General features: G+C 36.6%; 8 protein-coding genes and 1 long non-coding RNA gene across 12 annotated transcripts in view; 3 read left to right on the forward strand and 6 right to left on the reverse strand.

The window, feature by feature from the left end:
• The first annotated feature begins 4,502 nt into the window (after positions 1–4,502).
• Positions 4,503–14,118, forward strand: LOC137388710 (uncharacterized). Its single transcript, XR_010978003.1, has 4 exons — positions 4,503–4,650; positions 11,939–12,105; positions 13,831–13,931; positions 14,015–14,118. It is a non-coding gene; the product is annotated as an uncharacterized lncRNA (long non-coding RNA).
• A 20-nt stretch (positions 14,119–14,138) lies between these two features.
• On the reverse strand, positions 14,139–25,171 carry LOC137388709 (serine/threonine-protein kinase NLK-like). The gene is made up of 9 exons (XM_068075162.1): positions 24,509–25,171; positions 24,121–24,250; positions 22,922–22,980; positions 22,354–22,460; positions 21,598–21,683; positions 19,302–19,511; positions 16,452–16,637; positions 15,642–15,949; positions 14,139–15,110 (listed from the first exon to the last, which is right to left on the reverse strand). Exons 1-9 carry the CDS (start codon positions 24,814–24,816, stop codon positions 15,056–15,058), a joined length of 1,449 nt encoding a protein of 482 aa, XP_067931263.1. The 5' UTR covers positions 24,817–25,171; the 3' UTR covers positions 14,139–15,055.
• A 3,175-nt stretch (positions 25,172–28,346) lies between these two features.
• On the forward strand, positions 28,347–44,469 carry LOC137386882 (snurportin-1-like). 3 transcript variants are annotated; one of them, XM_068073071.1, is made up of 11 exons: positions 28,347–28,408; positions 31,011–31,189; positions 31,332–31,485; positions 32,811–32,915; positions 33,426–33,528; positions 34,857–34,954; positions 38,486–38,563; positions 39,983–40,063; positions 41,301–41,400; positions 42,711–43,097; positions 44,332–44,469. In XM_068073071.1, exons 2-11 carry the CDS (start codon positions 31,038–31,040, stop codon positions 44,454–44,456), a joined length of 1,383 nt encoding a protein of 460 aa, XP_067929172.1. In that variant the 5' UTR covers positions 28,347–28,408; positions 31,011–31,037; the 3' UTR covers positions 44,457–44,469. The 3 variants fall into 3 exon arrangements, with proteins under 3 accessions (XP_067929172.1, XP_067929174.1, XP_067929173.1); XM_068073073.1 differs by having other exon boundaries at positions 40,019–40,063; XM_068073072.1 differs by lacking the exon at positions 28,347–28,408 and adding an exon at positions 30,837–30,911.
• Positions 44,470–44,475: 6 nt separating this feature from the next.
• On the reverse strand, positions 44,476–56,221 carry LOC137386883 (myosin-2 essential light chain-like). The gene is made up of 6 exons (XM_068073074.1): positions 56,090–56,221; positions 55,762–55,789; positions 54,996–55,133; positions 51,559–51,723; positions 47,753–47,830; positions 44,476–44,865 (listed from the first exon to the last, which is right to left on the reverse strand). Exons 1-6 carry the CDS (start codon positions 56,090–56,092, stop codon positions 44,822–44,824), a joined length of 456 nt encoding a protein of 151 aa, XP_067929175.1. The 5' UTR covers positions 56,093–56,221; the 3' UTR covers positions 44,476–44,821.
• Positions 56,222–56,430: 209 nt separating this feature from the next.
• LOC137388741 (coatomer subunit gamma-2-like) lies at positions 56,431–72,966 on the forward strand. The gene is made up of 17 exons (XM_068075197.1): positions 56,431–56,529; positions 56,986–57,185; positions 57,361–57,516; positions 57,729–57,821; positions 58,088–58,291; positions 58,566–58,606; positions 60,828–61,001; positions 62,214–62,352; positions 62,828–62,928; positions 63,121–63,316; positions 64,156–64,352; positions 65,102–65,205; positions 65,398–65,582; positions 67,449–67,616; positions 69,308–69,473; positions 70,161–70,397; positions 72,584–72,966. Exons 1-17 carry the CDS (start codon positions 56,496–56,498, stop codon positions 72,811–72,813), a joined length of 2,625 nt encoding a protein of 874 aa, XP_067931298.1. The 5' UTR covers positions 56,431–56,495; the 3' UTR covers positions 72,814–72,966.
• On the reverse strand, positions 72,904–86,606 carry LOC137386907 (protein NEDD1-like). Of its 2 annotated transcripts, none has more exons than XM_068073126.1 (14): positions 86,459–86,606; positions 85,542–85,633; positions 85,172–85,288; positions 84,249–84,389; positions 83,001–83,230; positions 82,664–82,862; positions 82,175–82,325; positions 81,806–81,901; positions 79,028–79,120; positions 78,081–78,220; positions 74,221–74,359; positions 73,804–73,925; positions 73,382–73,480; positions 72,904–73,281 (listed from the first exon to the last, which is right to left on the reverse strand). In XM_068073126.1, the coding sequence occupies exons 1-14, from the start codon at positions 86,574–86,576 to the stop codon at positions 73,177–73,179; spliced, it is 1,842 nt and encodes a 613-aa protein (XP_067929227.1). In that variant the 5' UTR covers positions 86,577–86,606; the 3' UTR covers positions 72,904–73,176. The 2 variants fall into 2 exon arrangements, with proteins under 2 accessions (XP_067929227.1, XP_067929226.1); XM_068073125.1 differs by having other exon boundaries at positions 72,904–73,290.
• Positions 86,607–90,235: 3,629 nt separating this feature from the next.
• LOC137387447 (bile salt-activated lipase-like) lies at positions 90,236–99,883 on the reverse strand. The gene is made up of 10 exons (XM_068073873.1): positions 99,652–99,883; positions 97,795–97,917; positions 96,800–97,027; positions 96,063–96,247; positions 94,961–95,205; positions 93,106–93,368; positions 92,415–92,633; positions 91,888–92,002; positions 91,548–91,753; positions 90,236–90,880 (listed from the first exon to the last, which is right to left on the reverse strand). Exons 1-10 carry the CDS (start codon positions 99,797–99,799, stop codon positions 90,807–90,809), a joined length of 1,806 nt encoding a protein of 601 aa, XP_067929974.1. The 5' UTR covers positions 99,800–99,883; the 3' UTR covers positions 90,236–90,806.
• A 15,587-nt stretch (positions 99,884–115,470) lies between these two features.
• LOC137387499 (polypeptide N-acetylgalactosaminyltransferase 5-like) overlaps positions 115,471–144,179 on the reverse strand; it is a 30,848-nt gene continuing 2,139 nt past the window's right edge. The window contains exons 2-13 of the mRNA XM_068073938.1: positions 139,533–139,672; positions 133,475–133,504; positions 130,693–130,886; positions 127,721–127,874; positions 126,580–126,746; positions 123,797–123,961; positions 122,925–123,124; positions 122,044–122,237; positions 120,598–120,721; positions 119,831–119,959; positions 117,780–118,013; positions 115,471–116,234 (exon numbers count right to left, since the gene is read on the reverse strand). Coding sequence (XP_067930039.1) covers positions 116,088–116,234; positions 117,780–118,013; positions 119,831–119,959; positions 120,598–120,721; positions 122,044–122,237; positions 122,925–123,124; positions 123,797–123,961; positions 126,580–126,746; positions 127,721–127,874; positions 130,693–130,886; positions 133,475–133,504; positions 139,533–139,669 — 1,875 coding nt within the window. The 5' untranslated portion in view covers positions 139,670–139,672 and the 3' untranslated portion in view covers positions 115,471–116,087. The remainder of the gene's footprint in view (positions 116,235–117,779; positions 118,014–119,830; positions 119,960–120,597; positions 120,722–122,043; positions 122,238–122,924; positions 123,125–123,796; positions 123,962–126,579; positions 126,747–127,720; positions 127,875–130,692; positions 130,887–133,474; positions 133,505–139,532; positions 139,673–144,179) is intronic.
• Positions 143,056–144,179, reverse strand: part of LOC137388009 (apomucin-like) — a 5,880-nt gene continuing 4,756 nt past the window's right edge. Inside the window, exons 5-6 of the mRNA XM_068074529.1 lie at positions 143,460–144,179; positions 143,056–143,247 (exon numbers count right to left, since the gene is read on the reverse strand). The exon at positions 143,460–144,179 is cut by the window's right edge and continues 108 nt beyond it. Of these exons, the coding sequence (XP_067930630.1) occupies positions 143,056–143,247; positions 143,460–144,179 (912 nt within the window). The remainder of the gene's footprint in view (positions 143,248–143,459) is intronic.

The raw sequence follows: 144,179 nt of genomic DNA on the forward strand, positions 1-144,179 counted from the left end.
TTAACTTGTGATGACATAGCCTGTGCCCTGCTTGGAACTTTCAGTTTTTATTTCATTCTAAATTTGAAAGCATATTTTTATTTTGTAATTGTATTTGACAATGTTACATAAAAGCTCATTGCACTCATTGATCTTTGCTACAGTTTGCAGCAAAAACTAGCTTTTTATGTGCAATAGAAAAGAAGATATGAGCATCAATCCATTGTAAGCTGAGTTAAGATAACCGCAAGGATGCTATCAAATAATATGCTATAATTCTACAAATTTATAAGTTATTCAATAGTCTATCAAATGCGACAAATATATATTCAAGAACAATAACATTAACAAACCATAATTATAATACATGCAGAAACAAAAATTTCATAAAACCTCTATTTGAATGCCACCTTTATTTGACCGCCACTATAGAAGTGTTCAAGAATAGAGCACTACCCATTAACTGACCGCCACCTCCTTTGGACTGCCAATTTGACATTCTTTGATCTTTACGAACCATAATAGCATGTGATCAGTAGAGAAGTGTTCACAAAATCGTTCTAATAATTACTCTGATACATCAATAACAATTAATTCTTTAATTGTTTCTGTTCATATCAAAGTTTGTTTTCCAACTTCAAAGCTTTTCATTTGTTTCGCTAAAACTTTGAAAGCAACATCATAGAAGTACATAAATAATAACTGTATCAGGCTACTAGTAGTTACTTGTTCAACGCAGTTTTGATTCTTCAATACATTTATGATGGTATACGAATGACTAGTTTTAAGCTAAAAGTTGTGCTTAGCGCCCATCCGGTTTGAAGTTTATTATTTTTGCCATTTGTATTCGTAAAAGATTTGCTCAGCTAAAAGAATTGTTCAAACAATAATATCGACTAGTTCAGCAGTGCAGAAGTCGAGGTCAGCTGACATCGTGACAGGTATTGGATAACCAGAAGATTTCATTCCATCGAAAGCAACAATCATAATGCAGCTATCCGAGCAAGCGATGGAAATATTTTTGTTTTAAAAACGTTAATTTTTGTTTCTGCTTGTAATATAAGTATGGTTTGTTTATGTCACTTGATCATGAATATATCTTTGTAGCATTTGATAGATTAACATTATATAACTTATAAATTTTCAGATTTATAGCATATTTATAACATCATTGCAGTAATCTGATCTCACAATTGATCAACGCTTGTAACTCCTCTTCTATTGCACATAAAAAACTAGTTTTGGCTGCAAACTGTAGCAAAAATATCAATGAGTGCAATGAGCTTTATGTAACTTTGGTAAACATAAATATAAAATGAAAATATGTCTTCAAATTTAGAATAAAATGAAAATTAAAAGCTTGAACAAATTGCAAAGTAGGACACAGGCTATAATATCATTGTAGGCTAATTGCAAGCAATAGATAACAACCGGTAGAGATATTTCTCGGTTTCTCAATGCATATTTATTAAGAGATCTTTGACAAGTTGAAGGTAAGTTAGCAGATTTGTTGCATCCAAAAGGTTTAATATCGCTCCACCAGAAAAAGAGGGTAAAATAGAGGCGATATTCGCTACATCCGTAAAAGGGCTAAATTTATCTTCCCAAAGTTCTGATGAGCCGTTCGAAAAATACAACGCCAGCCTCTAAGTGACCGCCACTATAGGGAAGGGTTGAAAAGTAGAGCGCCGTGGTGTTCAATTAAAGGTTTTATGGTAATTATTATTACCCTGATACATTTATTATGTACAGTCAATCATGGATAACTCGAACTTCACGGGACCGAGCGAAAGTGTACGAGTTATCAGAGCGTTCAAGTTATCAGAGCATTGTCACAAGTCCATGTATTTATTTATTAGTAGATACATGTACATATACAAACTATAATATAAATCATAAGCATAAATGGCTTGTTTCAAATTAAATGCTTCTAATGTAAAGTTTAAAACTTTTTTATCAAATAGTATAGAAATTTTTCAACCACTTGAGATTGGTTTGTTGTTTGAGGTGATGTTATTGCCATGACGTTTTATAGATTAAAATTGGCAAAACTTGATCGTTGTTGAAATGCTCAGAAGAAAAGACATCTTTTTCTTTGAGCGTTTTAACTAAGATCAATTTTGCCGATTTTTCTTGAAGTTTTTGCGAAGGTTACCTCACTTTTCCGCGCTTCCGAAAGACCATCGCTAAGCGGATGTTTGGTAAAAATCAAATTTCACCAAACCTTTAGAAAAGTCGTTGACAAAAATATTTTGCCGATGGTGGTAATAACGACGCCTATAAATTACGAAAAGTCGAGGTTTACCTCTATGGCTTGAAATAAAGTGATTTTCTAAAGCGATAACAACCGTCTCGGTAGCCGTTGGGCAAAAACTGTTCGAGTTAACAGAGTTGAGGTCGAGTTATCTAAAGCAATTTATCATTACGTGGGAACGGACCGAAGAAACCGTTCGAGCTAACCATGCGTTCAAGCTATCCGAGGGCGAGTTATCCATGTTTGACTGTATTTCTATGGTTCGCTTTCAAAGTTTTAACAGAAAAACCGAAAATCTTTGAAGTTAAAAACCGATTTCAATACGAACAAAAACAACACAAGGATTAATTGTTATTGATGTAACTGAGTCATTATTAGTACGATTTTGTGAACACTCTTCTACCGATCACTTGCTATTGTGGGTTCATAAAGATCAAAGAATGTCAAGTCAAAGTGGCAGTCAACTAGAGATGGCGTTCAGTTGAAAGGTGGCGTTTTATTTTCTAGCTTTTCTCTTATCGCGGCAGTCTAATGAACTTGGCAATTGAATAAAGGTGGCGTTCAATTAGAGCCTTCATAGTATTTACTTTTCTCAAAGCGTTGTAGCTCCTATTATAACAAAGTTTTTGACACACATCTTACGTAGTTATTTTGAGAAATTAAATTTTTCTGCAGAATACCTGGAAAAATGTCATATGTAATAAAGCAGTTTCTATTAAAAACCTCTGACATTCCATGGTATTTCACAATATATCTTTAACTATGGCTGATGTACAGTAGTACAATAGTACAATACTAGATTTGTCAATTCTAAAAAAAAGCACGGTATGACAGAGAAAAAAATTTCTAATCAAATCGTGTCATATTCAAAACAGAGATAAAATAAAGCTTAAATAAAGTTTGAAAGGAGATTAGGTTGAGGTTGAGCGCAAAGCAGTTTACTTAGTAGGACCATATGCTTAATAGGGCTATTTGCTTGGTGTGACCATTTGCTTATTAGGGCTGTTTGCTTGTTGTGACCATATGCTAAATAGGTCTCTTTGCTTGGTGTGACCATTTGCTTATTAGGACACTGCTTTGCGAGATCATTTGCTTTCTGAGACCATTTGCTTTCTGGGACCATTTGCTAACCAGGAAATTTTGAAATTAAACTTTTAGCAAGTAGTCATGCCCACCTGTCAACTCGTGAATTACGATTTGCTAACACCCAAGGTTTCTATGCTGAGTTCGTGTCACCCTTTGCTTTATGTCGATGTAGTCAAAGGGTTGATTTACTGTGCAGAAATTTTAAATATTTGCCGGATACCATATTCTCATCCTAGCCTCTTGCTTCATATTACATGGGGCAAAACTCAGTGTTTATTTGTGACCAAAAGACCATAGACTAATCCCACACAGATGCTGGTTTATGTTTTCATTAGCCACCAACAGCTGGTGAAAGCTGCAAAAAGCTATTACACAAGGTGTGCTGTTTCTGCTACCTGTACTGTTCTGCATGATCATAGTGGAACTGTTACCCATGGATGCTAATCTAGTTCTATACATTATTCATCGTGTCTTGCTAAACCAGTAACTACCCCTTTCATGCATGCTCATGGCCACCTCACGACACTTGCCATTCTTGCTGATTTGGTCATTGCTGACGGTCTGTATATGAATATGCGAGTCTATCTACCATGTGGGGATAACTCTCACAGTGATATCGTTTTTTTCATCTTTCTCCCACCAACGAAGTCATTCCTCAAAAATACTTCCTAGAGTGATGTTGGTAAAAAGTTGCAAGTTTTGTTCCCTTGAAATCTCATTTGTATTGTGTTAGCAGCCAAACTGAATACAATAACACTTGCCGACAATCCCTCGAAGAGCCAGTATTATGTCTGCTTTGCTAGCTGCAAGTAGAGGCTGTGTTTTGAATATCATTGTTGCACAAACAATGTCTCTATGATCTTGGCTAGATCCGAGTCCAGTGTCGAGGTAACCTCAATGACTGGAGACATGCCTAGTTACCGAGAGCAATTTGTGATTGCATGCCATTCCTGTCACCATTGGTGGCCCATTTTGGGGATTGGACCCCACCCAAACTGTTGTTCACAGGTCGGGTATTCTAGACCAGTAGGTCACAGCTGTTCATCGAGCTGCAGACAAGAGCTTACACGGAAGATCAAAGATGTTACTAAACACATTAACTATACTACATCTTGTAATGTCTAGGATGAACGTGTTAAGATGCTTGCACTAATACTTTCACCTGTCATCCATTTATAGGAGTTAGACATTTTCTTCTGTTACCCAAGAGCTATCATCACGCACAAGCTATATCTAGGAAGTCTGGCTCAAATCTCCAACAAGAAAATTGTTCAGGACCTCAAGCTAACTGCCTTTGTCAACTGCTCTGAGGAAAGCCGTGAGATTACACTGTTAGTCATCTTTCAATAGCTTCTCAGTTGGGTGTCAGCTTGGAATTTCAAGTTTGCATTGCTTGAGAAGGATTGTCTAAAATCCAATCTTTGTCAGTGCTGTCATTTCGAAAAAAGTTTTTTACAGTCTAATTGGTTTTCCATTGCTTCTTACTCATAAGAAGACAGAAGTTCTGTAGCCAGTGGTGTTTTTGCAGCTTGTGCAATGAAAAAAAAACATGTTTTCAGCAGTAAAAAACTGATGCCTCCTTATTTTTGCTGTACTGTGGTAGATACTTAATGCAAAATTATAGCATGCTGCTAGTAGCTAGGTAATATCCAAACTAGTCCAGAGATCCAATGTTGTACTATTAGGTGTTTCCATATAGTGATAGTCCTTGACATTTAGTAGATTGACATATCAACATGATTGTGTGTGTTAAAGAATACCTCACTCAGTTCTTTGATTGCAACGCACTGCTATAGAAAAATATGTTGTTCGTAATGACCAGAGACACAAAATTGATAACGCATGACAAGTATTACAAATATTTGTTTCTTTGGTATCAGTTTTGCTCTCACTGCAGATGCAGAGCCATTGTACAACTCTTTTACCTCCAATTGTGCTATGTTGGACATGTTTCGACTAGCCCTTGGCACAAGTTGTACTATGGCGACTGCTTAATGAAAACCCAGTGAATGCAAGTAGTAAACAATAAACTGGCAGCGGCTAATTTTTTTATATACTAAATTTACAAAATCTTTTTTAGGCTTCAAACACATTTTAAACAAAGTATTAAAAATAAAAGCATTACAAATAAGCTTGACTAACTTGTATAGCTAGTTTTAGTTAGGTAGGCTGAAGTCCGAATCCTAACCACAATCCTTGTAGTATTTGTGGGAATTTTGGCAGTTCCGTGACTATTACGGTTTGCATAACCTCCCTGTTACCACTGTTTTATTGTCTGCTCAGGACAGTACTAAATGCTTGCTATCTACTACAATCATCCAATACTCACACCAAGTAACCATTTTTTCCTTTCTCTTTGTTGAATATCCTGAATAACCTGATTGGCTGTCTGTCCTCTAGCTACCAGTCTGTGAAGGATTTCTCGCCATCTTACCTAAGTTGTGCAATAGTTTCAAAATTACATTTTTTGTTGCCTCCCACAAATTAGCCATATCAAAGTCAACTTATACAGTATACTGTGTGCTACGGTGTCTTTCATGTAGTAGTAGCAGATAATCATCACTCAGTTCAGATTAGGTATAAGGAACATGTTGGCCAGTCTGGTATTGCTATTGCTATTGGCAATTGACTGTTAACAAAGAGCCATTCCACTTCTATTTGAGAGCCAAATGAGCTTTGTGTTGAGTTCAGCTGTGCCCTCATTTGTAATCTCTTGTATGTCTCAATACATCATATGCTGTTTATTATTAATATTTGCATTTTTGTGATTTTATGGTATGTTTTATTATCATATCACTAGTTAAGTACGGTTTATATTTTATTCTAAAAGTTTAGTCAATCTTTGGCTGTTAATAAATATGGATATATTATGCGTGTACGTGCAGTGTTTGTGTGTTAGTCTGTGTAAACACTTTCATCCAACCTTCATGCGCATATGCTTCGTGCTTTCCGTGAGGTACTAAAATTAGTTAGTTTGAAAACACCCACATGAAAATTTGGTTGAAAATGAAGAAAATCGCAGGCATTGCAGGGCTTGCTGCTAGTCTGATAAGGTTGGAGTGACAGTATCTTGCTGCTAGTCTGTGATAAGGTTGGAGTGACAGTATCTCGCTGCTAGTCTGTGATAAGGTTGGAGTGACAGTATCTCGCTGCTAGTCTGATAAGGTTGGAGTGACAGTATCTCGCTGCTAGTCTGATAAGGTTGGAGTGACAGTATCTCGCTGCTAGTCTGTGATAAGGTTGGAGTGACAGTATCTCGCTGCTAGTCTGTGATAAGGTTGGAGTGACAGTCTCTCGCTGCTAGTCTGTGATAAGGTTGGAGTGACAGTATCTCGCTGCTAGTCTGTGATAAGGTTGAAGTGACAGTATCTCGCTGATAGTCTGATAAGGTTGGAGTGACAGTATCTCACTGCTAGTCTGATAAGGTTAGAGTGACAGTATCTCGCTGATAGTCTGTGATAAGGTTGGAGTGACAGTCTCTCGCTGCTAGTCTGATAAGGTTGGAGTGACAGTATCTTGCTGCTAGTCTCTGATAAGGTTAGAGTGGCAGTATCTTGCTGCTAGTCTGTGATAAGGTTGGAGTGACAGTATCTCGCTGCTAGTCTTTGATAAGGTTGGAGTGACAGTATCGCGCTGCTAGTCTGTAATAAGGTTGGAGTGACAGTGTCTCGCTGCTAGTCTGTGATAAGGTTGGAGTGACAGTATCTCGCTGCTAGTCTGTGATAAGGTTGGAGTGACAGTATCTCGCTGCTAGTCTGTGATAAGGTTGGAGTGACAGTATCTCGCTGCTAGTCTGTGATAAGGTTGGAGTGACAGTATCTCGCTGCTAGTCTGTGATAAGGTTGGAGTGACAGTATCGCGCTGCTAGTCTGTGATAAGGTTGGAGTGACAGTATCTCGCTGCTAGTCTGTGATAAGGTTGGAGTGACAGTATCTCGCTGCTAGTCTGTGATAAGGTTGGAGTGACAGTATCTCGCTGCTAGTCTGTGATAAGGTTGGAGTGACAGTATCTCGCTGCTAGTCTGTGATAAGGTTGGAGTGACAGTATCTCGCTGCTAGTCTGTAATAAGGTTGGAGTGACAGTGTCTCGCTGCTAGTCTGTGATAAGGTTGGAGTGACAGTATCTCGCTGCTAGTCTGTGATAAGGTTGGAGTGACAGTATCTCGCTGCTAGTCTGTGATAAGGTTGGAGTGACAGTATCTCGCTGCTAGTCTGTGATAAGGTTGGAGTGACAGTATCTCGCTGCTAGTCTGTGATAAGGTTGGAGTGACAGTATCTCGCTGCTAGTCTGTGATAAGGTTGGAGTGACAGTATCTCGCTGCTAGTCTGTGATAAGGTTGGAGTGACAGTATCGCGCTGCTAGTCTGTGATAAGGTTGGAGTGACAGTATCTCGCTGCTAGTCTGTGATAAGGTTGGAGTGACAGTATCTCGCTGCTAGTCTGTGATAAGGTTGGAGTGACAGTATCTCGCTGCTAGTCTGTGATAAGGTTGGAGTGACAGTATCTCGCTGCTAGTCTGTGATAAGGTTGGAGTGACAGTATCTCGCTGCTAGTCTGTGATAAGGTTGGAGTGACAGTATCTCGCTGCTAGTCTGTGATAAGGTTGGAGTGACAGTATCTCGCTGCTAGTCTGTGATAAGGTTGGAGTGACAGTATCTCGCTGCTAGTCTGTGATAAGGTTGGAGTGACAGTATCTCGCTGCTAGTCTGTGATAAGGTTGGAGTGACAGTATCTCGCTGATAGTCTGTGATAAGATTAAATAAGGTGAAAGATAAATCTGCATGATCATGGAATGTCCTGATGAAATTGAAAGCCTGGACCTATAAAACTTTCAATGGATATTCCCACACACATTTTTGCAGATAGTGAAGTTTTATTAATCAGTCTCTACCTAAGATGACACATATCGTTCAGTGTGCTGTTCGAGTGTTATTGACAGTTCATTGCAGTCTGTGACCCAAAGAATGATAAGAGTTTGGTGTCTCGTATCATTTCATGTCATCGTTGTTTTTCTTGAGAGCGTTAAACAGTGTCAAAAGTTGAGAACACAAAGGACCTCACATATTTCCCCTTCCACTTGCCAATATTTGGGCTGCAGCCTCTGATTATTGTGTCAGTAGGGGTAAAGGGTATTTAAAACTAAGAAGGTATGTTAGAGAGTGATTGTTTGATGATATTTTTGTAATACAAAACAAAAATAGCTGCTAGTCACTTGAGGGTACCCGCCTCTTTAATGCTGCAATATAGCTACAGTACTTAATTTTATTTAGCAAGCTGTAAGTTAGCTCTTGTTCTGGTAACGCATCTGTGATGATTGTATTCAATGTCGTCATGTGGAAGTTGACGCATTAGACAGACCATCAGGATGTTATTTATTGCTAGCTTCTCTGCAAATCACGATTGGCTTGCCAGTATTTACAGGAGATGGGACAAAAGGTTTCATTGGCGCTATAAAGCATGGCGCTTGAATGTAGGATATAGCGCTTAAAATCCTTTTCTATGTTTTTTGCCTTGACACGGATTCTCTCTGGTGTTTCTTTTATGTCGCCATTTCCATAAATAATCTCTACTTTCAAACGTAATTTGGACATTACAATTGTAAAGTAAGTTATAAGCGACGACACAGTTCGATGATCAATAATATCTCCGAAGTTATTATAGTAAAGTTAAAATAATAAACTAATAAAAATGGTCACGTGTTCTGAAGGAAACTCCAAGTAGGGTGTGCTTGTTTTATGTCAATACATTGAACAGCTCCGAAGAAGTGTAACTATTACTGATGAATTACACACAAATTGCAATATAGCCAGAGGAGCTAGAATAAAAGTATCTCTCATACTAACCTCTTTGAATAGTACACACAGAATAAAATATTCACATGAATACCATTGAAATATCATGGCAAAATTTAGCAGCAGGAGTTGACTAGTGTCACTTTAAGTACTATCAAGTGGTTCCTTTTATAAGAATGGTGTGAATTGTCCTCTTCTTAACTCTCCATATCGTAAATAGACATGATATGCAATATTTACAGCGATGCAATACTCATTTCTTGTACTCATATGGTGTTTAATTGGCAGGGGATGTAGCCAAGGAAGATGTCGGCTTTAAAATATCGCCATTTTCAGGCTGCTAAATTCTAGTACCACACCAAAGTCTAAATGAGGGTGCTGTTATGTTCTTATGCATAATCTTAGAGTGTAAAACTATGGCATGATTGCATACATATGGTGAACAGTTGTTGAAGCCTAATCATACATTAGTTGTATCATCTACACGCCCCCTTCCAACAATGGCTGATTAACACAGTAAGACTCACAGATGGGCGCAACCAATAGCAATTGCTGAATATATCAGTTGTATGACAAGCTCTCAGTTACTGTAGCCTACAAACAATACATATTATGAAGATCTTAGGCCACATTTGTAGAGGCCCATGCATATACACCATCAATAAGGCTTCTATGACACGATGCTTGCCTGCCCTTGTATATTCCAACTGTGTTAGAACTAGTGATTGATCTTTGAATGCCATACCTTCTATAGTCATACCCCCTGGGACTCTAAAGACATCCTTGATAGCTGATTAGACTGAGGATATAGGTTTGAACTTAACTTGTACCTAAAATTACTATGTCAAAGCAAGTACGATTTCTCTTTTGTGAGCTCCTATCTATGTCTCGTTTTATAGAACTCAATATTTAGGAATCTTGAGCTGGACGCCTTTTTACCCCAACGAATGGTCTCATTTGTTTATATGATATCCGACTTTATTATTCTCTGTTTGTATTTGTAGAGTTGCTTGGTTTATTTTCTTTGCAATGCTTCTACTTGGTTATTTTGATCATTCATAGCCTTCTAGCAGATCTTCTCTCTCACCTTCTCATCTCGGCCCACTCGCTCAAAAGCTTGAACAGATTCACCATCCTTAATATACTGCAACTTCAGGGAATCGCAAAGTATTTTTGCTAGATGGAAAAATTTAATTAATTTTTTTTGTCATGCCCTTGACCGGGTGTCGAAGCTGTGCAAAATGATTTTGGTGGGACTGCTGAGCACATGATTCAATAATAGTGACTGTTGTATTATTGTACCATAGATACTCCTATAATTACGTAAAAAAATTATGCAAAGCTTTTGCTTTGTATTACTTAAAAAATTCCACGTGACATAAATTGTTAAGCCGGGTTAAGTTCTCAAAGTCAATTTGAATGGTAACATATCTCACTGCTCTTGTAAGAGAATATTATTATCTATTCAAACAACTTCCATGATATTTTAGTTTGTTGTGATAGATTGTCAGATGTGTCGGCAAAAAAGATTCTTGTTCATAAATATGTTACAAGTTGGAGTATTATCGAAAGTCATCTTCTATCCTGACCTTGACCGTTGGATACAAATAGACGACGAACATGTAGACACCGCTCTTTTTATAGTAAAAAATATTTCTGTTTTGCTTTATTGTATACAGATAAAGTATTTGCTATTAGCTTTACTTTGAAAAATAGGCTTTGCTATCTAGAAAAAATAAACAAATCGTTGTAAATGGGCGTCAAAGATATGCGTTTTGCATCAACTCTTTGTAAAATTACCGCAATCATAGTTTAGAAAACCAATGTGATTTATCAGAAAAAGGTGAAAAGTTATTGATGTAAACCAATAATACTTCAGTTGCAGTACAGCCAACCAATAATACTTCAGTTGCAGTACAGCCAACCAATAATACTTCAGTTGCAGTACAGCCAACCAATAATACTTCAGTTGCAGTACAGCCAACCAATAATACTTCAGTTGCAGTACAGCCAACCAATAATACTTCAGTTGCAGTACAGCCAACCAATTAAAAACTTACCATAAGTCTAGTTTCTTCCTTTTTGTATGGCCAAAGGGTGAGTTTGGAAAGATCTTGGAACCGATTAGGATATTTACATGTATTTTACTGTTCGTATAACATAAAATCCCTTTAATGTAAACGTTCCTGGAATGAATTGTTGACGCCTGATATATATTATTAGTGGCGCTTGATGTTTATGATGATAGGATATGACAGAACATCCATCTATCCACCACTTACTTGCTCCAGTGTCAAGTTTGTTGTATTATTTTTGTGATGTTTCGAGCTCACAAAAATGTCAGTCAAATTTCCTTCTTTATTACAGTTTTTATCATGAGTAATGATTGGTTAATCAGTGCCTTTCGGATGTTCACTACAAATTTCTTATGAAATTCATCTTATCGTCATAAATTAATATTAAAACTGGCCATAATCGGGCAAAATGAAACTTGAGCTATTTTAAATAACATGACAGGGTATTGATAAAAGGCACTGATAATATTGCCTTTCAACCACATATATCATCAACAGGAAGTTGGACATATTCAAACTCATGCCTGACTACAGTATTACTTGATGAAGTTGCTCATTGGCTGACCCTCATCCTGTCTCAGCATTTTCATTATTCTGTATCTGTCAAAACTCTGTCCTCATGATGAATTAAAAATATATGACTAAATGTCACAACCTGATAGTTCATGAGATTCCCACCCAGCAACATATGATATGATCGCAGTACTCAATATAATGTATAAATATATGCGGACATGATTTATCCCTTGTCAGGTCAAGTCCCCAAGATGGAAGCAAGAGTCATAATCACAGCAGCCTGTTGCGAAGACGCACCAATCAGAGGCAATTTTCACAGGAAGCCATTAATCTCCAACTTCCCAAATGCTCTGAATCCTGTGAACTCACTTCAGAGGATGTAGATAGGCTCATCCCATTTATAAGTTAGTATGTTACTAAATAATGGACTACTTTAGAATCCTTTAGGTAGGTCGCAAACTGACATAAAGGACCATCCAAATTCACATTTGTGTGAATTATTTGTATCCTTCTATCTTAGCACTGCAATTATGGACACAAAGAAAAAATAAATTGTGCTTCTGCACATCATTCTTAATTGGCTTCATCGCTACTTTGAATACGCACCAAAAAGAGACCAAATTGGAGCAAATAGTTTATAACTTTATTGCAACTATCTTTGCTATTCTTGTATGCAAAATAGGAAAGGCCTATCAGTTGTCGAGACATTGACGTTTTATGACTTGTAGAGCTGGTTCTCGCCAACAGGTAGATTATGTCTAAGTGAATCACGCTAATAATAATAGATGGTGAACTTGTTATACTGGTTAGACCAGCTAATATTCATGGTTTTTGACAAATTCGATGATGAATAAATGTACTTTGTATCAAACTTTGACATAAGTCACCCGAGGTAGAAAATAACCAGTAATGCACCGTGTACAAGGATGCTCACCAAATCCTTTTAGTCACACGGTAATCTCATTTTATCAGCATTATGGGTCAGGGTTGATAGATGAAATATCTAGGTAATGGAGATTAGCTCTTAATGTGATCGGTTCAAGTACGAAATGGTGCAACCCAATTCTTGTCACACATGAAATGCTTTCGTAAAACGCTGATTTGTAATGTCAGAGAGGGTCTGGTGCGCGATTTTGGGGTGATTGCTTTTACCTTTTTCACCTGAACGATCTCTATCCGTTATCTTCTGATATGATCTGTTGCATAGGTGAGCAACTAAAATGTATCATTTGACAAGGCAGAGTTCTACCAAAGTCATGTAGTATTTCCTATTACATACTGTAGAATCTCTCCATATGAGATTAGGTCATTACAGTATCAGAATGCACTAATGTCTAAGGTTTTCCGTATCCATGAGTTTTTCCCATAAAAAATAACTGAAAACCAATAAATTCATTCTTGGTCTCACAAAATTACTCCGATTTAACCTACATAAACCATAAAATAGACCTCTTCTTGATTACTAAACCCTCATGTAAGTAGTATTTGAACATAGGAATACAGTAAGGAGATATGAAAGAATTAGATGTTATGTTGTTAGTACTCACCACGTTGAGGTCGGTGGTGACTAACAGATGTGTAGATGTCATGGCGGAGTGAGGGTGATTGGGTGTGGAGTGAGGGAGATAGGAGCGTGGAGTGAGGGAGTTAGGTCGGTGCCTGGAGGGGTTGGGTGTGAGGAGGTTAGTGTGTGGAGTGAGAGAGATGGGTGTGGAGTGCGGGAGATGGGTTTCTGTGGACTGAGGGAAGGTAGGCGTGTGGTGTGAGGGAGCATGAGAGACTGTTGACAACTCTTGAGTGTTATACATGAAACTAGTGTAAATTTACAATAAAACTCAATGTTTTTACTATACCAACTTATTTATACATTTTTGTTGCATTATTTTATGAGTGCTCGGTTTTCCCAAATGCTGAGTTGGCTAACACAAACAGAAAATTTTCATTACGAATGTTTCTTCCCAAATGCTGAACAGAGATTTTGCTTAAGACATCTCGTATTTCCAACTTTTGTGAGCTTTCCATATTATTCTTAGACATGTCAACACATGACATGATAGTAGTAGATTCAGGGAATTCCGTAATAAAGACTGGTTTACATCATCTTTCTCAATTTTTCCGACTCTTTGTAGACGACAACGCTGGCGTTTTGGTGTATGACAATTCTGGGATGAAAAGAGCTGTTACTGTCTGTATAGCATATATGATGTACAAAATGAAAGCACCCATTTTGGTGAGAGACTAAATCTGGCTTTATGTACATGCTGCACCTTTGATTATACAATGTGTTATAATCTGTTTATGGTATGCTTTCAGGCAATACTCAAGTACTTTAATGAATGCGATGTGTCAGTGATACCCAGTGAGTTGGGCATAGAAGATCTATCGAGTATGGAGTCATCATATCCACCATTTCAAAAGACGGAGTACAAGTCTTAAGAACTGATTGTTTTTTATTTATTATAGATTCATTGATAATACGATAACTATCAATTATAGATAGGAGTACGTAGAACCTTGAGTGAAAACACCAGAATATAATATTTATTTTAGACAATAAAATTATCCAACTCACAACCAAGTAAAACATTGAACAGTGAATTCCTACTGAACCTAGAAATTCTCTTGCTTAGAGACGATTTGCAGACATCGATCGCTTCCTTGTTCATGAGCACCACTGTTGAGAACTGTTGCCTGTCACTATTGCTTTAACCATGGAAGCATACGATTGATTCACTTAGGAATGGCTATTTGGCCTCAACAATATACAGTATAATGTAGAACAGAAAGTAATTACACTGTATAGACACAGCAGGCATCCTCAGCTCTGGAGGGATGACAGTCACAACCCAGTGACAATACTGTAGCCTTGGATTAAAAAAAAACTGAGTAACGCCTGTAAATAAAACTGGACATTGAAGCTAGTAGTATTACAAATAAAATAATCTCAAAACAGCACTAGTGCATGCTTTGTGACTGAGGGGTGCTTTGCCAAAGCTGAACTGTGTTCCACATTAATAAATGTATTATACTATACCGCCTTATGTAAAATAAAAACAAAAAAATGACTTGTACATACATTATAGAAAAACAATAAGTAAAAAAATTTGTGGACTGATACGCAGTTGGTCCACAGAAGAGACAGACTGGGACAGCTGAGATTACGATAGAATTAAATCAACTACCACCAACAACTGCTAATTGAGGCAGACAGACGGACAGTTCTGGAAGAGCTGACGTTGACGAATTGAGCGGGTCCATATATTGCCATCCCGATCAGCCAACGATGAAAAGAGTTTGCATCAGACCTGAGAGCAAGCCATCTTTAAAGAGGTATTGCGGCTTTTATTTCTTGACCTATTCCCATACATGAGGCGAAGGAGGCAACTCTGATGGCTGTGCCACTGTTGAACTACAAAACAAAGGAATGGTATTAATAATAGAAGTTGTGCAAGGCAGTGCACATATGAGTTAATTATGAACAGGAAAGCGTGATGTGGATTTCACAATTATATATGCAATCAAAGCAAAGGATTAGATTAAATCATGTTGAATATGTCGAATGTTCAGCGAATCATTCAAATCCGGCAATACAGTATATATCACACCAGCATAAATCAATCACTGCCATTGCAATAATATATCTAGCAATATTGTCAAGTATTTATGCTCTAATGTAATATCATAGCTAGACCCACGCAGCTTCAACTGAGCTCTTAACACTTTCGCTTAGAATTGGATATTTTCACAAGTTGAGACGAACAAGAGTCAAATAAAATAATATACAACCTGGAATTTCAACGTCATAGATACCACACTTATTGCCTTGCAAGCCTTCAAGCAGTAAAATAATGGGTCAAATATAAAAGTCGGTAAAAACTAAATTGCTCAGGGGAATAATTTACATTCGTCAATCAATGTTGGATAGTGGGTTCAAACGCACCTGGAAAACTTTTTATAGGTGAGACTGTGGGGGTTGATCGTCAGCGGCATCTTCTTGTTGATATTTTGCGAGACGAGCTTCTGCAGTTTATCTTTGGCTTTTGACAGAGAGCTCAATTCATACTCAAAGTCATAACTGAAGGGCTCTGCACTAACTGGCTCGAGAGCCACATCTGTCCTGTGCAGTACTTGGTGACCACCGCGTGTCGGTGTTGTCTGACAACAATTGCACATGCATGAATGATATCTCATTCGACCCTCTTCCAAATATGGATGCTGTAAAGCTCCGGCAGCAGATATTCTTTTGGACTAAAAACAAAATGTCAGCAAGCGGATGTAACGCTAAGACTACTACAGTTATATAGCCACTGCTGACAATTAGACAATAACACATTTGCTGCAGGAAGACTGGAAGTCTCAACTACAGCATATGCTAGTAAGAAAACAGATTTCGCACCAAAACATACTTTGAGCTGCCGAGCAGCCTGCACTAGCAGGCAGCGTCTTGCCAATAATGACAGGCATGGCATACTATCAGTAATGTTCTTCAAAACAAATGCTGTTAGTTTGGACCTGGGAGGCTGTCCCTGGTCTTTTCTCTACCTAGTTTTACAGGAACTCCCGGTACCAGCTTCTCCCAGTTAATCTAATCCATAATCGAATGAAAGTATAGACAATTTACAGCCACTATCTATAGAGTTATGCCAATAATCCAATTGCATTATTAAATCAAATCAGTTCAAATATCGAATCCACAAAATCACTTGGAGAACTGGCTTGAAATGAATGTTTTTTTCCATAAGAAACTTACGGGATCAAACATAAGCATCTGGCAAATCAGATGAATAGCCTCGGGAGTAGCGTCCTGTGATAATGAGTACAGAGTCGACATGGCAGGCTGTTTTCTTTTTGACTCGACGTAACGTATAGCACCACTGGCGCAAGTCTTCATTTCGCTCTTTGAAGGAGTTCCGAGAAGATTTGTAATCAAATCCAGCTAAAAAGAAAGGAGATTGACATGCGATGAGGGAGTCATAACAATCTAACAGAGGGTATGGGTGAGAACTTAGACGAAAATTTGACTGACTATCCAGCTGAACTTTGGCACCTTCTAGCTGATTCATGATCCTTGTGAGTCATGATGGCCTTACAAAATGGTCATAACAGAGTTGGGCTAATAATCAGCTAATTAAGAGGGGATGATTCTGTCTGCAATGGCTAGCCTAGCCCTCCAACCTATTGTTGTAAGTGTAAATTACCAACGCATATTACACTAATCTCCGAGCCTTATGTGATATGAGAATTTCCGGCTAGTCGGTTGACTAGTGTATCGGAGCATGGGAAAAAGGCAGCTCATGTCAAGATAGCTCAGGTATTAATTAGACTAGAAGGGCCAGTTCTGTCTAGATGGGAATATCGTCGTCAAAATAATTTAGTTTATGTCTCTGAAGCAATGGGTTGCAATTCAATAGAAGTTAGTCAAGCATTTTACAGGTTGCATAAGGTATTTTAGTAAGCAAACCCTCTCAAGGATATAAGGATCAACATATCGGAGATCAAGGCAACAGTGTCTTATAAAATAAAAACAAAACTAACGAAGAAAACAAACCAGCTCCCGAATAAATTCAAAGAAAAACAAAAGCTTGAACTGACACATGTGACCTGAAATGAACTTGATGACCTGTAACAATAACACCCAAATACTACTGACTGCATTATACAGTTCACAACATATTTTGCTGATCTCACTGTCATGTTTTTGGAGATATGATAAACCAGTAGCACGAGGTCACTACAGGAACACTAGTTTGCTAGTCGACGTAAACAACAAATAGCGCAAAGTTCAACGGCTGAGCAGGAGAATAAGGCATGAGGAGCCAGATAAGGTAGCTTCAATAAATCACATAGTTTCATGAAAGAATATTGAATAAAATTCCAGAAACAAACACAGAATCAACGAACAGGGCTATTTCAGATCATATTTCGTGCATTGAATTTTTGTGGAGCAGTCCATCATTAAGCAACTCTCATACATATACATATACCTAATAACTTTATAAAATATTTGTTGATACACCCGTTTGAAATATGGTTGGTATGAGTTGCATCTCATAGCTCCTTGAAAGTGGACAAATGGATGTCTAATGAACAAATGCTCCATTTCATGAATAAATGCTAAAAAGCCCAGACGATGGAACATACCTATAAAAAAGCATAGAAGAAGTTTAAGAAAACGGCTGTAGGAGGAGCCCGAAACAAGCACGAGTGTAGGCAGATCACAGGTGGTTAGCCAATTAGCAGACAAGAGATGCACATCTGCTGGAGCCAGACGGTTCATTAGAAATGCGAGGAGTCACGGACATCACTCGGTCGAGATAAATGAGCCATTCGTGTAGACTTGATAGTCGACTACTGACACGACAAAGGGATCAGCTGATTGATGGCAGAATAAGTCAGTAAAACGCGTGGTATTTCCATCCTAATGACCCGAGGCTTGGGCTTCATATCGCGATGTCAAACCCAGTTAGGGGAAAACTAATTTATAACCATATTGTTTCCTCGTAATCTCAAATCCCATCTACTGGCAGTAACTTCAGCCAGTAAGTGAGGCAAAGGAGCAAGAGCTGATTGGAACGATAAAGAATTCCCAGGCAGAATTGAACGCAGCTGGATATTCTATGTCATGTTTTCTAGTGCTAGAACTTGGGAGAATTTACTTTTATGTACCGACAAACTGCACGAGATAATCAATGCAATTAAAACACAGAGAACAAGAAACAAAAAGATGTTTGTTCGTACTAATGGAGCTCGGAGCATATGTGCTCTATTCTGAAGGAATCAGCTGTCCTATTGTAGGGCTGCCACACGCAGGCAGAATATCAATAGGCCTGGGCATGAATTCGGACCAACGAGGATGGGTAGGCGAGGAGGCTTACAGACAGTCGGGTCAGTGAGAATAGCTGCGCCTAATCAATAACTTGTTGGCTCAACTGGCCAGCACTCAATCACTTGGTCAGTTTCAAGAATGAAATAAGAAAGCACCTGGCGTTATTCAATAGCCCGTAAACAGTGGCTGATTGAATCACAAAACGTCTCTTACACTTGTAAAAGTGAAATCATCTCAACTGCAGCTCACACCGGACCAGGTTAAACACCTCCCAGCATCTCACCAGTAATTCCCAAGAGTATCACTAAGTGTTACTAAGCATAGGTAGAAGAGAGGACAAAGTACAAGATGCATGCGGAGAGATGAAAACTAGTCCTGGCTTCAGTTTTCAAAGCTATTTATATGCTAGCCCGTAATAGATTAGCCCAGCGTGGAACAGAGTGGTACAGAGTAGCACACCGCCATCTAGCTAGCTAGCACAATCACTGATCTAACGGATAAATGGGATGATGAGGAAAAGGGATGTAGGAGTTGATACAAATTGCATAGCAAATGATGTGAAGCATAGGGGGAAGCAACAATATGCTTCAAAGCAGGAACTTCCTTATGTTATTGACAATAAATTACAAAAACAACATTTTTGCATTAAATTCAAATGAATAGTAAATGTTCTACACAGTCAAAGTATGACCTATATAGCTCTTTGATAAATATTATTATGTACCCCCAACTATGTCCTATGACTTTGTCCTATGACTAACAAAAGTAGAATACCTGTTTGAGAGGAGAGCTTGCTTGGAAGAGAATTCGCCGACTCAGTAGTTCTGTGAAGATGCATCCGACGCTCCAGATATCGATCTCAAATGAATAGTGTGTTGCACCCATGAGGAGTTCTGGAGATCTGTAATACTGGGTTACCACTTCCTGCGTCATAGGCTGGCGGATGTCTGGTTCCTCTACTCGTGCTAAGCCGAAGTCGCAAATCTACAATGCGGAACAGCAGGGTTATAAACTCTGTGTGTTTGAATGCAACTAACACCATCCAAAACTACCTAGAATCATACTGGGCTACAATAGTAGCCAAGAATTCATTGCGATATGCCAGTGTTGTACTGCGCTGCCCGCCTGTCGGTTTAGAGATTAAAATGTAAGTTTTGTAACTTTAAATTCCGAATAAGGTCTAATGTACATACATTTAAATATATTTTAATCTTAATTTCAGTTGCTTTTTGTTTGTTTACCAGCCACTGAGTAGCGGTTGAGAACAGGCAACGCTGAACTCTTGTGGCAGCGTGCAGTCCGCATTGCACAAATATTTCATACAAGCCGAACAACTCTACTATTTATTGTATTGAGTAGAAGAAACTTCAATTTTGAAACTTGCGTTTTTTATTCCGGAATATTCTGGAATAGCAAAGTTTTATTCAGATTCGATATAATTATTCCCGAATATTCTGAAACAGCGGAATACATGATTAATAACTATAATAATACATTTTTTGTCTTAAACCACTTATCAACTTATACACGCGATTGATGTATACATGAGTACAAATGGTGTTTATCTGGTATATATACTTGGTACACAGGTTCTTCACTTATCAGAAGCCTGGGTGACTATATATTTGAATTAAAAGGAGGGTGCTGAATTTAGATATTCCGATATAACAGGCTGACCACACCTACTGGATCTGGCAACAAAACTGGCAGAAAATTTGATTTATCAGGTTTTCTGGCAGAAACTGGCAGAAACTGATTATCAAATATATTTCAAAAACCAATCCAAAAAGGAACAACTGAAACCAACTGTTGCAGTTATAATTTAGAACATAAAACAGCTGGGCAGTAAGACCTCAAGTAGGAGTAGACAAGAAGAAGAGAGGACTTTGAGCAGGGTTGCTCCGTAAATGAGCATCTAGCAATAAATCAGAGAGGAGCTGAGATAACAGTGATACACTTAAAGAGAGACTACACCTCCGAACGGCAAAGCTTCAAATAAATCAGCAAAAATGCATTCCTAACCTCTTTCTTAGCAAAGGCTAAACATGAATAATTTAGGAGGGAAATGAGATTGGAAAGGTAACAGATGGAAATGGCTAAAATTGATATACGATTAGCCAAAATTAACATAAGCTATCTTAGCAAGCTAGAAGCACGTGCCCAATCTCCTGTCATCCCAGCACAAGCTGGTACAGCCAGTAATGCTCTGCCAGGATCCCAAACTGGACTCTCCCAATTATTTCTGAATATTTTTTCTCTCAAATACTTGAGGTCAACAGCGTTTAGCATAAGCCACGATCTCTCCACTGGAATTAGCGGACATAAGCAAAGAGCCTGCTACTAAAATCAGCGTCACCAGCATATCAACTATGGTTTGACAGCTATCTAATAAACGTAGATGAGGCAAAAAATAGCTCCGTTTGCATACATATGCCTACCACTGAGCCAGCACTAACCAGTAGGACATTTTCCAGTTTCCAAAAATCCCCAAACAATGCGATATTGCAAATCGATGATTCGTGATATATCGCGATATTATTATGTAAAAAACTTGTGAACTTTTGTTATTATTTTTGTATATTCCAACTTGAAAAGAATCTGCATTCGTGATAATTGGAGACATTTATTCCATGAATGCCTGGGTGTGTGGAGGGTCATGAAATGAGCTTATTATAAAACTATAAGCCCCAGACTGTTTTAGTTCCAGTACCAATCACAGTGAAAATCGTCAGCCGTGAGATAAATCACTACACAGTTATATCGTTTAAACGATTAGCGATATCTCTTTAAAAAGTGGCAATTTTAAAATCTTTCATCTTAAAGATAGCCACAAAACTATCAAATCGCCATAGGGTGACGCTCTACTAACATATCAGTTGGTTTCTGAAGGATGACAATGCAAGACATGACGCAAGACAGGACATTTCAGGAATATCAACGCAACTATAGGACAAAAGGTCGAGTTGGAATGCTTACATGGATTGGGGCTACATTACTGGATGATTAGTGATTACGTGGTGGCTGGAGGCCAGCGGTATGGACCAGTGCCAGTGATTGTCAATAAGCTCACCTTCAGCTGGCAGTCAGAGTTCACGAGCAGGTTGCCTGGCTTGATGTCTCTGTGTATTATCCTTGCGGAATGGAGGTACTTGAGACCTGAAACAAAGAAGTACTCAAACGTCGAGATGAGGCTTTATACAAATGCACTGAAAGTAAATGTCACTTTTTGTCACCTCGTTTGACATTTAGGCGCTCAGTACAGAGGCCGATATTGAAAATATATTAATGTTAAATTAAAACAGGAACATTCAATTTAGACGAGTATAGATGTAAATGCACTGACAGTAAATGTCACCTTGTTTAAAATTTAGGCGATCAATCCAGAAGCCGATATTGAATATATATTAAGGCTAAATTGAAACTGGAACATTTGATACAAACGTTTATAGATGCACTCAGACTATTGCTCGGTTACTGAGTGAGATAGGGGTCGAAGGATTATCGAAGCGAACCAGAGATTAGCCAAAATCCACGGGTAACACCTTTACATCCCAGAGTCTAGACAGGACACTCGCTCACTAGCCCATAGCACTTCCCTTCTTGAGGATTAATATATTTAAATGACAAAAAGTTTATGCCGTGTGACGCACTTAGAAGTACGAACTTAGGAGCTGGGAGAAAATGACACAAAGGAGCATCTCTGATGCAACTCGCTACACACCTGATTCACAAAATACTTGAAACAAATTGTGTACAGCAAAAATTGAGCCAGACCACAAATGATAAACCTAATCTCTATAGTGCATCGTGAATAGCCTTGTCTTACCCCTTAGCAACTGGTACAGAAAAAGCTTGACATGGTCTGAGCTCAGGGGCTGTGGAGAGACTATGATTTTGTGTAGGTCACTCTGAAACAACTCCGTCAGCACATGTCTATCGAAATGTGTTAAGGGATTACAGACATAAGTCAAAGGCCGCAGCGAGAGTGGAGGGACTCATGATCATGCGTGTGAATTAGAGCGCAGTGACACTCAGCGGGCAGTGCTTATAATGGTAAGGGCCAGCCAATGCAGCGGCCACTGGCTGGTCTTGCATAAGCTAATGCCATTGATAGCAGTGGGTAGTTGAATGAACTTGGAGTGAACATATCATAGCTAACTGACACCACATTTACATGTCACGCAAGATTGTACAACTATTAATTCGGCTAGCAATTGTAAGCCAAAAACACAAAGTACTGAAATGCTAAGCTGTAAAGAGCCGGAGTTGATTTTGGTTTAGTGACCAGGGGCAGTGTGGGCTAACGAGTTGCATATGGACAGCTGACGAATAGCTGGCAATTTACTAAGAGAGGGAAGCGACGAGCTTGACTTGACGGTAGTGAGAAAGGATACATTTCTTGCATGTTGTCTAAATACTGTATGGGTTGTAGAATCTCCAATGCAGACAGTATCTAAAACAGAGACAATTATTCATAGAATGCAAAATTGAAGACTGGCAGGCTCTCAGCTGACAATAGAACAAAGATTGCTGGGCATAGCTGTGGTCTCCGAGAACAGTCCACTGCCAATAGACATTTCTCATGAGATGAAAAGTGCCAAAAAGCAGTAAAGCAGCTGAAAGATAAGAGCAGAATTGCTGATTAGTCAGTGATTGTCATGAGAGCTGGAGAGCTCGAGGGCGAAGAACAAAGGAAGATGGGAATAGAGATGATAATGGTTTGCATGGATAATGAGGATCTCTTTGTTTCATACAAGCTGTCTGAGGAGGCCGTATGCATGGCAACACAAAGCAAGCTTGACAAGTCAGTCAAAAGAGAATATCCTTTATGACAGACAAATTTGTTGGTTCAAGCCTTTAAGATAACAAGCGTCAGTTACTTCAGCGCAGCGAGTTAAGTTACAAACATCTGACACGGGGCAAGAACTGGTGCAACTCTACTCTCTCAGCTATTCGTGCGTGCGTGTGTTACGCTATCATAAGCTTTCATAACATTACGAGTCATTCAACGAAAGATGCTTCAACAGATGACGCCCATTGCCCTATTTATAATCTTCACTTGCCCACCCTTCATCCTCCGCTTCATTCATTTCCCATCTGCCCAGCTGTTTCTTTTATCATTCTTGTGGTTTCCAAAATGCATACAATGCATCATATTGCAATTATAGGTCTCAATGCCCAATATAGTACTGGTAAGAGAGAGTGTGAAATACAAGTAGATTTTGCTAAATGAAATAATTGGGCCAACTCGCTTGTTCTTTGTTGCACCCAGACGAGACTTGCAAAATGAATACCAGTAGAACAAAGGATTTGACTACACAGGCGAGGCCCAGCCGTAATTGCGAAAAGAATATCAAGTGCAATTACTATTGGGTTCCATTCCAGCAGAGCTATGTGTGAATTACACCTAAATTTAGCAAGACCACAACTTGATTGCATTAGCGACCTAAACGTGACATCTACCTAAGTGCCAGCTGACAATTTTTTGTAATTTTAGTAAAAGCCATAGAATGCAAAGGCAGTTGCTAGAACTCGCCCTGCTTAGCATAGTCTATTCTCATTTCCCTATTCCATTGGTGGTAGGCTTACTTACATTATCGTGACGTAGAGCAGTCAGTAATTTCAATTCCCGATAGACCCGCCTGCATGATATTGTATTTTGAAAGACATTGGGCATTTTCTTTAAAGCTTTGCGAGTTCCATCTCGTGGATCAACAACGGACCTAAAAACAAGCATCAATTACGGTGTTGGGTCATGTAATAGAACAATAGCAATGTGTAGTCTCTAAGGATGGCTGATAAAAATGCAATAGGATAGGTTGATACACATGAAACAGCAGCCATCAATGAAGGATGCTAGAAAAACATATTAAATGATGAACAAGAAAGGTTTGAATATAGCTTACACTAAGACTGACAATAGAAATAACGCTTTCTATAATATTTCCTCTGCTAAGAGAATGTAATTGCTAATACTTTACCATACAACGCCAAAAGCTCCATATCCTATCGGGTGGTCCTGTTGTTGACTTTGTACGGTATTGTTAGTTGGCTGAGATACAACAGGAGACGGTTGTTGCTGGTATAAAAGATCATACGCTTTTTGTCCCATGATAAGTTCAGGATGTGTCAAGCCAGCTTGGGCCAAAATATGAAGATTGGTAGGGTTCTGTAAGCCAGCTGTAAGCATGGCACGCGAGTATGGCATTCCAACAGACTGTCCAGGGAAGCTGCTACCTGGCACCATCAATCCTGGATGGCCAACCATGCTGTAAGCTGCTTCTATCATGTGTTTGGATAACTATAAGCTGTAGGGTGATCTAGCTTCTTACTCCTCGAGTAATACTTTCAGCTGTTAAACTAAACAAAAACGAGCGACTACCCATAAACTGCTCTACAAATTTAAAATATCCTAATTGACGGTTAGGGTAACCCTATAATAACGTGTCGCTTCGAGAACCGTAGGTGAGTTAGCTCTCGTGACTAGTTGTTGTGAATCTATGTACTAGATGATTTACGTACTTAGCTCCCGTCGTACTTTATTACGATGGATTAAAAAAGGAGAGCTAATTGAGGAACACGCTTGCGCTGTAACTGAATTCCCACACAGAACTGATATCGATGGGAATCGTACATTCTCACACAAGCCTCCCGTGAACCGAAGTTGACGTGACCTTGGAAACCCACGTGACCTCAAAACCACGGGCTACATTTAAATCACGGTTGTCGAAGGGTAAGTTCTTTGCTTTTACACTCCTATGAAAGAATATTCGACTAAACTACATCCAATCATTACAACCCTAAAGCTAAGGCGCTATTAGCACTTTTATGAATCCGACTCGTAGTGGCGCGAGAGGACAATTTACATTATTAGTCATTGATTTCATGCATTACCTGCCATGCGTTTTCGATATAAAGGAAGGAAAATCCAATTAGGAATAAAATAGCTGTTTGAGACTTTGGGTATTTGAAGCTCAAACTGAAGAATTTATACAAACCGTGTCTTCTCTTCGGCAAAAATGGCTATGACCTGAGTACTAGCACAGCATACTATAGGTCACTATACGATACAAGTATTGTCATAGGCCACCATCAGACAAATCCCACTAATGACAAATCCAAGGGCGATTTTACTTGCACACGAATTGTTTAATATTCTGTTAAAATATGGCCAAATGCTACCTAAGCTTTGAGCGTGCAACCAAGGAGAGTTCTTTTATGAAGTACACAAACATAGTCACTTACTTTATAGGCACTGTAGCTGTGACCAACCATCTATATTTTGTGTCTTTTTTTAAAGTGGCCGAGGTTTAAATAAAATTCTTTGTTATGTATTGCTAATGCTCACAACTTAATGCTTCCCTTTAAATGTTCTTGTAAAAATTATTGAACTCCACAACAAACATATTGCACATGATCAAACCACAGTTGTTATTCATGCTGCAGAGTGCAGACAAAAAATGAAAAACAAGTTCTTATTCGAATTATAAAACTTTAAATGAGTATATATCACATAGCAAATGCATTTTACTATAAAATACAACAATTACAACTGAGGCTCAATGCTAGAATTATGGCTACTAAATGATTTCAAGACCAAGCTATCTTCCATTTAGACTATGGTACCTGTACGAAACCATAGGATATTCTCTAAATAACAGCTTTTCATCTAGGTATACTATGTGGCAAGTTCACAAACAAACATGATGATGAATACAGGCAAGGTCTTCTAACACCAATTGTCAAAAAAAGACGTTCAACAAATGCCTCAAAAAGTAAAGTGCTTGGTGGTGAAGAGCAGTTCTACAACCATGTTGCAAGCAAGTCTATGCTGATTCTCTCCTATTGTAAACTACTAAACAGTCAAATTCATGCTCAGGAAAACCAAGACCAATGAAGGTACTGTTTGACACGAATAAGCGCAACTTGGCTTGTTCAATCGCTTTCCTGTGAGCTGATAAGCTGACAGCTAGAGATAATGTCCATCACTGATTCAATGCATGACACCTGATTAATATATCTCAAACCTGTGTCATAGTACACCATGCAACATGGTTTAATGATGAAATGAATGTCTGCTCATGAACCATGAACACACTCATACTTCACTAGCATTTAAGGCGCTGTTTACAATTTTTTTGTTACTTTATCCCAAACTGGAAATTTAAAAGAATTTGGAGACTATTATTGTGCTGTGAGTTCTAGCTAAAAAAGAAACTAGCTGTTTCAATTTGTTTTGCCCAATGATAACACAACTCTTAAATTTATTGTGGCAAAACTCCGGGTGAATCTGTTGACTCTCTGACCTGTGATTAATGTTTTTGTAAATGTGCTTACCGTCCGAATGAACAATATACGTAGCCGTTTTAACGGTTTTCTTTAGTGAAAGTGTTAAATTTTGGGCATTTGGTTAAAATCTATAAAATACTCATACTGTCATATTTTCACAGTGAGTCTACATGCAGTAACAAACTGCCAAGACTCTCATTTAGGAGCAACACATATAATGACACCTAATTTTCTTTTTACTGCTGTGGTAATGCCGACACCTCATCAAATGCTGACAGTTCTAATCAATATTGAAGCTTATGTTAAGGTGTGTTTTACGATGTAAATGCCATCAGATTTATACCTATAATTGATACGAAAACACCATTAAGCCATATAAGATGCTTTTAGCGTGGAAAATAAAAATGCTAATGTTTCAAATCTACACTTGCTTTACATTAATGTGAACATTAGTAGCTCTGGTTTTTTTTATTAAGGACCAATGAAATCTTATTGATAATTGACTATATTATGTATTTCAAAGTAGAAAAGTGATAATGAAAGAATTTGCAACAAATGGAATGAAAATGAAAACTAATCAACAAGTGATGCATTCAACATATGGTTACAGAGATGCGTTAGTATTAGCAGCGTGTGGTGAGTTTGATTTACAGATGAGGCAGGTGCTTGCTGATCTTGCATGTCTCCAATTGCACAATAATTGCATAGAACACTGTCTAAAATGCATATAGTCCTATGGAAACTGTTCCCAACATAACATGAAGAAGATTCTAATGAGGTAAATGCTGTGATAAACATTGTTACGTTGTAACAGGTCATCAACTCAAATGATGGTGTGTAAGGCACTCTTAGACATCCCAGATATCTTCTTTGTCGTTAACAACTTTCCATATAAGTTTCATATAACCATAAAATATGAAAATCCATAATACAGCTTCCAAAGTCCCACTTTTGGAGAGTTATGTCAACAGTGACGCGCAAGGAGGCGTGGAGCTTCTGGTTCCAGCATCGTAGTTTGCATAGTGTCTGCTTCATCCATTTGAGCAAAGGCTGAGTTTCAATATACATATCCATCAACGACTGTCTAAACCGTTATAAAATATCAAAAAATGACTGAGAACGAATAAATATATTGACCATTGGTAATCGTTAGTGGAAGATGGTAGTAGAACTTGATAATCACTAGTTACATTTGTCCTGCCCGTTTTCTTGCATAGCATCCTATGCAAGCAAATATTCCGACAATCCCAATTATAAGTCCTAGAACCAATGCAACAGCATCTCCGCCATCAAAAGCATGAATTGGTTGAATAATACATAACATTAAAATCACAAAACTTAGCAATGTCATGTTTGCGCCCACCATTTTGAGAATGTCAAATCATGTGACTGCAACATGTGATACAAACCCCAAGTTCTTAACACTCTGTAGATTGGTCTTGGGATGTTCTACTCAGATACGTATATTAAACTCGACGACTGTAATACAGTCTCAAGAATATTTTTGTAGATTGCCGATTCCAATTATCACGGTTATACACCCAATATGCTCCGACTTCGTTAGACTGATAACTATTGCATCACTTTATCTGGTAAACTCTGTTGGTTTTTGCTTTTTTTAATGGATAAAAACGTATAAAATTATAAAGCTAGTTTTCCTAAATGTATTTATTTAGTTTATTGTCGATTTTGCATATTTCTATGTTCGGAGATTGCTACTACTAATAAGACAATTTTAGCTACTCAGTTTACACGTTTTCAAGCCTATGTAATGCTTTCAGGCGTGTTGGACAGATTTGAATATTTATAGCCAGTGTAGAATATTTGTTTAATTAAATAGTAGTAGATAATAGCATGTAGTAGCTCAAGGAGTGCATGTAGGTTTTACATTTAGCATATTCATATGCTCTCCGTTTGAACACAAGTATATTAGTAGTCATGCTTCATCAACATGTTTTGGTGTTTGGCTCCGTCAACGTGAAACTGTTCTTAATACTGTAAGTTTTTGTAGAATCACATTGATTTCTATTCACTATAAAATTTGAACCAAAGGCATGACAATACAGGTTGCCCAATTTTCTGCTCTCTATTATTGTCATCTTTTAACGTGTCATTGTTGATAATGTGGCTTACTTCATAGCATCTCTTTCAGTCTAGAAGTCAACCAATATATGTCTCAAGCAATATATGTCTCAAGCTCTTTAGTCTGCTTTACGTGTAGGAGGTAGGCTATTGTAGTTTAGATAAAAAGATTATCAAATAGGCTACTCGCTTGATATGGTTGTGTGTTATGTCATCACAGTATGCCTTCGTTTTTACATGTTTTTTTTTTATAAATATATGTGTGCTTTAGAGAGCTGTTGTCATTGATAGTCTGCACCAGCTATTTTGGCACTAGATGCAAAAAATTAGTGTAACCATGGTGGTGAAACTGTCAGATTTGATAGTGTTATGAAGATAGCAACAAAAGTGAACTACTCTCTGCGAAAATTAAGGTTAATTACCAGCAACCAAAGAAAGAGTTGATTGCATTTAGCATTATTAAGATTGCCATACAGTGTGTGAAAAATTATTTAAACTGATGCTACAAGATGCTGAAATGATGAACGGTTATCTAGCTGACTTATGAGTACCCTTGATGCTCAAGGGTACTCCTACTCCAATCCCCTGCTCAAATGTGTATTTGTGGGTGGCTTACTAACTGAAATTGCTAACCATCCAAAAGGCATCTGTTACAGTAGAAAGTGTGCACAATTATTTTTACAGAAGCTTTACTGGCACACACAATTTGAAGGACTGCCACTCACTAATGATAATGTATGAATAAAAACATTCGTTGGAATTCCTGTTTGCTCAAGTAAATTTTCGACTGAAAAAAAGTTGCGAGTATTACTTAACTAACAATAAATTGCTTTTTTGTAACATTTTGGTCATATTAGCAGACATTGTCAAAACACAAAAGTGTCGGGCGAAACTAAGGAAATGTTGTGTCAGTCACTTGCTCCGAAGCAGTTCAGTAAATAAGCGGCTTCCATTTCATACAGCGCATCTCGGTGGAATTGCGGCAATGGCTCTTATCGATTGAGGATGTTAGCAGCCAGTAATTGCGAATTTACTTTATTTACTTTAGCCAGGAGTTTACTTTTATCAACAGTTTTGAATTGAATGCAGTACTGATGGTTTTTAATATGACAACAAAGTTGTTTCACCAGATAAAATCATTAATGTAAAAGCTACATTTAATAGTGAATTTTTCAAAGAGATACAAACATAAAGTTCATGATTTCATTGTATTTAATTAGAACATTTAGAGATGCTGTTCTGTCTACGTGTAAAAGCTCTCTCAAAACTAGCTAATACTGTGAGAAGTTTTAAAAAAGGTTGCTACAAGTTTCTGATACTAACAGAGAATGTGCTCAGCTGTTTTATGGTTGTCTACTAGCTTTTTACAGAGTTGGCCTGTATTGATTTTACTACTTTCGAAACTGAATTAGTGGCAAGCGTAACAGCGCATGGTGAGCAATCATTCGCTATTATGGAAGCGTATAATTTGTTCTACAATTAATCCTGTGACTCTAGAAAGTTCTAAGCATGCGGAGGTAGCAACATTTTAAGCTTGGTTGTAGAAAAACTCAAAAATACATTTTTAAATAGCAATACACTAATAAAATGTAGTACTAATAATAGCCGGTGTTTACAGTCATAGAGAAAAGTCATAAAACTGAAAAATCGATCACGATTCAATAAATGTGCATTTAGAAATATATTATTTAACTACTTATCTCTGTAATCTTTACTTTGCTGTGGATGCTATTTGAGATCTAATAGTTGTAAGGACTTTTTATACAGGGTAATTGAATGAAAACCTCAATAACAATTTTAATATTTACTATAATAAGAACCGTGTCCGTTTGTCTGTTTGAAGCTACGCTAAGGTGTTAGGAAAAGAATTGCATCATCCGGGAGTCAAACCCAGATATTCAGCTTCCAAGCGCACTACCGTTAGTGCGACTCGACCACCTTTCTAGATTGATGATTGATTGTGGAGATCTTTATTACACCTGACAAATTGAAGCAAGGGACACCAGACTACTAGTATATATAATAACAATAATACTCTTTAAATACCCAAGTAGTTTAATTCTCTGAGGTCATTAGAGAAGCTTGCAATAAACTAATTTTTATACTTTGTAGGGCGTTATAATGTAAAAGTCAAGTACAATGGAGGAGTTGACCAGCATGCTGGTTGAAGGAGGGCGTATCGGTAATCCATTAGACAGCTCCAAAGGTTGTCACTTCAGATCCAGTTTGTACAAAGCTAAATCTGGATCACAGCGCAAAAGAAGAGATAAACTGCTGGAGTTACAAAAGAGGTATTTGATAGATTAACTTTTATCAATAGGCATTAGTGTTTTATTAGTTAGATACGAGGAAAGTGATATCTCGAGTCCGTTAGTAACATAAAACTCAATTAGTATCCCTGGAAGTAACCATTTTTATCAATTGTTGTCACAGGCACAGGAAAGAGGTGGTAGACCAACTAAGGCATTTAGATGATGACGATTGGCACATATTCAACACAGAGATAGTCGATGACGAGTGTGCAGCGATGGAGGTGCAGACTAGCAAAAGAGGCAGTTCTCGGCTAAATGAACGTTTCAAAGATCAGGTGAGGTGATTCATCAGTTACATTTGCTCCCATGGGGCGGCAGAATTCTCGACACAATCTTCTTAAATGTTCATAGATTGCGACATATCGATTGACTCGTGAAATCGATCTGCATCTTTGGTGATTATTAATCTTCAGAATGTTTGCCTTCAGGCCTGAGACTCTCAACAGCTCACTTCATAGTTAAACTAGCTAGTATGCTTTCTATACGATACTATGTAGTTGGAAAAGCTTGCTTTGTTGTTGGTCAATAAATTGATCAGCAGTTGTCACGTTTACTTGTGGCATAATGCGGAGCAGAAATAAAACAGTTTTCATGTGGAGATGAGGTGTAAAAATATGTAAGCTTGTGGCATATTATCCTGCAGATGTTGGACCGTGGTCAGTCAGCTGTTCGAAATATTTTCATGATGACAAGATGCAAATTTGGCTAGTAGTTTTACTGTTATTGCCTCTGATTAGAGCTTCGCATGGCTTTCATTAGCTCCTATTCGTGTTTGCATGCACTCTTGGCTACTTAGCAAGTCATAAGACCAGATAATGGAGTTACGATGGCTTGTGCTGGAAGAAAATCCAATTATTTCAATTTTGCATAACGTAGATAAAACATAGTGACGCACCTCATATCTTCAGTCTGATTATTATTCTTGTTGTCCAGAACAAGGCTAGTGCGACTAACTGGGTGAGAAGTAGTATTTATCAATTAAACAACAAAGCTTCATTTACATGTAAGACTACTTTTCGAATCAAATCATGAGGTTCAAATGAAAAATGCCATGAATAGGAATATATTATAATTAAAATTATATAATTATAATCAATTATATTAGTATAATATAACATTTTAAACCAATTAACTCGCTTTTATCTATAATTTATTGAGTCGGAGGAGACAATTGTCAATATAACTTGATGTTTAGAAAAAAAAGCTCTATTGATTCTTTGAAATATCTCTAAACAGGATGTATGTACCTCTGGCTCATATGTAAGTAATTTACTTAGATTTAATTAAGGACCGATTGCATGGGCTTTGCTCTAAAAGCTGTTCGCCGTTTACTAGAATTCGTACATTTTTGTTCTCCCGATACAGCATTTATTTGTTAATGTAAGTAAACAGCATTACTTTTTGTTTAGGGGCCTGCGTTCTCTTCTTTCCAGATATAACCTATCCTCTCTGTGTTAAAGTTGCAAGGTTCTATTGGCCCACTAGTGTCATTACAGCTTCAGTTTCTGAAATTATATGATGACATAGCTCTGCTGTTTAATAGTGCGTCTACATTACATCCACGTCTATGCTGTGTACATGTCTATGGTGCATCTTTCAGTTGATGCTTTCTGAGTGGATGGTTGAAGTACCAACAGACCTGCAGACTCTTTGGCTAGTAATACCTTCTCCCGTTGGCAAACGCTGCCTTGTGGTTGCCCAGGGTGTAAGTTCTGCCCATTGACAGACTTCTTACAAAATGAATTCTAGGCTTGTTGATTCTTTGTACATTTCAAAAGCATTCATAGATGTTGCTACATTTCTTGCTTGAATATTCTGGTGTCTTTGGCCTGTCTCTTTAGCGCTACTTAAACACGGGCAAGCAGGGTATTCTAGTAAAAAATTTTATTTAAAAAAGAAGACAACTCATTGGTTTGTCTTCAATTCTCTCATTTTATTCCGAGTTCAACTAAAATGTTATTTGAGCACAAAGTAATGCCCCAACATTCTCACACATTAAAATGATAACTCCCACTTCTGTAAAAGTTCAATCACTCGTAGTTCTCAGTCTATAGCGTGTTTATCAGCTTCTTTTACCTTCTATAAATACATGTACAGTCATACTGTACTAGTTGTGCAATAATATTGTTTGTTGACATCGAATCCTTCATCTCCATCAGCTTGTAAACACGTCTTCTCTTACATCCCTAGCCTAAGTCTGTGTACATGCTTTCAGGGTACAACATATGCTTACAGTAAAGCAGGCTATCTCTTCAACAGCTTCCCTTCCAAGTTGCCTGGAGGCTGCTACCATACCAATAAAGCTCGCTCGAGATCAAGTAAGAGGTCAGAGTTCACCCTCAGGATTGATGTTTTGGTTAGACATTGAACTTATCATCAGTTGCATTCCTTGAGTCAAGCTGTTGGATTCATATATATAATTGGCTCACTGAGCTAAATATAAACCTTACAATTGATTTTTAAACAAAAAATAAGTTCGTTGACGATAAAAATGCAACTCGGTGTCGCTGCATCAATTCTAAGTATGACTCAGTGTAAATCATTTTGATTCTCATAGTTTGCGCTGCATTGATTTCTTATGCATACAGTTAGTTTGTATGTTGAGACCGTTGTGTGTTGGAGCAAATACTTGCTTGGAATACACAGTAGTTTGTTAAATTCGTTTCATAGCATATACACTGAATGATTGATACTTTTGGTAATTACATAGAGCATTAATTGGAATTTGGTATATTCGGTATATATAATTATGCATAAATAATATGTAAAAATAAACTATATGCAAAAACTAAATTAATAGAATAGTAATCAATAAAAGTAGGGTCTTATAGCAACATCGCCATTTCGTTAAAGAAAGTCATAGACAGGTATAAATTTGACTATGGTAAAGGATTGTGGTAAAGGTCGTGATGGGTACACAAAGCTAGTTTAATTTAAAGCAAATTTATAAATTATTATAACTAATTCATATATTTTTTGTTTTTAAATGTTTTGAACATTATTTCATTTATCACTGCCAGGCTTTTAACTTTTCCTCGTTTCTGGCTCCTTTTTCCACTTTCACTCTTTTTCATGAGAGTTAATAGGCAGACAGCTTTGGAAAATTTTAAATAATTAATTTAAAAAATATTTAGAGGTTTGACTGTACTCACTCAGTACTGAGTTTTACCATCCAGGTTACATTTGTTCTCATTCTATTAGTTTTTTTCTGTTCTGTGCCATTATTATTATTATTGGGTTTCATTAATTTCACTCTGCTCCCTGAGTATCGAGCATATTACCTTTTGGCTTTGGTTTCATTAATTGGCCATATACATTGGCCCTATACATAAAATTGTTGTTAAGTCTTTATACAACTGAATACCGCATCCCTTTAGTAGCATATTATAATCATTTGGAGTTGTCTTCACAATCTTTGGTAGGCAGTGCAATTCCAGTAATTGATCTTGAGCATTTACTGGCTGTTTTATAGCCTTTGTTTTTCACTTCCTACAGTTTTTGTACACTTCCTATTTTAAAAATTTTTTTTACATTTTTATGTTTTACTTGACTCCTATTTTCATATCATAGCACGCCTCCAAGTTGGTGCAGTTCCTACCACAATGGTTAAGGTTGTCGTATAACACAGTCGGTGATCGTCTTGCAGGTGTGACAATGTTGGACTGCATATTCAGTGAGGTATCCAGAACTTTTTATATATTAGACATCATATGTTGGAGGAATCACTCTGTCATGGAGACTGAGGTAAGCGTTAGACTAGCTCCCAGCATTCGTGTCAGTAAACTATATCATTGTATTCCGGTTCATTCCCCGAAGGGATGAACAATATCTATTTGCTACTTGACAATCAGAATTGTGGTGTTACAGTGTGTTTCAGAGCAGAATGATCTAAACATGTGCAATGAAAATCCAGCTTGGACTTTGGTAATAATACTGATTGCTTGAAGTGTGGCAACAGTAAGCATCTATCTATATATACATGTATAATACATGTATATGTATATATATACATATTTATCTATATATATATATACATATGTATATATATACATATGTATATATACATATGTTTATATACATATGTATATATATACATACGTGTATATATACATATGTATATATATATGTATATATATATATATACATATGTATATATATATGTATATATATACATATGTATATATATATGTATATATATACATATGTATATATATATGTATATATATACATATACATATGTATATATGTATATATATATGTATATATATATACATATGTATATACATATGTATATATACATATGTATATATATGCATATGTACAGTATATATATTTACATATATGTAAATATATATATGTATATATATATACATATGTATATATATACATATATATATATATATATATATATATGTATCATATACCAAAGTCCTATATGTATGTATATATGACTTATGCCAAAGTCATATATACATACGTATATATGACATTGGTAATAAAACTGATTGCTTGAAGTGTGGCAACAGTAAGCATCTATCTATATTATATATGTATATATATATGCATATGTATACATATGTATATATATATACATATGTATATATACATATGTATATATACATACGTATATATATACATATATACATGTATATATACATACGTATATATATACATATATACATGTATATATACATATGTGTATATGTCTCGTCTGTCATCTGCATGTCCAGATATCGCGATAAAGTTTTAGGATCGAAAAATCCAGTTTATGAAGGATTTGAATTCAAAATTTTCAAGTCTGCATACAGACAAGCTAATCCGCTAGGCAAAGCGCTACACGACTGTGTACATCATTTTCTTCTGAGTGTTTTAACTGCGATCAAACTTTGTCGATTTTAATCTTGAAGCATCCTGACAGTCAGATAGCCTAAAGCAAACAATATCTCAAACGATAGGAAAACATTTATAGTTTCTGATAAAATCTACTGATATTTGGTGTAATCACATCTTTAAGAATACTAAATACTGAAGTTGCTAAACTTCAGAGGGAGTTGCTCACCCTCAGCACTCTATTTTGATCTCAAGTCTGCAAGCTAATAGTAAATAGGGACAAATTATCCTTGTTGTGAGGTCATGTTACCATGACACTATCACTCTTGGGTGTGTTATGGCTCCCACACATATGTATGTCTGTGAGTTAAATAAAAAGGCTGGTGAAAATAGAAAATCAATTAAAAAAATCCAAAAATAACAAAAGACATATAACTAAGTAAAGCTCGTTTAATCTTTGTCTAGTTGAAACTATTCTCTGTCTTCACCTCTACTCACATTTCTGTTCATGGATTTCTAAGGTGTACTAACGACAAAACCATTCTTTATTGATTTTATAGTTTTTCTTTACAAATAATTTAATAGGTTTCGCTGCTATGTGCAATTACTCTGCAGTATCTTTTAAGGAGTTGCCAGGGTTTTTAACTCTAGAATGAGTTAAAGACAAACTTACATATTTTTTGCGATTGTTTTTGTTGTTTGAGGTAAACTGATTGCCAAAATGTTTAAAGATTGAAATCGACAAAACTTGATCGCAATTAAAATTCTCAGAAGAAAAATGACATCACTAGTTGTTATCGTTGTGGTAGTTGATTTCAGGTATTGCGTTCAAGTTGAGGTGTTAAGTGTCTCTATTCCGTCGGTCTCTCTGCAATTATAGACGTCATAATCACTCTTTGATTGATCAGAAAGTTTGAATCGCGATCAAGTTTTACCGATTTTAATTTTGAAACATCCTGACCATCAGACAGCCTCAAACACCAAAAACAATCACAAATAATAAAAAAATGCCTTACTTTTTGTTAAAATATAAATTTGTGTAATTTTATCATTAAAGCTGTTTGGCTCAGCCTAACATAGGCTCAGCTTAACATAGGCTCAGCTTAACATTGGCTCAGCTTAACATAGGCTCAGCTTAACATAGGCTCAGCTTAACATAGGCTCATCTTAACATAGGCTCATCTTAACATAGGCTCAGCTTAACATAGGCTCAGCTTAACATAGGCTCATTTTAACATAGGCATATTACTAGCGCTAGTAGCCAGACAGTTGAGTGTCATGTGAGAGGTCGTCAGGTGTGACAATCAAGCACAAAGAATAAGTATATGCGCAATAAGTCAAAAACGTTTTATCAATTTTAATCTTGTGACATCCTGGCAATCAGAGCACCTCAAACATCAAAAGTAATTGCAAATGATAAAAATACCTTCTAATAAAATCTACTAAAATTTATGAGTAAGTTCATTTCAAAATGAATTATAGTCTGTTCTTGTGGAGTTATCTTCTCCAACATATGAAGATTTTAGTATACAAGGCAGATCTAAAAACAGTCACTTTTTATGTAGAGGTTTTGGTGTATAAAGGGAAAACGAATGCATGTTGACCTTTAAATTTTTACTGTATGTACATAATTGTATTGACAATACCGTTACCATTTCAATATCTGAACTATGACAAGTCAATTATTTCCAGCCATTGTCACCTACATGTACATTCACTCATCTCAATTTTAATAATATCGGTGGTGTATGCATTGAAAGATGTTCCAGCAGTTGCCCTATGAGAAGCACTTGTCGTCACTAGTTATAACTATATCCTCCTTCGGATCGTGCCCATTCAATTATTAGAGCTGATGGAACTGGTACAATCCACTTTTCTATAGTTGTCTTCTATAGGCTCTTTGTTCTGGTATGGCAATTACAGTATGTCTGTGGTGTTCCAGCAGGATGGCTGTCAAAGTGAAACACACTCTCCACTCTTTTAGTCTTTTAACGATTTCAATCTCAAACTAACTTGTCAACGCATTACAACACTCGTCATTCCTCATTTTCATTACCCCTTCCATCCTCCTCCTCTACTGGTGGCCATAGACGAGTTGCCTATATCGTGTGTCACCAGCACGAAATTCCTTGCCAATTTGGCTAAGGAACATTGATAGTCATGATGTTTTAGGGCTGCTTTGAAGCGGTACTTGCAGGACTTTCTGGAATAGATTGGCTCTGATTTCTTTTGCTTAGACGACCATGTTTTCTTCATTAACAATTTCATCTATTAAATAGCCATGCTGCTGCGCAAATGGGCCTTCATTGCGCCTTACTTTTTCTATCATTTTCATGTGTTATGATTTAATGGAAATATAACAAACTACCTGGGCCATGTTGACTGCCGCAAAACATTCAGTGGTCACCTTGAGTCACTCGTTACCTGCTGTCTTATTTGTTTTAGACTACATTTAGATACTTTTGGGTGACCAGCAAGTTGCAGGAGTGCTCTGGAATCAGTCAGTTCAGCAAGGTTAACCCAGTGAGTTTCAGTTTGCACCTTTGTTTGCATTATTTCTTCAATTATTGATGTTTTGTTTTGATTCATGTCTCTACACAGCTTATCAAAGTACTAGACTCATAGGTTAGACCAAGTTACTAGATAGCGTTTTTTATGGATGACTCAGTAGCTGCTTGTCATGAATGTGTATCATTTAGAGTGACCAATATTTGTGGTAATTCACTCCACTCAGTAAATTACACTAGTCCCTCACTAGCTCGCGGTTCACCTTAAGCAGTTTCAGTAACTTGGGGTAAAGAGTATTCATTAAAAATTGAGAAATGATGAAATGAATAACAAAAAATCAAATACATAAAATATATTAATCTCTTTTATATTCTTGTTCAGCGTGTGACTGAAATGTGACACCCTCCATCACGCCCTGATTGTGACTGAAATGTGACACCCTTCATCACGCCTGGATTGTGACTGAATGTGACACCCTTCATCACACCCTAATTGTGACTGAAATGTGACACTCTTCATCACGCCCTGATTGTGACTGCATGTGACACCCTTCATCAAACCCTGATTGTGATTGAATGTGACACCCTTCATCACACCCTGATTGTGACTGAAATGTGACACCCTTCATCACGCCCTGATTGTGACTGACACGTGACATCCTCTATCATGCCCTGATTGTGACTAAAATGTGACACCCTTCAACACACCCTGATTGTGACTGAATGTGACACCCTTCATCACACCCTGATTGTGACTGAAATGTGACACCCTTCATCATGCCCTGATTGTGACTGACACGTGACATCCTCCATCATGCCCTGAATGTGACACCCTTCATCACACCCTGATTGTGACTGAAATGTGACACCCTTCATCACGCCCTGATTGTGACTGACACGTGACATCCTCCATCACACCCTGATTGTGACTGACACGTGACATCCTCCATCATGTCCTTGACCTTCAAGATTGCCTACTGAACCTAAGCAAGGAGGAAAATGTTTATAATTAATAAAAAGTGACTTTATTAGATGAGCTTAATAGTTTCTATTTCACCGATTTTCACTTATCGCGAGGAGGGTGGGTTGAGGCACCACCCCCAACCCCCCTCGCAAAAAGTTATACAATTATAGAAAATTAATGCCAGGGATTACTGTATAACATATATAGAAATACAATATCCAGTTTCACATATCCAACATAGAATGCAATGGAAGATTTGTTGGTGCCTTACGGCAAACTGAAGAATGATATTATTTTCAAAGTAATGTCTAGATGTATCTAGGAGGAAGCCTCTGTGCTGGAACCTTGGCGTGTCTTCTATTTCACGGTTTTCCCTTATTGCGATTAACCATGAAAAGTGAATGATAACTGCCGCTTATCCCCTCATCATTTCTTGTAACATGTTGATAAGCTGCTTACTACATTTTCTAGTTTGTGTTTCAACAACTCCCATCATTTGAATGTCAGCCCGAAGTATTGGAGACAGCAATGAGTCAAGACTTTCCTTTTGAGGTAAGGAGATCTTTACAGAATTTTGATGATACAGAAAGAGTGTTTAATCATGTGTGAAACATATAAAATGTCCATATTCAGTTCCTTATATAGGTCATTAAGTGCCTGGCGTGTCCATATTCAGTTCCTTATATAGGTCATTAAGTGCCTGGCGTGTCCATATTCAGTTCCTTATATAGGTCATTAAGTGCCTGGCGTAAGCAAGAATACAATACTTCTCTATTTTTATAGTATGACTTGAAATAGCTATAGATTTAAATGTTTGTTTTATGGGCAATTCTGATGGTATTCATGACTTATTGTTCTTGTGGATGGAGTCACCCTAAAGAAATAATGCAGTATGTTTACTTTTCTTTGCCAAAGTTAAGGCAAAACATTATAACAATTGGCTATATTGCTGGTCTCGCTTAACTTTCATAGAGTCATATTGATGGAGGTGCTCTTAGTCTACCCTCTTGTGGGAACTAAATGTTCACTGTTTACAGTTTCATTGACACATCTATTTTAAGTACTGTATTTGAATTTTTAGCGCGAGTTTTTAAATGTTGGAAAATTTGGGTACTGATGAATCAATGCGCTTGTTGAAACTATTTCATCTTGGACTCTCTGCTATTTACTTAATCAACCTTCAAGTATCAGGTTAACAAGTAGTTCTATTATAGCAAGCCATTGTTCGACGATTGATCCCCAGCAGTCACAATAATTAGATCTTTCTATAAAAAAATTGATGCCGGGGAGGCTCTTGTCATTCGCTGTCATCAGCTTCAGCTGCAAATCATGTCAAAATGATTTTCAGTTGTGTCAGCAAAGTCAATTAGTTGGAAAGTGCTTGTATTTGTGATGATGCTCCTTGTGACATCACACACTCTGTGGCTGTCTGACACCCTTTGAATATTGTTTACGAAGTCAGTTTGTATGTAAAGGTTTGGTTGTATAAAGTGAAAATGACTGATTGTACATGATTGTATTGATTGATCGTATTGATTGATTGTATTGATTGATTGTATTGATTGATTGTATTGATATTATTCATCTTTTTAATTCCAATTGTATATTAATTTATAGACTCAATTTAGAGACAAGTTCTTCATAGCTGCATCCCCTATGAGCTGAATGTCTATTTGGAACCATGTAATGATGACCCTCTATATGGCTGTACAAGTATGCATCGCTAGTTGCCCTCTGACCCCAACAATAGGTCATGGCTAGTATCTCATTATTTCTTTCATATTTGTAGCTGGATGGTCTGTTGTTCTACCACAAACATGCTCATTACCTTTGTGGCAGCACCCCTCTCGTCCTTTGGCTCAAACCCTACATGCTGCCAGAAGTACTTGGTATGTGCATCCCATAAGTTTCAAGTTATGTAATCGTCGTAACAGGTGCTTTTTGCCCAGCTATTGCCGTATTATACAGTGGAACCTCGGTTCTCGAACGCTTTGGTTCTCGACCAATTTGGTTTCCGACCAAAAAAATTGGGATTTGTTCGTCTCGGGTCTCCAACATATATTCGGTTCTCGACCAAACAGGAGCATGTGCATTAGAATTGAACATTCGGAACAACTCTGGAAACATTCATTAACAAAGGGAGAAGCAAGATCCGCTTCATAAATTCTTCACAATAAGGAGGAAACCATCTGGGACGACGTCTCTCTACCAAAGAGATTTGCTAGGAAGACAACTCTTCCAGTCGAGTTACCCTAAATTGTTTTGCAGGATTCTCCTTCAAAGATGTGAAGTAAACATGCCGTTTATTTTTTTTTTCCCACGATTTTTGATGTAACTGATCTGTTGTATTTTTCGCTGTTTCATTATCAATTTTTGGTATTGTGTCTTAATCTAAATTTTTTTCGATGTTTCAAAAGTGAAACATACAAAATGTTTTGTTTTTTTTCATCATCATAGATAGAAAATATTTTATTAAAAATAAGCACGATCTATATCTACCTGTTTTTATTTATAGTGTGTAGTATACAGTACGGTTCATGATGTAAAATGTTATAAAAATACTTTACCGAAGGATTAAAAGAATAAAGAAGGATTAAAATATAAATAACTTAATTCTAATGGGAATAACTGTTTCTGATCTCGAACAACTCAGTTTTTGAACAACCTTTTGGAACGGATTATGTTTGAGAACCGAGGTTCCACTGTATAACATTCCTCAATTCAGTGGTTAGAAGTATCAAAATTTCAGCTATCAAGCCTTAGATCCTAAATAATGACAAATCTTGGTAAGAGTTTGCCATGTTTGGGATTACATGAAAACCATGGTAGATGGAAGGTATTTATAATTTAGATCTATCCTTATTAAGGTTAACTCTATCTCAACCTTTACGCTAATAAAGTATTTTAAACTTCTAATATTTTTCAATGTTTTCATGAAAAATGTGCACACGCCACACCGGACTTGTTGTCACTGACATTCCGAAGGAACTAGCTATATTTGTTTTTGATATTTGACTATCTGTATCATGCTGGCTAGTCGGTTCGTCTCGTCTAGCCGACTTTCTTGTGCCTGCGAGGCTTATTTTGTGTTTCTGTGGAAGTGTGCGTAATTGGCATGCTATCAGTCTAAAGAGTGGAACGTACAAGAGTGCTTGATGAAACAACATGCTCTTTTTATTAACATAGTTATGTTTGTCAGGTATAAAGATAAAGAGTGAGTATGAGAAGACAATCCCAGATACTTATCAAGGCTTCCAGAGTCATCTAAACATAGTCCGTAGTGACAGAGCCATCGCTCAGAAACACCAGGATTTGTATGTCTCTCCTCCTAGCAGAGGTTCTGAAAAAGGAACATTATCAAAACAAGAAGGTAGTTCAGTCCTTATCAAGGAGTCTCGGTTAGGAACCTTGGGGCTAGATGCAGAATGTAGGAAGGAAAGTTGGACTGCTAACCCATCTATACCAACCATGACGACAGCTGTATCTGAATTCAGCCAACCATCCATAATTGCTGCCACAAAGATTCCGCATACCTCTAGCAAAAGTGATGCTTTCTCTTTTGCTGATAGCACTCTCACTCTATCAGGTACATATATGTTCTATGAAACACCTTGACTAGCAGGAAATAAAGCTCAAGGTTTTACAGTTGTAGTAGGATCCACGCATGAATGGTTGTTACCTCTTCTATTATATCTTCTATCCAGCTAATTAATCATTAACCAGTGTCGCTGACTTCACATTTGACTGCTGCCTACGCAATGGTTTGTAAAAACTGTATATGAAAAATAGGAGTTGTCTTTCATGAACTATTTATGAAAAGTTGGAGTTGTCTTTTCACTTATGATAAAGTTTGAAATGTAGTTATAAACTTGTAGTAATAGTAATGCAGTAATGAATTGACTGCTCTAAATACCTTGTTCCTTTAAAGAAAGCGAGACAAGAGAACTTGAGCAACTTTAAATAGCAATAACTTAAGCATGGATTTATGCCAAAGCCAATAGTAGAGTTGTCTCACCTTGTTTGACCTTATTGCTAGGGAGTATTGAAATGGCTAATTTTAAGTAAGGGTATATAAAGAAAGTTTTCAAAATCATGTTGTTTCCATATTTCAAAAGTAGCTAAACATAGGAAATCGTGCATGTGGGGTTTTTGGTGTTTAGATAACTTTACTAAAACCAAAGATTTAATTGATATGAAACTTTGCTGATTTGTAATTGGTTGAAATAGTGATATTTGCTCATGTAGATTTACTCTGTAGAAATGCATATCCTAAGAAATCATGTAAATTACAATGTACACATGATTACATCTGTGATAAGTGTTGTTTTCATGGTAATCTCAGGATGTCAACAAAGTTTTTTAAAGCATAATGCAATAGAAAACACAGTGACGGCTAAAACATTGAAGTTTTAGCCGAGTAGATAGTTGTCTACATAAATTTAATGACGAGACTTGTTTTTATCATTAACTCATTCTAATCCTCGTGCTCTAAGCTTGCTGTTGGATTGTTATGAATCTTTTCATGGGAAAATCACTACTGATTGAAAGAAAGTTGTCAGCCTTTCAGCGGTTTTTTGTAAAAGGCGTATACTTTGTTGCCGTAGCATCTTTGTCGTAGCATCTCCTTTAATAAACTGATGCTCTGTGAACTTGGCTGGTGCTAAAAGTATTTTATTATTCCAGCTGATAAAGGGTTGAGGAGGCTGATACCAGTTGAGTTGGTAAACCAACGCGAAACTGGTATCAGCTGTACTATGTCTTTAAACCAGGCTGGCGCTGAATTAGGCCAAATTTTGACACAGCAAACATCTTTTTTGCAGATAGATCTTTGCTCGAGTCTCAAGAACTACCTCATGTCATGTCGGTTGATAGAATACAAGATGATCCAAACACAAAGGAAACCCATTCAGCACAGCCTTCCAATCAGTGGACAGACTTCAGATGAATGATTGAAATATTCGGTATTTTATTGTCAGACAATGTTTTATTTAGCAATATATATTTTATGATACGTATTTTTGCACAATATTAAATGCATATGGCAGATGCAGACATACCAATTGCAAAACTATTAGTAAGTTGTTACTCCTCTATTATGTTAGGAGTTTAGTTTGTGGAGTTATCACATTATGTTTGAAGAAGACAACTCTGCATATTATAGACACAGACTGACTTTTGAAAATTATAAGTTAGTAGGAAACAGAAAGAACTCGGAGCTTAAAACAACCTACATGACTAGTTACAAATGAGTTATTTGATGATAGGAAAAATACAGCTGTAACTTGCAAAGCTTATCCGAAATAAGCGTGTTTATGAGGTCAAGGTTCTTCCATAGACAACGTGATCGATCAGCTCTACAATATATATAGAAGTAAAAGGATTTTTAATAGCATGTTAAAAATCTGGAAACAATACGCATTCCAATGTTATCAAGATGACCTAGTGTGACCTGATTCTAAAACCTCAGTAACTTTGATGAGATCAAAAGGAGTTACTCTGTGGTTTAATAGAGAAGTTCTTAAAATTAGCCTTGAAACAGTATTAGACAATTGTAGTCATTCAAATTAGCCAATAATATTGCTAATATAGTATTCCTTTGTCTAAGAGTTGATGTTCAACTTTGTTTCACCTTTTTTCAAAATCTATTTATTTTTATTCTCATCTAAATATTTACCTAACAAACTACAAACAGGTAGTAAGGATTACAATAGATTCAGTATTTTGTATTGGCTATACCAGTGACCAACCAGAATTGAGTATTCAGCTCTTGGTGATAATGGTCAATCTCTGACGTATCTACTGCATTATGGGATGACAGAATATTAAATACATTCTTGGCTGATGGAATACATTTGATAATTGAAATAAAATGATGTCCAAACTCATGCTGGAAAGGTAAAATATGATGATAGTTGAGTGTATTAACGAGACATATACATCTAGAAAAGTGAAATCGAGAAAATAGTTATTTGGTAGACAGCGGTGCGATGAGGAAACATACAAATTTTACCTCTGTTATGCTCCTTGAAGCACTGCATTGACAAGCTCTGTAAATGGATATGCAGTACAACTACATACATGTGCATGTGGACTTAAAAAATGTTTGGTACGAGTAGCCTAGCCTCGCTTGGAGATTATATAACATAGACTGGCATAATGAGTCAACCACCTTTCTAATGAATAGTCTATATTGATAGCGAGCTCAGTCATATCCAACGACCAACGTCTAGAGTCTAGACTACACAGTCATTGAGTCTGCGCTTTATAATTGCTGCTATGCCATGATTACAGAGTGGTTGAAAAGATGGCCAAGCATAATCAAAACCTAAAGTTTTTAAACATCACGCTCCTTCGCTTGTAAAATTTGATACATTAGAGTGCAGAATGAAAAAAGCCTGAATAAAAGATTTTTGGGTTTTAGAAGTGCGAGTGAGATTCTGGCGTCCAGCCACAGGAAATGCAGCAGTATTTCATTAGCATTTAATGCAGGATCGTGCCGCATAAACTGACAAAGAGCATCCACTGTAGTTTGTTATTGGTTTCCTTCATTCTAATTGGTCGATTTGATAGATCGTTGTTTATCATAAAAAATAAGCAACCGTACGCTTTTGGGTGTTTCTTGTATTATGACAAACCTTCAAAATGGCGAGGATTTTGCAATCGGCATGCTTTACTTAATCCAAAGAAGTTTATGTTTGTTTTATAAAATTAAATATTTTGCAGTGCATTATTGGACACAATTAAAAGCAATTTAACAAATAAAAATTGTATTTGGTTCTATAATGCACTTGTTAAATTATATCTCCTTGCGTGATCAGCATCAGTACAATTGAAGGTAGCTAAAGAAAAGTACAGGAAGAAATTTTAGCTGACACAGTTATATAAAGCTCTTGTAGATATCTATGGTAAATAAACATGCAGTTTAATAACTCGCAAAAAGTTGTCACAAGTGGGCAACATTACATGACCTGCTTCTTCAGTGAGTCAAACACGTGGCCAGAAAAGAATACAATCTAGTTCTGTGAATGCTACCAAGTCGACTAGAGCATCTGCCTCAAAGTTACCTTATTCCGTCTTGAAACTCTTGACACAGGAAGTTTTTTGTTCAGAAACTCATGACCACGGCACAAGAAGCAGCCGAGGTTCAGTGCTGATTTACGATCAGTAGGTGAGGGATTTGAGTCAAATTAGTTAAATGATTTAAATTATCAATTTAGAAGGAGTTTGTCGTTGAAACAGAATAGTGAACAATGGAATCACTGAAATAGTTATTGCCATGGTAGCACATCGGCTTATGACCAGTAGGTTGATAGTTTGAGTTCCATAAGAACCATTAGTGGTGTTAGGGAGAGCATCCAGCTACAGTTGCTCCAGAGCTACATCTCATGAAAAAATGGTCACAGTAAATCCTATGCCAGGGCAAAGACTATCTGCGGCGGTAACTCGTAATCAGAAAAACAAAATTCTAATACTGAACACGTATTTCAACTGATTTTTGAAAATATTATGTCGGACAATGTTTTAGTGTGACGAACAGCTACTAAAATACGCTGTGGTGATACAAAAAGTTATTTGCTTCTTTCCATGGCGTAGTGAGTGGATTTTGTGAATTAATTTGCAAAAGTAGCCATACTCATTTGTGTTCCTAAAAACAGCACAAGTGATGATGACTAAACTCAATTGCACTCAATTCCTGTCGGCCCAGCGCCTCGACTAGCTGCAGTGCTACTGCGCATGTGGGCCTCATCATACCTTAACAAGTAGGAACTAAGCTTTCATTTATTTTATTTAACTGTATCAATATTATAACTATATCTTCATTTTGTTTAATGTTACATGTATATCCCTACTAATTAGTGAAATAAAATACACACACACTTTGTGTATAATAATATAGTCATGTTCAATCATTTAGAATTTATTTGCAGTCCCTTTGAATTACTTGTTAGTAAAGTGGTAAAAAAGTATTTTAAGGGCAAAGTTAGAAAACTTTCCTAACCTTTTTAAAGCTGGTAGAGGTCTATGCACTATTAACATATTCGAGCATTGATCATTGATTATATATCAATGATATATAATCAATGATCAAAATATAGTCCTAACTCTTATGTCAGAATAGATACTGTTTTCTAGTAATTCACCCATGGAAAATGTAAACAAAATAATGTTAAAACTATATTGAAAGTTATTAAATGATTCATGTGAACATGTCATATTATATAAGGCAGAAATAAATGGTACCTTCATAGTTGATATTTCCTTGTGCATCTTCATGACCTTGAAACATTAGCTCTACTTCTTCTTCTGTCATTTTTTCTCCTGAAATAATTCATACTTAGAGACCCACAAGACCAGCAGTGTGATCATGTCATGAATCTATGATAGTAATCGTTATACTTAGACACTCATAAGATCAGCAATGCAATCATGTCATGCATTTATGATAGTAATCGCTACACTTCTATTAAATTTCTCAATCATATTGGTGCTGGTCTTGCAGCCACCTTTGAGAAAGTATCAGACAGCTGTTGGTGCCGCTGTCGCAGCCACCATCTTGAGAAATGCTAAACAGTCTGCTGGTACCTCCATCTAAGTGAGGATTTCACGTTTAATTTTTTCTCCTGAAATAACTCGTAAGTAGAGATACTCACAAGACTAGCAGTGCAATCATGCGTGTCACAGATCTATGATAGAAATTGTTACAATTCCACTAAATATCTCAAGCATATTGGTGTCGCTGCTGCAGTCACCATTTTGAGAAACCCTAAACAAGCTGTTGGTACCACCAACTTAGCAACGGTGCAAACAATTTACTATGACAATATTAATTTTATATATAGGCCTATTTATAATATTTACAATATTAATTTTATATATATCGAGTTCATACAGACGGATTAGAAAATGATTATAAAAACATTATCAATGTGATTATATAACAAACAACCTCAAATAATATACGCTCTTTGTTATCAAATAAAGGAGAATATTGAAAGACACCAAAAGGACCAGCTGAACATCAGATATTACCTATTGTTAGTGTAAGGAGTTGTGATCTCAGTCCTTGGAATAAGACATTTATTGAACAGTAATGTTACAGACTTACTATAAAGCTAACCTAGAAATAGTTTTACACACGCAACCCCTGCTATATAGCTATCACTACAGCTTTCAATGTAGTTCTCCAAAAACTAGTAAAAATATGGTCAACATGAGAAAAAACATAGATAATAAAATGGTTTATCCAAGTTCCCGCAACCCGATTGACGCAATACCCGCAATACCCGCAATATGCCATACCAATTAGACTGAATGATTTACCATACATTTACACTATGATCAATTAGGTAGTTACTGTCACACGCGTGGCTGAGTTGATGCTTGGGACCTCTAGTTTCAGGTCTGGCCCTAGTAGGTAGTTACCCTTGCTCTGTGCACAACTCATAACATAGCACAACATATACCTACCAGACCACCAATCTGCTTAAAAATTACATTCCTACTTTCTTAGGAAAACACTAACACCGCATATCACACACCAACACCTTGCCAATCCACATTATAGAACAGCGTTATGTACATGTAAAAGGGGTTTTCTTCCAGTACACATAATTTTACTTTGCTATTCTTTATTTTTGTTTCATGGTCTAATTTACTTTGAACGACCTTGACTGGTGGAATTAAAGTTTACATCCATCTATTGACCCTGACAGCAACGATTGTAAAACACAGAAACTATTGCTAACAATATGCTACCAATATGATAAATGTGCGCTTTGATGGTATGCAACTGCTTTTACATAGAAAGGTTTAATTTATTGAACACATTTGTTATTGCCAAACTGTAGGTCGAGGAGGGGCTCATATTTGAATTGCTCAGAAGTAAAGAAGAGAATAGTTGCTGACATATGTTACATTTGTGAAAACATCTATTATTACACAAATATTTTACTGCGTGAGCTGACAGAAAAGAACTTTTGGTCTCAATTGTTGGTTAAACAATTGTGATGCACTGCTTAGTTCAGTTCTAGCCTTCTGATATAATATAGTGTGCCAGCTGACCTCTTGGCAGCGAATATATTACTAAGGTCAATCACACAGTTGTGCACTACCAGTGGCAGCATTCCATTTTAACCGATTACTAAAACATTGACTATACCCGGCCAGAAAACACGCACTTTTATCTTGTATACTCAAGTTATGCGATAAATTAAAAATGTTTTGTTGATATTACTCACTTCAATAGATAAGTACCCCCATCATCATAATTAAACTAGAGCAGAGCAAACATGATAGAGTACTTCATTGTTTGTCAAGTTTCTTAACAATGTAAGCGCAATGACCCACTTAGCTAGGTAATAGACTATCTCTAGCTGTAAGAACAGTCAAGTGTGTTTATGGCACCGACAAGATGTAAGCAGATAACCCGTCGCCGCGTGTCAAATACCGGTTGTTAACGCTTTAGCTTATTCTTGTGACTGCACATAGCGCAAATAGTTTCATGCACTGGAAAGAATTATTGTGCATGAATTTACAACAACAGATGGTTCATTCCAGGGCTTTACAGTTGGAAGTACTTGTAAAGGGGTGTAAATTCTTACACCCCAAACAACAGTCAAGCTGTTGTTTGGGGTGTAAGAATCAATTGTGAAAACGAAAAAACTGTATTTGTTGTCGCACCACTTGGCTAGGTAAATCTGAATATACATCTTTTCTATATATCAAAAATAAATTCTGCAATGCCATCAATTCTGAAAATGATCGGTGTATTTCAATCATAAGAAACCAGGTTTTAATAAGATAATAGCAGACAAGAGGCAAAAAAGTCAAAGATCATAAAGTGAGTTGTTTTTACATGTTGCTGTGTGAAAACATTAGACTCTCCTTAGAATGACCTTCCAATAACATATTGTTTTCAGCTATCCAGAATAGGTCTGTTGTTTATTATGTTTTGAGCCTTTTTTGTTTCACTCATAACAAGGGGGGGGTGTAAGATTGCCCTCATCATTTGAAGGAAGCACGGCAATGAAAACGACTAGTTTAATCATTTTGAAGAAAGCAAAAAGATGTTCTGACTATTGAAAATTCTACATAGATAAGCTGTAGGCAGCCACCGTTTTTTTAAAAATAAATGATACAAAGTTGTCAGTTGAAATTGGACCTACTTATAGCCAAGAATTTTCCGATGTAACTTGCCAAATCTCATTGGTAGCTAAATGCAGGTCAACTGACATCCAAGTTAGAAATGAGCCAATCTGAAGCTTGCAGGTTTCTTTGAACTATAATATCTCCTGACCTTCACGCCCTCTGTCTGGTCCAGACTGTCAAGGGCCTGTCAACTTGTTTGTTAATTTTAGTAGTGTGAACTTATATGTAAAGGTTTTCGTTACTTTCAGGCTCTAGAAAAGGACACTCTCAGCATACGAGAAAATTATCGAACGAATTCGCAAGATGATGTAGCAAAGAAGCGAGCAGTGAACACTAGCGTATTTGCCTCTGGAAGGAGCAGTTGATACTTTGAATTGCAGCTTCGATGTATATGTAATTGACTAGCTAACCGTTGGAGAATGTACTCTAAAATAAACCCAAAATGTACCAAAAGAAAGTCATGTGACTTACAATAATAAAACTCGGCTACTTTAAAGTAATATAATGCCATTCTTAATAAATAGTTAAATGACAAATAAAATTATTAAAAATTAATGCTAAAAAATATACAATTTATATTACAAGTTCCACTATAATAAAAAAATTTTAAATTTCATTTGATTATGACATTTATATACGCCTCCAGCGTGATGCACAGAATGGTTGTTGTGAAGCTATTGCCGGTACTAGTATTTTGCAACACTTTTTTGTCATCATCACACTTCTACTCAAATCACAAGTTACCTCGCAAGTTATGATACCAGATGGGTTTAATGATGGCGCGTATATAATCCATGAATTGCAGTTAAACTAAGAGAAAAGGCAACGCATAGTAATACTAAAAAATAATAAAGTTATGAAATCATAGAGTTAAGTTAGAAATCATAGAGTTACCCTACCGAGGTTAGTCATAAGATGCCGAAGTTCTGCTGTAGAGATCAGGCCATTCTGCTCTTTGTCAAACACTTTAAACCCTTCTATGAAGTCTTCTGCTTGGGTTCTGTCTCGGTTCTTCGCAGCATCCTTCAGCATGGGCAAGAACTCGTTAAACGTCAGCCTTTTCTCTACCAAGCATAACAGAAAGCTGTCAATGTACATTTATATGAGAAAGCTCTTGTTTCTATCTAGCCTGTCTTGACAAGCTGTTGTTTTTGCGTAGTTGTCCACCGTCGAGCGGCGAGCAACAACAGCTTGTCACAAGACGTACTGCACCTGATGCATCAGCTGCACTTATAAGGAGTTTTTCTCTTCCGTCTATGCGGCTGGGCTGCGATGTTATTCCGGTCGCTCCATTTGTAATCATAATGGATTTCACGCAAAAATTTATGTAGAAAAATTAAGATAAGAACGTTTAACTGGCGATCCCTCTCTGCAGTAAACTTTATAAGAATTTGAGAACTTAGGCAACAACAGCGACTAAACATGTTATTTGTGCGCTCAGTCAGTTTTATTTCTATTTTTGTATGTCAGTTTTATTTGCTCTTATGGATTTTATTTTGAGTTTATTTTATTCTTAAGTTCTACTAAAGTTTATCACAAAAACTGGTCTTTGGTTAAACGTTGTAATCTTGTTTTTTTCTACATAAATTTTTGCGTGAAATCCGTTATGATTACCAATGGAGCGACCGACATAACATCGCGGCCAAGCCGGGTACACGGAAGAGAACAACTCCCTATAAATGCAGCTGATGCATCAGGTGCAGTACGTCTTGTGACAAGCTGTTGTTGCTCGCCGCTCGACGGGGGACAACTACGCAAAAACAACAGCTTGTCAAGACAGGCTAGTTTCTATCCTACACTCTTGATGCCTCCGAGTTGCTATGTCCATCTTTGAAAAGCCACCTTTTTGCGGAGACAAACCACACAAAATTTGACCAATGAAATTGAGACGATTCTAACTGCTCCCTTCCTTTTTATTAACTGCGAACTAAATCATCATCATGGAGAGCTGATTATTTCAGGCAACTTTTTAAAAAGCGAGAAGTGTGCTCGCTGTTAATATAATTATCCAATAATACAGATAAAACTTTATTATACTGATGGGCTTATCACTATCAGCAAGTTTGAAAAATGGGAAACGTAAAGGCTCCTCAGTGGCTCAATGAGGCGTGAGCCATGCGCATGGATTCTGAAGAAGCACCAGTGAGTAGGACTAAGGTTTGAGACATACTGGAGGTGAACCAGGAGTTGTGAAACGCTAGCACTAGCAGCTGCCTTGCAATGAACGCTAAGCGAAGCACACTAATAGTGCTAGAAACGGGCGACATAATTTGTCCTTGACCTTCATAGAAATCATTTTTTATAAGTGCACTTGTAGTATAAATTGTATTTTTAGTATTAATAATAATTTTATTTGTGAAACAATTTTTATTCAGAATCGGCATATATTATTTCAGAGCGGCTGGGTTTGTATTAGTATTTATTAATTTTATATGTGAAATAATTTTTATTCAGGATCGGCATATATTATTTCAGAGTGGTTGGGTTTGTATTATAAATCAAACTACAGTATCTTCTTTTAGTACATTCTTGGTTTCATTTTACGACATTCTCCAGCAATCAGCTATCCAATCATGTTGAAGCAGCGGACGAAAATACTAAGCACATGAATACACTAGTGGGCTTTATTCAGCTCACACCACCTGCAGCTGACCTATATATCATACCTTAACATCGGTTTTCTATTTCGTGACATCTACATACTACATCCACCATCGTATATTCTGGTTTATGAACCTTTCTGTTACTACAACCTTCAATTCACTATCCTGGCTCCTCCGCAATACTATTAGATCACCAATTTTTAAAACGCGTTTGTTCAACTCTCTCAACTATTCCTGATATTTGTCTTTTCATTTTTGTTTTTGGCATTTAATAAAAAACATTTTATTGATGGTTACTGATGCCAATAAAAAGATATATATACATATCATCCCTTAGACTATATGTGCGTTTTTCTGGTAGACAGGCATCAGCTACCATACGATGAACAGTCTGGCACAAAACATCAAACAAACCATATCAACTTAGTGACTTCATAAATCCTCACTTGGCAAAAAGGTGAACATCAATAGAAATAGTATTTTATCATTAACTTTATTGTCATACTGAAACTATCTCCGGGTTATTCGGCATGAAACAGCGCACATGTCTATGACAATGGCAGTCTATTGGTGATTTTCCTATATTCATGACTCCCATAATATTATGGAAGAGGAAATCTCCTAATAGCCTCTATGCAAATGGGCTCATGAACATGAATAAGATCTCAGTAGACATTTGAAAACAACGCCAGCTGGTATGATTTTAGATTCTATGTATGCTAGTTGCAGGGCCTTTGAACATGTTTTTTCTTTATTTGCTGTTGCGTAAGGTTCTAAACAAAAAATTTAAACTAATTTTGTGTCATTACAGCCTTTCATCAGCACAATGTTCACGTAAAACCGGGACGCACATCCTTGTGCATTCCTTTCAAGTAGCCTTAATGCTGTGTTTTGAATTGTATATGTTGATATCGCTATTGTGTCAGCGCTATTAACCATGTGAATGAGCCATAACTGTCAACCGCTGTCAGCAATGAAATGCAACTGATAACGCTAGTCTGTGAAACACATTTGATATGCCAAACACAAAGTTATTATTGAAGCGGAGAAAATCATTCGATATAGGCAGACATTGACTGAGTCATAGCCAACTGGCGTGTGTCTAGCGAGCCATAACAGTATATAGCTAGCTGCGTGACAATAGTGCTTTAAAAGCATTCACCTCTCTATAAGTCACTGAATACACAGAGCGACGGTCAGAAACAGTGGAAGGCTAATAAGCAATCCCAGACAAGCGCAAAGTAAGCATTCATAGAATACCTACAAGGCCCACTGGCAGGAATGTACATGTATGTCTACTCCAGAGGTCTAGCAAGAGAAACTGTCTTGCCCTTATTTGGCCTCTCATGTTGGTTCACAAATTCATGTGAATAATATCAGCCATGCTGTTTATTGTGGCAGATAGTAAGAAAACAGGGATGCATCGATGTGGTTTACTTCTATGAGCTGAATCACAGACATATCATACAATGATGTTTATATGACTATTTTTGCATTTGTCAAGGTTTCTCTCCATCAGCATTTTCAGGAAATGATATTAACCACACCAATTCTTGCATTTGTTGGCAGCGATGCCAAGTGACATCAACCTTGGAAGTCATCCAAAAGTTAGTACAACGCATACCGCTGTTTTTTAGCTAATAAACTCTTTTAAAACCAGTTTATAAATTTGAAAAAACTGCTTGCGGTGCTCTAACTGCTGCTGCTAACTGCTGACATTCTGAGAGTCTCACCTGGATCATCTCCAACTAACTTTTTCCACTCAGCTTCAGTCGGGTTCTGTCCACAGGCCCTCAACAACTCTCCAATAAGACTAACCTGTACCTTTCCATCCCCCCTGTTGTCAAATATTCCAAAGACCTCCTGGTACTCTACAAAGGTGAAACGGTTATCTCAAGACTGTAGGATCAAAAATGGAAAATGACAATTCACCTTCTAAACTTCAAATTTGGACATTCCTGTTTTATCATCATCCCCTTATGATATGAATAACGATAAAATTAACACCAGCTGCCAGTTTCCAGCTCCCTTGTCTAGATACTGACAAGCGCTTTAACATTGAAGTCAAAACATTTAGATAAAAACAAATAGCTTTGCACACTCTGATCAAGGTGGAGGGGATAAAATGCACTTCCTACCACCCTTAAAATGCAATGAATCTCACATATGTGTTGATATTTAATATAGAACAAGATGCTGACGTGTAGCATAAGAAAAAGTGTAAGCTACTATATATAGCCAAAGATAAGCCATCTATTTAGCCTGAGAGCTTTAAACTAAAGACAAGTATAACGGCAACACTATTCCATTATAAGCATACGATGTGTGAATGCAAGCTTAAATGGTTTTAGATGTTTCGTAGAAAGTTATTAGATCAGGTAAAATATAAAATGGCTGTGTTTACCTATAAGTTGCAAACTCTATGCTATAACAATATTTGACAGCCACCACAAGTGCTTGCAAACAATTTCTATATGATATTACACAGAGAGCACTTACCGACTAATTGATCTTCACTAAATCCAGCCTACAGAGAAAATGGTGTTTATCAGTACATTGTATGTAATACAGTACAGCAAGAGAAAGTTATTTTCTTGTTTTTGTAAACTAACCGCACTACTTCCAACAAAAAGAATTGTTGAAAATCCTGATCTATACTGATAAAGCATGATATTATCCAAATAGTGCCAGCAGCACTTTTGCAATAAGACTTGATAAAACAGGTAAAACCATTTACTACTATAAAACTTAATAATTCAGCTCACAATTACAGCTGTATATGTGAATAACTAGTCATATTTTTTGACAAATCAAAATTTTTGCTTACCATTTTGCGTTGGAATCTGTCTTTGAATGACTGTGAAGTCTTTGGTGACAATAACAAGCAGTGAGGTTGATGTACTGCTTCTTTATGCGACTGTCGCGGATATACAACTAGCTTCAATCAAGCCGCAAACTTTCATGGTTCACTGACTGCTTATACCGTATCAATGGTGATAATAGTAATACATATCTGGATCGATCAAGCCTATTTAGAAGTTGTCTTCACTTGAAACAATTTGCAAACTTCCATAAAAATACGTTGAACTTTATAGTCCGAGATATTGCAAATTTACACAAACGTACTTCTTTACCTGCTGTCGTGTATTAGATTGACGTGGAGGAAAGGAAGCTATAAACGTTTTCTTATCGTAGTTGCCGCCGGAGAACGCAAAAAGTCATCTAATTTTATAATGTTGAGACGAGATAAAAAAGAAGAAGAGGCTGGTAAGTGGAGCAGTTTTAAATAGGGCAATTTTGGGTTATGCTATTAGTTGGCTACATCACTATATGGCTACTGAAAGACGTGTGATGAGATATTTATTTCGCCCAATAGTCTGTAATAACTGCTCAATATTGTTTATCCCGTGTTCTGTAGTTGCAGCATTGTAATATTGTAGCATTTAGTCTTTATTTGCTGCTGTGAGATGCAATATAAAGTTGGTCAACAAAAGTTATGTTGTTATTCGGCACTGGGGATCAACCGCTATTGTTGTAAAACCCCCAATAGATGCGTAACGCAGAATATCTGGACAAAGAGTCAATAAATGAAAATATTGCTCAAGTAAATGTTTAAGCATATGGTTATCTCACATATCTGTCCCGGCCCATGGTTATCATATTTAACTGTCTTAAAGGAGTTTGGTTTATAAAGTTATATTACAGTCACTGTATATTTTTTAGGTAATCCGTATGAGAGATTGGACAAAACTGCGGTATTGCAAGAAGCCCGAAGCGTTTTCAACTCTACGCCAGTGAATGCTCGGAAATGTCAGATAATTCTTACAAAGCTTTTGTTTATTATCAGCAAAGGCGAACATCTTGGTCCTAATGAGGCAACTGATACATTTTTCGCTATGACGAAATTGTTTCAATGCAAGGATGTGAGTAAATTTAATTAATGCCTAACTATTTGTAACAATTGTTTTGTGTATACTAAGCATACTGCAGTAACCAAACAATTATTCATCAATTTTATTCGCGTCCAATGCAATCTTAAATTTTGGCAAACGCGCATAGTTAATGCAAATAAAATCTAGTGAATGGAGTGTTTGTCAGGTCACCCTAAGGCGAATGGTCTACCTGGTGATAAAAGACATGGCAGAGATTGCTGAGGATGTAATTATAGTCACATCGAGTCTTACGAAGGACATGACAGGCAAGGAGGACCAGTTCAGAGGTCCAGCTATTCGTGCCCTCTGCAAGATAACAGATGTAAGCTCCACACGCATTAATTTTTTATTTGTAGAGTTTGCCATCTTTTCACAGAGCTGCAGTAATTATCTGTACAATAAAGTAGTACACTTATGACCTTTATACACTAGTATATTGTCAGTACATTTGGCATCACTTTGTTTTCATTTTTTTCATTCATCGGAACATTTTGTAAGCTGGCTCTTTCCACATGAGTTTATTTTATGTTTTAGACTGGCATGCTGCAGAGCATTGAGAGGTATATGAAGCAGGCGATTGTCGACAAAGTACATCCTGTGGCATCGGCTGCCCTGGTTTCTTCTCTTGTGAGTTTTGCTTTCTCCGTAGAAATAGTTTGATGAATTACCTTAGCAGCTTTTTTTCTGGCTGGTTAATTGTTTTGTTGGAGTTCATCTATTTTAATCTTTTTTTTAAAACTTGGCATGTTAACATGCAACATTGTTTGGCTGGACAGTATTTTTAATGTCTCATATTTGTAACTTGAGTTTTATAAATTAGATGCACAGGTGTGTCTCAGCATCAGCTATAGCCGTCTCTTTGAGTGCTTATATATTGCTGCGTTTATTTTTAGCATTTGTGTAAAACTAGTATGGATGTAACGAAACGCTGGGTAAATGAGGCGCAGGAGGCGGTCAATGCCGACAATGTAATGGTGCAGTACCATGCCCTCGGCCTCTTATACCACATCAGGAAACATGACAAACTTGCTGTCACCAAACTTGTACAGAAGTTTACCAGGAGCCAGCTTAAGTCTCCCTATGCCATGTGCCTTCTGGTTAGTCACACAATACGTGTCAGACCACTTCTCAAATGTTGTTTATAATCTGCTATATACTATGCTCCTTTTAGTTGCATGCGTGAATAATTTGAGAAGTGTCTGTTGTCGTGGTTGATGTTGAAGGTTGCAATTGTCTGAGCAGCAGTTACTAGAAGTTGAATCGTACTATACTGCTCTTTCCAAAATATTTCTGTGGGACAAAATTACCCAACATTTGTCTTTGTAGCTTGATAAGCCATCAGCTACTTGCATGTTACAATCTTATTTCCAGATCCGGATCGCTGCCAAACTTGTTGAAGAGGAAGATTTAGGGTAAGTTGTAAGATAGTTCATCATGTAACGCTGCCTAGTCCAGAGGTCATTCAGGTTTGCAAATCAAGTCGGGGGCAGATAATTCCCAAACCTCCACCATGCAGCCCAAAAGTAGTTAAAAAATTTACAACAGATTTCTATGGATAGATTTAAAATTGCTAAACGTAATGCATTTTATACGATGTTAAAAGGTAGCAACATTTTACAGAGAGTAACCAGTCATGCCAGATTCGGTAAAAATAATAGAACGACCATGGCTTGAGCATTTTTGGTCACTTTAGTAAAATATTGTTATTTCTATTGTAATAAAGTGTTTATGTCAGCATGTTACTATTATGGCTGTGATTACTTATGTAATAACACAATATTATTGGTGTTACTGTGTAATATTATATTATTATTAGAGCTGCACAACGATTATAAAAATTGATCGCGATTAATAACTGGTCTGAACCAGTTAATTTTCGATTAATCTTAGAATTAATCTAGCAAAAATCTGCATATTCAAAAACAAAGAATACAGCTACATATAGATTAATTATACTTTAGACAATTGTTAGCAGTAGTACATGTTATGTACAATGTACATAAGTTACAATGTAATAATTATTATGAGTATGAAAACTGTCTATGAAAGTCTTTAATCAAGTCAGCCAAGAGTTGAGACAGCACAGTTTATTCACATTATCTGAATAAAGAGATGCCCTCTTCCTACATACAATATTGCCAGCTTTAGAGAATAGCCGCTCACAGGGGACAGTAGTGCTGGTAGTCAGTAGTATTAGTTATTGTCTGCGACAGCTGGTGATGATTTCTGCGTGGTAGGATGAGAATCAGTTAAAATATATCTTAATGATGATGTGCTGTGGTGGTAAGCAGATTCTTTCTGGCATATACTGCACTTAGCTTTCTTGTTTACGCTTCCACCAACTTACAGAAATGCGCTACCTAGGGTGGAAGATATTTTCTGCTTTCATGTTCCAATAAAGTGTCAATCTTATATTAATGATATTCTGAAGCTGAAATATGATTGTGAGTTTTTTGAAAAATGAAAATACATGTATAATTTACTTGAGAAAGTTTTTAAAAATAAACAAAAATAAACTGTATGATACGTATTAAATAATACTGAAATCACTTTTGTTGCTATTACCTAGAAACATGTTCAAACAACTAACAACGAGGTCGCTTACAGCTAGATCGGCACGGCGCTTGTGCATTGTATTGTATAAACAAGTTTAATGTTAGCGACTCACTGTGTTTTCATAGTTGAGTGCAAAATAATTGTGGTTTAATTTATTGGTAAGAAAGTGTTGCTTGTCATAATATTTATTTGTTAGTAAATTAAATGGTAGTAACCTGCTACGTTAGTATTACTAATGTATGGTACTAAACAGTAAAAATGAAAGGAACCACATCAAGATCATCACCTCGGTTGCATTTTAATTGAAGATTAATTGGCCCAACTCAGTTAATCGTTTATTTGTATTGGTCGCGTTAATCGTTTAATTAACGCGATCATTGTGCAGCTCTAATTTTTATTAATGAGCTATTCCAATTATAATGGATCAATCTATTGAAGTCTACTTGCCAAACTGAGATATTTATTATACAGTAGCAGTTTTAATGTACAGTTCATGGATAGTTATGGCTGCCAGCTTATAAAACACTCTGCTGTATACATGCTCATAAATAGCTGTATAGATGTGGCCACATGGCAGAGTCTGCTCTAAGCTCGGTTTGAAGCAATGCATGCAATGTTTATTGTACTTAAATCAATGCATTTGGATTTTGATGTGTATTATAATAAGTTGCCCTTCTGCATGGCGGATTTTACATAAGTAACATAGCCCGATAGCTGTAGTAAATAAAATTTAGGGTCTGCAAAGGAATTTCCCATGAATTATTAAAGTACAAATTTTATCTCACAACCAACTCAATTCGTTGCATTCTATCGTAACAGATGGGTTTTAAGTATTTGAGTATTTAGGGCCAGGCCACTAATCGGTATGTGGAGTCCTCTGTGGAATATTTAGAACAACAATCTAACTAAAATATATTCCTTGTGATATCCTCTAGTTATTGAACTGGTCATTACTGGCTATTATTACTATCTGAACTGTATAGCTTCTCTGTTTTCATGTTGAGATGACAACTTCATGCAAAATCATTCGATGTCCGTGGCACCAGCGCTGAATGAATATCTGTATTCTGTTTGTAGATGTGATGGACCTCTGTTTGACCTGATAGAGGGATGTCTCAGGCATAAAAGTGAGATAGTCATCTACGAAGCTGCACACGCCATAGTTAACATGAAGCAGACCTCTAGCAAAGAGCTTGCACCCGCTGTCAGCGTTTTACAGCTCTTCTGCAGTTCCCCCAAGCCTACCCTCAGGTATGTCTTTATTATATTCTTCTTCATTCTGAGTTTTTATATTCCTTATAATTTGTTGATTGGCTGCTAATGCTGTAATGTTTCATGTTGTAGCTTCAGGTTTTCCAAACTTAAGATTTCTCAAAATACATTTTTAAATTCTTTCATTCAAACTCTCTTTCTTTGAAAACTACTTTTCCAATCTGCCGTTGAATAGTTTTCGGCATGTTTAATGAAATATATATATAGATGCTGTCAAATAAAGAATCTTTACTAAAACAGGTTTGCTTGTTTTACGCTGCGCAGTAACTTTGAGAAAGTAATGCGTAGATTTAGCAGGCCTTTTGTCATTATGAAGAGTTGAAATTTCAATTACTAGGAAAGGAATTAAACCGGTTGAAACACGCAGAAGAACAGTACGCGTGAAATGATGTCCCTAGTTGCTATCGTTGCGATAGTTGATATTGACTATCACGTTCAAGTTTAGGCCTTACGCGGCTCTATTCTGTCGGTTGCTTTGTAATTATAGATGTCATAATCCTACGTTCTATTCATTTGAGTGTTTTAATCGCAATCGAGTTTTATCGATTTTAATCTTGAAACATCCTGGCAATCAGATCACTTCAAACATCAAAAACAATCGCAAATGATAGGAAATTACCGACTTTCTATTAAAATTGAAAAAAATTGGTGTAAGTTCATCTTTAACGATTAATGACAAAGGATTGGGCTCCCGCGGCAGCTGATGAACTATATGCTTGTATATGAATACAATATTCTTGTGTTTGTACGTATGTACTCTTGTAGTTAAGGTATAGTACTCGTATATTACCCGTTCATTGAGGTAAGTTGGTACTGTGATGTTTGGTGACAATACTAGTGGTGGAATACGATTGATGGCATCAGTTTGGCGACATTTACGCAAACAATGGTACGCTCGATGTCAATGTACATACTTGTCTTGAGTAATAAGCCAGAAGTTCTACTGCCACAACCATGTAAGGTATAAGCTAGTAGGATATAGTCAATACTTGTAGGGTATAGATCTATAGCAAGTGCCAAAATGTTGAAGTATTATCAGTTTTCCTTAGTATTCAGCTCTTGCTGTGTTGGTGTCACATTGAGCTTGTGTCTCTTTGACCTACTTGGGCTGACATCGGCGCTCGAGCTTTAAAAAAGATGCCAAAAAGTTTTGAACTTTACAGACAAAAAGTACATCGTGAACATTTGCAGGTTTGCCGCCGTGAAGACACTGAACAAAGTGGCCATGAAGCATCCGGCAGCAGTCACCGCTTGTAATCTTGACCTTGAGAACCTCATTACCGACAGTAACAGAAGCATTGCAACTTTAGCTATTACTACTTTGCTGAAGGTGGGTACTCTCTGCATATGCCTTCTGATGGCTTATCTCCATGTGTCTCTGTATGACTGCCAGAGTTTCCTCTTGGTTCTGTCTAGTTTACTGTTTGTCTGTAATACCTTGTATACTCCTCCATAACTTCAGAATTCTATGAACCCCTGTGCCTGTTGTTCTATTAAAAACGCTCTATTAGAGAGCTATACGTAGCTCCTTGATCTCAAGTAATTCTGTGATATAATACATGTATGTAGTTTTTATGGTTTATAATATCTCTGTTTCACTCTACGAACCTCAGTAATGTTTTCAGCCTCTGTGTTCACTCAACGATCCTTCATGTATCTTTTTAGCTAGCTATACAGAGGTGTTCAATAATAATATAAGTTGTCATGTGACCGTCACTCACTACCTGTGCAACAGAGTTGATGTTATGTGTATAAGAGGGTGTGGTATAGCCCGAGTATTATTTAGATCTATCACTTGTTTTCAGACTGGCTCGGAAAGCAGTGTGGACCGGCTGATGAAACAGATAGCGTCTTTCATGTCGGAGATATCAGACGAGTTCAAGATTGTCGTGGTTGAGGCCATCAGGTACGGTCCCAACATTTGTAAAGGAAATATAGCCTTAGTACAGGGTTGAAAAATTATTTTTATATTATAGCTGGTAGAACGCATCAACCCTTTCTATAAATATACTTGTCTTCATTTTATTAACTTATCGATGGAAGCTGTCTCATTGATGTGATGAAAAAGTATTATTATTGTCCCTGCTGTCTCATGTAGAGCCCTTTGTCAGAAGTACCCAAGGAAACATGGCGTTATGATGCAGTTTCTTTCTTCGATGCTGCGAGAGGAGGGAGGGTTTGAGTACAAGAAAGCCATTGTAAACACGATTATAACCATCATTGATGAAAATGGAGATGGCAAGGAAGCCGGGCTAAGTCATCTCTGTGAATTCATTGAGGACTGCGAACACACGGTATGAGACACGCATTTGTCTATTCACCCAGTAACATATCTCACGGATAAACTTGTTGATGCGAGTGCTGATATATTTAGTGAAGTTGTTGACGCGAGTGCTGACAACAGTGAAGTTGTTGATGGGAGAGCTGACAACAACAGTGAAGTTGTTGATGTGAGTGCTGACAACAGTGAAGTTGTTGATGCGAGTGCTGACAACAGTGAAGTTGTTGATGCGAGTGCTGACAACAACAGTGAAGTTGTTGATGCGAGTGCTGACAACAGTGAAGTTGTTGATGCGAGTGCTGACAACAACAGTGAAGTTGTTGATGTGAGTGCTGACAACAGTGAAATTGCTCACGGAATGTTTCATCTTGTTAGCTTTGGTTGCCTCAGACAGCTCTCTCAACTGTTGTCATCTGGCTGATCACTGATATGTAGCAATGAAGGTGAGTCTAAGATTAGGAATGTGTTGATCATATTGTTTTGCTTTTCTTTGTCACGTAGGTAGGTTAGTAGCTGCGGTATGTTTGTCTGTTTATCTTCTCCAGTTTCTAAATTAACAGAAAGGTAATCTTTAATGTAGGTAATTATTCATATTTAACCGGCAGAAGTAATTATAAAAACAAATGCCAAAGAATGTCTCTTGTTATTTTGGAAATTGTCTTATTTGTCTGAGATTCTTGTTGTCCCGTGACTTGCATTTCTATAAGTTTTTCTGCCCTTGCCCTTGAGGGCGTCTCATTAGAAGTATTGTAGACCCAAATATTTGTTGTCTGCTTTGATACAATAAGCTTTATTATAAATGACAGGCGGTTTTTGTTTGTTCTCTATTTTACCTAGAGCCTAATGTTACAGGTTTTAGCCACGAGAATTCTACACTTATTGGGACGGGAGGGTCCTCGGACCCCTCAACCTAGCAAATACATCCGATTCATTTACAATCGTGTGATTCTGGAGAGTGCAGCTGTGAGAGCTGCTGCTGTGACAGCACTGGCTAAGTTCGGAGCTCATTGCGAAGAGCTGTTGGACAGCATTATTGTTTTGTTGGAGAGGTCAGTGTATAACATCTTTATCCCTGTCCTCTGCTCTTTGGGAATTATACCCTTAGGAATGGCGATCGCTGGATGTTGCGCTGCTACTTTCCAAGTCGCAGAGTTTGTCCAAAGGTCTTTTATATGAATGTTGTTACAAATATTTCCAGCATTTGGTCTATACAGAATGCCATCCAGGTGGTGATCTGAACAGTTACCCTATTGTCATAGTTCATGTATTGAGAGTGAGAGGATGGTAGAGTTATAAATTACTAAGGAAATAAAATCAATATTTTTGTTAATATAGTTTTTGGCTGATACCAATTTATATGAAATGTGTAATAACATTCAGTAGTGCAATTTTCAATGGTTTCAAATTTTAATTTTACTTTTCATTTTAATGGTTTAAAATCGAAACTACAACACAGGAAGAATAATGGTCGAACTGATGGCAATAAAGTGAATGGATAATAAATGGCCGTTATCTTGCTTGCTGTTCAACTCTCACAATGTGTGAACTGTTTAGGACACCTGACGGGCTAATAGATCTACATTTTAGTTTCGTTTTGCTATTACTGAAAGTTTCAATAAAATATTCCCTTCTCTAATGTTCAAAAGCTTATTTTGGACAAAATATATTAGTTATAATGCATGTTTCACTCTGCCTTTGTTCAAGCTTCCTTTTGGTAGGTTATATTGAGCAGCTGATAACCCTGATGATGTACTGTGATAGGCATGTTGTAGTCATACCATTGTGTTTGATTTCATAGGTGCTGCATGGACACAGATGATGAGGTGAGGGACAGGGCCACCCTTTACCTAACCATACTTCAGCAGAGACAGACTGCTCTCAACTCCCATTTCATCCTCAATGGTCAGTCTCTATGTCAGGCACCTTGAGCTTGCAAGCCGCAGCACCGCCTGTTGTGATATCAATTTTTCTTTTCTAATATTATTTCGAAGATGTGTGATCGATGTATATCATACTGCCACGGTGCCATTGTAAATGGAGCATTATCTCTTTGTGTTGTATTCCTAAAGTTCTCATTCTAGCCTTTTGTTGCAGGTCTTCAGGTGTCGATAGTCGGTCTCGAGAGGGCTCTGCACAACTACTCGACCAATCTCGCTCCATCGGCGCCATTTGACATGAAGACTGTGCCAATAGACACACAGCCCATGGCTGAGCAGCGGTCATCCGGCATGGGCATGGGTCTCAGCGCCACTGGGGAGCCTCGTGCTGACGCTAAGAAGGTTGGTTCTGCCTCTTCACATCTCTCAGCTCTATTAGACTGCAGCTCTGAGCGTGACTTAATGTTATTTCTTTTAACCTTTAATCGCTAGCTAAATATGTTTATAATAATAATAACAGTAGTACTATAATAGGAAGGTTGCAACCAGGAAGTCATCTCAAAGTATGTTTTCATATATTTGTACATTTATTTACAATTTAACAGAAAATATTTCTTGCTGTACTAAGTATAAGCTGTTGTCTTGGTAGACACCGCCAAAGGTTTCTCTGACCCGATTTTGTTTTATATAGTTTTGATAGCGAAATTTCATTCTAGTGAGTATTGTGTAGTCGAATCTCTAGCTAGGTCTGTTTGATGTACAGGTTGCTAGTACTCAGATGTATATGTTTGTATACTTCATGTACATGTTGCTAGTACTCAGGATGTATATGTTTGTATACTTCATGTACATGTTGCTAGCACTCAAGATGTGTATGTTTGTATACTTCATGTACATGTTGCTAGTACTCAAGATGTATATGTTTGTATACTTCATGTTCATGTTGCTAGTACTCAAGATGTGTATGTTTGTATACTTCATGTACATGTTGCTAGTACTCAGATGTATATGTTTGTATACTTCATGTACATGTTGCTAGTACTCAGATGTATATGTTTGTATACTTCATGTACATGTTGCTAGTACTCAGATGTATATGTTTGTATGCTTCATGTACATGTTGCTAGTACTCAAGATGTGTATGTTTGTATACTTCATGTACATGTTGTTAGTACTCAAGATGTGTATGTTTGTATATTTCATGTACATGTTGCTAGTACTCAAGATGTGTATGTTTGTATACTTCATGTACATGTTGTTAGTACTCAAGATGTGTATGTTTGTATACTTCATGTACATGTTGCTAGTACTCAAGATGTGTATGTTTGTATACTTCATGTACATGTTGCTAGTACTCAAGATGTGTATGTTTGTATACTTCATGTACATGTTGCTAGTACTCAAGATGTGTATGTTTGTATACTTCATGTACAGGTTGCTAGTACTCAGATGTATATGTTTGTATACTTCATGTACATGTTGCTAGTACTCAGATGTATATGTTTGTATACTTCATGTACATGTTGCTAGTACTCAGATGTATATGTTTGTATACTTCATGTACATGTTGCTAGTACTCAGATGTATATGTTTGTATACTTCATGTACATGTTGCTAGTACTCAGATGTATATGTTTGTATGCTTCATGTACATGTTGCTAGTACTCAAGATGTGTATGTTTGTATACTTCATGTACATGTTGCTAGTACTCAAGATGTGTATGTTTGTATACTTCATGTACATGTTGCTAGTACTCAAGATGTGTATGTTTGTATACTTCATGTACATGTTGCTAGTACTCAAGATGTGTATGTTTGTATACTTCATGTACATGTTGCTAGTACTCAAGATGTGTATGTTTGTATACTTCATGTACATGTTGCTAGTACTCAAGATGTGTATGTTTTTATACTTCATGTACATGTTGCTAGTACTCAAGATGTGTATGTTTGTATACTTCATGTACATGTTGCTAGTACTCAAGATGTGTATGTTTGTATACTTCATGTACATGTTGCTAGTACTCAAGATGTGTATGTTTGTATACTTCATGTACATGTTGCTAGTACTCAAGATGTGTATGTTTGTATGTTTGATGTACAGGTTGCTAGCACTCAAGATGTGTATGTTTGTATGTTTGATGTACAGGTTGCTAGCACTCAAGTTGTGTATGTTTGATGTACTGGTTGCTAACACTCAAGATGTGTATGTTTCATGTACATGTTGCTAGTACTCAAGATGTGTATGTTTGTTTGTTTGCTGTACAGGTTGCTAACACCCAAGATGTGTATGCCGAGCAGCTCGCCGCTGTACCACAGATTGCTAAGCTTGGCACAGTCTTCAAGTCCGCGCAGGCTGTTGAACTCACTGAGAGTGAAACGGAGTATGTGGTTAGATGCGTCAAGCATGTATTCCCTAATCACCTTGTCTTTCAGGTATGAAAAAGTATTCCTTATTCCTCTCTGTGTGTAGTAAAGATACAAGTAGGTATTCCTTATTCCTCTCTGTGTGTAGTAAAGATACAAGTAGGTATTCCTTATTCCTCTCTGTGTGTAGTAAGGATACTAGTAGGTATTCCTTATTCCTCTCTGTGTGTAGTAAAGATACAAGTAGGTATTCCTTATTCCTCTCTGTGTGTAGTAAAGATACAAGTAGGTATTCCTTATTCCTCTCTTGTGTGTAGTAGAGATAAAAGTAGGTATTCCTTATTCCTCTCTGTGTGTAGTAAAGATAAAAGTAGGTATTCCTTATTCCTCTCTGTGTGTAGTAAGGATATAAGTAGTGATAATGGAAACAGCAAAAGATCAGTATGCTGTGCTGCAAATTTTTGACTAGTTTAAACTCTGAGACTCGATGTACGAGTTGACAACTCTCAATACTGATTACCTGCTGTTTGGTTTAGAGAGGAAAATTTTATGAATTTTCCATTTTCTCAGGGCAGCTGGTTCCCCAATCACTTGGCTATTGGATTATTAATACAGTAATTACCTTGAGATATGAGCTTGATGCATTGCAGAACCGAGCCCATATGTCAATTTTCTCGATCTCAAAATTTTTTGCTATATAAAATAACTATGCGTTAAATACAAATTACTCCGTTCCCATCCTCTGAAAAAACACCTAAACAGGATATTACAATGGAAAAACACGTTTATAATTGATCTAATTCACCACCTATGCTTACAATAATTATAAATCCCTATCTAATGATCTGATCTGCAAAAACTGACATATGACAGTGAGACAGACGGTAGTTGCAACACGTTCGTTACGCTATACTTTTGTGACACTGTGTAATATAATATAGCAAACTTTACATTTGACTAAAATGAACCTAGCCTAGGTCTACTATACGCACACTTAAAAATTAGTTTTAATAGTACATCACCTTAAACTTATTTCTTATTTTGTTTCCATTATCATTTTTTACCTTTCTTTTTTTAGCTTGGCTTTTTTTGCCTTGCCTCATTTTCACCTTCACTTTTAGCTGGCCTTTTTAAAACCTTTTCAAATTGATCTGCCGAGGAAAACCGAGTGATGCTGCTCTTGTAAGCAGGCCACCTGCCGCATCGAACACTGTCTCATTCGCTCATATTTCAAGTTGTTTCATATCCGAAGGCAAAAATTTGCTTGAAATTTTTTTCGTATTTGAAGGTATTACTGTAATAACCGTGAACAGCTGTTGAACAAAGATTAAGGGTCAAAACACTCTGCAAATGTCATTTATTACTTAACAAATCGTTTTGTCTTTCGCTCATGTTTACAAACTACTGCTGCCTTTTTCCACCTCTGCATCAGCGATGTCATTTACCTAATAAGGTCATATGGTCAACCAATATTTTCTGCCGCTGCATCATGAAGCCCTACCTACAGTGATAACATTTCGGACTTGAGTTACTGTATCCTATAAGTACAGTGAAACTATACTATGTATTAAACTGTATCCTATAAGTGCAGTTATACTGTATTACTTATTAAACTGTGTACTATAAGTACAGTTATGCTATATTATATATTAAACTGCATTCTATAAGTACAACGATATTATATTATATATTAAACTGTATCCCACAAGTACAGTCATACTATAGTATGTATCGAGTGGACTGTCTTATTATTGCTCCAGTTTGACTGCACAAACACTCTCAATGATCAAGTACTGGAGAATGTCTCTGTGCAAATGGAAAGTGCTGAAGGATACACAGTTGTTAGTACGGTTGAAGCCGACCGGCTCGGATACAATACACCCGGGATCACCTACACAATTGTCGAGCTTCCACCTGATGGTGCAGGTATGATATAACAAGACACACTTTTTGTAGTGTTTTGTTAAAATAGCAAGGGGGTATTTATATGAAATAACATTAGACCACATGTTTGATCTTCTGATAAACTGTTGTAGAAAGTTTTGACTCCAGACCATGTTCTAAAGTAAATCTAAACAATAGCAAAATGATTTTTCTCGTTTAGTTTATTTTTATTGATTCTTACCTAACTTCATTCACCTTTTTCTCATCTAGATAACAACTTGAAACTTTGTGTCATTTGATGGGGTGATAAACACAGACACCTATTGAAATGGTTATTTTAAAGGGAGCTAATTTTGTGACAATATTTTTCTCACCGGCGTCGAACTGAGGCTACTTTTCTACGTGTACGAGTTGGTTGAAAAGGCTACAAGTCATTCTCAAACCATGAAGCCAGCGGGTTAACTTGATCAAATCAAACTTGCGATCAAATTCGCAAAAGGTTGAGATTTGCTAGTATGTCAAACCATTGGAATTGTTGTTTGTCATGCATCCCACAGCTCAGTACAAGTAATTCTTACCTTGGATATAGCACTATATTTATCTTGCCATTAATTGACACATGCAGCATTTACTATATACGAGCTTGACAGCTCGTATATCGAGCTGTCAAGTCACCACATGCTGGAGAATGTGACATATTTGTTACTTGTTATCTCCGCTATTCCATAGTCTCTGGCACATTCACGTGTCTGCTCAAATACCTGGTGAAAGACTGTGATCCTAGTACCGGGGAGACAGATGATGAAGGCTATGATGACGAGTACGCTTTAGAGGATGTTGATGTAGCTGTTGCGGATTACATGCAGAGGGTTTCCTTAGCCAACTTTGGAGCTGCCTGGGAGGAACTCGGTCCAGAGCATGAACTGGAGGACACCTTTTCACTCAGTCACATGACTTATCTAGAAGGTGAGTATTGCAATTGACACAATGCACTAGGAGTGACATGTACAGCATTTCCCAGAAAATCTGCTTCGCCTCTTGTGCGAGCCTACATGCATTATAATTACATACCTATACCTACATTACCTCGAAACACGTGATGTCTTTCGAATGGCATCACTACAGGTCTAAAGCTGGTCCCACCCGCAGCTTCATCTATATATATTTCTCAAAGTTTGTCGTCGTTGTATATGTCCAGCTATAGCTATTAAAATCTTGGAATAAAGAATCCGTAAAGCTGAAGATTGGATCTCAAAACCTCCCGTTCACCAGTCTGACTGACCAGTTCAGCCACACCAGCTTGATAGAATAGATAGGCGATATATGTCGCTATATGGGAGCCAATACTCTACCGCTTGCGGTCATGGCGCAAAGTGATAGCTTAATGTCATGGAGAGGGGTAGTTCTTATTAGTAAGCTTCCTCATATTATCCATTGGCAATGTGTTAGGCGAATAACAAGTGGCAGGCAACTCTCATTACCTCTCATTGTTTATAAGCTGATTTTTAATACTCGGGCAGCACAGCTAGTATACATATGAAGACCCCAATGGAAAAACCAGTGATGTCACACTTTTGCAGTTTTGAGAAAATCAATTTTTAAGTTTTGAGACTGGATCATGCAATGAAAATGCAGTTTATGACAAATAAAGTAAGTTTATTGACAGATACATAGTTTGGTGCTTATAAAATAATATTTTCAACTCTGAATATTGATTTTTTGGAATTCAGTGGTCAAAAATGAACATGCATGTTGGCAACGGACATCACCTATTTTTTCATTTGAATGCACTAAAAAGGTTTTGCTCGATAAAAAATTATGTTTTTTTCCACTTTAAACTATATTTAGCTACAATGTATAATATGAGTACAGTAACACAACCAGTAATTAATAGCAGTTTAAAGTTTCACTACAATGTCTAAATTTCATCACTATCTGCTGTCACAACATCGATGGTTGTAAGATTGTCAAAAAATTGTTGATTCTCTAATTTGCAAAACCGTTTAAGGACCTGCAAATCTTGGTATTTTGCTTTGCTGATTGGCAATCGACTGGTGGTAATGCAAGTTGTAGAGCTCAACAAGGAAGCTTATTAGATGGTTTTTCAATAGCACTCTCGATGTAACTGTCATTCCATGATTCTCTATAAAACGCCATGAGCTTGCTTCCTGTATTCGCAACTTTCACTTGACGCATAGGCCTAGTTTTCATTGGGCAGGTTTTCTGGTACATCTGTTAAGATATTCTGTGTTATTGAAGAACTTTGAGCTGTTAAGACGAATTATATGAAAGGGTTTAGGATGTTTGCGAGCATTTTGAAACAACCTTACCCAATCAGATTTTACTCAATTTACATCGGACTTGCAATTCACTGCATGCATGTCTCAATCACATTCCATGCAAGAATGTTCACACATTGACTAGCTTATCGTGATCTTGTTAAAAAAGGTTTTCTCATACACAAGCCAATGAAAATAGTGAATGAGTGTAGTTTTTTTTCTATCCAGTGTATCTAACACAGAACAAATCTAACTCCACTACTTCGGGACCAATGCGACTTTCAAATGACATTTTTCTTTCCACTTTACACACAGTCATTAGCAAACATAAATAAGCGTCTTGTTGATTCTTTGCAGTGTAAAATTGATTTAAATCAGTAAACAATTTGTGCTTGTCAGCTACACATCATTTCAAAGCGTTTTTACCGTTTGCATAAGCAATTTGCTCCTGTTGTGTGGCTAGACACCTTTTGCCTTCTTTTGTGCACTACCACCTTTTCTTTGTTTTCTAGGCTTTTCAGTTTATTCTGAATACTCAGATCTATCTCCAGATGCCATCATTATTAATAATATTTTAACACACAATCATTGCGGCTAGCTAAGCAACATTAAACAATGCAAGACCGCGTTAACGAACAAAACGCTGTTTGATTGGTTAGCTGTTGGACTTAACCGATTTTTCCATATTACGGCTTGGACATCTCTTGTTTATTCATTTGAGCATAAAATTTAAACACAGTTTTTCATAGGATAACACTGGTTTTTCCAGCTTTTTAATTCACCATACAATTCTACAGTGCCAAAACTACAGGTGAGTAGCAATAACCCAAAATGTGACATCACTGGTTTTTCCATATATTCTCATGTTTGTAGAAGCTGTGAAGGAAATAGTGAAATTCCTTGGCATGGCTCCGTGTGAGCGCTCAGACAAGGTTACTGACGGAAAGTCGTCTCACCAATTGCTATTGGCCGGGGTGTTCACAGGAGGGCATAAAACATTGGTGAGAGCAAAGCTTGCCCTATCTGATGGGGTAACAATGCAGTTGACCGTCCGCTCAACTGATGCAAATACATCTGAGATAGTGGTCAGCGCTATTGGCTAGGTTTGCTGCCTTCGCAAAACATTGACATATGTTGGCTTGATTCTAAAGCCAAAACTAGCTTCATAATTTACAACTGATGTCAACCATTGGTACCATGATAAATAATATGTATTTTATGTTTATTTTCACTACACGCTACGGTTTTGCAGCCCACTTTGAAATGCATGATGGCTTTCAGCAAGTTCACATAGATATAAAAATAGAGTCTCATGATGAATGGATATAAATAATGTCATACAAGGAGATGAGCACAAAAGATATGTTCATATCAGTATCGAGTCACTAGCAGATTCTACTGGGTGTAGCCAGTACCTATACATGTGTGTACAGATTGTCACGCTTATGTTATCTGCTGGCTTCTCTCTAATATGTACGCTTCAATCGTTCAAGTTCTGCTCGCAATTCTTCATTTTCTCGGACTAAATTCTGATTGAGGGAGTGCTGGGAAGTCTGTGATTCTACATGCACCTGCAAGAACTGCATAATGTTTGACAGGAAATTATCACAAGTTATTTGTAAACAAAGATTACTGTCGTAGGCCTGCCTGTTGGAGTAACATAATCCATACCTGTAAAAGATGAAATTGCTTTATCATCTCAAAATGATGATCGAGGACGGTTTGCTGGAATTCCTCCTTCATTGCATCCACCATGTCCTTGATTTCAGTCTGCCAAATACAAAGGTCAAACAAACACCTTCACAAACCATTTTTAAAATGAGATTCAGTTGCAATATAGTTGACTTGACACGCTTGTATCCATCAGCCTGCTAGTGCCGCTCGCCTGGTAGTGGAGAAATTTCTGTAGCAAATACCCATGTGAAAGGTAAAAGTGCCATGCTGATGACTTATTTTTATGATAGCTGATCTATTGGTAAGCTAAAATCACTTGTGAGCAGCTGGAAGTACCATGAATAACATATCACACATTGCCTAATAGTGAGGCAGATCATGTGTTGCTGGTGGAGACAACTACAGGTAATTGAACTTACAACAAGCTCGGACTTCAACTGTTGTTTCAGGTCTTCCTTCAATCTAGTTGTGAGGGGATCATCAGCAGCTCTGTAACCTGCTTGGCTAGGCGGCCCAGAACTTTCAGCACTCCAATTTACCCCTGTAGCATATACATGTAGGTATAGCAGGTGTAACACCAAAATAGTTTATACAGAACATTCACCGATTTCTTTACTGTATGTGTCAATTGTAGGCTTTATGCTAGATGATAGAAAAACAGTGAAGTTATGTTGAAAGATGATCTACATGTATGTAGTTGAACTTGGGCTAGTAGAGTCGTAGCCTCCACTTTATTCTGGTACAATAAATCTACCAATAGAATAAAGTGAAAAGCTTTGTTACTTGTCAGTCTGGCCATGACACCTGTATAAAGGCAACCAGTCCTGCTAGCGTACCTGGAGCTGATTTTGCAAACTGAATGCTGCTAAGTTTTCCTGAAGGAGTAGATACATCAGCGTCTGGTGAAAGGCGGTTGATACGTGACTTACCGCGAGCTGAAGTAGGTGGAGTTGGAAGCTCCCTTCGGTGAAAAGTCTAGAAAAAAACATGAGACACCATGTCAAACTACTGTATATCATAAACTAGCGTGCTCATCTAATAATAAACACAACATAATTTTGTACACAACGATGAAAACTAGTGTAGATAACTTCGACCTCAAAAAGATTTCAAGAACAATGGCCCAGCATGTCACTCATACGTAGACAAGCCAAGCCCTCCTAATTGTCCTAGTTTATGATCAGCAGCCAATCCGTAATATAGCATAAGATGTGACATTGTTGGATGTACATAATGGGCAACACATATAACTAGTGTTACGCCGAAACAAAATAGTGCCCTAAAGTAGTGCCGATTATACAGAAGAATATTGATTATACCATAAAAAGACCTGATAACTATAAGACCTGCAGAGTTAGGATGGCAAGCTAATTTTAGTAACACAACCAACAAAAAAAACAAATCAATGTTTAGTAAAAAAAATTTTTTCACTCTCTTACCAAGATGTGATGGGTAACTGAAGAAACTACGGTTGATGTGGCCAGAGCCTGAGAGCGTGTATATTTTATAAACAGAAAGTCAATTAGTTTTAGTGTGAAGCTCTTGTTGCTGAGAAGTTTTCTATTTCTGTTTACTTTGCTCTTCAGGCATCGATTGCATCAACTGCCTCAACTCTCACATCCGAGTTTACCTCAGCAACTGCATAAACTCTAGCACTCGCATATATTGCATCAACTTCAAAAACTAAAAACTGCATCAACAGCATCAACTTCATAAACTGGAGCAACTGCGTCAAATGCATAAACCACTCAACTCGATAAAATGCATCAACTGGAGCAACTGTATGCACTGCATGAACTGCATCAACTTCGTCAATTCAATCAGCTGCACCAATTCCATCAACTCCATTCACACCAGTGACCGCATCAACTATAGCTACTGCATGTATTGCATCACCTACAAAACTTGTATCAACAGCATAAACTATTTCAACTGCATCTTAAACTCCATTATTATTATTATTAAAAACTCCATTATTATTAAAAACTCCCATTATTATTAAAAACTCCCATTATTATTAAAAACTCCCATTATTATTAAAAACTCCCATTATTATTAAAAACTCCCATTATTATTAAAAACTCCCATTATTATTATTATTAAAAACTCCATTATTATTATTAAAAACTCCATTATTATTATTAAAAACTCCATTATTATTATTATTAAAAACTCCATTATTATTATTAAAAACTCCATTATTATTATTATTAAAAACTCCGTTATTATTATTATTAAAAACTCCATTACTATTATTAAAAACTCTATTATTATTAAAAACTCCGTTATTATTATTAAAAACTCTATTAATATTAAAAACTCCAGTAATATTATTAAAAACTTCAGCAATATTATTAAAAACTTCATTATTATTATTATTAAAAACGCCATTATTATTATTAAAAACTATTATTATTATTAGGAACTCCATTATTATTATTAAAAACTCCATTATTATTATTATTAAAAACTCCATTAATATTATTAAAAACTCCATTATTATAATTAAAAACTCCATTATTATTATTAAAAACTCCATTATTATTATTATTAAAAACTCCATTATTATTAAAAACTCCAGTAATATTATTAAAAACTCCATTATTATTATTAAAAACTCCATTATTATTATTATTAAAAACTCCGTTATTATTATTAAAAACTCCATTATTATTATTAGGAACTCCATGATTATTATTAAGAACTCCATTATTATTAAAAACTCCATTATTATTATTAAAAACTCCATTATTATTATTAAAAACTCCATTATTATTATTAAAAACTCCATTATTATTAGGAACTCCATTATTATTAAAAACTCAATTATTATTATTAGGAACTCCATTATTATTATTAAAAACTCCAGTAATATTATTAAAAACTCCAGTAATATTATTAAAAACTCCATTATTATTAAAAACTCTATTATTATTAAAAACTCCATTATTATTATTAAAGACTCCATTATTATTATTAGGAACTCCATTATTATTATTAAACACTCCAGTAGTATTATTAAAAACTGTTATTATTAAAAACTCCATTATTATTATTAAAAACTCCAGAAATATTATTAAAAACTCCATTATTATTATTATTATTATTAAAAACTCCATTATTATTATTAAAAACTATTATTATTATTAGGAACTTCATTATTATTAAAAACTCCATTATCATTATTAAAAACTCCATTATTATTATTAAAAACTTTAATCAGTATGTCATTAGAAACTAATGTTCTGTCGGCAGCCATTTTTACATTTTTCAGTCGGATAAAAGTGCCCTCAGTATTTGGCAATATCTCAAGAGCTGATATTCCAATTAACTTGAAACTTACAAAGTAAATGTATGCTACAAATGTGTACCACACGGAAGCACGAAAAAGCAAAGCAGAACTCAGACGTCGAGTTTACTCAGGCTTAGGATCAAGTGGACAAACACTTTCCCCAAATTAGCTTAGGCCAGACTTGAAAGTGCTAAAGGATGTTCATTTACAGAGAATGACTACATGAAAAGAATGAAGGATTGTTTTATCCAACAAAATTATTAAGATATATTGAGCATTAGTGTTTGTCTTGCAAGTATTCGCCCCATAATGGTCAATGTGAAAAGTTTGCATGTACTGATTAAAAGGTGAATGTTCTGCCATAAGATGTACATTTGTAGTCTTCCAGATTGCTAACGCAAGAATGAATTACTGCGCAAGGCGTGTTTGCAAGCTGAGTAGCATACAATGATATAAAATAGAACAAACTAACATACGTATATAATTAATAAAAACAACTGCAACCAACAAGACATGCAAATTTGAACCTCAAATCACCCAATAAACAAACTATTATGTTCTGGATGTGCACCTATTGTAAACCAGCTCCAAAAATGTGCTGAAAAACCATTGGTGGAGCTGGAAATGAACTGACAAGGGAACAACTCTGCAAATATTACTCATTTGAAGTGCCCCTCGGTTCTACCAATCAAGTAGCAATACAGTGAAGTAGATGCTTTAGCTCTACTGCAGTTTTATGATTCACAGCTAACCATTCACACCGTATGCATCCAACAAAATATTATTCTTTATATGGAATGTATTATCCTTATATGGAGTTTACAGTTTTTGCACAAGGACATTCAGTGTCTTTTCTTTTTTTTTGATGTGAGAAGAGAACACAACTCGCAATATGTCCATCTTCAGATTTAGACAAACCAAAGTTTTATGGAATTGTTTCACTAGGCCATTTTATAGTTCCACTTATGATTTAATTGCTCAAGCCTCAGTTAGTTTCAAATATGCATGTATTTTCACAATTTCTACCCACGCTGAAGTGGAAAATTTTTAAATTATTTGATTTAATAATACACACGTAATATTTCATTAAAGGCTAGCAAAAATTTTATTTTTTGTTGTTTAACATGGTTACAATAATGGCAGTTTTTACATTATACCTAAATCCTTCCATTTGGCAACCATGGACCTGTAAAGAAGCTTGGTTTGGTTATAGAGCAGTTGCAGTTTGATGAGCAAGAGGCAGTTTATCATTTAGCCAATACCGAGTATCCATAAAAGGTCTCTATGAAGACACTGATCAAGATATTACTAGTATGAGTGAGGTTGACTACAAGTGAACTTAACTGATATAAACTGCTCCAAGGAGAATGAAGCTGTCTTATTAAGCTAGCTTTCATCACTTACATTTGTAGGATGTGAGGATATGGAAGTAATTTCTCCATTTACTTGCTTGTCTAACTCATTGCTGCTGTTGCCCGATTGAGAGTGTAAATCGGTGGCAGGAGTGGGATTAGTGCTTGAATCTGGAGAGAACAAGGAGTCACCTGCAAGACGTTGTCAGCAATACAATAACCAAAGCAAGTCACATGCTAGTTCTTCGGGCCTTTTCGCCTAACCTAGAGAACATGAATAATACCAATTAACATGACTTAGAAAGGTGTGCATGCCTTGCTGAGACACTAGCGCAGTTGAAAAACTGAACAGTATTGTGTTTACAGTTACCTTATTTGGACAAATAAAAATAAAGATTCGGTATTAAGTGTTACCATGACGATATTGGAAAACGCTGATACGTATATCCCCTATCGACCCAAATTTGCGCGCCCAATGTGGAATTTTAAACAATACTCTATATGATGGTCACCTAAAAACAGTCATATGATTAATTTTGTGCTACAAAAAGCATAATTTCACTCGAAAAAGAGGCTTTCTGCTAATGACCTACAGACTATTAAGTACTCGTCAACTCAAAAAGCCAAGTTGGACAAAATTGCAAAACTATTTCAGTAGAGATATTCTATTTACAGGCAACGCTTAAAAACATACAAAAATCTGTATTCAAACCAAAAAGAAAGTAAAAATACTTTAGCTGATTTTGTTGAAATATAAAAACAGTACTCAACATATCTGATAAGATTCTTTCATGTTATTGCCCTAAGGTAAACGTAACTCTGCTGTCTCTGCCCAGCAGCATCCATATTTATTTTGTACCTTCAATATATTAGACTGAACAGGTACAAGTTTAGCTAGAGTGAATATATAACAACTGGGCATGTAGTATCTTGTGAATGCTGACTGAAAGAGTGTATATTAGCACAACAAAAAAGACATGAAAAGCAACCTCGGGTTACCTGAAGCCTTCACAAGCAGCTCTTGAGAGTTGAGCTCTTTGACTGCGAGAGAAGCCCTATCCCCAAACATGCGGCTGCCATCTCCTGCCACATCTGTAAGAGCAATCGGAACTGATATAGCATTCAAATAGATGGATATCGTGGTCTAGCGAAACTAGAGGACAAATTAAAACAAATACCTCTCTAGTGAGAAGACTAAAAACGCAGATATTTTGTGAACCTTACAAAACACAGCTTTTATATAATTCAACAATAATATAGTACTAGCTGTGCCACCGGGTGTTGCCCGTGTAATAGAAGAGTCTTTGGACAGAACATTGATTTGTATTTAACATATAACAGCATTTGTCATTCTGACTTACAAACTACATATCATGAGAGAAGTGTTTTGTGTAGTTGAAATAAATTAAGAGAAAAATAAAAACAACTGTAAAGGTTTTAAAACTTTGTCAAACAACTATACCTTTCAAGCTAGTAGCCTGGCATATTGCCAATGGAAAATTCCACTGAGCTAATTAATAAGGTTAGGCTTCCAATGACGGTAAGCCATGACTTTGAGTCTGCATTGTTGTCCAGCTCAGCTGTTCTAATAATAGCTATAGCCAGAAAACCTACACACATACGACAGACATACTTTGAGAAATATATATATATATAGATGATCTACATATTACTACGCGACGACATCGCCGGTCAATTGCTATGGCTGAGTAGAATACAGAAAATTTAACGAAGTTTTACTATAAAAAACTGTTCCAGTTAAAAATAAAAAACAAACATATCAGTGATGAATAAAAGTTATTATATAAAAACTCAATTAAGCAAAGGATGTCAGCGTGTAATGCCAGTTCATCTAAGAATAAGCCTACAGGACATTCTGAAAATGGGAGTCCCAGAAGATGGACATGGTAGTCCTAGATGATGGACAACAAATGAATTAAATGCTAGCTAAGATACCCTAATTGCTGCTGATAATCCTAAAAACTTCGCCTAGGCCATTAATACGGTAGAAACAAGAAACTTTCCTAAGACTAAGTTGGATTGCAGGCGATCACTGCTTACTGCCCCTTGCCAACTAAGAAAAGAGCCAATGATTACCGATATGTAAATAAAAAGTGATTATCTTATCTCCACACAGCAAAACTTGAAAACTAATTGTAAACATTTCAAGTGCCCTCAAAGCGAACAGACTCGCGTATAGCCGCTGGCAAGTCCAATCGACTGCATGAATGGAATACGTTACAATGCTTGTATTTCCAATTCACTCTTACATGTGTTCAATGAGTTCAACACAATGCATCATTCACCTGTCCTGACATTTGATAGCCCTTGTAATTTTACTGAACACCGTATGGTTGTGACACCTGATCTCTTCCACTACTTCCAACAACAAACTATACCTCTGCTCTTTTCATATGCATGTATGCCGAGGCAGAATAAATGGAGATCAAGTTGCAACACTGAGCATTACATGAACTTCAGCATTTTTAGTGACAAGCAGTAAAACAAATGACAGTAAAAGTTATTCTACTTAAACAAATGGGATCTAAGACCACAAACTGGTGACATTCTTGACTCTATTCTAGCAGAAAACTAAAGGAAAGTAAGATGGTTTCCTGCTGCTGATGCTGCCACATAAGTAAACATACAAGCAATCATTTTTCTGAAGACTAACTCTTATTTTGAACTATAATAATCTCCATAGAGAAAAGAAGAATGAGGAAAGCACATACATCAGTTCATGAAGAGCAGATTACAGGCGTGAGTGAGAATTTACTGGATATAAAAATGAAATAGCGAAAGAACAAAAAGAGAAGTTACTCTAAGACAGATCTAACTCTAAGAAACTCAGGCTAAAAAAGGTAGGGCGGGCGCCGTCTGGATAGAAGTACAACAGGAATAAAGACAGAAGCAAGAAGAAATCTGTAGATCACAAGGAGGAATGGACGAGTTTAAAAAGAAGTGACCTACATCATACAAACTAACCGTGACGTCTGACCTTTACCAACTAGAAAGTCGTCTGCAGAAAAAAGTGATGAGCACTTTTTTGAGCTCAACTACCTTTGGACTATTCCTCGTACATCAATTATAAAACATTTTCAATAACAATTCATTTTTAAATACAAATCTCACTTATTTTTACATAATGTTTTTATATGGACATGCAGTACATGCCAATTACATAGCTTCCTTATAGACACGGGCTGCATGTCACTTCTGTGAGCTATCTTAATTCCTGCTTATTGTATTCTACAGTCGATGAGTGTACCAAATAATCGTAAATAATATTCAGTAACTAGTATTACATGATCAATATCTATCGGATAGCCAGTGTACCATGGATTATTATTATCCACAGCTTATCTCACTCAGCCACCAACTATTGCTCTATCCATAAAGTGCTCTTTAATAGAACTATTTTAGCAAGACAGAGACGAAAAATTTGATTTGTACCATGTATCTTTTACAACAACAAAACAATATGAACCAGGCTTTATACAGGTCAAGATTAATTAACCTCATTATTGCCATTCACGGAAACAGAATAATTTGAGCGAAACTATTTTGGCACATATAAAGTTTTTTTTGTGTTTATTTAGCGCCCTGGACAGAGATCAGCATAACAAGTCAGATTATCTAATTAAACAAGAAAAACTATCAGTGAAAATCATGTCACCTAACATAAGGATTTCGAGTTATCATTCGAGAATAGAGTGAGTGAGACGGATGAACTACTGAAGAAAAACATTGAACTGAAAGAGAAAAAAGAACACCTACCAGGAGAAAAAATGGAGTCCATGCTGTCGGTGCTTGTGAGACGGTTGATGCGAGGTGTGGTAGAAGGAGTTATCTGCTTACCATCCACAATATCCCCTTCAACAGAAACCAGCCGGCTGACAGCTAAACGCATGCAAATAGTAACTTAGTAAAATGCCTAAATGTAGTCCGTGCGAATACTTTCTTTTGGTAGATAATTTCACCTTAAAAATGCAATCATCTGCTGATTTTTGTGCCAGACCACTGATAAATGTTGAAAGTCATACACAAACATAGCAGTTAATTATATTAGAATAATAATGGACCAGACTGCCTACTTGACAGCATTCTATAAAAAAAACATGCTAAAAGACATCATCAGGTATGCACCTTGCTTTGCGTGTTGAGTTGATCGTACAGGGACAGCATTGAGGTCAACTGTAGTGAGGGGAGTCTGTGATGGGAGTATTGTCTCCCCATTGTGAGATTCATGACTAACTGCGCTTGTCTGAGATGGAGCGACATGTGAGCTCCGATTTTTCTATGTAGGAAGTGAAGAGATGAATATTACATAAGCTGACAATAATAGGAGAGCAGATATGACCAACTGATACATGACACGGAGGATTGTGACTGCAAGTATTTAAATACTAAACCTCGTGCAATGCTAACTCAATCTACTGCACAAGTTAAGATGTAATATCAACCATACTATTGTACAACTCACACTATAGTATAACTCACACTATAGTATAACTCAAACTATTGTTTAATTCAAACTATTGTATTACCCCAAATATTGTAAAACCTAAAATAGTCTTATTCCTGAAACTATAGCTAGTTATATCCTTTTTGAAGACAGACAAAAGTGAGACATACTTTTGGCAAACAGCGGTTATGAAAGGCTAGGCATTGGATGGATGTACGGTGGGCCATGAAAGAATGCTGTACTTTAGAGCCATGCCTCAAATCGTGCAGCAAAATGTGGCCTCGTATTGTGCCCGTTGCTATTTGGTAACCATTTGCATGCATGGCTATGGATGAGAGCGGCGCATCAACCTGCAGGGTTCTTACGATGCTAAAACAAATACCATGCCTCGTAACAATAGTTATTTTACGACCTCAAAGACGAGAGAGTATTCCTGTTGAATTTCTGGTAATATCCAAGTACCCCAGCAACATCACAGACCAATATTATTTGCTGACTTCTCCTCACCTTTTATTAAGAGCATCATATAAAACAATATTTTTATCAAGGCCACAACTCAGCAAGAGCCTATCGTTGGAGGGAGAAAAGGCAAGATCTGTAGCGGGAGCTTTGTGTGATCTGGCAAACTGGTGGACGGAGCGTCTGACGTTAGCATCCCAAAGCACAAGTGAAGCGTCATCAGAGACAGAAGCTAGCATGGAGTGGTGATGGTGACTGAACTGAATGGCTTGTATTGCCTGACAACAAAGTAGCATACATGTGCAACCAATACAGTAACACTAACGACAAAGTACCACACGTGTACAACTAATACAGTAACCTGACAACAAAGCATCACACATGCACAACCAATACAGTCACACTAACCACAAAGCATCACACATGCACAACCAATACAGTCACATTAACCACAAAGTACGACACATGTACAACCAATACAGTAACACTAACAACAAAGTACGACACATGTACAACCAATACAGTCACACTAACCACAAAGTACGACACATGTAAAACCAATACAGTCACACTTTTGGAAGAAAACAGTTCCACAGTGGCCAAACAATGTCTTGACAATGACACTAGTGAGTTTAACTAGTGAGTAAATTTAAATTTACTTGAATATAAATTTAAAATTAGTGAGTTTAAATAAAAAATAAAGGACCATGCACAACTTTTAAACATTGTAATCATTATAAGATGTCTAACACCGCTGTAGTCATGCGTTACTCGTAAAGTAAATTATTGCTATATTTACAGGAAGCCAGGTAATATACTGACAAGGGTTGCTAGATACATTTAATGAAGCAGGACAAGTCAATTTTTAAGCCAACTTGGATGCTATTAATAAAATAAGAGATAAGAAGGAGACAGACTGTTTATGTGTAATTTACATAATCTGACAGATATGTAAAAATAATTTTCTAATTGGAATCTGCAAAGGAAAAAAAGAAGGTTGCAGATGAACAAACCAGGCAAAGTCTTTGGCTGTAAACCAACTAAACAAAACCGACTAACTTGTTACCAATTTTAAAACTTGGGCATTAGACATAATTATATTGACATAAAAGAACTAAAACTACAGAACAAGGCAAGTCTAGACTTGCAAACATTTCTTCCAGTTGTATGAGCTAATCGGATACTAAAGCAATGCTATTATCCGAAGATACAGTTGAATAATGCACAGAAACAAAGAGTAAAAGTCAACACTTATGTAACATACATGTATCTAAACTTGACACTTATATAACATACCTGAAGTTTAAGGGTGCTCATGAGGCGAGTAGTAAGATCAGTTATGGTGTTGTGTAGTATGATTTCTCCTGCCTTGGAGCTGCTTGCTAAAGTTGTGTCATTGTAGTTGTATGTTACACTAGTTACAGGGGCTTTATGGCCCTACAGCAGACAAAGGGCAAAGCTATTAACATCATCTCTGACAATAGGAACACGACAAACTAGAAAACTACCTCCAACATAATGCACCGTGTCAAGGAGAAATGTTTGTTCTGAAGGGGTTGAACTATTCCTTGCCCATATAAATATTTTAAACAATTTCTGACAAGCTAACAAAAGCGTATCATTTTAGTTATTGATATTAACAAAGAAAATATATTTCGCTGTTAAACTGAACCAAGCTTATCAGATGTAGTACACACAGTCACAATGAAATTGAATGTGAGTCACAATAAAAACTAGGATATTGTAAGTGATACCTGACAGCAAAGTAAAACTTTACAAATATTGGACATGAGCTTCAAAATTGGGCAACTTTCCTTGCGCTGCCTACATAGATAAATCAGGATTTATGTTTCCAATAGACAACTATTAAATCATTCAACATTACTTGTCACTGTAAACAAGCACTGCAGTAAAATTAGTAAAAGTTGTGGGTAAAACCAGAAAAGTTCAGCATAACCCTTCATAAGCACCTAATCTGGTAGAATGTCGTAGAAAGTCACATCTTAACCAAGAGAATTATTGGAATGTCTCATATTGTGACATGAGAGATATATTCCATCATGTTCCAATAATTGAGCAATTATTGAGGAATTATTGAGGAATAATTGAGCAATTATTGAGGAATTCCAAAAAGTGATGAGCTTGTGAGTATCATAGTTGTCAAACCCTTTACTTTTATTTCTTCATCAGTCCTGTATCAAAGCTATGACTATGCTTACCAAATAGTTTTTTTTAGTCAGTCTTGTCTTCAGATCATAAACCTTGACGGCTCCGTCAGAGCACCCGACTCCAAGGTATCTGCTACTATTGTGCCAACATAAACAGCTTGCATCATCCTAACGCAAAGAAATGTAATAAAAAATTAGCGGCGAGTTAATTTTAACTTTAATTAAAACATTAATTGGATGAAACATAAAATAACTTTTGAGTAAAATAAACTAAAGCAAATGAGCTGCTTGTAAAATGACTTGCCAACTCCATGAGCAGCAATTCAAAGCCATCGAATTCATTGCCATATACAAAACCAATGAGTACGAAAATCAATTGAGATTGATCAACATTTGAAAAACATCCTGTATCATAGCTTACAATAATTGGGTATCCAATAGGATCATCAGCTGACTCTACTGAGGTCACATCTATGGTACATCCTCCTGGTGCAATGCATGCTACATGCGTATCTAAACATATACATCTGAACGTAAAAATAGAAATTGGTTAGGCCTAGTTTACTTAATGAGCTCTTAATCAACAGCTAGTCCTGACTGTAAAAGCCATATGATGAATTATATAATTACATATAAATTAAATATTATATATGAATTATAAAAATTTTTATTCGATACTGCATTTCTAAGTCTTTTTTCAGAAAAAAACCACAGATATTTATGGTATACAATGGGTAATTTCATATTTGTATATTTTGATACATTTACGCTTCCTGTTATAATATGCAAGCGTTGATAAGTCTAAACCAAAGGTAAGTTGATCCAAAACATAAACCTCTTGACGTACGCAGAAAAAATTACAGAATTGAACTACTGCTTGCAAAACTCGCAAAAAAGGAACATCCTACTCTCGCAGAGCCTTATGATGAGATCACGAGTCAAACCGAGATCTCAATGAAACATGTCGCATGCAAACAGAGCCACGATCTATATGGATCGGCACCCGTACGCGCTCTGCATTCAACTGGCTCGCTCATGAAACGATTAATCTGCAAAAATTTTGTCTTATTGTCAAAATTAATTACTGAAGCTTTGCATAATATCATTGTTGAAGTAAGCATACAAGACATTAACATAAAAGGCCTTGAGTGAGCAGAAACAAAGCTCGCGAAAGCCCAAAACTTTCTTTCACTTACCTTCACAACAACAGTTACGCTAGCATCAACTAGTTCTGTTTATAATGCAAAACAAATTACAAAAATATATAAAACTTTTAATTTGCAGCGGCTCGAGGATGCTGTGGATGCAACCTGAACGGTGTAAACTTTATATGCTTACTTAGACTATTCCAAGCTAAAGAAGAAACTTTTTGAACTGGCGGACTATAATGCTTAGTAACCATATCATATTTGTCACCATCCCATATTCGTAAATCATCTGCACCAGACGCTAACATTTTATAGCAACGGTTATGTACTTGCAAACAAAATATTTAATCAGGAATGAGCGGAAACGGAAACTACAGTAAGTAAATCGGTAATACTCATTCTATGAACGTTTTTGATTTTTAACAATGACTATAAACGTATTTATTTGAAAAAATAAAAAAATTATTTTTAGTAGAAATTTTTTAAACAACCTTTTATTGTATGATGTCAAAAATTGTTTTATTTGGAGTTGTATTACTACAACCAATAACAACATGTAAAATGCAACTCAAAATACGCTGCTTGCTTAGAATTATGTTGCTAAACATGGACATCCTGAACTCACACTTTACTGAACGTGGTGGTATATACATATAAACAAATATTTCTTTGAAATTTGGATTTTTTTTGAAAATTCGGTTGAATACTCTCCTTATGGAGATCAAACATGAGTCCTTGATCAAGCAGCTAATTTTGTGTCAAACGCATAGACACATTCTCTCAAATTTTTCTCAAGCTGTATCCGCAATCACCATAAAAATACAATACGAAATCTAAAGTTTGTTCACAGACAATTACTTGCATAAAGCATCAGAGGTATATCTACTATCTTTGATTCCAACCTAACCATTGACTCAAATTGTGCAAAGCTTTTTCAAAAGGCCGTTTACATTACTGACAGACGGTTGGTTGCTCACTTCCATGTTACAAGCATTAGCGGTTTTGGCCATGCAGCGTGACAGCTTTAAACAACTTCTTACAACACTGACTCACTCAGGTAAGCTTTGGTTCTCAATAAGAACTTGAGAATGCTGCCACCCTGCCACAGATGAAGTTTAGCTAATGCAGAATGAGGTAGAAAATTTTATGTACTGCAGCATTTTGTAGCTATAATAAGATATTATAAAAGAGTTTGTCCATCAAGGCCTTTCTATTGGAACAATAAGTGCAACATAATTATATGTAGAATAAAACATGTATCTGTAGGCTATATCTTTGTTACATTGATTAGTATTAATACAACTGCTACAACTCACCCTTTCATCCTTTTGGCCTTAATAGATTTTATAGTTATAAGTTTGCTCGTGAACACACATGAGTATGCAACTCCTTGTTGTTTTTCCACAGTTTTCTAAATATCTACTGATCATTCAATCTTTATGCCTACGATGGCAAGAAACTTCTAAAATAAATTTCCTCTGTTGTTTTGTAACCAGGTTTGAAAAATGAACACAAACAATTATTAGCAGAGTGTAAAATTTTGTATTCGATAATGATGTTTCACAGCTATGATTAGGCAAAGCTGCGTTGCAAAAGTGCAGCAATTCCCTTTTCTAAAACTTGCAATTGTTTTCTCTTGAAACAATTCATCTAAATACCAAAAACGTTTTACAACTATGGGCTAAGGTAGCAGGAAACACAACGCGGGGCTTAGTATTCAGTATTTTTTTCAAGCTGAAAACATATTTGTTTACTCAAAAAATAACAGAGCAATGGTAAAGAGCTTTGTTGCTGATTGTGACCTTTGCTGCTGATTGTGACCTTTGCTACAACACAAAGATGCTAGTAGTAACCAAATGAGACAAATAATAGAGCTTAACGCACACACAAAAAACTTTAAAAAAATCTTTACAAGGTCAGATTTCAAGTTGAAACCAGAACTTTTGCAAAAGACAAATATCCAAAGTATGCATATACATACAACACCACAGCCTAGCATCTTGGCTTGATTGTTAAAAAGGTGTTATGAGTTCTGTATGTTATAATTGATATGAGTCAAAAACAGAATATGTTGACAACTGAGTTTTTCTGAAGTTTTTACTGGTAACTCCAAAAAGACAATGAGTGGCAAAAAGACAATGATGGCTGTTGTATTTCTGGATTCTACCTCAAGCTATTGTTGCAAGTTGCAACAATAGCTTGAGGTAGAATTTTTCAATGCGATAAAAATACTGTATAATTTGAAAGGACTTAAATTTAATTATTGGAAAAAGTATTTTATTGCTCAACAAAATGCTCGATTGAGTTTTATTATTGCTTTGGAGCGTCTTCATGTCTGTATGTTGATACTAACTACTATGTTCACTTTCCATCTAAGCTTATTATGTAAATAGGCATCTTTTCGGTGCACTTTTTCTTGCAACTTCTTTACAACTTGCAACTTTTTCATGGTACTAGTGAAGAGTTATTATAATTGTGATATATTGTTTTACATACAGTCGTGGCCAAAAAATATTAACACCCCTGCCTTTCTTGCCTGGTCTATTTAGTAAAAACTGGACTAACTCCAAATAGACTTACTGCATCATATATTTAAGCCATGCATATTGCACAGCATTAGAAAGCTGAGCATCAAATCTTTCTAATGATATTAAAACTTTTAACAATAAAACCATTTTCATTGAGGAATTGGCCTCAGAGATTGACTCCAAATTTTGCTCCAAAAAACTCTGGCTTTACATGCCACCAGCGACTGCTGGGATAGTTTTTGTTTTTGATAAATGTTTTTAATGGATAGAAAATCTTATGAGAAATCATTTGGTATGTATTTTGTCTGGTCTGGGTAGCACAAAATGGCGATAAAAAGAGTAAAAACCTAATTGATCACAAAATGATGAGGGGTGTTTATACTTTTGGACACGGCTGTACATTGGAGCTGCTTTTCTATATATGTACGCTACTAGATGAAAAAGATTTTGTACCAAAAATCAACATTTATTTACCATCTAACTTTTAAATGAAGGTGTTTGTTCATTTCTGTGTTCTATAAAATTAATTAAGTTCATGTTATATATACATATAGTAGCTGTGCTACCCGGCGTTGCCCGTGTAATAAAAAAGTCTTTGGACAGCAAATTAATTTGTATTTAACATATAACAACATTTCCCATTCTAACTACATATCATGAGAGAAGTGTTTTGTGCAGTTGAAATAAATTAAGAGAAAAATATAAACAATTGTAAAGGTTTTAAAACTTTGTCAAACAACGATAACTTTCAAGCTAGTAGCCTGGCACATTGCCAATGGAAAATTCCAGTAAGCTGCTAGGCTTCTAAGGACGGTACGCCATTACTTTGCACCAGCATTGTCCAGCTACGCTATTCTAATAATAGCATTAGCTGAAGGGACACACATATGCACACACATACTTTGGGAAATATATATACATGTATATAAATTTATATCATTTTGGTAGCCTGTCTTGACAGACTGTTGTTTTTGCGGAGTTGTCCCCACGTCGAGCGGGCGAGCAAAACAATGGAGGTTATTTTCCGCTGTTTTGCTCGCCCGCTCAACGAAGCGACAACTCCGCAAAACAACAGTTTGTCAAGACAAGCTAGCATTTTGGGGAAGACTGGTGATGTGTTTTCTTTCTAGAAAAATTATTCTTCTAGTGTGCTAGCTGAAGCATAAGTATTTTAACCAACTGCCATTGCAGATTGGCGGGTGTAGTAAGTATGTGCACAATTATTCCATAGCATGGCATGTAGCCTGTGTAGCATAGTGGATAGCATACCCATCTGCAGAAACAGGTTTTTGGAGTTAAATTCCAGTGCGTAGCAGTTTTTTCGTTGCTAAACATTTAGTGCTATAACGGGACATACGATAGACACTTACATTTATATATATAGATTATTATTGGTTCTGATGCATGAGAGTTTTTAAAAAGAACTTGGTGATATAAACAATATATTTCTAAACTAACGACACCTATCATTTTATATTAGATTGTTCCATGAATATACTTGCTACAAAATATTGTAAGACCAAAACACTACAGCTAACACATGGTTTCAAGTGTATTTGTTTGATAATTAAAAACATTAGTGCCAATAGAAATAACAGGCTAATAACATTGGCATAGCCCCATGATCATTTTCTTAGATTAATTAGTTGTTATATGAAGTTATCTGCTCATATATGCAATAATAATTCATGAGTTCGTAACTCTTTTACCATCACAAAAGTTAAGCCAAATATTTTACTACCTTATTAAAATAGCTTTCCTATAAGGTAATAGCTGTAAAAAGTTTTACTAGTTGCAATATCTTTGACTAGGAATGTTATTCAGTTGCCGTGAAAAATTACTAGACTCCAACTTAGTATCACAGTGAATTGTAGCTGATAAGAGTCAATAAAATCAGATCTGCTACTCTCATGTAACATTAATAATAAGGATACAGAAAACTACCACTAGAGTCACTTGGGTTATGTACTTCTTCTCAAGAAAGACTAGCTGAACTATGACAGCTGTTGGTTATAGCTCGTCGTGACTGACGGAGTTCTTTCTTGCTTCCTTTAGCGCCTCCTCAGCCTTCAACCAGATCAGTTCTACAAATAAAAAAAACTTGTCTAAAATTTTCTCATTGTTTATGCACATTGTTATTGTTATTGTAACATACCACATTAATTTTTTGTCTGGTGGATCTGTTATGAAGCAAGTATTTTTGAGAAAGCTTAATGTATGAGCAAAAAATATGGCTACATTTGAACAAATATACTAGTTCCTACTGTATCTCACTAACTGTCAACACAAATTCTTGAAGATGAGGAGGTATTCTATCCCAGTTTATACAGAACATAGGAAGATTTTAGCAATCCTGTTCATAGCAGTTTCATGCGATCCCAGGGACTAGATTTCTTGTTAAGACTGATAGTGCCAACCAGATCAGCTTAAAACTATGCATAGACATGAAAACATGCCTGGTTTAGGCATTGAGTCAGCCTTTTCTCAGCTGGAGGTTTATGCACCAGAAAGGACTGGTGTACATCTGTCTGAGAGAGGACACCAGGGCATGGATGACACAGAAGAGGATAACACATAAAAAAACATTTATCAACTTGTGTGCTATGAATGGGGCCTCAACTCTATTTGCTGGCACCAAAAGTTGTTTTTCTCTGAGCCAACCCTCAACTGGCTGTTTCCAGGTCAAGCAATTTATCTAGCCCACGGGACCAGAGCCACTCTCTCTTTCATAACTAAAAGAATAGAATTTACCATCTTCTGCTGATGGTCGATCAGCAGCAAATTGGAGTTTTCTAGCTGAATAAATGTGGGATCGAATAGCTTCCAATCTCTCCTTGTTAGGAACAGGAATGACTCGTAAGTTATGACTGTTTAGTTCCATGAGCCTTGGCGACTCATGACTGAACTTTGGCCAATTGACCGTTTCTTCTGGAAGTGGTGTTGGCTCATTTGGGTTTCTAAAATTACGCTCTGGTACAGGTTCATATTTTACATATCTAGTTACAAGCACAAATTTGTCTCACCAGAAACTTTTAGTAAGCCTTAAACTAGAATGATAGACATGGACCAAGGTCAAGGTCATGCCACTCACCCTGTCTTTGCAAAGTTTGTCCACATGATCATCATAGTAGTTGACAAATTTTTGTCTGACTCCTTTGCATTCTTTACTAACACACCTTCCATGAACTCATCCGCAGAGACTGTGTCTGAAACATTGAGCAAAATAACCTTAACATTCCTTACAGTTAGTTTAAGCTATAATTGGTATGAAATTACTCATGATATACAATAAGAACTAATATCTGTCTTGACATAGATCCTTGATCTAAATAATTGATTCATCAAGTAGCACAGTCAATGAGTTTATAGCAGCTGTGTCACCAAATTGTTTGATGTTAATTAGGCTATAAGCATGCCATTAACTTGAATCAAACTAACTATGCCAACTATATTATTACATCTACATGTAGCCAAAAAGTTGAACTTCTTCTTTACTGAGCTTTGCTCAGAGTCAAGTTTAGTAGACATTGTTTTAAGTGCGGTATTGACACATATAGACATGCTGGGAACATAAAACATATATGTGACACATGTATGGAGTTGTCTCCTTGCGCTTACCTCTCCAAAGAGGATCTTCTATTTCTGAATAAAAGGCTCCTCCAAACACGATTGAAAGTTCATCTCCATGATCAGCCACTGATCGAGCCCACTCCGGTACTTTCCATATCGTGTTGACTGTGGTCTTCTCCTCAGTAAAATAATAGCCATAAGTATTTTTCTCTCCGCCGTCATGTTGAGACAGTTGATTAAGCATATCGGCATCAAAAAAAGCTTCTCCTGTAATTTTGCAGCGTAAGTTTAGGAAGCCCACTTTCTCTCATGTTTACATAACAGGTGTTTTTAATTAAAATAAGGATCTGAGTAAACTGTCAGCGTTGTGACGTAACCATTTTTAAATATTCATAAATCTTTTTTTTACATAATGTTTTTATTACCCGTACAACGCCGAGCATGCAACTAGTTACTACTAAATAAGAAGTGCAAAAACTTGTCTGACTGGAAAGTGATGTTCAATCAGTAGTTGTTTGCCCTTGCTACTCACTGAAAGGCTTGCTCTCTTCAAAGGACATTTTGAAGCATTTTAGAAAAAGATATCCCGTAGTCACAGCAAACTAATATTTAAAAAAAGGTTCAATAAACTCATTTAACAGAATATCTAGTAAAATCTATAGACTCCTTGTTAAAGACAATTTAACAATATTTAAAAATCTAACATAGGAGTAAAAGTTAGCAAGAGTTCCAAACCTACCCAGAAACCTTTTAAGCAGTAAGAGTCTTTCCTTGTCATCATCTACTTCTTCTAATCCATAATTGTTAATAATAAAATCAGCGCAGAGCTCTGCTGAAAATGGTGTAAACCAGCGGGGACAAGCAGAGGTTAGATATTCTCTGGTAAAACTTGAACTAATGCCGTGTTCTATTGTTCTTCCCGTCATCGCTGCGTACATTGCCGTGTCTGTTGCGAGCACGATTCCACCTTCATCTCCATTCATCCCTATCAGCAGGTCAAACCTGTCAACAGAATATTTCACTGTTACGTTGATAAAACTAATTGTTTTCATATGATGCGTAGTATGAGAACCAAACAATGATCGTACAAGAGACCAGAACGTTGTTTTGTTTATTCACAGCCCTTGCTATAGTCTTGTAAAAAATCAATGTTTATCAAGCTGCTTGTTAAAAGATTTCAAAGTTTATTAAAAAGTTTTATTTATGAAAATGAGGAGTTGTAATTTATTAACATGAATCGCAATGAAAAGTTTTGGTAAAAATGGTAAAAAGTAAAGTGAAATGCGTTGCTACAACAATGAATATTTAGATAAACAATGAATGGTTATTTAACATGTTCCAGAAACCTGACAAACAAAGTCACCAGTTTTTAAAATACGACCGACTGTATTTTAAAATCAGACTAAAATAGTAGGCTAGTACTGGCCTACTATATTTGGCTAATAGTTGTTCCATAGTTGTCTATGGAAAAACTACCAGTCAAATTTGTATTTGCTGTTTGTGTACTTCTACTTGGTTCAACTGCTAAAAGCAATAAAATTAGCACACCATGCGAGAGTGTTAAAACCTTATGTACTGTAACTAAAATTAAACTCCCTACACAGTTAATGGTAATTACACCCTGCAACTCAAGAAGGCTGGACACAGCAGAGCGACTTTAAGGCATGGCGGGCACTAAGCCAGACAACTATATAAACAAACTAGCTGTGCTCCCCGGCGTTGCCCGAATACTAAAAATCAGCTTATAAACAGTGAGAAGTTGCCTGCTACTTGCTATTAGCCTGGCAAGATGCCGATGAAAAATTTTAGTAAGCTAACTAATGACAATCACTTACATGTACTTATGCAATCACCCTGCGTGGTATGCAAAGCCGTTGGGTATGTGCTCCAATATATCGACTTATATTGGCGAGCTATCAACTCATTCTCTGTGGCCTATTGGGTAGGGTGTTGGACTGGTGTACAGAGGATCTGAGATCATGTCTTCTTTGGTACGGATTCTTTGTTCCAAGATTTTAATAGTTATAGCCGGAATGCATGCATACATACAGACAGATGTACTTTGAGAAATATATATATATATAATATATATAGATACATGTATATACCGTATAGTGTATTCTCAAAGTTGGTAGTTCTAGCAATAGCTATTAAATTCTTGGAATAAACAATCCTTATCGCAGAAGATTTGATCTCATACCTCCGGTGCACCAGCCCAATGCCTTACTAATTCAGCCACACAAGCTTGATGCATTCGCTAGGCGATATAATTATGTAGATATATGAGAGCAAGTATGCTACTGCTCTCCATAAGGACGTAATGTGATCGCCTAACGTAATGTGATGGCCTAACGTCATGAGAAGCGGTAGCTTTTATTAGTAAGCTTACTCAAATTATCTATTGGCAGTGTGCCAGGCTAATAGCAAGTGGTAGCCAACTCTCATTACCTCTTATTGTTTATAAGCTGATTATTAATACGGGGTAAAACGGGGTAGCACAACTATATAAACAATCATTTTCAAGGTATAAGTAGACACGGTTCACAGGCTATCAGAGCATCTGCAGTCTTCTAACACCAGCGTATCAACTGTACCTCTGAGACTTGGCGTAGCTGTAGTCTAGAGCATTTTTGTCAAAGAAATCGCTATCTGCAAAAGGATGCCAAAAGTTCTCTCCTATTGGCTGCTGTATGTCTAGGAGAAGCTGCGCTACTGTCAGATTTTGCAGACAGTCGTAAACAGTTAATGGAGCTGTGCAGTTGGTCTGCTGCCTCATGTATTTAGAGAGTTTGGTCCATCGACTTGTGGAGGTAGGTAACAATTGATAGATGGTGCCTGACTAAAAACATAAGTTAGCTAAATAAACAGCAACGAACAGCGATTCGTATAAACAGTGGTAAGTAAACAAAGCATGATTTACATCCAAGGGGTTAGTTTGCATCTTTAGGCTAAAACACTACTAAGTTTTTATACATCAAATATGGTAGTGGCAAACACCCCCCCCCTTCCCCCCGCATGACGCTGTGATGTCGTTTTGGAAACAATGGTGTCACTCTAATTTTGCTATGATTCAGCGTCGATATTTGGAAGCGATGTTTGGTTGAGCGATTCGCCACCTTCGGGCCATTGAACAGTCTCAGCACTTGTGTGCGCATAGATTTTTTCTACCTGTTGCTTCATGTGCTTATATAATTATGTCTTGACATAAGGTGTCACACAACCATCGTTTAATATAGCGCCCGATGAAAAAAGAATTTGCTTTCGGCCCAGCATAGCGCTTTGACACTGGTGCACCCAGGTGTTGCTACACTATCACTCTATAGAATATAGAATCACTCTGTGGAAACTTAACAAATGCTGTCAATCGACAATCTCCATCATTTCTAGTAAACGGATTTAATGTGGCATAAAATCAATAAGAGCTGATTTACAAAGAGCGAATTAGTGTTATAAAAGTTGGCAGAAGGCTGATAAACTTGGTTTCCGTTCATTTGTTTAATGTCAACCTAACTGCTGTAATAAACATCAGAAGTAACAGGTGCTATAAATAAATTGTCATAACTTAAATTTGCTACCTTTTTACTGTTGTTCAATGTTTTATCAGCCAATATTTTTAAGATATACTCACGTGTAACACAATAAAACCTACTTTGTGATTCAACACCACCTTTTTTACTACATGCAATATTTAAATACCTGTTGAATAGCTCGTTTAAATAGACCACCACTGTGAGGACTTATGGTGTGTGCTGACACACTGCCAGCTCCTGCTGACTCTCCAAATATAGTGACAAGATTTGGATCTCCTCCAAACTGGGCGATATTTTCTTGTACCCAAAGCAAAGCCGCCTTTTGATCCCAAAGACCATAGTTTCCAGTACCTGTAACAGAGTTATAAAACTCTCTAACGGCTTCCAGTACTTGTAACATGGTTATGATAGCCTTTTATGGTTTTTAGTTTCTGGAACTATACCCGCAGCCGTTGGAGTTAGAGTTGATCCACTCTTGGTTGTTCACAACCAAGTTGCTAGGCTTGGTTATGAACAACCAAGCCTTGGTTGCTAGGTTAGCAACCTTGGTTGCTAGAAACAACAACCTTGGTTGCTAGGCTAGCAACCTTTTATTGCTAAGCTGGCTATAGATTATAGCTTGTCTTTAATAGTATAACTATACATGTGAACTAAAAGGACAGCCAACACTAAACCCTTGCTAGTTGTCAGCTGAAATACTTTACATTACTAACAAGTATGTTTAATTACTAACCATGACTACTGCAGACTAATAGTGCTCATTTAATAAGAAATATCTTGCTGGGTATAAGAAGTCTTTCTAAAGATGAACACCTTTTTAAGCAGTTTTAGTTAGTTTAGTGTCTCACTCAACTCGCACCATCTATCTACTAAATAACTTACTGAAGGTAAGCAATAGCATACCTGGTCCATCGGCCAGAAAACCAAAAATAGAAACTCTGTAGTTAAAAGACACGTAGATAACATCTCCAGTAACAGCTAGAGGAGCGCCAAGGTGGACAGACCCGGTTCCAGCAAGATAGGCTCCACCATGAATATAGACCATAACAGCCTTCTTTTCAGCCCCTGGGGTTATTCCCCCTGGTACGGTTATGTCCATGAAAAGACAATCTTCTTCCCCAACCACCGCTCCTACAAGTTAGATGTAGCCTGAGTGATCACAATTTGTCACTAGGTGATTGTGATTAGTAGGGGATTGTGAACTCAGGCTTGTATCTAAAGGTGATCATAAGTTTAGGTTTGTATATAGAGGTGATCATGAGCTGAGGCTTGTATGTAGAGGTAAACATGAGCTGAGGTTTGTATGTACATTTAGATATTATTGGAAGCTGAGTTTGATACGTAGAAGTGGTCATGAATTAGAGTTCATTTGTAGAGGCGATCATCAGCTGAGGTTTGCACATAGGTGTGATCGTGAGCTGAGGTTTGTATCTAGAGGTGGTCATAAACTGAGGTTTGCACATAGGTGTGATCAAGAGCAGAGGTTTGTATCTAGAGGTGGTCATAAGCTGAGGTTTAAATGTAGGGACAATTGTTGGCTGAGGTTTGTATGTAAAGGTGATCATGAGTTGAGGTTAGTATGCAGAGATGATAGTGAGATAATGTTTGTATGTAGAGGTGATCGTGAGATAATGTTTGTATGTAGAGGTGATCATGAGATAATGTTTGTATGTAGAGGTGATCATGAGATAATGTTTGTATGTAGAGGTGATCATGAAATAAGGTTTGTATGTAGAGATGATAGTGAGATAATGTTTGTATGTAGAGGTGATCATGAGATAATGTTTGTATGTAGAGGTGATCATGAGATAAGGTTTGTATGTATGCCAGAAAGATTTATTGTTTTGGTATTATAGAAGCTCAGAAATGAGAGAAAAACATTTGAAACAACGTCTAACCTTGTTCAATTTGAGGACATCGATTTCCAACAGAGTTGACAAACATCTTTCCTTCCCATTTTGGGTATCGTTCAGGTTTCTTGAATCGCAAGCCATTAGTAGGTGGTTTAGCAAATCGAATTCCTTAAAAATAGGTGTAGCACTGTGCTAAAGCCTTAGACATGAACAGTGGTGCGTGCCTTTTAAAATTTTAATAAAACTCACCACAGAGACCAGAGTCCGTAGGTTTGTTTGAAAGTTCATAATTGTATGAGGGGACAAATAAATTCTGAATTCGGGAAGCACTGTTAGATTTTATCAAGGAACTATGTTTTGGTTCTTTCTGTATTTATGTTTATCTAGAATACTTAGCTCGCAACAAAACTACAAAATGAGGTTGGTGCTAAAAATAAAATGCTCTACATTTTATAAAACAGTAAAGAGAAGAGCTATAGTTATGTGTGAGTCTTCCATTTGTCTAATACTGTTAGTTTCATAACCTGTCATGATCTGACAACCTGTCATAACCTGTCATGATCTGTCTTTATTTTCTTGTTTATCTTTATATTCACTATTAAATTCATTATAGTAATCTATTTGTACCGAGTCGGCTCAGAACAAATAACCACACACACAGCTTAAACATTAAACTACTATAATCATGTGAGACATAAGCCATGACTGAATTGCTATTGTCACTGAGAATTACCAAGGGCGCTGAATGAATTGCAGTGATTTCTAACAAACTTGTTCCTAACCAACTAGGTGCACTTTAAATGTAGGGTAGTCTTATTACTTGTAATTGGCCTCATACGGTCACTCAGCGTGTGAGTATCTTTTGCCTGTCAAACATGGTGAAGCCAAACCTAAGCTGTCGCGCACAGGAAAGCATTCAGCTCAAACAAAATTCAAATCTTGCATGAACATTAAAATACCAGGAAAAAGATCATACAAGATAAAAATTACACTGTTAACTCGATTCTTGGAAAAAATTCCTGTAGGACGAAGATGACAAAGTTGTGACTCATTGTTTTTTTCCTCATCAAAAATAGGGTTTTTTTCCTCAAGCAAAAGTAATGGTTTTTCAATCAACAGCTCATCAAGTATTTGAAGCTTTAGGCATGTCTCATCTAAAGCCTTGCATGGCTAACATACTCACCAGCTGAAACCCTTCAACATCATCATGAGTTTATATTTTAATAAATATTTATATATTTTTTCATTGGAGACAGTTTGTAGAATTTATACAGTACATTCTTGTGAAGTTGACAAACCTTCTTTGTTATCCTCTCATGCGAGTCTCCGATATACAAAAGCAACCATTTAAAATAACAAAACTTTGAGAAAATCGAGTAGGAGTTTCAGCCAATTCATGCTAGTATATGGTTGTTACTACTAGGAGAAACGAGGTTATTCTTCATTAGCAATTATTGGAAGTGAATACCAACTCACTAGTTCAGAGGCTACTGGTATAACATAAGGGCTTTATGTTTCGTAACTGGTATGATGATTTATGTATAACTTTTCACTGGCCTTGGTGATAATCAACAAAGTAATATTTTTCATTACAGGCAACAAGAAAAAAAGAAAAAGATAAAAAAAGACGTTAATCAGGAAATATTAAGTTAGCTGAGGAAAAGTGTATTAAAAGTTTGTAATCTAATAGTATTGCGGAGGAGTCAGAATTATAGTGCAGTCTGTAGTAACAGAAAGGTACTGTTAGATGTGACTTGATTCCAATGGATTGATTCACAAGTTGTAAGTTTGCCGCTAGAAGAATATGAAATTTAAAATGACATAAAATAATTAAAACTAGCTGATTGTATAATAAAAAACTAAATGCACTATCAAGCTTTTTACTGGAATAGAATGTCATACCTTGAAATATGTCAACAGGTACCCCTTGAAAAGCAATTCTCCTGCCAACCAGAATTCCTCCATGACTTAAGGTGACCTCTGGAGGGCTGGCATCAGCAGATATCAACTGTATAAGGCAAGCGAAGCCGGCTAGTTCAAGGAATCGCATCCTCACAAGATGCCGGTCAATGTGCGGAGGACAATAACCAAGCTCAAACGCCTCATCAAGACTTGTGTTTACTAATATTTACTCAAAATCCTTTTATATTGCTACTTCCACCTCGCTTGCATTGCCATGACGAAATGGCGTTATGCAATACAGATAAGAACTCCCATTGACCACATGGAAGGCGTATTGATCATATTCATTATCATATACCCTATAGCTTATGCACACGCCAAATGACTGCTTATGAAATTCTCTAGCAATGTGCCTAACATGACTCACAAGCATGCAAAAGGGGATAATGCTATAAAAAGATTTGTTGATAATTCCAGTTGCACTAATTATCCATTTGTTTCCACACCGAATAACTGGCCAACTGCTTTCAAATCCATTAGTTGACTAACTTTCCTAAAACATAACTAGAGGGTTGGTCATATTCCCTTCAGTAATAGAGAGCTTACTTAATGTTTCTCATGCCATTTTATGACCAACCCAGATAAGAGATCAACCACAAGCTTGGCAAGCAACTCTGTTATTAAACACTGTGTAGTAGGCTTCAATCTGGTATTTCCTACTTGGAATCTATTACTTTTGAAACAAATGTCAAGTATCATAGATGCCAAGGAGGAGTCCTCGAACTTACATGTACAAATTGTATGAAAGGAACTAAACATTTACATGTAGCTGCAGCATTCATTACGGACTAACTAACTATATACATTTATATAAATCTACGTGTTTGTTTGTTGGTCTGTCGCCTGTATGTCCAGTTATAGCGATAAAGTTATGCAAGCGAAAAAACTTCTCCACACTGGAATTAAACTTAAAACCACAGATTTTGCTGACAGACACACTAACCACTACGCTACGCAGCCACCTTGTCATACTATGGAACAATTGTGTACATCCATATTATATCTGCCAATCTTAAATGGTGATTGGTCAAAATATGCATTCTTCACGCTTCATCTAGCATGCTTGGGCTATTAAAAGAAAAATATGTGCCCAGACTTTCTTAAAAGGCTATAAATATATGTACGCAAGATGAATGTCTGGCGTTGCACAGGTAATAAAATAATTGCCCAATAAATTTGAGTAACTTAAGCTAGTAACTTACTATAGTAAGAGCCGTATCCTCTGTCTGAAGCCAGTCTGTTACGAGATGTTACGAGTAACGATCTCTCACGCAATCATGATCCTCAAGTCTGCAGGTAGTAACAAATAGCATTTTTGCAAGCGCTGCAAAAGTATGTGTATAATAATTGAATTTTACAGCAATGTAGCCGCTTAGTCTAGTAGATAGACGCCTGTCTGCGGACCTAAAGGTTCTGCGTTAAAATCTAGCGCAAAGCAAATTTTCGTTCCTGCAATCTTATCGCTATAACTGGACACACGAATGCCAGACCAACAAACAGACAAAAACTGAGATTTCTATATTTAGATATAACACAAGATTAATTAAACTTACAGCAAACACAGAAATAAAAAAACACTTTCATTCAAAAGTTAAAATGGTAAGTGAGGTGTATGTTGATTCAAAATAAATTTTCCGTGCAAAAAAGTTATTTTATTACCCATACAACGCCGAGCAATCAATTATTTATTTCTAAATAATCAGTGCAAAACCTTGTCCGACCGGAAAGTGATGTTCAATCAGTAGTTGCTTGCCCTTGCTACTCAATGAAAGGCTTGCTCACTTACTGTAGCGCAGACAATGAAAAATAACACTTTGCTACCTCACAGAGACACTACCCTGAGTCTCATGCCAAATACATAAGTTGAGAACTCGCCACTAACAGTAACAATCTCAATTTCCCACCGAGTTTACGGTTGGACACAAAAATTTCCAAAATGTTAACCAATTTTATGCTAGCACATGTCTATGCTACAGATATTATGGTTTCCGTTTCTCTGGAGAGTATACTGATCATCTAGTGCCCTTAAAATTATGAGCAAATCAACTAACTACTTTGTGAAGCCATATGTTGTAGCAGGAATTAGGAGCAAATAAAATCTAAATACATAAGCTTTTGTATAGTGATTTAAACAGGTTTAAAATTCTCTTTCATCTTTCTGAAAAGAATAGAAGTATAAACTAAAAATACAATACTATGAAGGAGATTATAGTAATGCTTTGCTTAAGATATTTCAAGTGGGTGAGGAATGCATAGAGTAAAACTGTTTACACTTATGAGGAATAGGGAGCCAGCTGGAGTTGAGAAAATATTAGACCAACTAATCCTCCTGACATAAGACAATGAAGTACAACCGATGTGTAGAGAACTTGGACACAAAGAATGAATAATGCCAAATGTGGTGTTGTTTAAAAATCTATAAAACAACGTCAAAGAAAAACTTGATCTTCAGCTGACCTTGAACTAATGTGATAGATTAGGTCTCTACCGAGCTCAGTACTCTACCGAGCTCAGTCTCTACCGAGTGTTGGTTTGATTCCTAACAGGCCAAACTTTCCTGTGACTGTACAGTTTTGTACCTCAAGATACAATGGGTTACAGTAGGTTACAGTGAGTTACAATACGCTATAATGAGTTAGAGTGGGTTACAGTAGGCTACAGTAGGTTTTAGTAGGTTGCTGGGATTACAGTGGGTTGTAGTGAATTATAGTGGGTTACTAACCGGTCACACTGGGTTACAGTAGGTTACGGTTGGTTACAGTAGGTTACAGTGTGTTAGACTGGGTTACAGTTGGCTAAACTGAAATACATTAGATTTCAGTGGGTTACAGTTGGTCATAGTGGGTTGTAGTGGGATACACTAAGTTAAACTGGGTTACAGCAGGTTGCAGTAAGATACAGTACGTTAAACTGGGTTACAGCAGGTTGCAGTGGGTTACAGTAGGTTAAACTGGGTTACAGCAGGTTGCAGTAAGATACAGTAGGTTAAACTGGGTTACAGCAGATTGCAGTAGGATACAGTAGGTTAAACTGGGTTACAGCAGGTTGCAGTAGGATACAGTAGGTTAAACTGGGTTACAGCAGGTTGCAGTGGGTTACAGTAGGTTAAACTGGGTTACAGCAGGTTGCAGTAAGATACAGTAAGTTAAACTGGGTTACAGCAGGTTGCAGTAGGATACAGTAGGTTAAACTGGGTTACAACAGGTTGCAGTGGGTTACAGTAGGTTAAACTGGGTTACAGCAGGTTGCAGTGGGTTACAGTAGGTTAAACTGGGTTACAGCAGGTTGCAGTGGGTTACAGTAGGTTAAACTGGGTTACAGCAGGTTGCAATGGGTTACAGTAGGTTAAACTGGGTTACAGCAGGTTGCAATGGGTTACAGTAGGTTAAACTGGGTTACAGCAGGTTGCAGTAGGATACAGTAAGTTAAACTGGGTTACAGCAGGTTGCAGTGGGTTACAGTAGGTTAAACTGGGTTACAGCAGGTTGCAGTAAGATACAGTAGGTTAAACTGGGTTACAGCAGGTGGCAATGGATTACAGCGGGTTATAGTGAGTTACTTTAGGTTACAGTTGGTTACATTAGGTTGCAGTGAGTTACACTGGGTTACAGCGGGTTACACTGGGTTAAAGAACTATCATCTCCATTTTGCCGTACTGCTTGCAAATAAATACCTTTCAATGGAAGGTGAGTAATAACTGTTAACAAGCTATTAAGGAGTTATTTATTCACATTAGTCGACTCACGAGAGGATTCTCTAAAAAGAGGAGGTAAAATGCAGGCATTTAAAATCGTTTCATGCATACCTTATGAATTTGAGAGGAAAACCTTTGTTTTTACCTTGATCGGGAGTGCATGATGCCCAGGTTAGGTAGATAGGGTTTATTAGCAGTAAATTAGCCCATACTGGGTGATGTACCAGACAAAGCCACAGTACAAAATACTTATAAATCTTTTAATATTTATAACAAAACGCATGCTTTATATGTATGTTCAAAATGTTTTATTGGTTTTATTCACAAGTCTTTGATAGAATAATAACTTTTTAGATCACATATCACTGGAAATGATATGCAGAAGACGACTCCTAGTTTGTAGACACTCATAAGTGGAGACAAATCCTTTTCAGGTATCATATTTCATAATAATAATTTTTTCCAATTTTGTCATGCGTGCCATTTAGAGTAAGCGAGGAATCTAAAAGCGCTGGAGCTCAAAGTGAATAACAATAATATCCCTACTACCTGTTGATAGAGCAGAACTGCACCAAACTCTATTTGTCAATTCTATTGTTCATTCTATGTTTTGCGTTATTGTTATTTCTGCCAACTGCGAGGATCTTATGATTTATTATGCATTTATGCTCATGATAATAGAGTTGACTAGTTTCATACAGACTCTGATATTGCAGGATTAATTACCTCTAAGGTGACACTGCATATCTGAATGGCCTATTCAAATAACAGCAACCACCTTGTACAGGTACGCATGAACTGCGTATCGGCATCATATTCTCACATACTAGCCTTGCGCTCTGGTATTGTACTCCCACCTAAGGCGACAACTGTCCCTGAGTTCCTGAGTTGGAGACTCTGAGTCTTAAATTTGATAAAGCCATGTGTATCAGCTCTCCTTCCAGCCTAGGCCAGTGTGCCGGTAATCACAAGCTAAAATTACAAGTTCGATTGGATGTTGTTTAATGTTATACTTCTATTTAAAGGATTTGCTGTAGTGAATATTGTTTTTACTTATATCTCGTAAATATTATGGATCAAACTATGTAACCACATTGACCAGTACCACTTCTGAATGTTTATGGAAAATACTAGCTATTTAATTCTCGACATAACATTACGCTCACTTGTTGGATAATATGATGATAGTGTTGTTACCATCCGTTACCATAGTATGTTACTTACTCATATAAGAAAACAACTCAAATCCTCAAATGCTTTGCAACATAGCTCTATCATAGCTCGTATCAAGTATCATAGTGGTGACATTTCAGAAGTTGCGCTACCTTAACAGAAACAAGTTACATTACTTTACTTTTATGGGTAAGAATAAAATTTACAAGATTATTACTAAAGTAGTAACATCTTATTCTATTGAAAAATATACTACTGCTATAGTAATAACATATTATTACTATAGTAATAATATAATATTGCTATAATAACATATAATATAATAAGAACCTACAGTTTTTGTAGGTTCTTATTATATTATTGTTGTTGAAGCAGCCCATGCCTATTGCCTATTGATAATCAACTCATAGTTAAAAAAAAACATGTAATTGTCTGCTCTCTATTAATACTCCGCTCTCATGTAGTTGTCCGCTCTTTACCTTAATACATTGTGTAAGCTACATGTAGGGTATTTAATCTGAGTATCATCTACTCAGTAGATGATACTCAGGCTAAATACAGTCATATTTGGCCTTGGCTGTGGCTGTTTGGCCATAGTCAAAGCCAAACAGCTTAAAATAGTTAAGCTAACTGAGCATTGTAAATAACAACTGCATAAGTGTGCTGCGCTGACAGACGCCCTAAAGTGGCTGAAGAAGCCAACAATATCTCTTGCGAGTAGCTAATATTTTGAAAAAAAGGAGACAACTGCTTTCACCAAGTTTTGAAGGTGGTCACACAAAATGGCAGCATAGCAATACAGTCATTCTGCTTCGTTGCTCATCTCTGAATGCTCATCACTGTACAAGAGCAGACAAATCACATTTTTAATTATCAATTTCTGTTTTACCGCTTTCTTGTACAATGTCTTGTTAAACTCTTTTTTTACAATGTTGTACTATATGATACTGCTACTGGTAATGCATGTAATCTGGTACTACTTGTGCATGGATTGAGCTGATGGCGACTAAACTGTCAACCGCTATACAAACGAGGAAGGTGAACTGGACACCCTTACAGAACTAAAAATGACAGCTGTAAAAGTACTGCGCTATATACTAGTGATTACCATGGCAACATTTAGATGGCAAGGGTAAACAAACCTATCTATCAGCCAGTCCCTGCAACAGGATAGAAATGCTAGTAAGCCTTGACCTGTTCTTGCCTGCTGGATACCATGTTGTTGCCGTTGAGATGGTGACTCTGGTAGCAAAAGCCAGACAGAATCCCTTCAGCATTTGCATGCAGCTTGATGGAATAATGACAACAATGTAACAATTTTTACAAGCCACAAGCATAGACAGCTTTAATAACTTTTGAGAGAGAGAAAGAGAGAGAGAGAGAGAGAGAGAGAGAGAGAGAGAGGAGAGAGAGAGGGAGAGAGAGGGAGAGAAAGAGGAGGAGAAAGAGGGAGAGAGATAGGGGAGAAAGGGAAAGAGAGAGAGAGGGAGGGAGGGAGAGAGAGAGAGAGAGAGAAAGAGGGAGAGAGAGGGAGAGGGAGGGAGAGAGAGAGGAGAGTACTGGGTTACTGCTAATAAGTCATAACATCAGACTTCATCTATGCAAAATATAACAGTACTTTCTGTAAAAAAGTCTCAGAATCATTAGAAATAGCTTCAATTTCAGTTTCATAAAGGGAGGGAGTTAATGATATGCTAACTCATTGTGAGTTCTTTGAATTCATGGCTATCATGATTCAGCTATCAATATATATGATGGTGCCCAGAGCTATGAATAGCTATTCTATTGCTCATTTGGGTCTTCTTTGAACCTAATTTTTTCTTCATCTCACTGTTCTCTACTTATTTTCAATGAAATAAAACAAACAAATATATTACATCTGAGCTAGATCTTATAGCATTAACTGACATATCGTAGTTTTGTGAGTTCTGTTGTATTTAGTTCGAAAAACACATTTAATTTAAAAAAAATTATATTTAATATAAAAAAGAGAAGACTGACCTATGAAAGCTTGTAAGGTGGGTAAATTCAACATGGCTATGTCTTCTAAAGCATGGTTGGTTGAACTTGGCTTTTACTTCTCTAATTTTAGTTTTTACATTTCAAATTATAGCCTATTGTTTTCTAACAGTAGTCTGCAATTCTTTAATGGTAGCTTAAGGTTATCTAATACTAGCCCTTCACTTTATATGAACTACTTGTGCCTCCTAGTAGCAGTATTTAGTTTTGGCCTTAGATCGACTACTAATTAGCAAAACATGTTTGCTACGCTTTTCATTTGACATCAATCTGAAATGGGAAATTTTACTAACAAATTTTTGATGCGGGAATTTACAGCTTCAACTTTCTCCTTTCAATGTATGCTAGGTCTTAAAAGCGCACAAAGCCACTACCTCAATCTAAAAACCATTTTTTTTATTAAAAAAGATTTCATGTCAGAGAGCCATACAGCTGTTAGTAACACTACTTTCAGCTAGCATTTGGGATGAGCCACTCATTCCCATATATTGATGACAATAGAGAGACTATTTTGATCACGAGACTGCAACTTTTTAATCAACAGCAAAACTGAAAATTGAAAACAAAAAGTTGTAGCTCTTTCAAAAATTACATTTTAGAGTTATGCTACCTGGTATGAACAGTTATGATCTGCATCTATATGCCCTTAATGCTGATGAGAGCTAACTGTGTTCTTAAACATGTGCTGTCTAAATTACTCAAATCATATCTCCAATCTGCCTAACCATCCATTAAGTTTCTACTTTTCCAGGAAAACCACTAAACCTTATACCTGACACCAACATCTTGTCAATCCATATTATAAAACAGCGTCATGCAAAAAGACTATTTTCTTCCAATACAAATAACTTTACCTGTGCTACTCTTCATTTTTTGTCTTATGGTCTAATTTTCTTTCAACGGCTTTGACCAGTGATATATAACGTTCATATCTCTATCTGTCTATCTATTTACCTATCTATCTACATGTATCTACCTATCTATTTACCTATCTATTTACATGTATCTACCTATCTATTTACCTATCTATCTACATGTATCTACCTATCTATTTACCTATCTATCTACATGTAACTACCTATTTATCTACCTATTTATCTACCTATCTATCTACCTACACCTACCTATATACATGTATCTTTTTACCTAAATGAGAAACCAGAACTACTATAATCACACACAGCTGGTAAAATCTTTTTCTGAATTAATTTTTTAAAAACATTTGGGCATTTCCGCCCCGTTTTTCCTATTGAAGAAAATTTCTCATATAAAAATCTGCTCTGGGCATTCCTAAATTTCTCCTAAGCTACTTAAATAGTCAGCGAGAGGAATTGCTGCTTCGGTAATTTCAAGCGGGGAAAGTCCCTTCTCTATTGCTATTAATTACAGCTTCTGCTACGCGTATAAATATGACAGCCTGGCACTCAGCTGTATCCATATGCATCTATTTGCTCTGCATATAGTTTGGTAAAGTCAGCGGTTATATAAACTACTCAACATGGATGGCTGCCTACATATTCTTTTGGTGAGCTTAGTTGTTGCTATTAGAGATTCATTGTCATTTATAGAATTGTTACATTGCTTTCCATTCTGAAATAAAATACTTTTTTTTCTACAATTAATACCACTATTTTTTGCAGAAATTTACTAAGTTATCAATAGTCACTATATTTAGTTAAATTGAAATTAAATACAAGTTTTTGTTAACTTTATAAATTATCTTAAAATGGATTTTGCAAACTTGAGACAAACTTAATTTCATGTTACCAGAAAACCAGAAATATGTTATAATTTCAAATTATCATTTTAAGTAAAATGGTTTTTAAAATAAAGCTTGCAGGAACCATTTGAAATGGCACTGATTGTGATAAAGTTCAGATGCATAATTCCAGATGCATAATTCCTTATGCATCTGGTGACACATGTATTGACTACTAACATCACAAACCGCGTGCCATAATTGGTAGCTGCAGAAACAACAATATACAAATAGCTCAGAAATTGCAATAAAACATTTTAAAATAAGAAGATATCGTCTTCACCGGTTGCCGCCGATGAGAGTTGTCTGTTCTTTGATTCGCGCTAATTAAGATGCTTGATCTGTTTTAGATATCTCTTTTGGTCTATGCTAAAGCAGCTGGTAATGACAGCCCATGTCAGATGCTGCCGCAGCATGCAGTAGGACCTTTAGTGACAGAGGCTGACGAATGCTATAGGTTAACAACTTATGATCACAAACAGCTGGGAGTAACAGCGAGTGGAAGAGTCGTAGTGAAAGAGATGCATAATCAACCTTCAGCATTACATGGCAAGTTTGACAGAGAGTCTTGTAATATCCCAATTAATAAATCCTTGTGAAATTGTATTGGATTTAGCAAAAGATCGTAAGAATGATATTTGTGCTATTATCAGCATTCAAATTATTCGAAGGGTACCTATTTCTATATAATAGTAGCTATAAATGTCCAAATGTACATCTAAGAGAGGGTTCAGGGGCGGATCTAGGAAAAAAAGTGTGTGGTGCAAAATTTGAGTAATATATCTAGAGTGGAAGGGGATGCGCGAGACGACCCCCTCACCTGGCCCCGCGCTAGCGAAACCTTTTGAAATTTAGGCATCTTAGAATGGAGGAGAGGTGTGTTTGAGCCCAAAAAAGTGTAATCATTTATTTGCAGCAAACAACAAGTTTAGAGGTAAAAATTGACATTAGATATGATTAATTAAATTGGTGTTTTATAATGTTCCTTATACTATGTATATCAAGATTACATGTAAACAGAAAGTTAACAAACAATTGTGTAATAAAATCAAATCAAGACAAAATCAATCACAAAACTTAGACAGCCATTTGGTTTGGCTGTGCAGAAATAAGCCATCATTTCTGCAAACTACCATAAAATTTTTTTCATAGTATTAGCTACATAACGATGCGATTATAAAACAGACATATTAGGGCATACTTTTTTGAATTGTTGTTTGGTCGTCGAAAGAAATGATCCAAAGTTCGTTCTTAACTTTTCTTTTGAGACATTTTGCTTTTTAAATTGCTTGTAGTACTTCTTTCAAAAAAGTTGTGGGTCAATTGGGGATGTTTATTGGGACCACTCTCATTTGTTTATAAGCTAAACAAATTCAGGTTAATGTTATTAAAACTGGTTCGTTATAACGAGCTCTACTAGGCCGTTTTTGTTCACTTCCTCCCAAAGCAAGTTCTCAGTGAAATGAATTGTAATTTACTCAATTCTTGATGGATTTTAAATCTTTATTTTTAATTTTCTGCCATATTTATGGTGGTGCATTTGCACCATATGCACCACAGTAGATCCGCCCCTGGGGTTAGTAATATATTTATTTGTGCAGATAATAAACAGCCCATTGTTCCATGAGTTTTGAGACGATGATACAGGATAAATAGTTATGGAACAACTTCACTAACCAGAAGTTGGTAACAAAGGGTAGATTGTGAGACTAACCAACCTTGGTACTAAAGGTCCTTCTGCATGTCTCGGTAGCACCTGACATGGACTGCCATTACCAGCTGCTTAAGCATAGACCAAAAGAGATAACTAAAACAGATCATGCGTCTCATAAATCTTAGATTGTGCTCTATTTTTTAACCCTTCTCCCATAGTGGCGGTTAAATAGAGGCGGTGGTCAAATAGAAGTGGCGTTCAAATAGAGGTGGTTTTCAATTAGAGGTTTTAAAGTATACAGATAATTATATATGCATGTGTGTATATATATGTATATATAGAACTTTCTGCTATGTACATTATATATAATATAATTTCTTATTATACATATTATACATTATTTGTTTTGTAGACTTTGTTCTGCAACCATTGGACACCTTCTACAACTCAGTAATTGGAAGCATAGCTAACAATGTATTTATCTGGCAGATTGTATCTCCTTCCTTGAAAGAGATCACAGGCTATACATTGAATTACCTGGCAGCTAATTGTGGAGAATATCTTCATGTTAAACCAATGGTGAGTTGTCTCCCCTATAGTGCATCAATAGTTGCTTAGGTTTACACTATACAGTTGTGTAAAGATGTTAATGGTTGTAAGGTTTTGTGTTTAAAAACTTTCGTTAAGCCAAATAGCTTTTTATCTGTACTGCATATCTTTATATATACACTCTATATGTTTATGTATACACTGTATATATTCATCTGTACACTGCATATCTTTATATATACACTTTATATGTTTATGTATACACTGTATATATTCATCTGTACACTGCATATTTTTATATATACACTTCACATGTTTGTATATACATTGTGTATTTTATATGTGCACTGTATATCTTTATATTTATATCGTATATCTTTATATGTACACTGTACATATTTATATGCATACCGAATATTCTTATATGTACAATGCATTTCTTTATATGTACACTGTATATCTTTATGTATACAATGCATATCCTTATATGTACAATGCATATCTTTATATGTACACTGTGTATATTTATGTATTCACTGGATACCTTTATATAATGCCCTTTATATGGTTATACCTAGATTGAATATTTTAATATGTGCACTGTATATTTTTGTAAACGCTGCATATCTTTATATGTACACTGTGTATAGTTATGTATACACTGGATACCTTTATATAATGCACTTTATATGGTTATACCTACACTGTATGTGCACTGTATATTTTTGTAAACGCTGCATATCTTTATATGTAAATTGTATATATTTATAGATAATTTATAAAGTACTTATTTTAGATTTATGGACAATGCGTAAAAACAGATGGACACTTCATCAGACAAAATGTCTCACAGACTAATGATTTTAGGCAAGTACCAAAGTTAGCAAGTAGCCCTATGCGGGCTAATTTTATTCAGTACAGCACAACTTGATGTGTTTATATGTTCCTGATATATTAGATTACATCATTATACTCATTTTTTGTCACTTCACGAATTGTGAAACGCACTCGCTCAAATATTTTTTATATATAGATTATTTGTTTCAATTTTTATAAATCAACTTGTCGATCTCTTCCAACTCAATGCCAAATTTAGAAGCTAAAGTTTTAAGCCTTCTGCATTGCAAAGGTGAGAAGACAAACTTTGGAACTCATTTATAACAATTCTCAACTTTTTCTTATTTCAGGTATCAAGTCTTCAACGCGTCATCTCTCTGCCTCCTCCATCTTGAGTCCACTGGTCAAGTACTGGCTAAAGAATACACCAACCTTCCAATTTCCAATTTGTACCGACTGCCTGTACATCACTCACTCCTGGATTTCACTCTACAGGTTGGTAAAATGTTAGAGAATCAAGAACCAAATACTTTTGTTTTGAGGCTACACCAGTTTCTAACCAAGAGCTGATCATCAAGCCTGGTTAGTGGAGCACTTCATACAAATTGCTTTGAATAAGTGAATTTGTCAGCATATCAGAAAACAGGAAGCATTGGCATTACACACAAATGCAGCCATTAAAGTTGGTTTCAAATGTTAAATTGGTTTCATAATATTAAATGTTAATTTAATATTATGTTAAACTTTTAAACCAGTTGGTTTAAAACTCACTCAAAAGATTAGAAACTCTAAAACACATCAGATATTTAGACATGAGAAGGTTAACTTTTCATCAGCGAGGCTCTTTCAGGTTCTAAAGAATGACCGCAATTATATTAGCAACAAAACAAGACTGCGCCCCATCAAGATCTTGTTATAATCAGATAACTATTTATTGTCCTGAAGCGTCTGACTTGAGGTCTGGTTCTCGTAAAGGTCACTGACAGTGTCAAAAAGGGTGCTGAACTTCTGCCAGGTCTGAAAGGAAGAATGCTAACCTGTTGCAATAAGCTCGAAAAAAACCTCGGCATCTACCAAAAACCTTGGCATCTATAAAAAAAGATAGAACAATCAGTTTCAGCGATTTGTTGTCACAAGAACTTCATTCGACAGCACTGGAGGTGTAATATGTCTGACTCTTTCGACTGCTTACCGATGCGGTATATTATTCAAATTGTGAACTTTACCGATATTTGTCTTTTAATAAAATGTCTAATCTTCACAAGATGTACAGGTAATATTTTACAAACAACTCTTTTTGTATAATAATTAAGATTATGTAACATGGTGCGCACATTTAAATTTCAACAAAACAGACCTCTGCCTTCATTCCTTGTTGCCAGATAATTTTGGCTTCATTCGAATTATAGTAGGTCAAATATTCTACCAAATTTTGGAGCTAACTGTTGTCTCCTGAGAAGCTGTAGGTTTTTCGATCAAGTCTGCTTTTTCAAACGATAATACGAGATACAAGCAGTAGCAAGTACCATAGTTGTGTACTGTGCAGTTTTTGTATTATACATGTATATTTCTCTCCATTCACTTGACACCTGCTAGCAATAAGTTATCCACCAATCATAGTCAGTGATTTTTCCAGAAAATTCTGGTATCGGTTTAGACCACACACATACAGTTTCAGTACATGCATTAAACAATATCATACTGCCTGTCTTTATTCACACAAACAACCGCAGTAGTCTGTTAATAAATAGCCTTAGTTCATTATTGTAACTGCAGGCACTGCAGGATGGGGGTTGGTTGTGATGAGTATGGGATCGCTCGCGAGTCCAAATTTCTCACTTATCATTCTGAGTAATTGAATGAAGAAACCTTGGACAAATTTTTATTCTTGCAAATTTTAACAATAAATATGATATCAGTTTCTTCAGCATTAACCGAATCCGCGTAACAGAAATGCCACACGATTCAAGCTCTACACACGGGGTTCAGATCATTTACTGTATATCTTTGTATTTATGCTGCATATCTTTATGTACAGATGGCATATCTTTATATGTATACTGTATATATTTATATACAGTATACATATAAATAATGTATGCATTTATATAATTGTACACTGTATATCTTTATATACACATTTAAGTTACCTGCTCTCTGCAAAACTAGTTTTTTCTGAAAGTGAGACGACCCGCTGATAAATGGATTATGTACCTCTTTTACCTCAATAATTGCTGACTGTAATGTGACCTTACTAAGAATGGCCTTGAAAGCCTGTGATTTAGCCATGTTATGTTCTTGTAGGTAGAGGCATGCCCACCTCAGAGTCATACCGATCGTGAAAGCTGGTCTCTACAGAACGTGTTGCTGAGAGCATTGGACACAATGTTACATTGGTATGTGCTTTTTAACCTTTCTGGTCCTAATCTTATGTTCTACACTGTTTCTATTATTTATGTGAGAGTATTTGCACGTTCAGGTAAACTGGGCTGCAATTGCTTGTTTCCCCTAAACATACTTGGCGAGGATAAAGAGGTATCCTTGTAAAGTTAATTATTGATCAGTTACTTTCTACATTGTTAAACATTAGTCTACTTGTAGGGTTGGGTAGATATTCGACCCTACCTCACGAAATATCAAAGAAACAAGCATCGGTCCACTTTTTTTCTTTCCAAGTTCAAATGCAGATCAGACTATCGACAGAAAATCTCTTCAAATCTTAATATTATTGCCGTAATTGGTCAACTTTATCTTCTGGTGCTAATGTTATCGCGATCCTTCTGTGAATGTTGACATCCGTGATAGATTTACAGTACCAGTTAGCAATAACAAAGCTACAAGGAACAATGTTTAAACAAAAGACAAAGTTTCATGAATTTATTCAAATAAAAACATATATTCAGTTGAATAACTGCTACAAATAATAAAGTTTCCATACTAATCTCCATTTTACAGGGGATAAAGAATCCTACCTTTCTACCAAAGCATCTACCTGAGGATACATGGAAGATATTAATACACACTTGAAAGATAAGTTACGTTTGGTGATCACATACAATGGCAGACTCTTCTAAACAAAAAGTCACAGAGACTTGATGAAGTGGATATGAATTGTTCCTGGTCACTCATTTTTTCATGGCAACATATTTTGTACATTATAACATATACAAAGCTAAAAATTATATCAGGTTGAATACACAGCTTTGTGAAATGGTGCTTTATTACTTTTATTAAATAGAATTAGCATTAATTAGGTTTATTACTAGCCAGAGAAGGCCTAAGTATACGCGTGCTTTGACAGGTTCAATGGCTGCAGAATATCTTGCATATTAGGAAGCTCACTCATTTGGAAGTGTATACAAACATAATTTCTTATTTGCTCAATTCAATGAGAAGACAACTTCATAATTACCAAAATTTAGAGTTGACCTAGACTCAAATGCGCAAAATAATATAGTTTATATAAGAAAATAGCCTTGGTAAGAGGTTTGTCCGAATAACTGTTCACTTGCTCAGTCTAATGTAAACACAACTCCCCAGCTACCCAAAATTGAGAGTTGACCAACTCTATGCAATGCGGCTGACCAATGATTGAGATGATGGCACATATTCAATTTATTACTCATTGACTGAAATAAAGTGAATTTTTTTGGAGACAAATTTGAATTTAATAACAAACAAAATTAGCTTCTCTTCCAATAACAAAATTTGAAATAAAAAGTAAACAGTGGAAATAAGAGTAGAAATGGAAAGAATTCCATTTCTGCGAGTGACTTGATTACAATTTTGTAAAAACACTTTGAGTACAGAATGTAGCAACATTTCATTACTGCAGACAGTATGATATGTGCAGGTCATTTGTTGGCTATATATGACTACTGACATAATATAATGAGACAATTGATATTTTCACTGATTAAACACTGATCTGGTTTTGCTAGAATGTAATTATTCGAATTAAACAGAGAATGGCAATACTTACAATCCATGGAAAAAACAATAGAATTGAATCAGAAATTGTTTGGATGGCAAACAGTGTTTCAACCAGTTCACATTGATGAGATATCGGTGATCTGGTAGGCTGAGCAATTGCTTTGCAATATTATTGATCAAAGAAATGAAATACAAACTGAATCAAAATTAAATACTAAGATAGAAGATTTAGTGGTTAGATCGATGAAACATAAATTGTACAAATACCTTGGCCACAGGCTAAAGTCACGCTGAGTTAAACATTAATGAGAGAGAAAGAAATGTAATGCACAAACTACACACGGCAGCGGCGGACATACTGCAGTGCGAAAAGAGAAGAAACGTAACATCCAACAATAATAATCATTAATGACTAAATGTAAAAACCGTACAAGTCATGGAACACTGAGATGAATTCGCAAGGAAACACACATTTAAAATGGCATATAATTTGGCTTCGTTGTTGCGTCTAATCACACCCGTACCATCAACTTTGGACATTATCTACACCAGTTAAGGTTGCTGTGCACCTCGCACCATGACAATGAGCATAAATTTGCTTTAGCATATTACTACAATGGAAATGTGACAATCAAATGTATTTTGCACCATGGTAATAACTAGATAAGATTGCGTATATTAAAGTGCCCCATGTCATGTACTAGCATAATGAAGAGATAAAACTAATAGACCAGAAAAAGATCTTGAGGAATGCTGTGTTAATTGTGCTGCCGTTTGCCCTTGCCCTTCTTCCATGACCAGAGCTGCTTCTCATTTTGCTCGTTACAGCTGCCCATGAGTAGCTCACGGCCGTCAGATGATGCCTCCATGCACTTGCCAGACACGACATGCCGAATGAGCCCGCTCTACAAGCCAATAGTTGAGATTACTGGGAACCATTGTCGAGTTATTTGTGCTATTGTTTGGCCAATTTTCATTTACATTTCAATTACATTTACTTATTTTCAAAAACATGAATTAGCTCACTGGTTGTAGCGGGATGAACACGACTGTTCACTAGATAGATTAACTGCAGCGTAAAAAGAAAGACAACAATTTGGTTCTTAGACATTGGATAGCAGCTGCTATAAACTACTAAGGCTAAGGTCAATATTAAAGCATATCAATTATATCAGTACTTTTAGCATATATTTCAGTACATCAGGGTCTTGGCTTTCGAATGAGCCTATATTCAATACACAAAGAATAATAGAACTATGAAAAACAGGGTGTCAAAGGTATGTCCTGCAATAAAAAAACACTTCGTTGTAGTTCCCACAATGTGATGTCATAATTATCATTTAGCCTTAGATCGTCGATCCCTTTCGCTGCCATTGAGGCTGTGATTTTCTGTGACAATCGCTGCTCTTAAACCCAATGAGGGCTAATAATAAACTAGGATTCTAGATAATCAACAATGCCTTGGGATCGTGCTAACGTCCGACCAATAAAAACACATGTTCTGGGTTAATAGATTTCGGGTGATTGTTAGAGTTTGCTTTTTTCATCCTTTCGTTCATTTTAAACATTTATAGTAATTATTATCACATCGTTTTATATATATGATTCTAAATGCTTTCTAAATATGATTATGCTTCAATAAATATACTGTCGTTGACAAAGGTAATGAAATCACATCGATTAAATTGTGACCTGCGGTTGCGTGGCCCTAGGACTATATGTAAATTGCACTTTCGCGAGATCACGCAATGCCTGAAATTAATTAGCCTCAGTCGTGCCCCTTAACATCACAATAAAAAGAGAGAGAGAGAGCTAGTGCATAATATCATCGGGAAAATATAGTATGGTGCTTGGAATCTGATCTATTTATCATTTAAATTATCTGTACATGGAGAGCTAATGACACTGATTCCTTTGTCATCTTCATTGGTTCTCTGAAGTTGTTCTACCTTCGCCTGCCACTAGCATCGTTATTGTGGTTGATAAATAAACGGTAAGAGCACACAACACCGAATATGAAAATTGTGACATAATTTCTGAGCATATACCATTGAACATTTTTGTGGCATAAAGCTCTGGGGAAATCCTATAAACACCAACCAATGTCTGCCTCACCATGTCAAACAATGGCTCATTTAAAAGCCAAGATATTGAAGAGCCTGAATAAGCTGAAACAGTACTGATGTAATTGATGTGCTTTAACCATCATAAGAGCCAAACTCTTGGGCATACTTAACCAGGCTAGTTAGAGAACACCTCAACCTAACAGAGATCCTGTGACTCGTGCTTTCAAATAATTTTAAAGTTTTTCCATAAAAATTGACACATCTCCTTAATTTGAAATTTTACCTAAAGATTTTGCCATAGAAGATTTCAAGCAAACGTAACAAATATATTCTGTAATTGCAACAATCCAAAATGAACTTGATTATAAAGAAATCCTCACTCACCTCTTCATACACCCATCGCTGGTTCCCTCCCTGCCCATGGCACATATACATGTTAACCGTCCCGCTGCCGGTATAGTCTATGCACGCCTCATCCCTCCTTATTTCCCCGGCATCACTCATAAGCCAGTACTGGTTGCCTCCTTGGCTATGACATGGCCACATCTTTACAGGTTTGTTATATGAATGGTGATCGGCTGGACTGTCCACGCAGTGTGGACTCGCACGGTTTCGAATCTAGAACATTCCACAGTTGCCAGAAATTTGAAAAAGCAAACAAGGAATGAGATAAGGGAGTGAAAGATTATGTTAACTGGCTAAATGTTATAACCATCCTCTATCTAACAAGGTTGAACAACCTTTATCTAAATCAAATCATGTCAGTGAGACAACAGCTTTTCAGAGTCAATCCTTTGATACTGGACACTTGGAAGCCACATTTTGTATGTACAGTGGAACCTCAGTTCTTGAACGCTCTGGTTCTCGACCATTTCGGTTTTCGACCAAAAAATTGAGATCTTTTCGCCTCGGATCTCGAACAAAAATTCGGTTCTCGACCAAACCGGAGCATGCGCATTAGAATTAAACGTTCGGAACAGCTCTGGAAACAGCATGAAAACATTCATTAACACAAGGAGAAGTAAGATACGCTTCATAAATTCTTTACAAAAACGAAGGAACCGTTTGGGATAACATCCATCTACTGAAAAAATTTGCTAGGGATACAACTCCTCCAGTCGAGTTACCCTAAATTATTTTGGAGGAGGATTCTCTTTCAAAGATGTGAAGTAAATGTGCCATTGCTGTTTATATTTTCTTTTTCACACGATTTCTGATGTAACTGTTCTGTTGCATTTTTGCTGTTTCATTATCAACTTCTGCAATTTTTGGTATTGTATCTTTACCTAGAATTTTCGATGTTTTAGGAGCAAAACATACAAAATTTTACTGTGTTTTATTTTTTCATCGTCACAGATCAAAAATAGTATATTATAGTAATATAGTATGTAGTATACAGTACAGTTTATGGTGTAAAATGTTAACAAATACTCTAACGAAGTTGTTTTCTCGGCTTTGAACGGATTAAAATTTACATACATGTACATTAATTCTAAAAGGGAATAATTGTTTTGAATCTCGAACAGCTCGGTTTTCGATCAACCTTTTGGAACGGATTATGTTCGGGAACCGAGGTTCCACTGTACAAGGAGTTCCCCTGATCTTTCGACAGTGTTACAGACTTTCCATCGACTGTGAAAGCACTTACAAATGCCCATGTACGTTTGAACTGAATTTCATTTTAAAGCTTTAAGTTTGTAGAAAACAATAAAAAAAACAAAGCTGAAATGGAGTGACTAGTTTTTTTTCAGTCTCTCAATAAGTAATGTTTTAGTGGTAATAATTGTAGAAACATAATGATTGCAGTAGACCGAGTCTGATAGAGTGTGTATATTTGTCATGTATAGAAAACCAATAGTTTCGGTGTAAAACTCTTGTTGCTGAGGAGAAAAAGCTTTCCAGCTCTGTCTATTTCTGAGCCTTCATCGCCATGAACTTCAATCAGTGGGTCATTAGAACCTAATGTCTTGCCAGCAATCATTTTATATTTCTCAGCTAATTGGAAATACTCTCGCTATTTTGGCGTTATCTCAAGAATTATTAGCCCAATCGACTTGAAACATCGCAATTATACTGAAAATGTACATATGTACTGCAAATTTTCATAATTCTATCTAAACTGAAAGTACAAGAAAACAAAGCGAAACTACACAGCCGAATTTTTTGCAGACCTGATGAAAAAATAAATGAAAAATTATCTTGGGTTCAGGCTTTAACGTGGTAAATCCTAGGAAACACTATATGGATAAACTATTCAAGCATTCTGAATCTAAACAAAATCTGCTCAAACATTGAATCTGCTCGAAAAAACTTGGCTGTGTAAACTAAATCAGTTACGACGATTTACTTATTTTGAATTCAAATATAAGAAGTTACTCGCCTAATCATATCCTGATAATGTGAGGCAGGTGAGAAATAATCAAAGATAGACTCACATCTCCGGTGTAGACGGCTTCATCTGGTATAAATAGCTCAGGGTAGACATTCTTTATATACCAATCAAATGACTTGCACTTCAACTTTTCCCTCAAACTCTTCCTAGATGATATATCTCCATAGTTGCCCTGTTAAAATACACCCAACCCTTACACACAAATCATACACAAGTGGTAAATTCACAAACCAAAGTTAGACGGTGTAGGCAACCTGTAGCTAACATAGTAGTGTCATTTTATGATTTGTTTATGAGTGGAGTTATACTCTCCCACAAACACAAACAGGGGACAACCTAAGTCAACAACTACACATAGTGGCAGTGTGATGAGACAGGTATGACAAGCAACCCAAACAGGTGACAAGATTATAGATTCTGGTAGTGTCAGACTATGAAGCTGTGTGTCTCGAGTTCGAATTCTGTTCAGTGCATTCTTTTTTGCCTCCAACTGTTGTTTCAGAAAGACGAACAGATATGGCTCACTCTTACTATGCTAAGTAGACTTACCCTTACTTATGGTAAGTAGACTTGCCCTTACTATGGTAAGTAGACTCACCCACACTTACCCTTACTACGGTAAGTAGACTTACCCATACTATGGTAAGTAGACTTACCCACACTTAACCCTACTATGGTAAAATTTTTAACATATATTTTTAATAATTAATTTTTTAAACAAGCTACATTTTCAGCCATTTTAGAGTTTTCCAGTTTTCGTTATATATACAACTACTAGCTAATGTATATTGGATTTGATGGCTGATATACCAGGTCATTGTTAATTCTTTCATAATAGTAGCTCTTGTAGTCATCCATCCAAACTTCAGCAAGTCTTATAGAGTTCTTCCTCACCACGTTTTCCCCTTCCTTCCATTTATATGGGCTGCGCTTCCTGTAACCATATAAGACATTCTACAATGTTAGGCTTCAACTCCAGCGCAGCATCAGCAAACAATGACTGTCATTCATCTCAGACCTATCAGATAGAGAATGTTCCACAGATTAAATTGATGTATTTGTTTAATTTTCACTTCAAAAGCTCTCTTTTATAAAAGAAAAGTGAAAATTGTTTTTGAAAAAAATGGTTTCAAAGTTACCGATGTTGTTTTGTTACGTATTTTGCTCGTTTCCGTGTTTAACACCTGAGCCATTTTCGACGATTTCCAGTTTGCTTAGCAACACCTTTTAATAATTAACTCGCAGTCTCGAGTACTGTGAGAGATCATCAGGTGTGCTGATAAACCACAGCGAATCGCTATCCGTTCAATTATTCTCTCGCGGTCGATTGACACAGGAACCGTCGATTGACACAGGAATGTCGATCGAGAAACCTAAAAGCCACGAGATGGAAACCTGTATGATGCAGGATTCGGAGAGACGTACAGATGTATGGATACAGCTTTTACTCTAGTAAAGATTTAGCATGTTTTAATTATGCTAAACTTTCCTTGCAAAATATGTGCTGTGATTGGTTATCACGTTAAAGTTTTCAAAAAATAAAAAACTAAAATGCTAAATTTTTGCTGCCCAAATCCCTATGACATATCGATGTAACAAATACAATTGTAAATCTTATTTCAATTTGATGTAAACAGATTGAAATTCGCTCAAAACATGACCATCATGAAAAATACTGTCAAGAAACTGCCAGCTAGGCAGACAGTTTTTTAGGATTTTCTGTTTCGTGCCATTTCAAGGTTGAAGCAGTATGACACAGGATGTTATTCTGCACCACAGCACTTGTAGAGCCACACTAGGTGTTTAGAAGCAGTATGACGCAGGATGTTATTCTGCACCACAGCACTTGTAGAGCCACACTAGGTGTTTAGAAGCAGTATCACACAGGATGCTATTCTGCACCACAGCACTTGTAGAGCCACACTAGTTGTTTTGAAGCAAGTATCAAAATAAATCAATAGTTTTTCATGTCTCGCACTTATGATAAACTCCATTATTAGAGCAGTCAAAGATAACAGATATCAGTATAAGCTGTAGCTAGTACTCGACCACTTCAATACGTACTATCATATAAAAAACAAGTTCTGTGATACAGTCTGACCATGTGAGTTAAAGCTGGCTGCAATCAAGCTAGATATTTCCATGAGTTACATCAAATACCTGAGTTACATCAAAAGGCTGTAAAATTGTGCTCTACTATGTCCATTTAATGAATTAGCGCGTCCATTTAATGAATTAGTGAAATGAATAGTTCACCTAAATATATGCCCAACGTGAGAGCAGGGAACAATCTCTAGAGTGCCCCCACACATCCATATTCTGAAAGACATCTCTAGATTTTCTCCGCCCCAAATGTCCATCCCTGCATCATAGGTCCCTAACTCTACGAAGTACTCATTGCTGATGGAGAACAAGCCTCCCGCCATTGTTGGCGAGTGAATTGGAGCTATCTGCGAAACAAACATACATGAATCAATCGGAGAAAACTAACAGTTCATGAGAGTGAACAATTCAGCAAATTGATTGAAAATGTGGTATAACGCTAAATGTTGCAATTGACATTGAGATGCACTCTGCGCATGCAAGCGTATTTGTTCCACTGACGCTGGTCTACCAGTGAGACCAAGCAAAATATGCATTGAAGCAGTAAACAAACAACCTGTTTAGCAGGTAACTATCTGCATTGAGTATATGTATCATTTGTGTAGCAAATACAAAACACTGATAAGTTTAGAAGAGAGTGCCACGCATGAGAGGAGTAAGGAAGGTGTGGGAAGAGATCGGGAAAAGGTGTGGGAAGAGGTGAGGCGATGGTGTGGTAAGATTGAGGGAGATGTGGGAAGAGTAAAGGCGATAGGTTCAGAAAGAGGGAAGGGGATAGGTGTGGTAAGATTGAGGAAAATAGGCATGTGGGAAGAGTGAAGGACACAAGTGTAGGAGGAGTGGGGGAGATAAGCATGGGAGGAGTGAGGTAACTTGGATTTATTCTCGTATGTCTAACAAGTTTTTCCGCAAGTCATGTCTTATATTTTCTATAAATGGAATAGCTCACATGTAGAGGTTCCTCTGTATCACCCTTTATGCATGACTTTATGGTTTTCAGCAAATCCTAAGCTTGCATTAGATGAAATGCCTACCTCATCTTTACGTCTCTTATTTTCCCGATCAGGTATTGCGTGCCAGTTAAACTGGAGATTCCAGTCAAAACCTCCTACACTTGTATGCTTTGCACTGCCATAGTGAAATTCAAGGGTTGTGTCATCAATGACATCGATGACAGGTGTCACCACTATTGACTTGTCTTTGTTTATTTCATCCAGCAGAGGTTCGAGCCAACCTGTGAGTCGTTAAAATGAGTGTAGAGATAATCAGTAGACTATAGACACAGCTCACATGAGTGCAGAGATAATCAGTAGACTATAGACACAGCTCACATGAGTATAGAGATAATCTTTAGACTATAGACACAGCTCAGATGAGTGTAGAGATGATCAGTAGACTATAGACACAGCTCACATGAGTATAGAAATAATCAGTAGACTATAGACACAGCTCACATGAGTATAGAGACAATCGGTAGACTATAGACACAGCTCACATGAGTATAGAGACAGTCAGTAGACTATAGACACAGCTCACATGAGTATAGAGATAATCAGTAGACTATAGACACAGCTTACAATTGTATAAAGACAATCAGTAGACTATAGACACAGTTCACATGAGTATAGAGACAGTCAGTAGACTATAGACACAGCTCACATGAGTGTAGAGATGATTAGTAGACTATAGACACAGCTCACATTAGTATAGAAATAATCAGTAGACTATAGACACAGCTCACATGAGTATAGAGATAATGAGTAGACTATAGACACAGCTCACATGAGTATAGAGATAATCAGTAGACTATAGACACAGTACACATGAGTGTAGAGATAATCAGAAGACTATAGACATAGTTCACCTGAGTATAGAGATTCGGTTCATATGCGAGTTAAAGAAATACCTTCTGAGCACTCAATGTGAGAGTCAAGAAATGTCAGCACAGCTCCAGATGCTGCCTTTGCACCAGCCAATCTTGCCCTGATGAGTCCCTCCCGCTGTTTCATTCGAACTATAGTCACTAACTTCAAGTCATCCATATACTTTTTGAGTTTGTCTCCAAGATGAGCTACATATGGAAACATCAATACATATAACAACATAAAATGAAAAATAAGTACAACGACTGAGCCTATCTATCCTAGCTTATATATGGTAACTAATTTATCGTCCCGCACGCATCTGTTGAACTGCCTAACTAGTCGAGCCATGCAAAGTCGTACTTTGTGCTCCATTCTCACAAAGAAATCAACACAATTTACCTCCATAGTCTAAATATATAAATCTCTGTGTTTGTCTGTCATTCGTGTGTCCAGTCATAGCTAATTGAAATTAGTAAATTAAAATCTAGCATTGAAAAATCTGCTTCGCATTGAACTTGAAACCTTCAAGTCTGCAGACAGGCGTGTTAAACCAATGCTCTATGTTTTCCTTGCCACACTATAAAATAATTGTGCACATACTTTTTTCAATAACGGCAGCTTATTGAAGCTAATTTAATAACGGCAGCTTATCAATAACACAGCTTTTCAATAATATCATTACCCGTTACGTCAAACTGGCTTCACGACTCTTATTATAGTAAAGATTTAAACACGCTTAAGTTACTAGCTTAAGTTACCCAAACTCATTGAGTAATTATTTTATTGCATAGAAACTTACATTAATATTAAATAGAAACTAAAAATAGAAAACATATTAAATAGAAACTGTAACTTTGGGTAAAAAATTCATCATAATGAACTATGCTAAAATTTACATTTATAAAAAAGTGCTCATCATTTATATAAAATAGGAAAACAGAAAAGGTTGCACTATCTGATAATGATAACATCTGGTCACTAGAAACCTTGCCTACCAATCGTTTCATCTGAAAGGTGCTAAATTGTTTATACATAAGGTGAATGTTATTGCATTATGTGTGTAATCCTGGTGGTAAATGGTGGTAATTCCTCCTGGTGTAAATGCACTTTTATTGGCTATACAAGTGGACAATACATGTTGATGCATATTTCATGATGCCTAGTTGCACTCACTATATAAAGTATATATCAGTCAGTTAAGATATGACTCAGAGTTAGTCATTTTATTCCAAGTATTTTATGACTCCTAAAGGAAATTGTTATAATCCTGAACCTATCGCTTCTGGTACCCGTTCAGGAAGCGATACACCATTTACTAATAGAATCAGCCAATAAGAAATCAGCAAAGCTAAAATTTTCAAGTCAACACCAATACGTTAGCCTACCACTTATGCCTTCGAAAGAGATGAAAAAGCATCCGTGCCGGGTATCAAAAATTAGTTTGTCTAGCTAGGGTACTCTTTAAATCATAAGTGAGGAGAATGACTTGAGCCAAAATACACATCGGTCAATAGCCAATAGCTATGGCTGAAACGAGAATGATTGATGAAAGGAAAAGATCACACTACATATATCAGATGAAGCGATGATCGGTGTAAGGTATGTAGGAAGAAGTGATGACAGACACCTCACACAAATTGTGAGAAGGGTGATGAAGTGACACCTCACACAAATTGTGAGAATGGTGACGAAGTGACACCTCACACCATATGTGAGAGGAACAAGGATAGCCTACCAAGAAAAGATTAATGATAGACAAACAGCCATAAACAAAATCACCAATAGCTTATAATAATCTAGTATTTTTCAAAAGTTGCAGTATATTTTAGAATAGCACACATTTTAGAACCTCGTTTAACCGTTTCTAACATATATTCTACTTCTTTAAAAAAGATGTGACGGCACTTGTCTACATATTGTGCAGAAACAGTCATGGGACACACACCGTTATTTTAACCTACAGGTACCTCCTGGTAGAATTAGTCTAATGATCTGTCAACTGTCAGCCTCACCCATCACCAGTAAAGCACACCAATGGATAACATCAATCATCAAGTTATGCAGCTGTCTACTAACTTGATATTTTCTTTTATTAGAGGTTTTTGTTAAACATTGCGTAAGGTAGCCTGATACTCATAATAACAACCACTCCTACTACCAATGTAATTGTGGGTACGGTGCTATTAGATCTAGTGGGTTCAGGTATGTACCGTTAAGGAACTTGAGGCTATCACATACCACAGTCTACCATTATGATCAATATTATAATGTTATTACATTGCTTAAAAATCAACGAAGTTTATTACTGCTAAATTTTTAAATTGGTTTTTATCAAAATTGTTAAAAGATTATTACAGAGAGCAAATAAAAAATCTCTCTTTTTCGATATTAAAGTTACTATTAACCATATCTGTGGCATATTTTGCGGACAGCAATAACAATGCATATATGGCAGCATTGAATGTACCGTCACGTAAAGAGTAGTCTGAGAGCCAGTCTAGATATATTTACCTGTAGATATAAATTAACTCATGAACAAATTGTCATGACATAAAGTTAGTGAAATTCTCGAGTCACACCTGCTTTCAAAGCTGTGCTTCAGCTGTTTGGTTGCTAAGCAATACTAAATGTAAAATTATGTTCACTAAAAGTTAATTTTGTGGTTAAATACCATCAGTATTTGTGAGAGCTAAATTGGCCAGAATTCTTGAGCTCATGTCAAAAAAGTAGAACCAAAACGCTTGCAACAAATACTTAACACCAACTTGTGTAGATGTAAATGTGGCAACAAGAGGTGCAGAAGTTACAGTTAGTTTGTACTTACGTTTGTCAGAGAAATCATCTACGAGAATAATTTCCTTAAGGAGTTTAGGGTCGGACCGGTCTATAACACTGTGTACCGATCGCAACAGGACTGACCAGGCTTCGTTGTGAAAGCATATGATTACACTAGTTTCTGGTAGATTTTTGGCATATGTCATTGTTTTACACCTGCAATAATTGATAGATAACTTACGAGGAATAGTCCTGGCCATACATGTAGAAAACAAGTTTAGATGTCATTGTGGCTTAGTTATAGACCATGTAACTGAAAGAGACCTCTAGGTTTCGTAAGTAAATGACTTGTACTAGTTAATTTGATGAGCAAGCAAATCAGCTACACGTACAAACACTCTTTCCTGACTAAACAGAAGTAGAGAATCACTGACCTGGTGCACCCAAGATATCACCTACTACCAAAGAGAATACTTCTGTGTATAAGGTAATCACGTATGAGCGTATTTAGTTTTACGTACACAAAAGAGAGGACAACTACCAAATAGAGTCCCTAAGCCTGCTATCTTTGTATGCATTTTTATATCAAGTCAGAGAAAAATAATTAGGATTATATATATGGGTTAAAAAAGAACTCACACAATATTTTTGTAGATTTTATCAGAAAATATAAGTATTTTTCTATCATTGTTTTTTATGTTTGAGGTGATCCGACTGCCAGGATGTTTCAAGATTAAAATCTATAAAACTTGATCGTAGTTAAAAAGCTCAGATCAAGCAAAAGGGTGATTATGACTGATGTCTATCGCTGCAAAGAGATTGACAGAATAGAGACGTGTAACGCTGTAATTCGAACTCAATAGCAATTATCAACTATTGCAACGATAGCTAATGACATTTTGAACATATCACATATTTTTCTCTGAGCGTTTTAATTGCGATCAAGTGTTATCGATTTCAATCTAGAAACATCCTGGCTGTCAGATCATCTCAAACATCAGAAACAATCCCAAATAATACAAAAATATTGATACTTTCCGATAAAATCTACAAAAATCTTTTATAAGTTCATGTTTAACCTAGCTAATAAAGATGCAGAAAACTTTTCCTAAGTACCCAACATATCGTTAGGGGAAGAATGAAAATTGTTTATTTAATAGTGAATTGAGGGCTCTGCTTAAAGCACTCACTCGGCATCCCTTATGTCAGGTAGCTGCCTATGAACGGATATCTGATTGCTAGCGAACTCATTGAAGGCATTATTCTGGAAGCCATCGTCATACTTCTTCCTGTCTTCCGCGTTAAGTTCTTCCTTGTTGATATTCACCCCTTTACCCATCTCACCTACGACAGGTATAGTAAGGGTGATAAAAAATCTCACCTATGACAGGTATAGTAAGGGTGATATGAAATCTCACCTACGACAGGTATAGTAAGGGTGATAAGAAATCTCACCTGCGACAGGTATAGTAAGGGTGATAAGAAATGCTAGAATGAACACCGAGTTATGGCAAACCCTCGGCCAGTACCATTGGATGTGGGGAGGCTTACAAAATATTTTGCTTACAAAAACATTTCGGCTGATCAAAATTTGTAACAAAATTCAAACATGTTTTTAATGTTTGTAAATACAGTCAAACATGGATAACTCGTCCACGGATAGCTCGAACACATGGTTAATTCGAACGTTTCCTTTGGTCCGTTCCCACGTAATGATAAATTGCTATAGATAACTCGAACTCAACACTGTTAATTCGAACTGTTTTTTTGCCCAACAGCTACCGAAACGGTTGTTTTCGCTTTAGAAAATCACTTTATTCAAAGCCATAGAGGTAAACTTCATCTTTTCGTAATTCATAAGCGTCGTTATTACCACCATCGGCAAAATATTTTTGTCAACGACTTTTCTAAAAGTTTGGTGAAATTTGATTTATACTGCTATACGATGAATAGCACGGGCTAGCCGGGTCACGCGCGCAAGAATTTTCGCCACGCACATACAAAACAAAAATCGCATGTTGTTTTGTATGTGCGTGGCGAAAATCCTTGAGTGCGTGACTCGGCTAGCCCGTGATGAATAGTTTTCCGACGTTGATTCCGTGTTGAATCAACGTCGGAATGTTGAATGTTTAAAACGTCTTAAAAAATGTTGTAATTAAACGTATACGTTGTCTGAGCTACAAAAAACTATTCATCGTTTGACCTAAACACAGAATACGTGTACATTCAATAAGTATCTATTAAAAAAACGTGAGTGATATAGAATGTACCGTGAAACCTCGTAAAACTTCTAATTGAACTGCCTCGGAGTGTTGCTCTTAACGAATCCCAGGTAAAGTAAGGTAATCTGCATAAACTTCAAGAAAAAACGGCAAAATTGATCGTGGGTAAAACCCCAAAAGAAAAAAATGTCTTTTCTTTTGAGCATTTCAACAACGATCAAGTTTTGCCAATGTCAATCTGAAAAACGTCCTGGCAATAACATCACCTCAAACAACAAACCAATCTCAAGTGATAGAAAAATCTCTATACTTTTTCATGAAAACGTTTTAAACTTTACATTAGAAGCATTTAATTTGAAACAAGCCATTTGTGCTTTTGATTTATATTATAGTTTGTATATGTACATGTATCTACTAATAAATAAGTAAATATATGGACTTGTGACAGTGCTCTGATAACTTGAATGCTCTGATAATTCGAACACTTTTGCTCGGTCCCTTGAAGTTCGAGTTATCCATGTTTGACTGTACTTATAGTTACAGAAACCTTCGGCAGTTCGACAATGCTATAGACTGGTGAAGTGTGCACGTTTTACTCGTGAAATGCGCATGACTTAATGGTTCTACTCTCTGTCTCAAGGCCTACTCGGCGTTTCGTTGGTCGGTCTTAATTTTGATTAAAAAAGGTTTGTCAAAGTTTTAATAGCGATTTTAGGCCAAATTAATCTGTCTATTTATGTATAATCCGATCAGATGGGTAAGGTTTAGGATACTGTCTACAAATAATAAAGACTTGGGAACATATTTAAATAGGTTTATATGTGTTTTGTATTGTTATTATACTTAAACGACTCCACTAAAAAATGGTTAAATTTGTTGATGAGATTTCGGTACAAGGGTTTGCGATGGCCGTTGATGAATAATTTTCGTGAGTTGTGTGCACATATGCATTTATCATAAAGATCCCGAACAATCGCTTCGCTCGTGTTTGGTCATGGGAAAATTCAAACATGTTTTTAATGCTTGTAAATACTTATATTTTTAAACAGTTTGTTTTGAGCTGCCTTTTATTATTATTCGTGAATCATTCAGTTTTTACATTAAATTCAATCAAATCTTTATCGCAGTTTTGATTTCATGTTAATAATAACTGCTGACAATTGGTAAGCCAACCTTCATGAAGCAGCTGTCCAATATATCAATCACCCGAGTTTGTTGCCACTCAGCACAGCAGCCGCAGTTATCACTATGTTTTCATGACACGCATCATGCGGGTTTGGAGTTGTGTTACCATGCGCATTAAGTGTTTGTATGGACATTCCCATGATGCGGATTGACTCCGGTGCCGTGTTGAAAAAGGTTACGAATTGTACACTAGAAGTTAATAATTAGTGACGCACTTGTCAGCGGCGCAAACACGTGAAACTCGATCGAGAAAAGGCGAACGGAAGTATTGAAAATGTTTAAAATTGAACAGCTGGCACGGTATTTTAATGCGCATCATTCGCGAGTGCTGTTTCCATTATTCGCAAGCCTGATGGATTCGATAAAGTTTTGCGAATCACAAAACTTGCTTAGCTTGCGGATTTATGCAGTTTCCATGATGCAGTTAACTTGCTGATTGGCTCAAGTGTGCGCATCATGCGTGTCATGAAAACAGTGAATGTTGCCTGTGAATTTATGTAATGTCCGCAGTAATGTTGCCTGTGAATTTATGTAATGTCCGATGCTTATTAACACCAGGTTATGCACTAAATAAAGGAATTAAGATTATCTAGCGAACCCGAAAGCATGAGGAACACGCCAACAGATGACATTATTATGATTAATGACTACAGAGTGAAGAGAGTAATTTCTTTTAACTATGACGATGGATTAAAGACGACCTTTTCAGATTCGGTTGAATTCTGATGGCAGGCATCAACATAGTTCATACATACCTGGAGCATTTGGATTGAGCGTTGGTTTTCTAAGTTGTATGTGCAGCGGAGGGGGTATGATATTTCTGTCTGGCTCGGCCATCTGAAAGAAGCCAACCACTCTCTCAAGAGGTTTCTGTAGCAAGGGCACTTGTGGAAATTCAAACTTTTGGTGGGGCTGAGAAGGTTTAAACTGCTGAAGATCATCTCTGGATCTGTGTATAAAGTGATTGAGTTAGCCTGTGATTCTAAATATACTTGGCCCTGAGTTTGGGACATTATCATACTATACTAAAGGTCTTTTCGGAGTTTATGCACTTTTCTTGAGTCTTTTCGGAACTCAAGCTAATTCATGGTTAAAACTTCCGATTCTAGACTTGGAGGAAGTTATCCAAAATACACGACACGAGTGGGTAATATCTGCATCTCAATGCTCTGGTAATATCTGCATCAATGATTCAAACCATGTCCACCAATAAACAAATAATTTTTAGTGTATTTTCATAACGAAGTGTTCATCTCATTACTGTTACCTTCAATTTTAACACAAATTTTAATGAAGTTTTACCATTGATAATGTTTTTTTTGACAAAAATTACTATTTTTTTAATTTGCTTGCATTTTAATCCTAACGTGTAATTCCGATTTCATAAACAAGATGATAATGTGCCTGTGTGAAGCTTAAAATGAGCTGTCTACAGTCAACCTACAATCACCAAAGACAGCACTAACTCATCAAGTCTCAGGCAATACCTCCTTGACTCATCAAAATGGTTGTTGTGAATTGTTTTCATCTACATAAATTGACTAACTGCTACCCAGGGCCCAGCACTATGACTAGCTATACAAATGCTCATATGGGTCCTCATTGCACCTACATTTTTCTATTTCTCACTGTTCTGTACTTCTTTCAATGAAATAAAACAATGTTACTACACCACTGCATTCAATGTCTGCATTTGATCAGGATTACATTGGTGATAACATCTTAAGGAGAAAAGTTTGTCACTTTTCAACTGTTATCAAGCATCAGTAGTCACCAGCATGCGGGCTGAAAAACTTAAGATATTTCATCATTACATTCAAGGAACACATAAATCCAGATTACATGAATTGCGTAAAGTTGGTGTGAGACCTGCATGCTGCAACACTAGCACTTTCTTACCGGTGTAATTACATATTTATTACAGATTTCTAATATTAGAGGTTTTTGTTGAACTTTGCTCAAGGTAGCCTGATACTCGGAATAACAACCAACCCTACTACCAATGTAATTGTGGATACGGTGCTATTAAATCTAGTGGGTTCAGGTATGTATAGTTACGGAACATAAGGCTATCACTTACCACAGTCTACCATTATGATCAATGTTATGTTATTACATAGCTTAAAAAGTCAACAAAGTATATTATTGCTAAATTTTTAAATTAGTTTTTATCAAAACCTTTAAAATATTATTACAAACAGCAAATACAATATTTCTCATTTTTGCTACATTAAAGTTACTATTTACTATATCTGTGAAATATTGTGTGGACAGCAACAATATTTTGCGGACAGCATTTGCCGACACATAAAGAGTAGTCTGAGAGACAATCTAGATATACACTGTATTTACCTGTAGATATAAATAAACTCATGAACAAATTATCACGACATAAACTTAAAGAAATTCTCGAGCCACACCTGCTTTCAAAGCTGTGTTTAAGCTGTTCGGTTGCTAAGCAATACTAAATGTAAAATTATGTTCACTAAAAGTTAATTTTGTGGCTAAATACCATCAGTATTTGTGAGAGCATAAATTAGTCAGAATTCTTGGATTTACATGTAGGCCTATGTCAGAGAACTAGAATCAAAACGTTTACGTTAAGTAGGGTAACTAATTGGTTAACACCAAGAAGAAATTACATGTAGTGTATAAGAAACTTTGTATATAAAACTACACAGACAACTGCATTAATCTCTATCCGCTAGTAATTGCCTTTGTGTAATGATGCATCACCATAGCAGACTAAACTAACTTCATTGCTTTCATGGCATTCTCATCTGAGTACTAGTTCCTTGTATGATTCAAACCTGAGACTGCAAACCGTTCTCATTATTTAAACAAAGAAGCGTTAGGTTGACCCCTAGTGGTAATTCTGTTGATATGACAAACATTGCAAGTTTGATAACCTCTGTGAATGCGGCGGAGTTATTCTGGAATATCAGATGCCAGCAATGACTTGCTCAACCACAATCAATGTTTGATCAGAGCATGAAGATCTCTCGATATAAGTCCAGTTCACGATATCAAGAACCTTCTGTTCGAGTTATACGGCTGTCATACAATCTAAAATCTAAACTATTACCTATCACAGTTTAGATAGCTATTTTACTACCAAATAGCTATTCTGTACAAACCTTATAAACTCTGCCCTATCTACTAGGGCCTATTACCTCTTAGAGATAGCTTCAAATGTAATATAGGAAATTTAATATTTTACCAGTTACCCAAATATATTACATGTATATAGACAGCTAAACAGTTGAGGAAACCAAGCAAGGAAGAGTCATGCTACCCACAAATCCTGCAACCACATGTAAGCCCAACGAGATTAGCCAATAAGCTGGCAGGACATGAGGGGAAGAGAGAGCGAGAGAGAGCAAGAGTGTGTGTTCTTGAATAATGGTGTGCATAGGAAAGAAAAGCACAAATAACACTTCTGAATCCCTTTATTCACTGTCTGCCCCTGACTATCGAGGCATCCTTGTGTTACACATATATCTAGAAGAAACAGGACACTTATTACAAAGAACATACTTTCTGCCTTTCCGTAGGAAGCTCCACGGTCTGTAAATTGACAATCAGCATTCTGATAATGAAATGCAGAAAACTAAATGGTCTCCACAACATAAGACTGACCCAAACAGTGAACGTTTACCTATTTTTAAATAAGAATTTGAGACTTTAAATAATCATCCACTTTACAACAGAGCATATTCTGCGGAAACTCAAGTGATTGACGTACACCAATTGAAAAGAAGATAACTCCCATCATCTACACTGCTTCATTCTCTTATCGAAAGGTCACGCACAAGCTTATTTAATTGTTGGAACAATTGTTTGAGCTGGTCGTAGTTGAAACCATAGCTGATATACAAATAGGATCTTGTGGGACAAATTTACACAAGCCTTTAATAAGTTCATATAAACTAGTACCGTGGGCAGTGAGACCTCATCATGCGTAACAGCTACCTATACGCACAATTATTGCATGATACAACAACATGGTAGAGTGGTGCAGATGGTAGCGTGCTAGGCTGGAAATTTGAATATTGAAGTTCGATTTCTGTACAGAGTAATCATTTTTCCTAACACTCTTAGTGTGACTTCAGACAGACGGACGAACACGGCTATTATTATAGTAAAGATTGTCACATAGTCTATCGCGCTTTAAAAATGACTGAAGAGTCTTGCACCTTTTGAGGCATTCTTAGCAACTTGGGCTAAGAATTCCGAGAAAGACTTATCATGACAGCCGCTAGTGTACACATATTGGTGTATGTATATACACACAATTGGTGTATATATATACATCAACAGTATATGAAGTATGTATTGATTCATCTTTGAAAATATTTATTATTCCTCAACTGTAAGAGCGAAAAGGGGCCTGAAATTATAATTATTATAATACATACAATATTATTTTATTATGTCTATTATAAATTATTATATGTTTATGAGTACTATATGTTTTGGGTCATAGCCTAGAGTATAACCGCTATATTATCCTTCGTTTTTTCGTGACATCATTTTATTGTTGTCGGCCATCTTTATAGACAATTTTATCATTAAAAACACAAAGCTTTTGCAATGATATTTTGAAAACGATCCTTTTGGTTGCAATTTATTTATTATAGTATTAAAACAACACCTAAAAGTACTAGTAAATAAAAGAAAAACGATTGTTTTCTACGAATATGGCGGCTTTTTCGTGAACGAGCGCATGTTCAAACGACTTGATGACGTCAAAAAACCGATGGATATCCAAGGAAGCACTTGGTAGCCGTTTCATGGTGTTCACAAGTATTTGTCATTGTTGCGTATTCATGGCTATGTTCAGCCGCTAACAGCCACAAATACAGGTGTACCTATACATATGAGAAACTCGAGATACGAGCTGACTTTCGAGCAAGTTTCTTCCTTGATTGAGATAGGAGCCTACGAACCAGTTCTCGATGACCACTACATTACATGTCAAGTATGCGAGAGGCCGCTTTCGAGAACAGCATCGCTTGGTCTATCTCCTTAAATCAGTTTGCAAAGGGTTTTCAAAAGGTCGGCTAAAAGTTATAGCGAAAGCGGGGCGAAAACCGCTTAAACGGAAACAAACACTAAAAAATACAATGATAAAATTAAAGTAAGTTTATTACAAGATTAAAACTTTGCGCCAGGTGTGTGTGTTTAGTAAGCTAAACTTATTGAAGTCCAATTCAAAGTTTCTATTACATGGAGTCACAAAGGTTTAGTGTACCGAATGCCTTGCTGTCGAGTCTCTCTCAGACAGCCGTTATCCACTACATCTGTCTCGAAGATAAAAACCCATACAGCAGTGCACATAGTGAAGTTACATTTTATTGCAGATTACAACAAATAAATAGGTATTGTAGGTACTGAATTACAGCAATTGAAAACACATTTTCAACTTTAATATCTTGTTTAGGTGTTTTTATAGTATGGCAACGGATTAATTTGTACTTGAAGAATTTATATCGAAAAGTGCCTTGAGACACCAGTAAATTGACTTATGAGCTCAGTCTCAGAATGCATTCAGCTTCTATGTTGAGGTATGACTGTACAGAACTTTATAGCACACGCTGAGAGCTAAATGAATGAGAACCAAATGCTGAGAACTAAAGGATCTGACTCATCTCAAGCAAGTAGCAGAGAGATAGCATTATCATTAATAAATAACGCCTGGTACGTATACATATGTTGGTATAAATGCATGAAAATGTATGCTATAAACATTTTCATGCTCGTTATGCAACCTTGAATACCGGCACGTCCTCAAATCTTATGTTGGCATGATATTCATAGTATGCATGGTAAACTGCACAGCTATAAATAAGCTAAATAAACCTAAATTAACAAATATTTTTTTGATATAACCGTAGTCCAATAATCTGTAATTAGTTGAGAGAGAAAGTAGGGTGTTGGTACTATTGGGATGGTGGTAGTATTTAAAAATGGTTCGCTACAAACCTTCAGGCAGAATTTTGAGCTTCAGAAACCTTCAGAAGGTTTGTTTGGAGGAATACGTAGACGCTGATGCATAAAAATCTTATAAAACATTGAAAGACATTTTTGTTTGGGTAGCCAGAAACAACTTGAAAAAATTGTTTATAATATAATTTTTGTATTAAAGCATTAATGAAACTTTTTAGTATTCCAAAGAGCTTTTACTGCTTCAGTCACATAAGATGTGCGTTAAAGCTATGTGGCTACATAAGGTCAGTCACATAAGATGTGTGTTAAAGCTATGTGGCTACAGAAGGTCAGTCACATAAGATGTGTGTTAAAACTATGTGGCTACCGAAGGTCAGTCACGATGTTTCCAGAACAATCACATTCTGCAAACATCGCGACTGACTTGTGGATTAACACTTGTGGACTGACTTGTGGATTAACACTTGTGGACTGACTTGTGGATTAACACTTGTGGATTAACACTTGTGGACTGACTTGTGGATTAACACTTGTGGACTGACTTGTGGATTAACACTTGTGGACTGACTTGTGGATTAACAAAAGTTTGTGGATGAAGCAAACTCGTGTTAATCCATAAGTTTCAGTCATCTGCAAGATAGACACGGCAAAAACCCACAAGTAAAGTGAGTTTTGTTACTTACAAAGTTTTATCAAATGCTTCATGCTCGCGAACAATGGAAACGGCACTTGCGAAGGATGCGCAAGTAAATGATATTCCATGTTAACGTTTCCCACATGTCAGTGAGGTTGTTCCGATTTCAATATAAGCGTGTGCAGCTGAGTGCGGTGCTATGACCTCTGATGTCAAATTCCTTATTTTTTTACAAAGCGCCTGCATCAATCATTAATTGAAACGATTATCGCATAGTAACTCAACAAGTGCACAATTCCAATCATCCGCACAATTAAAACCGTGTATGCAGATCTTTTTTCCCCGCAAGGTGTAAAAAAACCCGTATGCAGGCGCTCGTTCACGAAAAAGCCGCCATAATTGTAGAAAACGATCGTTTTACTTTTATTTACTAGTACTTTTTGGTGTTGTTTTGATACTATAATAAAAAAATTGCAAACAAAATCATCGTTTTTAAACATTTATTGCAAAAGCTTCGTGTTTTTAATGATAAAATTGTTTATAAAGATGGCTGACAATGATACAATTACGTCACAAAAAAACGAAGGATTGTAATTTAAGAATGTGAGTTGACAATATGTTGTCTTCAGACATTTAAGGTAACCAATCGAATAACTCAATTGTCCAGAAATTGCTAGGCAGAGTTCACCAACAAAATAATACCTTGAATATTTTGTTACAAAACCCAAGCCATTTTAGATATTTCCAGAAAAACCTAGCAAATGACAATGAAATTTGTCCTACACCCAGAATCTACCAATGACTATCCAAGGCCTAGCTATTCCAACCATAACCTACCGAGGACTATCCAAGGCCTAGCTATTCCAACCATAACCTACCGAGGACTATCCAAGGCCTAGCTATTCCAACCATAACCTACCGAGGACTATCCAAGGCCTAGCTATTCCAACCATAACCTACCGAGGACTATCCAAGGCCTAGCTATTCCAACCATAACCTACCGAGGACTATCCAAGGCCTAGCTATTCCAACCATAACCTACCGAGGACTATCCAAGGCCTAGCTATTCCAACCATAACCTACCGAGGACTATCCAAGGCCTAGCTATTCCAACCAGAACCTACCGAGGACTATCCAAGGCCTAGCTATTCCAACCATAACCTACCGAGGACTATCCAAGGCCTAGCTATTCCAACCAGAACCTACCGAGGACTATCCAAGGCCTAGCTATTCCAACCAGAACCTACCGAGGACTATCCAAGGCCTAGCTATTCCAACCAGAACCTACCGAGGACTATCCAAGGCCTAGCTATTCCAACCATAACCTACCGAGGACTATCCAAGGCCTAGCTATTCCAACCATAACCTACCGAGGACTATCCAAGGCCTAGCTATTCCAACCAGAACCTACCGAGGACTATCCAAGGCCTAGCTATTCCAACCAGAACCTACCGAGGACTATCCAAGGCCTAGCTATTCCAACCAGAACCTACCGAGGACTATCCAAGGTCTAGCTATTCCAACCAGAACCTACCGAGGACTATCCAAGGCCTAGCTATTCCAACCATAACCTACCGAGGACTATCCAAGGCCTAGCTATTCCAACCAGAACCTACCGAGGACTATCCAAGGCCTAGCTATTCCAACCATAACCTACCGAGGACTATCCAAGGCCTAGCTATTCCAACCATAACCTACCGAGGACTATCCAATGACTAGCTATTCCAACCATAACCTACCGAGGACTATCCAAGGACTAGCTATTCCAACCATAACCTACCGAGGACTATCCAAGGCCTAGCTATTCCAACCATAACCTACCGAGGACTATCCGAGGACTAGCTATTCCAACCATAACCTACCGAGGACTATCCAAGGCCTAGCTATTCCAACCATAACCTACCGAGGACTATCCGAGGCCTAGCTATTCCAACCATAACCTACCGAGGACTATCCAAGGCCTAGCTATTCCAACCAGAACCTACCGAGGACTATCCAAGGCGTAGCTATTCCAACCAGAACCTACCGAGGACTATCCAAGGACTAGCTATTCCAACCATAACCTACCGAGGACTATCCAAGGCCTAGCTATTCCAACCATAACCTACCGAGGACTATCCAAGGCCTAGCTATTCCAACCATAACCTACCGAGGACTATCCAAGGCCTAGCTATTCCAACCATAACCTACCGAGGACTATCCAAGGCCTAGCTATTCCAACCATAACCTACCGAGGACTATCCAAGGACTAGCTATTCCAACCATAACCTACCGAGGACTATCCAAGGCCTAGCTATTCCAACCAGAACCTACCGAGGACTATCCAATGACTAGCTAACCTACCAGAACCTACCGAGGACTATCCAATGACTAGCTATTCCAAATGATGCAATAAAGATGAACTTATGCAAAATATTAGTAGATTCTATCAGAAAGTATCCACATTTTTTTATCATATGCGATTGTTGGCGATGTTTGAAGCGATTTGACTGCCAGGATATTTCAGGATTAAACTAGACAAAACTCGACTGCGGTTAAAACATTCAGAAGAACAATATGTGCGACATGACATCACTAGTTGCTATCGTTACATTGGCTATTACGTTCAAGTTGCAGCATTACGAATCTCTATTCTGTTGGTGTTTTGTAACTATAAATGTCAATCACATTTTCCCTTAATCTGAGCATTTTAACCGTAATCAAGTTTTGCCGATTTTAATCTTGAAATATTATGGGATTCAAACATCAAAAACAAACACAAATCATACAAAAATATCGATACTTTCAATTAAAATCTACTAACATTTTGTGCGAGTTCAGCAAAGGTTCAATGAAAGGTTATTTTAGGTAAATACAACACTGAGAATCGATTGATCAGTCAGAACATGGGAGCCTTATCCGGGAATAAATATTGTCCAATAATTATCAAATAACAATTAGAAATTATCAAATAATAAATATTATTATTGGGTAAGGACTGAGAGCCAGGGTGTAGGTCACAGCCAGACATACCTTTTCAATTCTGGAGGTCGATTATCATCTGAGGAAGACCTGATAAATACCACGCTGACTAGAAGCCAAGCAGCACCGACAGCGACTAATAATTTGATAATAGTTTTAGTGTTTCTGTTAACTCTGATCACAGCCATTTCCTGTCAAACAAACACGTAAAGATGGAAATACAGTGAAAGTTTCAATGGCTCTAACAATTGGTACAGATTGGTACCAGCATAGACCACTAGAGAACTAAAGGTCTGGCTACGCAGCGACAATATACGCCATTTCGAAATGAACATGCTGGTCTACGATCAATAAAGATGAAACTGATGCATCTGTGATTGGCTCAAATAGTGAATTATAATGATGTCGATTTAATTTGGTTCATTTCCATTGCAAGCTAGTTGCATCAAAAATTGTCTTTTAAACCATGACAAAAGGGCTTCACGCAAACAACGATTTATATGTAATATTATGTAATGATATTCTTACTTGTAACATTTATATATATAAATCTCAGTGTTTGTTGACCTGTCATCTGTATGTCCAGTTAAAACAAGTTTTAAAAATGAAAAACAACTTCGCACTGAAATTGAACTCAGAATACCCTGATTTGCAGACAAGCATGCTAACCACTATGCTACACGGCCACTTTGCCATACTATGGAATAATTATTATAATAATGCTAGCGTGCTTGAAGATTGAAGATCATGATTGCATGAGAGGTCATGACTTGCAATGATTATAAGTAAGACCTACAACTATTCCAAGCTATAGAAAGCCTGGCTTCATATCCGTGCATCCGCCGAATGCACGGGTTCAATCCCTGTGAGGTGCAGTCTTTTGTCTTAATGCCCCGGGAGAAGGACGTACACAGCTTTAATTATAGTAAAAATTTAGACCAGCTTAAATTACTAAAAATTTTTAAGTAAAGAAACTTAGTCAATAACAACTACATTACCTGACACTGTTTATAAGCTGTTTTAAATTTTGAATGAATGTGTAGCACGAGAATAAGAATTGCTTTTCAATGTTCAATTTTGGCTATGCCTCGAGCTTTTAAATATTTGAACTGTGCATTGGCCGGACACAAACACACACACACATGCACAGAAATAAACAAACACTTTTATTTAAAAGTTGAAATGGTAAATGTTGTATATTTTGATTAAAAACAAATTTTCTGTGCAAAAACCTTTTTATCGCCCGTGCATTCAGTAGCACAGTATATTTGACAGCTACTAGTATAAAATTGATACGGTTTATGAAACATATCAGGGAATTTTTTAACTTCAAGTAAAACATGAAACTTTTTCTACCGTAGTGAAAATTCGATTTCACAATTCAATAATATCTAAGATTTCCCTTCAAAAACATGCTACAACTTGTTTTCTATGGTTTAGTTTATGTTGTGAATTTCAAGTGTTTTTGAACTAGATTGTTCTGAGTGTTAACGGGTAGCGTTTCTTTTGAACAAAATATATCAATGCCAATCACAAATCCTTGATGATCAACAATACAATAAAAATACCCTGACAAACTTTAAAGGTTGACTTGCAACAAAATTCACATTACAGTTATTTGGTATTCAGGTTTACTGGAAAATCCAACAAAGGCACCATAGCATTCACACAGCTGAAACCAATTCTAATGGGTCAATCTATTTGTCAACACAACGGATTGCTTAATAGCACCGGTGTAGAGCCACACCAAGCTTCTACACTACACAACAGCAATGCATTTCATTGCCGTGTGTAGCCAGGCCTTGAAACCGATTGCATAGCCAAGGATAACTTAACTAGCACGCCTACTTTACGGTGAATAACCTATATGTTGGAGCCTAGCTATAAAGTGGTTTGATTGGTTTTCTTGAAAAAGCAAACAAAATTTGGCTTGATAGAAGCAAGACAGATTCATTTAATTAATATGATACGGTAACTGTAATCGATAGATACTCCTTGGGTTTATAATAATGCCATGTCTAAACAAAGCTGATTAGGTAAATGGCATACGTGGCTGGTCTATGTAAATTATAAAGCAGATAACAAACGTAAAAGCTTTGTTATTTACATAAGATAAAATTAAAAGGAATTATGTGTTAACACAACACTTTCCCTAAATTTACCATATCATAAAACAAGTGGGATTGAAGCAGAAAATGCTATACTTTCGGCGAGCTGACGTTTAACTGACAATATTTTGTAACACCCAAAACTACAACCTTGGCACTTTGCTAATTCTATTATAAGTTACATGCTGTGTACAAATCGAATGCGCTCAGTTGCAATTATGGCATGTAATGTTGTGCTTTCCAGTACCTAAAGATTTTTGTGAGTCCGTAATAAATGAAAGCGAATGGGCTCACTAATTTAGGTGGTGCATGAATTGACTGCCACAAGCAATCTTGCTACTCCAACCAGCAAATGACATGTTTTTGCTAATTTTTAGCGATGTTTGTAGTATTCTATCCATTTTTGGTCTTTACTATATATCTTTGCAAAATTTCAAAAATACGTTTTTTTTTCCAAAGAACGCCAACAATTATTGTAGCGTAAACACACTTTTCAAATTTGCATTCAAATGCATGATGTTGACACGATCATGACAACCTTGAATTTATTAGAAATGACGATGTTTTTGTTCAAAGTGTAAATGTTTTGACATTTTGAACATGTAAACACTGTAACACAATTGTCTACAATAGCTAATCTGACAAGCTGAAAGAGATTTATATAACTCAAAATAGCTATGTGAAGGCAGCGAAGACGGGTAACGAGGAATCAGCTAACAAGAGTTTTAACTCCCATAATACAATGTTTCAACGACCAGATGTGCTGACCTGCACCAGGGGCGTTACCATCAGAAAACTGATACAAACGCTTGTGGAAAAATTGGTAAAATTTAGAAGTTTTTTTTAAATATAACCGCAAATAAACTGAAGCTAGTATAATTTCTCAACCACGAATTTGCGTTTGACTTCTTACTGTTGAGAAACGAGCATATATGTTAGTTAATGAATTTAATGTACTTGAAAGGTAGAATTTGCAATGACAACTGCTAAAACAAAACTAGTTTTGATCATATTCATAAAAACAATGTCATGTCCCTCTTCTATAACGTGATTCACACAAAACCTACTTTAGTTTGTTAATTAGCTTTTCTAGCAACTGGTTTAACTTTAATATATTGACAAAGCAAATGATTAGAAAAATCTATTAGCTTTTACCAAAACATCTGCAGTAACGATGCAGTGTTGTCTGAAAGATCTTAATCAATTTTGTAGCTTCATTGTGGTAGTTACCTTCTATAATGATACTTCTGATCTGCTGATGATTCCAACCAGCGGAAATACAACAACACGGCTCCATGACCTTTAGTAACAACACTTGACAGCTACACTTAATAGGTAACACTTAGCTACTGCATAGTTCTCAATCAAGTGCCTTGGGTATTCCATGATAAAGAATTATAGCTGCAAGCCCACATTGGCAAAATGTTAGAATAGACAAGAAACTAGTATGTAATATAAGCATGCTGTCACATGGGTAAAATAGAAGGGCCTGTTACAGAAGGACCTGTCGAAGAAGAGCCTGTCGCAGAAGGGCCTGTCGAAAAAGGATCGGTCACAGAAAAACCTGTCGCAGAAGGGCCTGTTACAGAGGAACCTGTCGCAGAAGGACCTGTCATAGAAGGGCCTGTCGCAGAAGAGTCCGCCTGTCGCTGAAGGGCCTGTTACAGAAGAACCTGTCGCAGAAGGGCCTGCCTGTCTGTCACAGAAGAGCCTGTCATAGAAAGATATGTCTGTCACAAAAGGGCCTGTCGTAGAAGGGCCCATCATAGAAGGGCCTGTCACAAAACGTTTGCCACAGAAGGGCATATCACAGAAAGGCCTGTCACAGAAAGACCTGTCACAGAAGGGCCTGTCACAAAAGGCCTCTTACAGAAGGTCCTGTCACAGAAGGACCTGCCGTAAAAAGGCCTGTCGCAGAAGGGCTTGTCACAGATGAGCCTGTGGCAGCAGAACCTGTCACAGAAGGGCGTGTCACAAAATGACCTGTCGCGGAAGGGCCTGTTACAGAAAGGCTTGTCACAGAAGGATCTGCCGTAGAAAGGCCTGTCACAGAAGGGCCTGTTGCAGAAGAACCTGTCACAGAAGGACCTGCCGTAGAAAGGCCTGTCGCAGAAGCGCCTGTCACAGCAGAACCTGTCACAGAAGGGTGAGTCACAAAAGGACCTGTCGCAGAAGGGCCTGTTACAGAAGGACCTGTCACAGAAGGACCTGTCACAGAAGAGCCTGCCACAGAAGGGCCTCTCACAAAAGGGCCCGTCTCAGAAAGGCCCATCACAGAAGGGCTTGTAACAGAAAGGCCTGTCACAGAAGGATCTGCCGTAGAAAGGCCTGCCGCAGATGAGCCTGTCGCAGATGAGCTTGTTGCAGAAGAACCTGTCACAGAAAGGTGTGTCGCAGAAGGACCTGTTGCAGAAAGGCCTGTCACAGAAAGGCCTGTCGCAGAAGAGCCTGTCACAGATGGGCCTGTCATTGAAAGACCTGTCGCAAAAGGGCCTGTTACAGAAGGGTCTGTCACAGAAGGACCTGTCACAGAAGGACCTGTCACAGAAGGACCTGTCACAGAAGAACCTGTCACAGAAGGACCTGTCAC

The sequence above is a fragment of the Watersipora subatra genome, chromosome 2, assembly GCF_963576615.1.
Source record: "Watersipora subatra chromosome 2, tzWatSuba1.1, whole genome shotgun sequence".
In the NCBI taxonomy this organism is placed as follows: Eukaryota; Metazoa; Bryozoa; class Gymnolaemata; order Cheilostomatida; family Watersiporidae; genus Watersipora; species Watersipora subatra.

What these genes read in the sequence shown, in the direction of transcription:
- LOC137387447 (XM_068073873.1), bottom strand. Translation starts at nt 99,799, where the DNA reads ATGCGATTCCTTGAACTAGCCGGCTTCGCTTGCCTTATACAGTTGATA. An exon ending in TTTTCTGGCCGATGGACCAG is followed by an intron (nt 96,248 to 96,799) that starts GTATGCTATTGC and finishes ACTCTGTTACAG; the next exon opens with GTACTGGAAACTATGGTCTT. An exon ending in ACAAACTTTGCAAAGACAGG is followed by an intron (nt 91,754 to 91,887) that starts GTGAGTGGCATG and finishes GCGTAATTTTAG; the next exon opens with AAACCCAAATGAGCCAACAC.
- LOC137386882 (XM_068073071.1), top strand. Translation starts at nt 31,038, where the DNA reads ATGGAGGAGTTGACCAGCATGCTGGTTGAAGGAGGGCGTATCGGTAAT. An exon ending in CTGCTGGAGTTACAAAAGAG is followed by an intron (nt 31,190 to 31,331) that starts GTATTTGATAGA and finishes TTGTTGTCACAG; the next exon opens with GCACAGGAAAGAGGTGGTAG. An exon ending in GTCAAGACTTTCCTTTTGAG is followed by an intron (nt 40,064 to 41,300) that starts GTAAGGAGATCT and finishes TCATATTTGTAG; the next exon opens with CTGGATGGTCTGTTGTTCTA.
- LOC137388741 (XM_068075197.1), top strand. Translation starts at nt 56,496, where the DNA reads ATGTTGAGACGAGATAAAAAAGAAGAAGAGGCTG. An exon ending in TTGAGGACTGCGAACACACG is followed by an intron (nt 63,317 to 64,155) that starts GTATGAGACACG and finishes CTAATGTTACAG; the next exon opens with GTTTTAGCCACGAGAATTCT. An exon ending in TCACATGACTTATCTAGAAG is followed by an intron (nt 70,398 to 72,583) that starts GTGAGTATTGCA and finishes TCATGTTTGTAG; the next exon opens with AAGCTGTGAAGGAAATAGTG.
- LOC137388709 (XM_068075162.1), bottom strand. Translation starts at nt 24,816, where the DNA reads ATGATAGAAGCAGCTTACAGCATGGTTGGCCATCCAGGATTGATGGTG. An exon ending in TTAGACAACATGCAAGAAAT is followed by an intron (nt 22,461 to 22,921) that starts GTATCCTTTCTC and finishes ACATTTCGATAG; the next exon opens with ACATGTGCTGACGGAGTTGT. An exon ending in AGATGCTTATGTTTGATCCC is followed by an intron (nt 15,950 to 16,451) that starts GTAAGTTTCTTA and finishes TTTTGTTTTTAG; the next exon opens with TCCAAAAGAATATCTGCTGC.
- LOC137386883 (XM_068073074.1), bottom strand. An exon ending in TAGTGAAGATCAATTAGTCG is followed by an intron (nt 55,134 to 55,761) that starts GTAAGTGCTCTC and finishes TCACCTTTGTAG; the next exon opens with AGTACCAGGAGGTCTTTGGA. An exon ending in GTTAGTTGGAGATGATCCAG is followed by an intron (nt 51,724 to 54,995) that starts GTGAGACTCTCA and finishes TATGCTTGGTAG; the next exon opens with AGAAAAGGCTGACGTTTAAC.
- LOC137386907 (XM_068073125.1), bottom strand. Translation starts at nt 86,576, where the DNA reads ATGTTAGCGTCTGGTGCAGATGATTTACGAATATGGGATGGTGACAAA. An exon ending in CTATTGGATACCCAATTATT is followed by an intron (nt 85,289 to 85,541) that starts GTAAGCTATGAT and finishes TCTTTGCGTTAG; the next exon opens with GATGATGCAAGCTGTTTATG. An exon ending in TGAGCACCCTTAAACTTCAG is followed by an intron (nt 83,231 to 84,248) that starts GTATGTTATATA and finishes CTTTGTTGTCAG; the next exon opens with GCAATACAAGCCATTCAGTT.